The sequence below is a fragment of the Salarias fasciatus genome, chromosome 14, assembly GCF_902148845.1.
Source record: "Salarias fasciatus chromosome 14, fSalaFa1.1, whole genome shotgun sequence".
NCBI lineage: Eukaryota > Metazoa > Chordata > Actinopteri > Blenniiformes > Blenniidae > Salarias > Salarias fasciatus.
This window is the reverse complement of record NC_043758.1, coordinates 28,586,397-28,708,292: the sequence shown is the minus strand read 5'-3', so window position 1 is coordinate 28,708,292 and position 121,896 is coordinate 28,586,397. Positions and strand designations below refer to the sequence as shown.

Sequence of the window (121,896 nt, the reverse complement as noted above, 5' to 3'; positions counted from 1 at the left end):
CTCTCCCCACAAAGTGCCCATTCAGCTACATCTTTCTGAAGGAGTTCATCTTTCCAACTTGCACCATTAACTTGGTGAGTTTTTAACTCAAAAGTCCTTTCATCCCGCACTCAGGGTCAGTGACTCCATACGTGCTGCTAACGCAGGATTATTCCCCTTCGCTCTTACTAATTCAGATTCAGTCAGACATTAAAAGCCTCCTCAGAGATTTCACAAAGTATTGATCGGATAACATCACGCTGCTGCTGCCGTCGTCCAGCATGTGAATTTCCAGAAGCGCTCTGCTGGATTCAGATCTTTTGACTTTAGAGGTCGTTCGAGTTCAGAGAATCGATTTTCATGTTCAACCAGCTTGAAATGATTCGAGCTTTTTGGTACAAGGATGAAAGGGGCCTTCAGAAAATACACTAAAAAGAAGCTGAACAGCTGTAGCTCATGCTGGTTTAAATGACTGAAGATAAATGCCTTACTAACACTGCCTCTCCAGAATGCAGTGCGATGCTGGCTGTTGCAATATGCCACAATTTACACCGACTGTGACCGGACCCCTTTTATTTCCTCTTTTATTTTAGCATAACAGGAGCAGTTCCCACCAGCAGTGTTTCAGAAGAGGAACTTTTGGTTTTGTTCACTATTGTCATTTTTCTGTTGATTTGTAAGCTTTGTGTCAACCAGGAATGAAATAATTAGGAGTTTCGATCACTTAAATCTAATATTTTAATGTTTAAAATGCAATATTTCAAATTTTGAATTTATAAATGAATGCCAAAAGAATGGAACATTATTTATTGATGTTCAATCTACTGAGAAATGTATTTGATGCATATAAGTGATAGATTCACCTTAATCATTCAATCTTAGTTTAGATGCACGTAGGCTTGGTGTATTATCATAAAAATATAATGCTTTAAAATCAGGTTTTCAAAGGGTATTTTTAAACCACTTTTCACAGATTCTGTATCATCCTTCTTAAAATACTATTTGTTTCAGGATTTTGTTTGTGGTGATGCAATTTGAAAGGCAGTCACTATAAATACATAAACCTTTATTATAAGTAATATACGGTAATAAATCTGTTTTTTTTTTTGTTTTGTTTTGTTTTATTCACAAACAGCACTGAATCTAAAGCAAAAAAGCCAACACTGATTGAGTGGTGGTAGCATGGCTACAGGTAAAACGTGTGACAATAAATCAAAACCAGAAAACAGAAAAATGTGTTTGTCTGAAGAGGAGCTGATGAAATACGGCCTTAAAGTCAGTTTGCTTGATCATAAACACGACGATGCGACAGAAAAACGTCACTCTTGAGTAACCAGCTGCTATTTAAAGAGTCTCCTGTGAATGAGGAAGCAGAAAAGGGGCTTTCTCAGCCTAGATGTGCTGCAACTTGTGATTTCCAGTGCGCCACAAGTTTCTTTTGGTCAGTTTCCATTCAGAGTTCCTGTCATGGCGATAGATAAGGCTGAGGTTGTCACCTGGGGCTCCGCATTTACCACCGGCCACTGGAGCGCGAGGAGGAGGAAAGAAAAAAAAAAGGCTGAATATTGCTGTTATTATCCTTTAACCCAGATTCCTGCTAGTTTCACGCTTCAGCTGGCGAGAGCCTGTTGTCATATGGAGCGGATGATAGGATGAATGTTTGCCGCCGTGCACACCACTGCCCGCCTCTAAGTGGCGACTCCATCGCCTCCCACATCTGCCAGCTCATTAATACGGCCTCCGGAGGGACGAAGCTCGCGCTCACACCGTGTGGGTCGGGCCGTGCGTATTCTGACACACAAACAGCTCGTTGTTATTCGGCGGTCCCGACCCTGAAACACTCGGAGAGCCCCGCCTGTGAGCCAGCCCCGGCCAAAAGCAGGGCTGGAAGAGACAGCGGGGTCTATTTAAAGGCCTTTTAAAAAAAAAAAAAAAAAAAAAAAAAACGCTGTCCAGATGCTGAACTTTGTGGTATTCCATTTATTCCCAGTACTCGGTGTCCCAGCCCGCGATGTGCGGGGAACATCCGGCGAGCTGGGGGGGAAATCCTGGGACTGTGAGCTGGCACGGCCGCCAAGATCGGGCCCGCTGCCATGAACTTTGATGTCAGAGAGCAGATATGAAACGCTGCCTCTTTAGAGCAGCGCGTGTAACAGCAGACCGGATCAATATTCACTTATCTGCACCCTTTCGCTGCCGGTTTATTGGGGATTGTGTCGGCTGGGTGGTGCCAGATTATCAGCGATATGATGCTGTAATGCCGAGGAGAGAAGGAAAACATGTTTGGGATTAACTGTACTGTGTGCGCCTTGAGAGATAAGTACGACTGTGGTTATTTCTAAGGCTAATATTTTTTTACGTTCGTCTTGTTTGGGTCTTTTCAGGTCAGTTCTTGGGAGGTTTATGTGGATTTCAGCTGTAAAAATACTTAATTTCATATTTACGGGCCTGAAACCTCAGTAATCCATACCATTAATTTAACAGGCTTCAACCGACTATGTCAAAATATTTTGTTGAAATTACATAATGTGCAGAGTGTTAAAAAAAACCCCAACAGCCTACTGACTTCTGACTCACATTCATGTGTTTTTGAACAGACCTCATGTAAAGGTCAAACTTATGGTAAACAACAAAATCCCCCCCTCCGCTGTATAGTCTTCCACTCAGTTTGCGTAGTCGGGTTTTGTCGTGAAGCCAGCTGAGATGCTAAGACAGATTTTCCATTTCATCCCTACAACTCAAAACAGTTTGAGATGAAAATAAACATGACGTTGGTGCCGAAGCTTCTGAGGTTCCCTTTGGCACGCCGGCTGAATTTTTTTCCCTGACCACTTTAAGAGTGGAAGAAAAGAAGAAGAAGAAAAAAAAAAGAAGACCAGCCTTTAAAATTTAGTTTCCTTTTTGTTTTATATCATTTTCAACATTTCCAATTACAAAAAAAAAAGAAAAAAAGACTTTGTTTTCTACAATTGTACAACCCAGAAGGGAACATGACATGAAAACAAGCAGAAAGAATGAGACGTATTGTTTCACACAGAGAGAGAAAAATAAATGAGTGCTTGTAGCAACCGGAGCACATGTATTATATACATATAGTGTTCTTTGCTGCTGGCGCACAAACAGGAGCTCCTGTATGCGCAGACATGTCTCCCTCCTCATGCCCCCTATTTCCCACCGTCACACTTACTTTCTATATACACCTGTGAGCAGGGGCTGCACGGCTCACCTGCCGTCTCTCAGGACAGCAGGGTCTGGACCTGCTGGGGGGATCTGGGTATCAGGTTCTCCAGATCCTTGTAGGCGTTGGCCGGGCTGGTCAGGGCGGTGTGAACCTCTCGGTAGGCTCTGCACACCAGCTCTGTGGACTGACGGAAAATCTGCTCCCTGCGCGAAATGAGAGAAAGTGAAGAGATGTTGCAATAAGAAGGTGAAAACAAGGCAGTGTTGGGTGCAGATTTAGCTTTTTTTTGGGGGGGGCTGAGTGACCACTGCATGCCCCGGCTGGATCAAAACAAATAGAGACAGTGTGTGGTGCACACTGCCATCTATGGATACATAGTGTAACATTAAGGCAAAACATACTGATTAAACATGATAACAGTAACTAAAACGACAGAATCCATCCCTTTGGGAATATTACCAACAATCTTTATATCCAAATCCGAAACGTGGGGTTTTCAGTTCCAGTTCTGCAGTCGTGACTCGGCTGCCTTGTTTTAGCGCTGTAACAATCGGGCTACTTTATGCACGAGTTAGTAGAAAGAAAATAAAACTGGCAGCTATTTTGGAAATTGACTCATTGTGATGCCACACGCATGACGGCTCCAAGTTCTCAAATGTGGTCATTTGCTTCTGAGCTTTGTCTCACATTACAGTAAATTGAATAATTTGGATTTTGAGCTGATGACAGAATGTGTTATCTCTCGGTTACTGTGACGGCCACAGATCTGAAACATTAGATGAGACATAAGAAAGATAGGCGACAGCAGGATTTCGGTGTTTCACCTTGAAGGCAGGTTTAGTGATAGATCTAACTTTCAAATAGTTCATAAAGTGAGATGCAGTCTCCATGCAGCAGCGTACAAATGGAGGACGCTGCAGTTGGAACGATGAGCCCAGTGAGAGGACTGCAGGACACAGTGGGAGCGCCGGGGCTGGATCCCACTCAGGCTCTTGAGGATCCATATTTTTAATTGGCCCGTGGAGAACATGGTAGCGCGGCGCCGTGTTCGACACCTCTCTCCTCGCCGAGTGCACTAACGCAGAATGTGAAACGAAAAAAGGCAGTCCTGAATCACACTCCCATTATTCGTCCACTCCAGGACTGTTTTCAGAGTGCCGGCGGCTGTTTTTGTGTCTTTAGGCGAACGGAGAGGCAGATGTGGCGAGAGCAAAAAAAAAAAAAAAGGAAAAAAAAAAAAGAGGGAGAGAAAGACAAAGACGAGGAATGATTTCAGCGAACGAGTGTGAGTGAGAAATGGACCAGAAGCTAATTAATGGCGTCCTGCCCATCAGTCCTCCCATGTCCATTAATAGAGAACATTAACCTGAGGTACAGAGTGCTCCTCAAGCCTGCTGCACTTCCCAGTAAACGTAACTCATAGAAAGAGCTCTCCAATGTTGAGCTAAAAGCATGTGCGTTTTCTGATCAGTAAGACAAATACGGGCAGTTCTGCTGACCGTGCTCTCAATGTGTCGCTGGCTTTCGCCATTTAGCAACCAAGCTCGCCGTGCATGTACTGAAGTGTTTTGTTTAGACGCAGTACTACATCTGGAAAACTAATGAACGTTGAGAGCTCCTCGGTCGATGCTATTTTTAATCACTTGCAGACACGCTCTCCAGCCCGGTGTTGCACCGTGTGATGAAGTAAACATTGAACTTACATGCATTGCGTCTACGCTATTCATTATGGCGCCGTGGGCGGACAGAAACTCACTTGATGGCTGCGCTCAGCAGGAAGTTGAGCTGCGGCATCACGAGCGTGTCGGGAGACGACAGGTATCGATCGAACTGGACCTGTAGTTCACGGGGCCAGAGATGACAGGAGGTCATTGACCGTCAGGCACATCGTCGCTTCCCTTCACACCTGCAGAGCCACTCACCATCGCCGCCTTCACGGAGGAGTTGTCCATGCTGGGGAGGAGTGACAAAGGACCCTGGGGAGAGGAACGTGGCAAAAAGGAAGAAAATACATCACTTTCTTTTGTGTTTTGTTCAGGGTTGTGAGTCTGAACAACGACAATGTTCAATCTGAGAAATCAACAGATCTCAGGTAGCTGAGGTCCTTCGCTCATTCATGCCCGCATGCAGCATTGAAAAAAAAAAGAAAGGTTTCTTTGTGCAATCTGTCCATGTTGACTCATGTAGCCGCTAAAACACAGGGACACCACTCTGTCCGCATGAATGATGCATATGGAAGCCAGGGAATTATGATTTACACTGGGACTAGACAGAATGATATCGTGCCAGAAAAGGTCACATCTGCCACTGTATCAATAAATATTGGACCTCTGAAGCGTTCTGTGAGTTATAACATCTGATTCAGATGATTCAGAATCTGGAAATTACAACAAGCAAACCTTTTTCTATCTGGAAGACCTAAATCGGATTATTATAGAGGGCAATCTGAGGCAATAAAGTTTTATAGGCATTAAAAATCCACCTGTTTTTGCATCACTGAACTTCATCGTATGTCTCTCAATTTGTGAATGAGATATACGTCCTTCCTAAATCCTGATGTTAACTCGGCAAAGTAAACAAGGCACATGTGTTTGTGTATCCCACAGCAGGTACCTTTACGGCAATTAGCCGTCACTGATTATCCACAATGGCGACATTAAGTCAAGCTTAAACGCCTAAATTGCCAACATTAAAACCAGCAAATACAAGCTGGTGCAAGGTTCAAAGCGGCGGAGAGAGGTTTTATAGGGATATGGACCCATTAACAAACACGCTAGGAGCACGCAAAACTCATCGGTCGGCGGCTAAACCTGCGAATGGCGTCGTTTCGTCCCCTTTAGCGGCTTCTCACTTCTCGGTCCAAGAGTCAAGTATGACAGAAAATCTTACAAAGGCAGTAAAAGTAAACCTGCGAGAGTCTAAAATAAACTGTGGGGATTTCTGTCAGTCATCCACATCTGGCTTCCCGTCAAGTGTGGAGAGCTGGACTTAATCTTCTTTAAACACGAAAACCGAAGACGGGCCACCCGCGGAGGGGGCAGGTCTGCGGCAGAATCGCAGTTTGCGATTGAGGGACAGCAGCAGAAGGGTGTGGCGTGTCCTGAAGCGACCCGGAGGCCAGACTGGCACGCTAAGCCTCAAGCATGGGTCTCAAACAGCTCGGGGTTGATATACAGAAGTCTATATATTAGCCATGATGCAAATCTGTCCATCAAGTAAAAATTTCACAGTAACGCTATCCAGCGCTAAAAAAAAAAGACATTGGCCGTTCGGTATGGCTGGATGTCTTCATTAGTGCGAGTGTCGGGATCCGGTTCGACTGCTTCCAGTCTGACCTGCTCGGCGCTGTGCTGCTGGACACAGTTGTAAATGTAGCTCAGTCCGGCTCTGGTCAGCACGTAGGAGGCCTGCTCGTTGATCAGCGTGTCAAGGTGAGCCTCGATCTGCGGGAAGAAAAAAAAACCAAAACAAAACAAAGAAAGAAAGTGGGAGAGAGTGGTTTCAAATAGAATCGGGCCTGCATTGTAAAACTAGGTACTTGTGGTTAATGGAGAATTGCAGCGCTATTGATAACGAAACTTCTGCAGCAGCTCTCATGGAGTTCAATTACAAAAGATGCGCTAAAAATAGCAGGAGAGACGGAGTGTATGAGCTGAGCAACAATACGTGACGCGCTCTCTTTCATGAGATGGTAAATTAAATCTCTTCTTTAATAAAAGAGTTGGGCAGAATGGGCTTTAATGTGGCGGAACAACGACTTACTTCCAAAAAACTAAACAATGCACACTGAGTTTTTGCATTAAAAATCACAACAGAGTTAAGTTTAAAGTTTACACTTCAAATATGAAGTGAAATCTAGTACAGACAATCAAATAATCAGGATGTACCTGGAACTCCAGCATCTCCAGCCTCTTGTCGGTGAATTCGAACAGAGCCAAGGTGGTTTTCATGACATACAGAGAGTTCACCATGTAGGTGGCCATGTCGGCCGTGCCCAGGTTACTGGCCGACACTGTGCACAACTGGAGAAGGGGATCCAAGATGCAAGAAAGCACCTGCGACAGAAAGAGATTATAAAAAGACCAGAAATCAGTCTTAAAAGGACTGCTTCTTTTATAGTCTTTGCTATTGCAGAAACTGGTACATTCTGATTTAAAACTGGCTCAAAAAGTATCTGAATAACCACTTCCTGTATGTCATAATCAATGAAACTGAATCACACTGCAGCAAAGCAGCATGTGGTGTTCCACAAGGTTCAGTTCTGGGACCAAAGGGTTTTTTTTTCCACTTTATTTAAATGATGTGACAATGATAATATCAAATAAGTTCAAATTTCCTCCATTTGCTGATGATGAGACAAATTTATTTAGTTCAGGAAATGACACGACAGAGATAGTTAGTTAATCGTAGTAAAAAGATGGTTTTATATCAATAAAATATGAAAACATCAAGTGCCACCATAAGAGATGAAAACTGAATTTACATAATGTTGCAACTGAAAGAGGTTAGTTTTTTTTTGTTTGTTTTTTTGAATGGCTGCAGATGAAAAACAGTGGATGGAAACAATCAAACACCTGCTGCTGTTCTGAGTAAAAGCAGGGATCTGTTCAATAGAACAGGTTTGCATATTCTCCATTTTCCACTTACAGCACCTTATATGTCCTGTTCTGTGCATATTTAGAGAAATGTGTATAAACTAATGTAGATTCAATAGTGAAACTTCAGAAAATAGCTTTTAGATTAATAATTAATGCCAGTCATTTTGATTCCATGAATCTATTATTCATACACTCTAAAATGTTCAGACATTGTGTATTTAAAAACTGGAATTATTACATCGGGTTGATGGTAAAAACCTTCCTGTTTGTATTCAAGAGGTTTTCTTCAGTTAAGCAAAACAATCTACAATATAAATACTGATGTGCTTTTTAAACTAGTAGATCAGTTAAATTTTAGAAAAGCTCAGACTGATAAGGAGAGGAAATGAATATCATATTAATATTATCTTGTTGCTGTTCTCAAGATTGCTTTATTTTTTGGTTTATTGTTCAGATTCTTGTTATTCCATAGAGTTAATCAATAAGCTACTGGCTTCAGTGTGTGTTTCTTCTCTTGGTCGTTTACAGTGAACAGTATGTTTCATTGCTTGCAATTGAAATGTTTCCCAGAATTCCCTCAGTGTAAGTGTGTAAAATAAATCCAGAATTCAGACCTATTAGGAGTGGAGAAACAGCATATTTGACATTCATAAAATATTTATTAACCTTCTGCCATGACAGAAGACAAATTTGAACGCTCAATATTGTCTCAACTTTAATGAACAGCTTCAACAGGCTTTTTACGAGCTGTTCTTTCTAACCAGAGCAGAAGTAGGAAACTGTGTGTGTTTGTGTGTGTGTGTTGCAGGTGTTTCCCTCTCACAGAGGGTGTAATCAGAACCGTCTTCCTGCTCCTACAGATCCTCCACATCAGCTTCCTCATCATGACCCGATCAAGACTCTTGCTCCTGTGAACCAAATGCCAGCTCCTCCCTCACCTTTCGGCTCAGATTGATTGAAACTTGCGCCGAGTACATTCTGTACCATTTCACTTTTCTAAATTGGTGTCTCCTGATCTTACCAATGAAAAAAAAATACAGTATGAAGACGCCCTAAAAACATAATTTTCCTTGATTGAGCTGTAATTAACCGGAACACATGCAGGTAAAATTTGCAGGATTGACGCAAAACTATAAAAAGACAAACTAGTTTTACCGTTTTTATATAAAAAGAATGATGTTGGGTGTATCTTTATTGTGGCCAAAGCCAAAACAGTTCAATTCTGACTCAAACAGGATGGAAAGGTTAACAGAAACAGGTTTTGCTCAAAGTGCAACAATAAAAATAGTAAAATTCACTTTTTTCCCCATCTGATCTCATTCTCCAAATGTGTGTTTACCTGGGCAAAGTCTGCCTGCCGGGCATCCAGGGGAACAACGGAGGAGTCGTGTGAAGCCAGCACCTCCCGGAGGAGGGCGAGGGTCTGGGTGAGCGAGGCGGTGGGACCCAGGTCGGCAGGCGGGAGCTCCACCTGCTCGGACGGGACGGAAAGCGAGTCACGCCTGCAGCCTTCAGAGCAGACGTCCCCCAACGAGCGGCGTGCAATTAATCAAACATCCAACTGCTGCCCGCGATCAGCGCGGCCCTCATCCAGGAGAGCTTCGGTAAATGAAGAAGAAGGTCTTGATTTCGCCGGCCTCGGGACACGCCGTGCACTAGTGAGCGCTGGCCACCTTTGTCCACCTAATCGAGCAAATTATGAGAAGGCTGTGTTCCTGGCATTAGCTGGAATTGACACCAAAACCCCGGAGGGGCCGCCAATCTGATTAACAGCGAGCTACAGGGATAATTCTTGTAACTGCTATTGATCAGGTCACAGCCAGCGTGTAATGTGGAAGGGCTCGTACTCGTGCCGGGGTATATTTGGATGCCAATTTAACTACACGGTAAAGAGTCTGGTGTTTTCTTGGCGGCTCGCGTCGTTTTGATGCCGCGGCCAGCAAACTGTTTACTCGCAGAAGTGCTTCAGAAATAGCCTTGTTGTCTTTGAGGGTTTAAACGGCGGCCTGAAATACACAATGTCTGTCCACAGGGTGCAATACTGAACTTCGCTGCACTGTCATTTAAGCGTTTTGATGAAAGAACATTGCGAACCGTCTTTACTTTGAAAACAAGGCGCTTCCCTTTCTCCCCCTGCCTGGGTTTAAGGGGGTTGTTTTTCCAGCAAGTCACTTCCTCACATCTGCGCCGGAGGTAACAAAACGTGTCGCCGCTGAGCGGAAATAATGTGACTCATTAAGCACCTTGTCCATGAGTCTGCTGGCGTGAAGGCTCAGGCTGTTGAAGAACATCTTCTTGCTGAGGAGGTGCATTTCCTCGATAGTGATGAGCAACGACGCCACGCTGGTTCCAATGATGGAGCTGCAGACGGATCAAAACAGCAGGCGGGGTCAACGACAGGTTTTTGTGCTCCCAGTCCAACCAGGAAGCTTTTGGAACACATGAGAAGTTATTCACCTGATGGTGTGGTGGTAAAACTTGAGCAGGTTGGACAGCTTGTAAAGCAGCACAGCGCCCGGCTCCGCGACGATGACCTGCTCAATCCGAACCTGGCGGACGGATTGATGAACACAGCGAATGGTCAAACACACAAGATGGCCACCAGCAGCTGCTCACTCCTGGTTAACTTTTTAAAGAACTGGAGTTTCTCACTTTCAGAGGCCTGCAGACGCCTTCTGTGATGTGTCCAACCACCTCCTGCATGTTGTCCTCCACACCTGGCGAAAAAACACAGTCAGCTTCAATTAGGGCTAAAATCTGACTTTTTCCATGATTATCAGTCATATGTGAGAAGATTTAGGAAGGCACAATTCTGATGGATTTCACTTCTACATCGTTTTTGCACAACTTCAGTAGTTCCAGGTGTGCTTTATATCATAAATAAATGGAGGCGGCTGACGTGCAAGGCGCTCACGGACACTGACACGGACAGATTGGGAATTGAGCTCGCAACCATCCCACAGAGAGACTACCCACTACTAACTGATTCACAAATTAAACATTAAACATGTATTTATTCTTCTATTCTTGTGATGTACTTGAAAAATATGGAGGACTAAAAGTGCCAAAATTAAATAAATGAATACAACATTAAATAATTATTCAAATGGAACATTGATTCATGAAAATGAGAATACATAAATGATAAACTAAATGTGATTAAATAAATGAATGACGCACTGTAACTACAGATCAAGAAATAATTAAATACTGAAATAATTGTATTTCTCTAATGAAATGATTGATATTTTAATGAATTAATGACTCGTTACTGCATTGAATTTCAATTTTAATTAAAAAAATGATACATTTGAATGATCATGTAATGGTGTTTTTACTTCTTTATATTTGTCACTGTTAGCCCTCCATAGAGAGAAGGCCAGGGTGTAATCTGCCATCACCCATAATCTGTTATCATCTGTTTCCAGTACCCTGAACTGCACAGAGCAGGACAGGAGATGGACGGACGGACGGATCTTTGCAGTGATTCTGCATTTGTCATGAGAACATTGGACCTAAATCACTTTGAAATGTGGCACTTTATTGAAGTTGACATGGATGTCACCTCTCGGATGATGTTAAACCCGGGATACACACCTCCGCACAGCGCGGTGTGTATCTTACCTTGCAGGGTGACTTGTTTCAGCAGAGCTTCGAGGTGCTCCTTCTCCGAGGCGGTGGCTTGGTGCAGCCAGGCCAGCATGTCCCCGACATATCTGAAAGAAAAACAGATTCTACTGAAGTGTGTGTGACGGTGAGGCCAGGCGAGCGCCAGCCCTGCGTCCAGAGCTGCAGGGTCATCGTGTTTCAGTCCCCTCGTGTGGAAACACGCATATGACTCTGTGTGTTACGTAATGGTCTAAAACCACGGGGTTGGGCCTGAATTATCGTGTGTGTTTACATGTTTATCAGTCGGTGTGAGGACACGGGGAGGTGAGGAAAGAACTAGATGTTCTGAGAATTGCTGATGCCTCCCATCAAGTGGAGGTGATTTTGTGTTCCACGCACACGGCCGCTGTTCCGAGAAAGTCTCCGATTTGGCTCCTGGGCACAGAAGGGGGAAGAGGTGAGGAGAGCGGGGCACGCCGGCAAACAGACAACCTGTGAGCTCCCCGAATTGGGTTTGAAAGTTAAAACTCTCAGGACTCGGAAGCTTAATTAGATTGACATCCACCTGAGGGATGGGGGCGTGTCACACTCGCACTGCAGCATACACTCGAATTTTCAAGACACAGCCGACTCTTTCAGACATTTGCAACCCTGTGCATCTCAAGACAATGGAGAACGATGGTGTGGAGATTCTTAGTTTGCTGAAGATTGTTAAAAGATGTTTTTTTATTTTGAAAACACAAAAAGAAATGTGAATCCTACTGAATGTGGTCATTTGCCAGAATTTCATAATTAAATAGTAAATCTTCAAGTTACTTGTTAAAACCTGATTAACTACCATCAGTAGCATCTGATTGGTCCCTAATATATCCTGCAGCATGAAACAGCTCTGACCATACAGCCAGAATGATAAAGAAGCATCTTCAGACACAGAAAAACCCAAAGTGTTCTGCACAGAGAGATGGTACAATCCCCCCAGGGCTCCGGTTTCACCAGCACCATGTCAAACACAGACTGGAGTCTAAATCAAAAGAGGAAATGCTGCAAGGTTACCAACAAGCCCGGAACAACCTACAGGACAGGAGCCTTGAAGAACCGATATGAAGTGCAGTTTTAGTGCTTCGGTGTTTACACGCCCTCCTTTACTCTGTTTGTGTGGCTAAATGTGAAAGTGTTGACTTGATAAAGGCAGAATTTCTGACTGGACTTGGATGAACTTGCCGCTCTCCTTGAGAGGCTTCTATTTAAAAAAGGATAATTCAAGTCTCATCGATGAACCGAGCCCGGCTTAACCACATTGTTAAACTTTACAGAGTCATAACAGAAACTTCCATGAGTTGATTCATCGCTGGGTATTTGGGGAAATTCCCCATCAGAGATTGTGGTTTAACACCACTAAAAAAAAAAAAAAAAATATGTCAACATTGAGCTCTGGGATGAGACTGGAGAATGAAAGCAGAGCTTAAAACTGGGATTAGAGATCTACCTCATGGGGTCGTGTGAATGCATCTCGATGGGGCGGGGAGTTCCTCCCGGCCCGCCTCGGGTCAGGGCGTCGATGAAGCCTCGGACCACAGCGCACCTGCGTGCCGTTCCGAACTCGTCCAGTGTGTACCTGATCAAACAAGGGAGGAAGAGACGGCATTCAGCAGCCACAGGCCCGTGGGAAAACAAAAAAGAAAAGAGAGAGGTCGCAGCGTTGTTGTGCAGGCTGTGTGTTGTGGTCAGTTGCTGGGATCAACAATGTCGGCAGCTTTTCCAAAAGGGAAGAGTCTGAGGTTGTTCAGATGGCGGCGGGCAGCGTGACAGACTAAACAGGAGATAGTGCTGATTTCAGCCTGCAGGAATGCTGCTGTTCACTCTCCCAGCCTCAACACACGCAGCCACGGCTCGACCTTGGACGCCGCAAGCAGAGAAACAGGTGCATTTCCAAGAAAAGGACACTACTCCATTAAATACACGCCATCGTGTGAAACTTTCATTGGTGTTATATGACAGAGAAGAAAATCCCCTTTAGAAGTAACACACTGATCTTTAATAGATTTTTTTTTTATGTAGCAGAATTGAGTGAAACTCACAGTTTAGTCCTCCATATTTATCATCATCTTTTTTTTTAATTAATTAGTTACACACCTTATAGCTTTAAATACATCGGTGTGGAAGTTTCATTTTCAAAATGTCCTGAACTTGTTCTGCCAGTCTGTGTTGTGTGTACTTTTAATTTTCATCCTCTCATTTATCAATGACTCTCGGTCGCTTCGGGCTGTTCAATAAACCAGAGAACCTCTTTGTTTCTGACTCCGAGAATAAAGAGGCACAAATAGGCGAACAGGTCCATCACCAATAATCTGAATCCCTTCGCCGAAGTTTATTTTTAACGTAATTTCAATCACACTGTGAAGTTGATGTAGGTAAGACTTATTCCACTTAAAAACAAAAACACATTTCTTTAATTCCTTGAAAGTTTAGTTTAGTTTAGTTTGTAAGTCAGTTGTGTTTTTTCCCCTTTTTTAACATAAGTCAATATCAATTAGTTAAATAAAAAAACATTTCTGAGTGTTGAAATAAATTACAGGATAACATATATTGTATATATAATATTCGACTTCAACCTTTGCTGTTATCAATGAACTTTGAATTTAATGTAAATATGCTTGTGAAGTGACAACTTTTCAACAACTAAATGAAGAGAAAGACTTTTTTTTTGTTGAGGTGAGGCTTTAGGCATTACTTGTAAAGGACGGGTCGATCCTGTAAGGCCTCCATGGCTTTGGTCAACACGGGGCTGATATCGCACGCCTCCTGAGTCAGCCCTCTGCATTCATCTGGAAAAGAACAGACAGAAAAAAGCATGGGTCAGATCTTCAGGCTTTCAAAGGTTTCTGAACCATGAAATCTGGAGTGAGTACTTCAGAACATTCTTTGATCAAAGTTTCCCACAAGCGTTCAGCAACAAGTCACAGTTTGTCTCCGATGTAAACAAAAGACGTACAGCTTCCAGACAAAGACTAAAATTAGCAAACACAGTCTGGTGCTGTCGACCTTGTTGGGTACATGTAATTCAAATATGGCGAGTCTTTATCACCATCCTGTTTTTGAGTAAAACATCAAGATTTTGTGACGTACTGTTCTATTTTTGTCAAAGCAGCAACACACGGGATCAATCAGATATTGAAAATCAATGATATTTTAGGAAAAGGGGAGGAAAAGCTCACTAACTGAACATTTTCTAACAGTTCTACACTCAGGTTTCCGAGTCATAAACAGGTAAAAAATGTTCCAGTTTTACTGTTACCAGATTAATTTAAACCACAAGGCAGAGGACGGGTTGTTACTGCTTAATTACACAAATTACTGTGATACAAAATGCTCATTTTCAATTTGATCTCAGTGACAAAACATGGAGAAAGTTCAGCTTTCAGGCATTCTTTGAGTCTTTGATGACAGGGCCAAAGCCTTGTGCTTTTTTAAAGAAATAAGTCAACTTTTAAACCACCGCTGAAGACACACACACACACACACACACACACACGCACACAGAGCTTTCATGAGATTTCTCCTCACATATCGGGATGACATGCACCGGCACAAAGGGCAGCAGTGTGAGGCCTGTGTGTTCTCGTGATGGTGTACTGTACTCACTCTGAGCCCAGCGGTAGAGCTGCTCATATGATGTCTCCTGTAACACTGCCATCTGCTCCATGATCTCTAACCTGGGAACACACACACACACACACACACACAAACACAAGCACGCACCAGCCAAGACCGCACATTACATACTCATGACCTGCTGCATAGTGTCAGAGCCCCAACAGTCACATTAATACAAAACATCCAGGGTGTTTCTCCTCGAGGAGTCTATTTTGGTTCAGCCATTAAAACGCTTTCTGAATGCTTGAAATGTTTCTATTTGTGTCAGTGACACAGAATCAGATGCTGAGGCAGCTTTTATGTGTGAAACCCCGTATTGTGTGTATCGTACCCTGCAGTTTGCTGGTTGGTTCGCAGGAGGATTTTTACGTCTTCGTGGATGTGCTTCACCCGGCCGAGCGCTTTGAAGAAATCCTTGAGGGATTAAAGGTCAAACAAAGCCAAACGTTAACAAATCGGTGGGTTTTTCGATGAAAAAGATGCAGAAAATTTCATGTGACCAGAACTGAAGAGCCACCTCTGACAGATCACTGCTGTGAAAAGTCTTTTTGCATAATTACTCACCATAACAATGCAAGAGGCCTGACATTTTTAATATTACAAGAAATACAGAAGAATGACATCATTCTGATAACATCTTAAATCACCTAATATATGACAGAGGCTCATTAAGAAAAATAACAATAAGGTGAGACTGTAATGAGCACTGGATCCGTCCTCCCACTCTGCATGTCAATGGGAGCGTCTTGGAGTGAGTTATTACATAATAATGACAGAGATTACCTCAGTAATGGGCGCATCCCGAGCTCCTCGGAGCGTGGCCATCTCCTCATTAGAAAGCTGGAACTTGGCGAGGAAGGCCTGAGCAACCTGAGCTCTCACCTCCAGACGCTGGCTGCCAGAGGAGAGACAGAAACACTGCAGCTCCCTTCACGCCAACACACTTCCAAACACATTACATTTCTCTTTAGTGAACATGTTCGTATTTCAGTTTAGTCTCCTTTCATCACTCAGCTTAATAACTCAATATGTCAATAAAAAAAAAAAAAAACTGGAAAATTGCAGCAACCTCACATCTGCGTGGATGTGAATTCTTTGAACTGTAACGTAGCCTGTCAACAAGGTGTAATGCTCCCGGTTGAGCAGCAGATGGCGGTGACGCTCCTCTCATTGAGCGCTGAGGGCCAGCGCTGGGTGGGACTGTGACTGGAGCTATCATGTGCTGCAGTCAAGAGAATGAATATCAGAGGGAGACAAAGGCAGCCGGATACCGGCCAGGTTTTGTCACTGTGAGTGACGGCGGTGCGATCGCTATCGGTGTCACTGTAAGTGTCCCGGCACAATGGTGGCCATGGCGACGGGCCGGGTCAAACGGGGAACTTGGTCACGGGATAGCAGAGCAACAAAGAGTCCTCCCTCCGTCCACATCCCTCCATCCACACCGCCTCATCTGTATCCCCCCACCTCCCCGCCGGGACGAGGCCGGATCAGTAAATCACCAGGTTGTTGGGGGAGAGGAAAGGAACCGAACATTATCTGACAATTGTCTCTCACATGGCCATTACGAGTGCTCGGCCAGCTGAGAGTAAACGCTTCTAAAAGTGTTCCAGGAGTCTATGATTCAGTATTTCTGGGCGCAACGGAGTTTGGCCTCACACACACACACACACACACACACAGCCTGAACCTGAAAGCTTTTTATTATTTTCTTTCTTCCCTCCATTTGTCCTGATGTGTGCTGTGATTTTGTCGCGACACGCAGAGACGACAGACGAGCTTGTCGGGTCGCATATTTTACAAGATGATATCACAAAAGAGCGGCGTAATCCCAACGTTAGGCAGGAATAGTGATGAAAGGCCTGCTAATCCGCAGATCGGCGGCAGGTAGGAATGCCCTCTGATGTCTAAGCCGTCACTGCGAGACCGTTACCTCGACGGCATGAAGGGAGTTTGCATGTTCTTTCTTTTGAGTCGCTCCCAACAGTTCCTACCCGGGTTTGAGTCCATGTGCAACCTGGCTCCCAATTCTCCATATGCAGGTGGAAAAAAAACTCAAAATGCATTCAGTAAACTCAAACAACACACAACAAACTGACATTCTCCCCAAATCACAAGGACATATATAAAATAATAACAGGCTATGCTAATGAGGCCATTAATTTAAATGAACGATGCATAAATTAAGGGAACAATTTCAACGCGAGCATGCTTGTCTTCACACGACAGATGAGCAAAATTAAAACCAAATCTGTAAATTCTGGTAGAGCAAGCTAACGCGCTGACTCCAGAGAAAGTGTTCTATAAGCGGCTCATTTATGCAGCGAGCTCTTACAAACAGCTAATTGGATCATCTGTTCTACAGTCAAACGCTGGTATAAACATGGACTTTCTATCATTTGGGGCTCCTGAGTTATTGTCTTCAGGAGAGCAGAGGAGAAAGAGGCAGCAGCAAATGAAATCATTAACAGGGAACGAGAACAATGCGAGCGAGTTGGTTCAACTTGAAGGCAGTGTTTACTTCCTGTCTGTGGAGCATGTTCAACTTTATTTGGAAGCATGAGAAGATAAAAAACCTTGCCGGCAAGTCGAACACGCAACAGATTCACCTCCGCAAGATAAGAACTGCCCTCGATTTCTCAGATCCGAGCCGAGACTGGCGGACCTGTTCCTCCAGGATGTAAATCACAACAAAGAGCCGAAGCGAGGAGAGTAGAGAGAGAGGAGGGGACGTCGCAGAACAAGGGAGAGCCCGGGAACAGAGCGGCGGCGGCGGCGGGATCGTTTTCCTCAGCGCTGTCAGGACATGACACATTCTTCTCCACGCCGCAATCATCAAATACCACAGAGAGCCAAAATACTCTGGCGAGCGTGAAAAGAGTGCAGGCAAGGAGTTTAGGGATGAATAAAGTCAGTTATGTAAGCTTTTCATGAATAATCCTCAACAAAGGCTAAATAAAATTAGATCCAGGTTACGTGACAGGATGAAAACAAGGCACAGTGTGTGTGTGTGTGTGTGTGTGTGTGTGTGAGCGGCTCGCCGCGCTGTGTGTGTGTGCTCAGATTTACCAAATAGGCCAATTGATTTTGTCTGTTCAAGCACAGAAATCGTTTAGGCAATATGACACAGCGCAGGCTCATAAACAGCTCTGTCTAACCGAAACACTCAAATTACCAGCGCCTACCTAATTACCTCGCGGAGCAGCGCCGAGTTTATAAAAAGCTGCGAGCCTGTTCACACAGGAGCTGCCGCCGCCTTCACTCGTTCTGCGGGACGTTTATTGACCCTCATTACGAAATTCGGAGTGATAAATCCATGAAATCCATCATGAGGAAAAACAAGATTTTGAATATGAAGGCTGAACAGTGGAGTGATGGAGAGCACTTGTGGAGCATTAAAAGTACGTCCCTTGGTTTGGATTTGGGGGCTTTTGCTCACTGTGTGTGAATTTAAGGCTCACTGATGAATTTAAAATTGTTATAGGTGTGAATTTGAGAGTGTGTGTGTGTGTTTGTCTCTGATGGACTCTTCAATTTATTGGGTTTGGAGCTGTTAGTAGGACATAACGACACATTTATTTGCTTGGGAAAGTCTCGAGTGGGGGTGTCACACACTTAAAGCTCAATTTCATCTTCAGCGGGCCAATTAACGCCATAATGACCTTTAAATTTAAACTTTCAATCTTTTCTTTATAGTGGCTTAAAGTAAGTATAATGAAATGTTATTGTTATTATAATGTTCTAAAATTTTTTTTTTTTTTTTTTTTTACAATGTGATCAGTGTTTTGTGGGCTGAAGGCAGACTGAAGGCTGTAGAGGGCCAGTTTTGGCCCATGGGCCTCATGTTTGACAACCCTGCTGTTGGTGATATAGTCTAATAGTTTCTGACATGTTAAAACGTAATAACAAATAAGAAATATTTAGTATAACAGCCGCTGCCTCATGAAGAAAGAACAGAGTCCAACTCCTCATGAAGGACCGATCATTTCATCAGCTGTAGAACATTACAATCTATTAGGGCCCATTTGAAAGAACTGAGAGGAGATTTGGCACTGGCACAGCCTCGAGTTAGCTCCGAGCCGGCGATCATAGAGAGTATTCAGTTGCATCGAACCTCCACACAAAGGAAAACTCACAGCCATATCCTCATTAGCAGCAAGTCGAGCCTTAATAACACTCCAGTGTCATTTTATCCAGGTTGTCTTTTACACTCCGATGTCTCTGATTGCGCTTTCAAGGATTTCCCCGTTCCTGTTTTATTCATGGGATTCGGAGAGGTCTTCCTGAGTACTCAAGCCATTTTATTCCTTATAAGACCCTGCTGAGTGACATGTGAACCTCCATGCTTGATGATTTGTTAACATGGGTGTCAAACATGCGGCCTGTGGGATAAAACTGGCCTGTCGGAGGGTCAGACGGGGCCTGGGAGATGACCTTCAGTGGACTGAAATATGTTCACTGAAGGCAGGGATGAACAAGAAAGAATAGGAGTGATATTCATGACAGATGTATTTGTTCTCTTTCTACTTTTATTTCAGATTTCTTTATTTGCATAGGTCAAAAATATCTCCTACAATTAAGCACAGATCTATGAAATTGCTATTTGTATTCTTTTTGAAGGCTCCTCCTGCTGTTTGTGTGAGTGTGTGTGTGTGTGTGTGTGTGTGTGTGTGTGTGTGTGTGTGTGTGTGTGTGTGGGGAGGGGGGGGGGGGGGGGGGGGGGGCTCCACAAAGACTGGTCAAATGAACTGCAGGTAAGTCTTCATGGCGATGACTAAAAGTGTCAGTAATCTACTTTGGTATTTCTACTGTAGCTCCATCGCGGCGGGGGAACTTGCCCTTAAGCTCAGTCAGCTATTGAGGCCAACAGCGCCAACAGAAACATCCGTCAGCGTGCGATGTCTCGACTTGTTCGACGTGTCACGCTAACGCGGCGATCACACAGAGGCCGACAGGTGCGGGGCGTTACGTTTCAGTATGGAACAACACACCGGCGCTGTCGCTGACAGGACCAGGCCCCCGCCGGAACAAAAGGCTGTGTGAAAAGCCCGTAAACAGAGCGGGCGGCGTGCACTCTGCTCCACCTCTGCGAGTAAATCTGCTGGCTGCGACTTTCTGTTTCATTACAGCTGATGAATGACACGGCGGACAGCATCGAGAGGAGGACGGGTCCAAACCGCCGAAGGAAACGCAAATCAGAGGCTGCGCACCCTACAAATACACGACCGTCCTGCAAATGCAGCACTGTGACAATCAGAGGCTTGAGGGTGACCTGAAACAGAGCGGACCCAACAGTCCAGGGCGGGGAAGGTGAGCTGGGCCGACTGAAGGAGGACAGCTTGGCTGCACACTTCCCCTGGCAGCTCTTCTGAGACAGAATTGCTACAGACAAGGTCAAAGCCCAGCGTGCACGCATTTCCCAATCTGGCTATGGGGTCATTGTGGCTCCGTGCATGAAAATGTCACGCAGATGGACAGCCGGTCCCGACGGGACATGCGCGCGTGTGTGAGGCTGGTCAGCAGGGCCTTCATACAAAGACCACTTACCTTCACCCCAAGGCTCAGAGCCTCATTGTTTTTAATACATGGCGCGCACGTGCCCGCCGCCGCTTTTATTCCCTGCTCTCACATTCACAGCTCATCTCCTTCCTCTTCAATCTTACTGCGCGGCCCCCGCCATGTCACCTTTTTGTCACGGGGGGGTCTTGATTTGGAGCCAGAGGACCACACAATTACCCGCAGTACATCACGGCTGTCAGCGGCGCCTTCCGCCAGAAATCTACATTATCTATATCCTTTATGTCAACTCGCAAGGTCAAACGGCGCAGAGGTCACATCTGTTACAAATGCTAATCAACCCCACGCCATCCCACTCCCCCCCGACTGCAGCGGGTGTTTCATTTTCACATTGCTGTCACATTCTGCTGGTTGATTTCTTGGATTAATACGATTGATTTTATCGGAAGGAGATCGACCAGATCACACCCATTAGTACTCTGGAAGCTGTATATGTCTGTCTACTCTTTGACTCCACGTGTCAAGGCGAGCTGCATAAATTAGATTTGCATATCTAAAGACTCTTAATGTGTTGTCAGCAATTTTTTTTTTGTGTGCATACTTGCAACGCCTTGCTCTGGAGCGGTGCAGTGTAAATAGGATCTACTTTGATGCACAGGCTACAGCAAATAAAACAAATACAGGGTCTGTCAGTGGTGATTGCTGCCCTCCTTAAGCAAACAGATCGCAAGAAGAAATGTTAATCAACCTCATGAATCATTCATCCTTCTCCATCAAAAATAAAGACGCACTTTGCCAGCTCCCTCGGCCCCGCGCTAAATCTCTCCAACTTTTATGGACTGGGGCAGAGCCTCCAAATCACGAGCGCTTTAAATTAAAGGGCTGTATCAGTTTGTAAAGAACGTCTTCCATGATCAATGCAAGAATTTTTTTTTTTTTTTTTAATTTAACGAGTCAATTGGTTCTAAAAGAGGGAAATCCCACTTGAGGGATAACTATAAGAGGCCCGGAGAGCGAGGAAGTGCTACTACATTGAATCCAGGTTGTTTTTCTCAACAACATGTGAGCAATAAAAGCTTATCGCCCACAAAGGGGGCATTCTTATTCCCGCAGTGGAGTTTTATTTAAGCGCCGATTGTCTGGAAACCTGCCTTAATTTAAAAGGAGTAACTTCTGTGGAAATGAGATATAAGCCAGAGATGGTTTCCAGCTTTGTACTGATTAAGATGCTTATCCGTGGCAGGTTTCCAAAATGATTTGTAGCCTGAGAGAAGATAAGAAAAGCAATAAAGGCTTCAGATATCTTTTAAATTTCGGGGAGATAATTGAGAACTGAGAGTCTCTCCGAACTTCCTGACATTTGGAAATGTCAATCCAAAATCTGAACATCTCGGCCTCCTCTTATGGCGATCTTTTATATTTCTGTTAAATCAAATCAATCAATTTACTCTGAATCTGACACTTGTAACCCTCTTAAGAGTGTAATTTTATTGTTACTGTTTGAATTCATTTTGATCTATTAACTGTCAAATGGTCATAAAATGTGTTATGAGTGAGAGCTTCTGTCCCTTTTGCCATAATGACTTTCCTAATATTACTGTGTTTTTGGTCACACGTTGCTAATGCGTGAGAGTGGTGATTTCTTTCTCTAACTGGACGGTCACAGGAGCAGTGGTTAGCGCTCTCGCCTCACAGCGAGGAGGTCTAGGTTCAAATACCAGCCCGGGCCTTTCTGTGTGGAGATTGCATGATTTTCAGGGAGCAACTGTTTGGCAATGTAATCATTAATATACAGAGCACAAAGCTCTTTTTCTCTGATTGGAGGGCTTTAACAATTTAAGAATTATAGCTGATAAAAGAATGTTTGAGGAGACAGAGGAACACTGAGCGTTCAACAAATTCTGCAGTACAATTTCAGGCTGTACACACACTACTTTTTGTTTTTCGTTTTATGAATAAAAGCAATAATGCATATTCTCATACGTCCGGGTAAGATGCATCTGAAAGCTGATACTTCCACCTTATCAAGGCGGCACCATTAACTGATGGAGATGGAAAAATGTCATTCAAAACATATGACCACGTCCAGTTGACTTGATTCAAAAGCTTTGACACAAATGACCAAACTAATATCAGAGAATTATTCATCACCTATCAATAAAGTCACAATACTCACAAGTGAGTCTCAACACTCACATGTAGCTTTTAGAAAAAGCGACATGTGAGTATTGAGTATTTGGGTATTTTAGGTTGCAGAGACGTGTTTACAAGACATTGTAATCGTATTAACATCGATACATCCAAAAAAATATCTAAGCTTATTGATCAGACACTAAGTAGAACACCAAAATAGACAGAAGTAAACTTAAGTGGATTTATTGTTATATTATTAACTATGTTTCACTGATTCACCTTTTGACACTATCCTGCATGACACAAAAGTGAAGAGAAAACACTTACATAAAAACCATAATAGACAATCACAAATGTTTACTCCAAAATGATCTACTCACTTTTCTCCCTGCAGCTTGTTGGTTTTCACAATGAGGTCTTGAGTTTGCTCTTTTGCAGCCTGGAGATGGAAGATTTTTTTATTTAAAGGGTGTCATGTGAACATTCTATTTTCAAAGAAGCTTATAATACATTAAGCTCTATTGAATTTCAGCCTGACTCAAGTATATTAATACACATATATTTTGCAAACAAGAAATATTATACCTTCAGTCTGTTGGTCATTTCTTCACAACATGTGCTCATAGCTTGGACATCTTCATGGACACTTTCCAGCTCCTGTAGAGTACGTGAAATCAATGTTACAACAGCACCAGTGTGGAAAAAACTCCAGTTCACAGTTGATACAAACTCCAACATAGAAGCTACAATGTGAAATCTGTGCAGTAATCATGCATAAAATATGAGTTTTGAAATGGTCACACTGTCTTTACAGATCAAGCTTTGTGAGGTATGACTTAATGGAGGAAAATTACTAAGAGGTTTAAATAATGCATGATCAGATAATGTATGGATAAAACTTGCTTCCAGGCTGTGAGGATATGAAATCCAAACACCATCCCTGGGAAAAGTTAAAGATAAAGTCATGAGATAAGATGCATTCTTGATCAAACAGGAAAACTATAACCAGGAAGTAACTAAAAGTAAAAGCCACAAAACAAAAAGGGTGGTTGGATGTTGTAACAAGAGATGCACTGGATGGAGAAATCAACCAATATTAAAGGGATAAAACAGAATAACAATGAAGCTAAAATGTCGAGCGTTATCGCTGTTGATGAGCACTCATACTTATGCAGATGTAGATTTTCTTTTTCTCTTTACCTCTTTGACTTCTTTAAATATCTGTGCAAACTCTTCATTGATGGCGAGACTTCTTCTCTCTATGTCACCTCTGAGATTTCTCCTGGTTCTTAAACTGTTCTCGGTGAAGAACACCGACAGCGCCTTCAGAGCCTCCAGCATCTCCTGGAAACACACATCACACACAACACAGTCAGGACGAGGTGTAAACATGATGAAAACGGATCACATTGCTTACAACAACATGTAACTCACTGTGAGAAAACAGACGCCTTGGATGCTTTTTTTTTTTTAAACCAGCGGATCAGAGTCTCAGAGGCAGAAATTATGCTCAGTGCTGACAGTCCAGCATCATAACTACAGACTACAAGCTAACGCTACAAGCTTGAATTAAACACTTGATAAGTATGTACTGAAATATATTTCAGTCAAACTGAACATTATACAGTGCCTATATCTTCATCTCACACGCTCTACAACGAACTTACATTAGTGTGAGTTACAGGAAACATCTCGGCTAGCCAGTTAGCACGAAGCTCACCTTGTCATTGTCAAGTCTGGTCTCCAGGATTTTGTTGAGTTTTCTCGACAGCGGGTTGTTGGGCTGAGGAGGAGCATTTGAACTCTGTAAAACAGCAGCGCTGTCAGCTGGATTTTCCACTTTATTGTCTGACATCGTTCAAACACAGATCGTCCACGTCAACTCTCCCGGAGATGTTGTGGTCCGGTTGGAATTATTGTCCGGTCTGAAACGAAGAGGAACGATATTTGGTTCCGCTGTGTTAGATATTGAAATATTTTTATAAATTGATTACAGTATTTCGTTTTGTCGTCTTTGCAAAGAAAATATACTGCCTCAAAAATATTGATATTAATGATGACGGTGGTCGAAAAGTTACAATAAAAACGGGAGGCGGAGAAAAACATTATACGCTGCTGACAAAAAATATAAACATTTCCCCAATATTTGCCCTCATTTTTTTGATTGTGATTGTTTGAATTTGCTAATGTGACGTACTGAAATAGTACACCCTAACACGTATTAATCATTAACGAAAAAGGCTAAAAACAAAGTTAAAACAAACAACAAAATAACAGTCGAACTAAAATGGTGTCTGTCATTTTAAGATAAAATTTCACAGAGACTAAACTCTAAGTTACTAAGATCACTTAATTAACGAGATAATAACCTTTGTCCTTTTACCTCAGCTTTCACTCTCATAAGAAATATTTAACGAGCCATGAGGGAGAGGAGCAGCGCTGCGTTCAGATGCTATTGGAAATATCAGCTTTTCATTTAATTATAAGGCGAAACTGCCAAAATCTAATGAGTCTCCAGGCTTGCCCTTTAAACCCACATGTTTAGTCTTAAACGATCTATCCTTCCCTCTTCTACTGTTACAATAACATTATCCATGATGTCCTCATTCACCAAATCCATTCAAGTGGTCTTCCTCTTCTTCTCCACCTGCAGCTCCATCTCCAACATTCTTTCTCCAATCGAATAATAATTTGACCTCAGCACGTGTGAAAACCACCTACACCTGACCTCTGTCATTTCATCTCCAAAATCTCCAAACTTTCAATCCTTATTTGTCACTGTGATCTGTTTAATTCCAACCCTGTCTTCATTAAAACACAATACATTTTTTTGTCATTTCCAAGGATTCTACTGTACTATGGTAATATCAATGTTATATTGCAACACACCTCGTAATCTATTACTTTGGGGCCAATGGTGTCAAAACTGGAAGTGAAATAACAGGTATGTTTTCTTATTATTTTCAAAGAGCAAAACACAGTGGACACGTGTGGCACATGTGGACCGATGACATGATATAGGAATATTTTTGTGAATGGTACATATATACCACAGACCTTTTTCTATCCATTCATAAAAATTTTCTCGAAAAAAATACTCCCATATAATATTTTTTGTCTATTGCTCCAGAGCGATGACATGAGAAACATTGTTTTCCGAGCTGTCCCTGAACGCGTGCTGAGTCTATGGGAATGATAGTGGAAGGGTCCGGCCTCTGGGTGGGATCTGTGTGATTGATGGTCACCCCCCCGGGAGTGTTTCTCCTCCTCCGCCCCGCTCTCTCTCTCTCTCTCTCTCTCTCTCTCTCTCTCTCTCTCTCTCTCTCTCTCTCTCTCTCTCTCTCTCTCAGAGGGCAGGAATGTGGAAACCGGAGTCCGCTCCTTCAAGCCGTCAGAACCGCTCGTTTCTGGGGGAAATAATCGATCCGGAGCTCCTGTAAACGCACCGCTGAGGTGGGAGTGATCTGTGGACGCACACTTTTCTGGATTTACTATCTCAGGTCGATCGTGCTTCCCTTTTCCGTTTTTTTTTTCCTTTCGACTGAGGAAAAGTTTACATCGAGCCCAAACACAGCTGGAGTCCGCGGATGGAAGCCGCCCCCGTCTCCCAGCATGTAAGCTCTCTGTGTCCGCTGTGTGAAGCGCGCTGCTCGGTCGCACTCAGCCAGGACGCCCGGTGCGCTCCTGGAGGAGGCTGCTGCTGCTGCTGCTGCAGGAAAACACGCTCTCCTTGAAATTACAGCCTATTTCATACTCCGTAACAAAGCACGGCATGTGGTTTCTGTGGGTTTTATACGATCATGAGCTTGAAGTACTATAATGAGCGATCCTGTCTTCCAGATGAAACTAAATAGTCTGTAATTTTGCGCAATAATCCAAATTATTGCAACTTGTCGTGTTGGTTGTCATTGTGTGAACTCATCTCTGTGTTGGACTAAGTCAGTTTGGGATTATTTTTTTTTTAGTATAATTCCTCAAATCACTAAATGGCAGGAGTAACTGCCTCACAGAAATCAAGTATAAAGTTGCATTTGCTTGAATGTTTTTCTAAGATAAAATATACATGAGTACATTAGGTATCCATTTTCCTGAGGGTTCACATGAGAAGCTACTGCTTCACTTCTGTTCACTTAATAAAAAGTGGTTTTACAACGTTTATCCTTCCAGCTAAGCACACATCCTTTTCTTTAACTTCAGTTGATTGCTATTAAAATGTGCACATCTCCTTAAAAACTTAATATTTTCTATTAATCTTCCCTTTTTCTTATTAGGAATCTTCAGTTCTGCAGGATGATGATTGCTGGCTCTTTAGTCCACCATGGACTTTACTCATAGCAGTTGCATTGCATATATGTCCTATGGGTACACCCTCAATTTGGGATAAGTCTGCGCCTAACAGAAAAAAATAAATAAATCAGTGATTGTTTATATTTGTCTTGGAGTAAATTAACTGTACTTGATTCTTTGTTGGAGAATTGTGTTGTTGAAATGTAGACATTTCACACAGCCGAAGATAATTAAAAGTCTGCAATTGCAATGCAGTTGTAGTTCAACAGTAATTAACTCTTAGTAGTCTTTCAGAAAAGTAATTATACTTGAGTATATCCAAGTTCCTTTACTTATAGTTGTACTCAGTTTCTGCAGTGTAATAGTAGTACTTGCACTTTTAGTCTAAACTTCTTTTGTATGTTTCCTCTGTTGATACACCGTGATTTCCTGCCCATTGCTCTTAAACTGATCATTTTTCTTTATTCTGACATTGACGTTTAGAATTCTTATGCAGTGGTTTTAAACAGAATCTCATGAATTATGCAGTTCATTAAATATGTATCGTTTCAATTTAGTGTATTTTTATGGCAACAGAATCAAGCGGAATACATGGAATTCCTAATCATGAAATCCAATTCCATTTTTATTTTTATGGAACAAATTAAACATGGCTGAAACATCATTCTTCTGGATTATGTTACAACTGAGGGTTTCATAGAGTGCATTGATATATCTCTCATTCTTGATGTGTTAATATCAGAGGTGGAAATAGTTATACAATAAAAACAATGTACTCAAAGTGTACTTGTTTTATTTGCTGTGGTGCAGGGTAAACACAAGGAAAATATCAATGTTTTTGAAAAACTGAACTATCTATTACCTATTTGATGTGTGTTTTGTCTGGAGGAGCGGGTGGTATAGTTGGAAGGTTTACAGTTCGCTTGATGATTTTAGCAGACCAGATTTGATACTCTGCAGGCTGATATTGGCCCATGGGCCTTATGTTTCACACCCCACCCTGTATAGAATATCTACCATGTTCAAAGCATATTGACGATGAAGTATAGTAAAACATACAAAAGGTAAGCAAACTTAGATCAAGAGTGGGAATTTTTGATAAGAATAAAGTTATTGGCAACAAACTTGTAGATGAAAAAGTTAGAATTTCAGTTGAAACTGGGGGTGTGTTCAGAGTGGATTTATGATTATATAAGCAGAAATGCTGATTGTCCTGAAGTAGGCATGTTGTAAAGTACTGTCAGTACTAAGGGGTGCTGGAGTAATGCATTACTTCCTGCCCCTGGTTAAAGGTGATGACACAGTGAGAAGCTGAGAGCTTCCAGCCGTGTGTGTCTGTGTTTTATCCCTGCTTGTTTTAATGTGTGTGTGTTTGTGTGTTTGCTCTCCTCCCGACAGGGACCCTGAGATACGGAGAAGGTGAAGACTGCTGGTGTTAAATGTTCACTGCGAGGCTTCCTGCAACACAGCGACTCGTCCCGTAAACTGCCCTTCAGCCCGGTGACCGTGTGAACCCCCCCCCCACCCCCTTTGGCGGAGCGTCGACCATGGCGTCCAGTCTGACGTGCGCGGGCGTGATCTGGGCCCTGCTGTCCCTGCTGTGCGCCGCCGCCTCCTGCGTCGGCTTCTTCATGCCCTACTGGCTGCTGGGAACGCAGATGGACAAGCCGGTGTCCTTCGGCACGTTCCGCCGCTGCTCCTACCCGGTGAGGGACGAGGAGCGGCAGGCCACCGTCATGCTGGAGCAGTGCGGCCGCTACGCCTCCTTCCACGGCATCCCCAGCCTGGAGTGGAGGATCTGCACCGTGGTGACGGGCGTGGGCTGCGGCCTCCTCCTGCTGGTGGCGCTCACGGCCCTCATGGGCTGCTGCATCTCCGACCTCATCTCGCGTACCATCGGGCGCGTGGCGGGTGGCATCCAGTTCGTTGGAGGTGAGGTTTTCTTTTTGTTTTGTTTTGTTTTGAGAGTCTGGACTTTTCAACACTTATTATGATTATGGTTTTTACACAAAGGCTTCACGTTCTCTGTAATTCCTCAGATGTTTGTAGAGATTACGGGTGTTTGGATGGCTTTAATTAACATCTCGTCAAATTTGTTCCCAGCTGGAGTTATAACAAAACATTAAAGTAAATTACACAGCGGGGAAAACGGGGAGGCTCGCAGATCCTGATTCTTATCTTGGCCAACAAACCTGCTGTCAAGCCAGTGTTTCCTCTGGTGCTCCGCTGCACAGGAAATGAACTGTCTTCCAGCGAGACCTCGCTCACGATGCCGGATCATTTTACACTTTTTGCCTTGGAGTTTAACCTTATCATGCCGAGAAATGTATTCAGATTTAATTGGTAAGGATTGTCACTGTGCAACAAGTGCGCGCTTCTGCTTCTTCTTCCAGGAAAACGTCACCCTTCAGCTTTTATAGATTACTGTGTGTTTGGTGGTGTTGGTGAATCTGTCCTGTGATTTGAGAAGTCCTGCTGTAAGGTGCAAACGGGAACGCCCCTCCCTGCATGTGGAACATGCCTCACACGGTGCTGGAGGCCTCATTTTATCATTAAATGAAGGACTATTGCAGATTCCATAGAGCCACACTGAAGGGAACCATTAAAGCAATACTCTCCTCTGTGAATACTTATAGTCGTAACAGTAGAAACTGTAATCGAGTACCAGGGTTAAGGGAAGGGGTTGTTATTACTGAGTGCCAAAGGGGGCCTCATAAATTCCTTTTCCTAAGGGCCTCCCCATGGTCAGAGGCAGCCTGCCTGCAGAGCCCCGTTTCTCTGCTTTTTAAAAAAGTTTCTTTAATGTTCTCATTTCCTAAACCAGCGATGAGCAACTTTCATATTACTTACAGCACAAAAGTTTGATCCAAATTATGACCGAGCACTTTGAAAACAAGCATGGATCAGAATTAGGGCTCCTAATTTAATCGCAGCTTTGATTTATTGCAGTAATTGCAAGTTATTTACCATTGAAATGAGTTTGAAATGTGGTTGTATGGCTTTCCTCGTTACACACCCAATGAGAAAATACATTTTGTCTGGCGGGCTGCAGTGGATGGGGACGGGATGCAAGTTTCCATGTTTCCTAAACCATTAAGGAGTTTTGGTGTAGAAATAAATGAAAATTTAAACCAGATTGCTTCATTCTGAACATCTCTATGGGAAGTTTGCATGTTCTCTCTATGAATGCTTGTGCTTTCCTCCCTCCCACAGTCCACAAGCAGCGGTGTTAATTGGTGGCCGTTCAGGGCCTGTGTGAGCATGTGTGTGTTTCTTTGTGTGGGCCATGTGACGCTGCGCTCGGCTCCAGCCCCCCCGTGACCTTAAGCCGGGTGAAGTGGTTATAAAAAGTAGATGAAAGTGTCCGTGTTGTCTATATTTCATGCACGTGGCTTTGTCGTGTGTGGCTCGGGTTCCAGAGGTTTAGGATTGGGCTCACGTATTGTAAATATAGAGGGACATATAATTTGATGAGGAAAAACAACCTTCAGAGCAAGGCTGAGTCTTATAATACTTTTCCTGCATTTTGCTGCGACCAGTAATTTTCTTTGCCCACTCTCGTACAGACAGCAGACGTCTGGCATCAATTCATATTCTTTTGTTTGGAGTTTGACTGGTGAGATGATGGAAATGAAGGGGGGAAAAAAACTGTGCTTATGAACACGCCCAAAATATGTCATTCTGCTCTGCAGGACTCAACATTTAGAAAGTCACTCAGTTTTTTTCTCTCGGTCTTGTTCACTCTGTAGCTCCAAACCCTCAAAACATCTTCTTTTGCTGTTTGTTTGTTTGTGTGAGGACAGTGCTTGGACGCGCCTCCCGGCGCGGGCGTTGTTTGTGCGCGCTGTTGGTTTTGCTCACGTGCACGCACACGCACGCTCGCAGGACGCGAGGTCTGAGAAAAGGCTGCATTTGAAGCTGCGAGTCTCTCCCTGCCCTAGTTTGAGGAGCTGCAGCGCTCCAGCCCTCTCATTAACTCTTGCGTACTGTAGATCGCCACGGTCCTCGTCGCTTCAATAACAGCGATGTGACCGAGAAGCAGTCTGCAGGCGGATTTGACACAGCTGACAGGTTGTTTTTTTTTCGTTTTTTTTTTGAGAATTATGTGTTTAGAGTGGACTAACACAACATGCCAAGTCCTGGATAGAAAAAAGGTTTAACTGCTCAGGAACATCAGTATTAATGAAACGGAGGATGACTAAGGTGAAGGCTGGCTGCTTTATTCTGAAATGTGCACTTTTATGTAAGGAAAGCTGCGTTTAATCTCACAGCAACCTCATGCACAGCTTTACTGCAAGCTGCTATTTTTGGTGACAGGATTAAAAAAAAAAATTCCTGTCTATCTTTTTTCTTCTTTTTTTTTTTTAAGATTTGTCTCTTTCTTGGAGTCACAAATCCAGACGTGCAGGAGTTCAGGAGGAGGGAGTCAGAGGAGGCAGCGTGCAATACAAGGGATGAGATCTCTTTAAGTTTTTGAGCCAAAGGGCAGAGGCGTCTCTGAAGGGCTCAGTGGAAGCAAAGTGGAACGAGCCGTTCAGTCCGTTGTCTTCTGTCACCTACAACACAAGGATGCACAATGGAGCAGAAGCAGCGGGAAAACACCAAACAGCTAACTGTTTTACTGGTTTTAATCCCAAAAACTGCCTACTTCTCCTGACTGATAACATTATTTAACAGTTTATGTCCAGTAGACAAAACTGACATGAGAGCTCTGACTTCATCAGTTGCGATAACCACCCAAAGTCATAATTATTAAACTTTAGAACTGTTAAAAAAAAATACAAATCAAGGAAATCAAAAATCAATCAATCTGATTTTGTTTTTATGACAAAGTTTTCAAGTTAAAAAAAAAACATTTTTTGTCAACAAAAACTGGACACGACAATGGTTCACAGACTAGAGCCACTGTCAGTGCAACTTTTTGAAAATGCGCCGACTTTGATGAAACGGGAGAAAAAGCAACTTCTCTGAAACACTGCTACTGCACGTGCGCACACAGCCGTAGTAAATGGTTCCTCTTCACGTGCACTACGAGATGAAAAGAGTGTCATGGCTCCCAGTCCATGTTCTTCTGGAATCCTAATCCAACTTCATTCTCTGTCCATGCGATTGTCCGCGTTCTCGCCATTGTGGGGTTTCAGGCAACTGGTCCTACATGGCAACTGCAGCATTTTCAGTGCTTCTCCTGTTTGCGTGTAAACAGACATTGTTTTAAGACTCAAAACCTTTTCTGGAACGAAAACACAGAGTAGGATGTGTTTAAAATGTTGGCGTATAAACGGGGCCTTAACTTGGTCAGTATCAAAGATTTCAGAGATGAAACTCAACGATAAAGTGGATCAGCGGTCAGTAGTGACACATATATAACAAAAAGGCCCCTTCAGATATCCTTTATGCTGCGTGAGATTTTTCATTTTTCCATTTACACTCTCTTCTCGTATTAGCGGTGAACCTGTCTGAGCAACAAAGATCTGCGGGGGTGTGACAGATATGTCCGCTGAGGAGTGTGGTCAGGTTTCAGTGATTACCGGGAAGAAGCGGTGGACTAAAAGTCGCGGACAGTTTTTTTTTTCGAGGCAGTGAAAGTGAAGTCAACCTCATGATTTGCTGGCGACGTCGGTGTCATGTTCCCTCTTTGTGCTTTTGTCTGCTCCTGTTGAAAGCCGCTAATGAAGAGCATCTCCTGCCAGAGAGGCCGGCGGCCTCCGGGCTTCCACAAGTAAAACATCCACTTTATATCTCCCTGTAATTTATCTCACTCTCCTGAAACAGATTAAGGCTGAGAGGACTTATCTTTGCTTTATCTCATTAGCTGCGGCCCTGACAGAAAGAGTTTTAACAATAGCTATTATTGTTGCCCGTGTTGTTGTTTACCTCTTATAATGCTGTTTTCCTCCCCGTTCACTAAAGGCAAGGTTGTTCCAGAGCTTGTTAATTGCTAATGGCGCAAGCCCAAATTTCCTCTAGGACAAAGAGTTTTCCGAGTCTCAGTATGAGAGCATGAGACCGTTCTGGCTCATAAATCAAAGCTCGGAGAGCTTCTACGTCTGCTTACATTCAACAACTGCCTTCGCGCTGGCTTCTTGTCTTAGTTATGCAGGAGTGCGGCTTCTAAACGGTTGTGCCACAGACGAGAGGTTCAGACATTAAAAGATTCTTGACTTGGATTTGGTTGTCAGGGATTTTGTTTCCTCCCCCCCCCCCCCGCTGAGCTTCGCCTTGTCTTTTTGGGGGTTTCAAGCAGAGCTATGCGCTGCAGGAGCAAAGCTATTTAACATTTGTTTTCAGTAGACATGTATCAAGCACATTTTGTACGTTTCCACTTTGCATGATAATTTCCCTCAGAAAAAGGCGTTCTGAGTCGTCGGACGTTTTGATGTGTGACCGTCGTGACGGCTGACAGTTTGACGGCTGCTGCGATCGGATCTTGGTGCTTCTGTCAACAATGAAATTCTTGGGTTTAGTCGGTTTCTAATGGGGTTTATTTCCTAATGAGATGCACAGTAGTAGTTTGGGCTTTTAAAAATGGAGCCATCTCGAAGGCTTCTGGGATTGTTTGGAAAATCATTGGCACATCACACACAACACACACGCACACACACACACACACACACGAGACGAGAAAAAGGAGACAATAAGGGAAAGAGGTCACTTTTCAAAGAGAGCGGGCCTCTCTTTGCAGATTGTATGGGATGTGCTTTCTTCAAAGACTTCAGGGATGACTTACAAAGCTCTCTTAAGATTGCCATAAGTGGGCCGTACGCCGTTTGGTGCTCATTTAAAAGATAAAACAAAAAAATGTCAATGACTGCAACAACATGGCAGTTCTCCTGGGTGAAGGATGCTGATCATGTGAGGCAGATTGAGACTACTGAAGTAGTAAAAAAAAAAAAAAAAGGAAAAAAAGGAAAGTGTGCCATAATCGGGGTCTTTTTACTATTTACTCGTTTTCTGGCTCTTAATTCCAACCCATTCTCCTCCAGTCGGGACTCATGTGTCGCCACCACTTCCCAAAGGACTTCAAATATGTTTTCAAATCTGGAGATATTTGAAAGCGCTCCATCACTGGCTCAGACTGCCTCTCAGACCAGATCGAATTTAGAGATTTCTGTGACGGCCATGTGCTCTGAATTGGCCCAGAGATTTTGTCTCAGATCTCAAAAACCTTGTCTGAGACAGTCTAATTCACGCTCTGTGTGACCGGCTTTAGGGGATTAGAAGGCTTGGGTTATTTCCCGATGCCAAATGAAACCTTAGCTTACAAGTGAAATCGCAAAAATCATTTGAAAACTGGCAGGAAACAAAGCAAATTTGCATGCAAATGTGGAGTAGTGTGACCTAGTTTTCTCCACACCTGATGAAAAAGCTTCTCGCTCTGTTTTCTATCATAACAAAGACTAATTAGGTATTGTTGCTGTTTGCAAAATAAGAAAAGATAAAGGAGGATCTGTTGCTATAATACCAACAAACACTGAATTACAGCTACAAAATGTGAGAGGAATTCTCTTAGATTAATGTTCGACACATTATTAAGGCAGAAAGATCGTAGTTTGAAGTTGTCCATTAAATGATCAACTGCAACTGATAATTCAGTTCATGTCACACAAACAAATGTTCTCTTTTTGTTCTGTTTGAGGAAGTCTGCTCAAATAAGAGCCGTTTTCATTCAGAAAGCAAATCTGCTGGAGGTTTGAAAGGCAGCGAGGAGCATCAGCGATGGTGTAGCAGTGAGATGAGCGACTCCATACAGAGGATGGATGGATGGATTAATGGAGAGTTACTGATGAATTGTTGTTCCACGACGACCTGAAATCTCTCATAACGTTGCCTTTGCCTTGACCTGCAGGGGATGTCAGCTGGACCTGAACAGTTTCCCCTCTTGATAAAAATGTCAGGGACCATTGCGACTCGAGGCCGCCGAGGGGAAGCTAATATTTCACTGAGAATGTGTTGAACTGCCGCGTCCTTAAAAGTGAAGGTGAAGTGAGAAGACGGGTATCATGATGCACGAGCAGGCTGGAGTTTGTTTGAGCAAGTCTGCAAGGTGCAAACAAAGAACTTCACACGGGCCGCCGCTCCGGACGAAGCGCGGACCTGGGAGGAGCCGTCGTTTCCCACAGGGATGTGGAACGAGTTCGGAATCGCTCCACGCAGCATTTTCGCGGCCTCAAGGGAAGGTTGTGGTCAGCAGGTAATCTATGCAGTCTAATTTTGTCTGTCATTGTTGGGGTTAAAAAAAAGAGCTGAGAAAACTCATGCCATCACTGCAGGATGGGCTAAAAGCATTTATTATTGATTAGAGACATTAAATGTCTATTACATTAAATATTAGCCCTGGGTTCTGACAGCTCTTTGATGGAATGAGATCAGAAAAATGTGGGTTTTCACACAGATCTCTTCTTCCTGCTCCCCTGTGAGGTCTTTCAGAGTGAGATGACAAACTTGTAATTTATTTGACATACATTTATCTTTTGACCACTTGCAAAAGCTTTGGATTTTGAGTTTTTCGTCTTTCTCAAAGCAAATTTGGAGGGGCGCTTCAAGCTTCAAACAGACTGGAAGTACAAACGGAATTTAATAAAAGCAGATGAAGCCATTTTAGGCGGTTTTGTCTGAACTAAGTAGGGGTTGTGTTTGTGTGTGTTTATAAGGGAACAATGGGGGACGTACTGGCGCGTGGCTTTTTGCAGTTTGCACAGACTCACTGGTTGAATACTTCCCACAGCAGCATGCAGTTTGCAGTTGATTTGAAATATCGAATAATTGGCCGCGTTGCCTTCTGGGAGGGCTTCTCCGTTTCGTGTTCTGGTTGACTGGCTCTGTTTACACCTCTGCGCCAGCAGCTCATTTGCCCACGCTGGTGTGGGACGTCGGTAAATGAGCAAGCCGCGATGCACCCGACACGCATTCAGCAAGTTTTCACCTTTGCTACAAGTGTATCACTTTCTGGACCTCTTCTGTTTTCCTTTGCAGTGTCGACTAATCACAAATACACAGTATCCTGGTCACGTTGCGCACAAGACGGTTGATCGTTGGTGGGTCTGTCTTCACTTCCTCCGTGACTTAAAGGGTACATCAAGGGCATGAGCACCAGTGACAAATTTAAAGGCATGTAAATAAATTACAGATGGGCGGCCTTTGTGGCTTCCGTGGTGTTGCCAAAGGCTATTTGGCACAGCGGTGTGTTGTCCTGTTTGGGAGCCATACCAGCACAGCCAGGAGCTTTGTCCTTGTGTCGGCTCCGCCGGCTCCTGCCAGCTGGATCCCGCCCAGACCCAGACTGTGTGTTTCCATTCTCCTCTCAGCAACACCACTCGTTTTCAAGAGGTGCAACAAAACCAGACCGCATCCTCGTGAGCTGGGGCCCGGGGATGAAGAGCTCATCTTTCCGGGGGGACGTCCTGTCTGGAGCGCCGTCTCGCTCTTGACAGTCATTGTTTTGATGGTGTCGGATCACGAGACGTTTCCGGGGTGACGGGTACACATCTCCCGACGTGCCGCGTTATCCTTTCCGCTTCCAGAACTTATCTGTATTCCTTCCTCCTCATAGTTCTGCCAGCTAGGTGTGATGATGATGGACTACACTGTCTCATCTGTCACATCGGCGTTGCATAAAACTAATGAGATAGCGCCGGCCCATATGTCTGAGGAAAAAAAAAAAACGCCAGGACTTCTCACTGTGGACAAGAGCCTTGTGTAATGATGTTTGGAGCAGTGTTTTGCTCTTCATTGCTTACGTTTCCAGCCTCTGATGGTTATAAAGTGCTTGTCTCTTCCCTGGGGTTGATTGATCACCTAAAGCACAGACCTCTCTCACACTGTAATGCGCTTTTTCAGCCTGGAAGCAGTTTCCCCCCCCCCCCCCCCCCCCCCCCAACATACAGTCCTCGAAATGCTCGCGAACACCAACACAAGGGTGCTTGGAGTCAGAAAGCAGTGAAACGTAGCCTTCGTAGCCTTCGTAGCCTTCGTAGCCACCGTATTCACTTCTCTTCACTCAGATGTTGCTCTCTGCTTCAGGAACTCCCTCCTCCAACAACTGACTTGCCCCCTTTTCGAGTATTTCCCCTGCTGGTGCTCCCTGTGTTTAACTCTCTATTTCAAGCTATTTCACCTTTTCCCCAAATTCTGCTTCATGTCCACCCGTCTGTGTCCCGCCCCCACCCCCACCTTCCTCCTCCATCTCATAGTTACTGTACACTGCCAGCAGAGAAATAATAAATAGCTGGGGTCAGCACTCAGTGATCCACAGAGAAGTCACCAGAACAGATTTAAAAAAGAAAAAGAAGAAGAGGAGAGAGACAGAAAGAGAGAGACAGGAGCGGAAAGCCTAGCATCAACAGGGATTTTGTTCTGTCAAACAGGAAGTCTGGGAAACTAAAGGACAGACGGAAGGGTTGTTTCAGTCTATTCCCCCGTTAAGTCGCTGTTTTCGCTGCCATAGTCACGGTCGTGCTGCACGTCGGGTTGTTGCTTTGTGGCGGATTCGCTCTGTCTGCAGCTGGAAACTGACATCGCCAACATTTTGGGTTTTATCCGGTTCAGATTAAACTGTTGGGTGATTAGATAATTATAGTTATTTGAGATCATTGTTATCATAATTTGCATCGTTATCAAACACAATTTTGGTAATTAGTTGATGAGGAATTAAATGACTAAAGTTTGGTTTCAGCCATTCAAACCTTTTTTTTTTTTCTTTGATTTCATTCAGCCTTTATCTGACCAGGTAAATCCCATTAAGATCATAATAAATAATTGAGTTCTGCTTGAAACAGCAAGTAGCAGAAAAGCCTCAAAATGTATTTTACAAAACATTAGAATTACATTTGAGTCACACTCTGTTTATCCAGGGCTCATGGAGGAATATGGTAGGTTTTTTTTTTATTTTGAAGAAGCTCTTTGAATGTATTGTCATAAAAGACCTTGACGCACACATTTAGGTTTAATAAAAACACCAAAGGAAGCATCAACTTTTACCCTTCAGCAGTTTTACCCTTCAATGATTTTATTGTGTTACTTAGGCATGAATATTATTCATTACAGTAGAGTATTCCTATTCTTTACCAAGCAGTGTCTCTTTATGAAAGGAATCAAAGACCTATCTCATGCATATGTCTCTATTAAAGCCTTAAAAAATTATAATCATACAGCGAGAAGCTTCGTACTACTTTCTAATTTTAGCATGTTGACATGTATACTCATGCTAATGATGTTTATGAAAGCTGCCTTCTTAGTGTGTCGACATGCGGAAATGTACTTGTTAGCATTAAATAAACACTGCAGCTGAGGGTGAATAGTTTTTTATTTCAGGTGTATGGTGGAAATTATGGTATTCTTGTGAAATAAACACATGGAAATATTGATGCAGATGAATTCAGAGGTCATGTTTTCCATCACTTATTGATTTATTTAGCAATCACTGGACAAATGGGAAACATATAGGTCGGAAAGTATTTCATGATTTGATGAAAGTTTGAATTATCTTCTTTTTTTTTTGCTGTATGTTTTCAAGCAATAAATATTCACTGTATTCGTTTTAACAAAAAAGCTATTATAAATAAGCATATTTCATATTGCAATGTGGTAGTTTTCTCTGCTTACTGTTAATTTCTGAAATTGTGACATGATGACTTTTAACACTTAACAAGAAAAAAATTACTATACAAAAAATATGAGACTTTTCCACTTTTTGATTTGGTAGCAGCAAGTGTCAATCTTTCAACGCTTCTATTTCTGAAATTTCGATTTCAAAAAGACTTCTATCAGAACTCTGACACGAGCTCTGGATCCAGCTGTAGCAGTCTGAGTTGAGGAACCTCTGGAGATTTCCTCCACTGAGCAGCGTAATGAACATTGACTTATCGATGATACGTATAGATTATTTAATAATTGCAAAATAAAGAAATCCTCTTCTGGTACCTCCTCTGGATTAACACTTCACCGTTCTTGCAGACAAGGTAAGCAAAAATTATTTATCAAACCAGAAATAAACTATAGAGAACAAATTCAGATTTTTTTTTTTTTATTCCATAATTTGTGAATTGTGAGTTTAGTTTAATGCAGAAAATTTGGTTATTCTGCATACTTTGACTTTAACTATTCATTTACTGCTGTAAAAGCAGTTCTTTGAGCTATTCTGTCACGACACCGGGACACTTTGCTCTCAGGTGATAATGAAGAATTACAGCAGTCACAGTTAAACTCACACTTTTCCACTGCGCGTCATCCCAACAAGTGTGCAGCAGCTGTTAGAAACAGGAAGTAGAAATGTAGGACGTAGCGGGTCATTACATCTTATTAAAACGTTCACTCTCTAAACTACGCCTTCCTTTCAAAATCAGATCTGGACTCTGAAATAGAGACCCAGGCCTTGTTCGCTTGACAATGTTTCAAGTGAAAGTTTATCGTTTTTGCGTTTCAGTTTCAGAAAACTTTTCCGTTTTCATGGTGATGGCAGAAACACAGTTTTCATGTTGTTCCACAAGTTGGCACTGATTAATGTTTTTATAATGAAGCAGCACACACACACACACACACACACACACACACACACACACACAACCATATGGTACAAACATTTAGCAGTGGGAGGGCGCAGACATTAGTACAGATAGATGATCAAGTTGGATGGATTGCTCTCATGGATGATTTTCAACAATAAAACTCCCAAGAGCCAGGGCAGTATGTAGTGGCAGTCATGACACCCATTGTTGTTGTCTATCTACTCCAGCATGTGCGGAACTGTAGCAACAGCATTTTACAAAATTTTCCCCCACAAGTGCCCACAGAGACAAGTCAAAGCATTTTCAAAAGTTCCACCTTCAGAGTTGCTGTTAAAAATGTCAGTGGCTCTTAGCATTGTTGTGTGAACAGACAGCCTAAACGCAACCAAAGTTTTACGTGAAGACTTGAAAATATTGTGTAAATCGGGCTGCAGACTGCTTTATTTACAAAACTGTTCTGAAATCTAACTAGAAATGCAGATCCAGACTCTTTAAACCGACCTTAAAGACCAGACTCAAGGCCTTGGCTCTTTGTACTTGACCTGACCTCTTTCAACGACACCAGCACTCCTTAATCCAGACCCAGACTCTTTAAAATTAACCTGAATTCTTTGAACCAATCCCCATAAACAGAGGAATTTCTGCAAGACAAACAAGCAAGTTAAAGGGTTAACAGAGGACTTGTCACGTCTTTGCTACCAACACTTAAAACAATGCATGTGTGAATGCATGAATCAGTGCTTGGACAGATGCTGAGCAGATGGTAGAGGCTCCGCTGTTCTCTGTTGCTTGTGACACACGTTGTGGAGGGCGTGTTTGGTGTCAGTGCCCTTGCCTGTACAAATAGTGAGCAATGCCTTAGTCACGGGAACGGGAATACGCTCCATCCAACAGGAATACATGCAGAGGACAAGAAAAGGGATGGAAAAAAAAAATACCTGTATCACTCCATGTTATGTCTAATTAGGACTGAAGAAGACAAAAAGCCCACGTTTGACCTGTTAGACGTCTCTCAGGGAATCGGGGGGCCATGAGTCGGCTGAATAAATGAATAAGTATGGATCGGATGGATTGGGTGTGAGCCCTGTGGGATGAAGCAGTTTGCTCAGTATTCATACCCTGTTTTACAGTCTCGGAGGCACCGTGTCTTTAACACCACACTTAATTATACGCTGCTCCTCCCCGTGAGGGGAATGTGAGGTCAATACTTTTTTGGTGCCGCTTTCTCATAGGTCAAACGGCTCTATGATGAAAAAACAGAATGGATGTATGGAGGCAGAGTAAGACAGAGAACGCTACTTTATTGAAGAAATCCTCACCGATTCTCTGTCTCACAGATAGATATATAACTTAATCCAAAGAGACAATGCAAACCCTCACTTAGGAGCCAATCGTTCTCTCCTCTGAGTTGTGGACGTCTCGTTGAATTTGACTCGACACGTCCGAGTCCGTGCTCGGCTGGAAAAAGCCAGGAATAGCACAAAGTGCAGCACGGGAACAGCACAGCTCTCGTGGAAGGTAATGTGTTGGAAGAGAGTCGCCTCTGTCTCCGGGAGAATTAGATCAGGGTCAGCGTGCAGCTCCGGGAGGAGGCCCCGGACCTCAGTGGGTCACTCGTCTCAGCCGGCCAGGAACCGGGAACAGGTGGAGGTGGTGTAAAAGCCAGCTGGAGATTAGATCCGGAGGCAACAGGGGGTCACCTGTGAACTGACATTTATCTGTCAAGAGTGGTCTGCGCTCCGTTAAGGACGTGGTGACAGGAGTAACATGTGAGAAAAAGAGCCTTTTTCAAGTGTGAGTGTGTTGCTTCGTGTATCTCTGTGGCGTTTCTGCAGAGAGTCTCCAGATTAGTCTGCATGTGGCCGAGTGTATTAATGTCCTGTCTGCTGAGGCCCGGCTCTGACTTTCCTGTCTGCCTTGAGGAATGCAGGGAATCCGGGGTAAATATATTCTCCTGCCCACCCCCACCGGGTGTGACAATTATATTATGACTGGCTTTTAATGAACATACTGGCTTTGAATTGCATAGTGGGTCAAATCCATATTTAGTGTGTGATTATGAATGATAACAGAGTAAAAGAGATCATCCCCTGCCTGTTTAGCTTTTATAAATTAAAGACGACAGCACCCTTGAATGCTGTTTTGTTTGGTGATCAATATGAATAACTTTGAAGTGGGAAAAATGTGCAGTGTGAGCTGTTCTGAAGCCTTTTAAAGAAAAAAAAATATCCATCAAGGGCACCTTGGTGTAGTAATAAGCAAAATGCCACTCCTATCATTACCATGAAATGACAACCCTGTAATTGTGCCACAAAAAATTACGTCTCAGGGAATAAAAATGTGCATGCTTCAGTTTTTATAAGGCTGACACAAGCTGAGGAATAATCCCCGTTTTGCGGCCCGCAGCTGTACTCGTGTAGCTTACTGGGGAGGGTTTAGTGTTTGGGTCGAAGTTAGCTTTGCTCTGACTTCCCAGACTCTCATTCCAGCTGGTCGGCAGCAGTTGGGTGGGCTTTTCTCATTACGGGATCTGGTTTCCACAGCAGCAGGGGGTGCAGAGCCATCGGGAGAGGGGGAGCGAGGGAACGAGGGGAGGGAGAGAGGGTCAACATTTGGAGAAATCTCCGGAGTCTTGTGGCGGCAAGGGGTCCATCGCTTAAGATAAACAGGCTAAGCTACGACTTGTTTTCACATCCGAGAATCCATACGCTGCTGCTCTAATGATAGCTTGGCTCCCAAAGTCTATTTTTGCCCTCCTCGGGCTGATTGTTGTCAAGCCTCCACGGTTAAACGGCACCTTGTTGACTGGCCTTCAGGTGAACCCGAAAGAGAGGAGGAAAAAAAAAAAAAGAAAGAAAGAAAGAAATCAGCCACAGTAGCGAAGCACAAAACCCAGCATGAAAGAGGTTCAAGTTGGCCATTAATCCTATCTACCTAACAGACAAAAGCGCTGAGAGTGCTCCTGAAAAAGAGCCCCCAAGACAGGAAGTCCATTCATTTCGCCGCGCGACAAAGTGGCTGGTTGTGTTTCAAGTCCAAGATGTAACCTTGTAAAAGCATAACGCAAAGTCTGAGGAATGCTCAAAGTAAGCTTCGTGTCAGGGGGAGAGTTAGAGGAGGCTATAAAGAGGACGGGAGGCTGCTTCACCCATATTTGTATCTGTTTGTGAACATGAGCCGGAGCTGATGGCCATACATGGGGCTGTCGTGATAAACAGAGCTGTGTGGAAAAAGATGGAGCAATTCTGGCCGTCCAACATGAAAGACAGACGACTGTGGACGTCTCACAGTGAGAGAAATACTGACTTCCTCCTGCGCCGCACTCTGAGCTGCATCTTCCTACAACCAATAGAAAAGGAGCAGAAAATGACAAGACAATCAGAGTAATTTTCACTTGGAAACAAAACAATATTTAGAGGATTCCAAAGGAGCTAAAATGTTGAACCACGTCAACGTTTTCCTGCTTCTTCCACACTGAGCTTTTTAACTGTTGCCTAAATGCTACGAGAGCAACATTCTCGGTTTATTCTCTTTAATTATTCCCTGAAGAGATTGTGCACTCGGGCTTACCGTAGCACCCTGAACTTCACTTATGTAGCATGTCTCGCCACTTCAGCAGTCTCAAAGCACTGCACACTCTTCCTCTCACACTCACACACCGGGCGATAATGTTGATCACAGCGAAAATGATTTGCAATAAGTCGACTTCTGCATTTGGTGTCTTTGATGTCTGTTTTTAATCAAATGTGCGGCATTTCAAAAGAGGTGCAGTTTGTTGACTGTGTCATTTTCAATGTATTTTTTCATGAGCCATAAACCAATAAACTGTGAATTTGAGATATATTGTGCAGCCATACTTAACAGAAAGCAGCAATAAAAGCCCAATGACTTAGTGTCGCCATGAACAAACTTTTAAATCTGTAGAATCGCACCATTTCTACATTTCTTGAACTATTAAATACAGACAGAAAGTTGTTGGTATAAACTGGAAATGGGAAGCTAAATAAAGGACTTGCCGCGACTTGTCGGGTCAGGTGTAGTTTACGAATACCCATGTGGTTGTTGGTGGATACCAGTATCAGCAGTGATACCTTATCTCGTCCCTCACCTGTTATAAGAGCGGAGAACATTAGCGAGACAATCTGCCCTCAATGCCCACTCACTCCTCCTCCGCCTCCTCCTCCCCTCCTGCCCTTTCCGTGCACTTTATTACCATTAGTCACATATTCTCTCCTCGATTTTCTCTTCGCTTCCTCCTTCACTCATGTGTATGAATAGAAACAAAATGTCACCAAATGGAAAAGGAAAGCTGAGAGATCTGCTTCTTTCCAAAGGCATCGTGGGAACAAAGGTAGTCTTTGATGGAGCGGAGGGACTTTACTGTGTGCTCTGGTTCTGGCTCCGGACCGCTCGGATTCCCCTCGGTGTTCCCAGGGCTGAGAAACCATCGATATCCAGACTGAGTGTGGGTTTTTCTATCGCTACCTGAGATTATTACAGGAAGTTTTTTCTTTGGTGTGATATAATATCATCCTACGATTGAACTCAAAGCTTTTCCATCAAATATTGCAGCTTTTGCTGGAGCTGGCTCACGACTTGATGTCTGTAGCGGGAGGCGGTGTCGATGAATCGAATGATTAAATATGAGTTATTCTCAGGCTTTACAGACTCCCCAACATAATGAAAATGCCAATCTTCACTGAATAGCTAGCTCCCAGATAATACAAACACCACTGACTGCCGCCGTCCGGCTGCTTTTGGTTGTGGCTTTCATTTTAAATGAAGCCTCGCAAGATGAAGTAATCTAAATCCATTCAAAAGCAAAAATGGGATCAGATTTATATTTTTTTTTTTCAGGCAGCCTGAGCAGCTGTAATATCCAGCATCTGTGGAACGTATTGATTCCTCTAAAATGACCACGCAACCTCCTGTTGTAGCCCGACTCCCTGTATTCTACCATGATTATGTGGGCAAATTGGAAGGAAGGCAGAAAGCTTTTAAGTGAGACAACTAAATACAAGGGTGTCACCTGTTCAGATGAAGCCGAAGCGAAGATTTGTAATTATATAAACATCGTATGTGCAGCCAAGCCCTTGGGAGGTGGACCTTGTTGCTCCTTTGCCCGCAGTATCACTCACATCTACTTATCTGCAGTTCCGCCAGCTAAGACTTGATTATTACTGAATGTGTCACTATCACGACTGTCCTGATAGTGCTACTCTGATGCCAATCCTTTGTTGGTATTTCCCTCTGGGCAACTTCCTTTTCTGCCATCTGTCTCCACGCAGGAACATGTGAATGTAGCTTTGAAAGGAAAAACTGCTCTTGGCTCGTTCACAAAGCACACATTCGGAGTGATTATTCCAGGGCGAGATTACACAAATACGGGAAGATTCGGTCGATTGCTTGTCCTCACAGCACAGTTTCGGTGACTGGCCGGACGGATCTGACAGAGGGGCAGCAGGTTAGAGGTCCCTGTTATTTTTCCTAACATCGCTGAATCTCTGAGAGCTGCTGGCTCAGGAGGCAAAATCCTCCAAAGCTGTTCTGCTCAACAAGCTTCAGCCTGACCGTGATGTGCTTCACCATCTGACATTTGAAGATAACCGCAGAGCAAGCAGCTGGACGGACTGTGGGTATCTTTTCTTTTTTTTTTTTCTGGGTGTGTTTTTTCCCAGGCCTCGCTTGTGATGGATGCCGAATAGCTCATCATGTGCAAAAAGGGAGATAATAGAAGTCAAGAAGTTACAAACGTTTGGGCTTGCTGATAGCGCGGTGCAGCCCTGCTGTCACTCACTCTCCGGAGCGGACAAAGTGTCGCTTCTAAGTTTGGATTGATATCCGTCTCTTTGATCTTCCTGCCACAGCAGACTGAGTCATGAGTCGATCCACACGTTTTTCTTACTCCTCCGCCGCGGCAACGGTGAGTGTGAGCCGGGTTCATCTGGTGATTTGCACCGAGCATCACACAAACGCCGCGGTGACATCAAGGTTAGACGGAGACACATCAGCTGGAGTGACTCCGGCTGCATGCGCAGACTGTCAATAAAAGCAGAGACGGCTGTGTAGTGTGCAGAGACCCCACAACCCCCCGCTGGGCTCCTGCCTGTAAATGTCGATCCCGAGCCTCCGATGTGTCTGAAGCGCTGTGATCGGTTAGCGTCAAAACTTCCCAGCCAGAGCATTTGAAGGGCACTGGATATTCAATGGTGGATTTCAAGCACTCCGTGACATACGAGCAAACATACCACCGAAAAATTAAATTTGCCAATTTTTATTTAGGTTCTATTTTGTATTTTTTCATTTATGTCTTGATCTATGCCAATTTTTTGGTCAAAAAGCTATTCTAATATTTTCTGTCACTGTGAAATGTTAACAAATGTTTTGTGCACTTTAGGTTTATTTTTCTAAATCTGCAAACATTAGGCTTACAGCTGTGCTGGGTTATCCAGATGTACCAACAGCAGTAAAGCAGCTCAAAATGGGAGGCTTTGTAAAGCACATTTAGTGAAGAACGGCTGCTGTCACCGAAGCCTTCTTACCAATATAAATCCAGGAGAGAAAAAAAATCATTCAATGAATTACAAGACATTCACATGACACATAAATGATTTACAGATGCTGCTGGAGGCAAAGCTTCTTTGTTTCTTTCATGTATATGTATGCTTCCACTGCTCCACTCCTGCTGAGCTTATTTATTTCCTCCTAATGCCATAGATGGCATGCATGGATACCGTAATAATGTTTTCACCAGAAATTCAAAGGGAGTTGACTTCACCCGATCAAATTTGATATCATGCCCTCATTTACAAGCTCCAGATGTAGCAAGTGTTAAACTCAGGGGATTACCACGATGGCAGCGTCTGTGCAAAGCTTGAAACATTACTCAACCAGTTAAGAACAAGTCAAAACTGGTATGCTGTTCCAGTCATGCTATTTTTGTATCTCATTGCGATGGTGGATGTTGTACCGGGTGGTGTAAATATTCTAGTTGATGCAGTCATCGCCTCCAGTGCAGTTCAGTTCAGTTTGAGACCCAAGTTTATGAGTCCCACTGTGACATCTGTTAAATCTATATGATTTCTAAAGATGCAGTCTGCAGAAGGCTCGGTGAGTCGTTTTGCATGTAAGAAAGAGGTAGAGAAAAAACAAACGAAAAACATGCGTACTTACTGGCTGCTGATCTGTGCTGGATATTTCCTCTTTGATGAAAGCACAGCTGTATTATGTATGTTGGCAGATGCTTCCTGAATGATTGAGCCAAGTTTTGGATTGAGCTGCAGTTCTTGATTAAAGTCAAGACAGCGCTCCTGAAGAAATACATACGAAGTTCACTGGACTGGAAAAATCTTGATGCCCAACATATGTTTGTTATCTTTCGATTGCAGAGACCTAACAACAGTGTGAATGATATAAGAAAAAAAAAATCACTTAGCATCAAAACCCTGAATTTATGTATTATAACATGTCGTTGGACAATAAACCACGTAACCTGCATGGAAAAAGCATTTTTTTTATACTGCTTCCCTGATTTTTCTGTGGAATTTCCTTTTAAAAGTTGACTTCATAGTTACACTCAGTTATCATGAATTCAGGGCTTAAAATGTGTGATTTACCAGGACAGGAAGAAGTGTAGAGACAAATAGTGCGAAATGAAATGTCAAAGGTTTTCTGAGGGAAACTGACAGCTTATTATTATTTTAAAGAATGGCATTCCCGTGGGCATGAGGCTTTCATGTTCTGGTGTGAATCTCACACTCCCTGCCTCTTCTTCAACCCGGAGGAAAGCTCAGGAAAGACGACAAATGTGTGGCTACTGGCCGATCTGCGGCTTTGTTCTCTCTGCTGCACAGACACCCACTGTGTGATACTTGACAGAAGCAGAGCACTTATTCCAGAGCAGTTGTTGGTCGGTCGGCTGCTGGAAACTGTGCGGCTCTCCCCTGGCGACACATTTAGTTTGTAAGAGACATGTTTATGCTGCCTGCACATATACATCAAAAGGATCCAGTTCTGGAGTTTTACTTTAAGTTGAGGCAAGGTACATTGCTGATATGTGCTAGTAGAGGATGGCACCCAAATTAAAAGTATTCTTGGTTTTTAATAAAAGAGACAATGTTGCTATAAACTCATCGGGGCGAGAGTTTTTGATTTCCTTTCCAGACAAGAAAGAGCTTCCTATCTCGTCAGCAGCTCCGGTGAGGTTTTCACAAACATCCTCCTTCTCAGAAGGCGTCTGAGCAAAGCTGCGCTTCAAAGTCGACTGCTCGCACCGAGGTATCCGGGGTTTTTAAGAGGTTTAAAGGTTTGTTGTCACCCAAGACAAAGCATTCACACACTCATTCTTCCTTGTGCTTATTGATGGGCTCTCAGCAGGGTGCTGCTGAGTCAGGGAGACACCTGCCCTGAACCACAGCGATCTGTAATCATGATCAAAGCTCGGTCCTGTCAGCTGGGAGCCTTCCAGTGTCCTTGCTTTGAGCTTTGTTGTTTTGAGCTCGTTCGTCGCCCCCTCAGCGTGCCCTGTGGGCAGTTCCACACGAGGTGAGCGGGGAGAGGCAGTGGAAACACTCCAGGGCGGAGACACAAGCAGGCACCAGACCCCGGCGTGCGACAAGCACGTCTGCAGGCACTTATTGATCTGCGTAAGGAGATCCTCAGCTAACAGCCGATCAGTGTTTGACACTTATGTTTGCGAGCTGGTTTTTTTCTGTCTATTCCAAATCTGTGCTCCATTATTTCTCTCAGACATTTTGGATCCATATTCTTCGCCTACAGCATGTTGTTGGTCTCTTTAACAGTTCCTCACCTTCATTTTTTTTGTCTTCTGTCATAGAAATCCACCAAAAATTATGGATCCCGCAACATGGACTCAGCCATTAAGCCCCCACCCCACCCGCCCCGCCCCACCCCACCCTCTCTAAACATATCATCCGGTTGCATTCCCCTCTGTCTGAGCTCTGTGTGATAATTACCCCTGTTGTTAGACCTTGAGCTTGAGAAGTAACACCTAACCAAGGGCAAAGCATCGTGTGCAGAACAGGACTGTGATTCATTGGCATGTATATGGCCGGTTATATATCTTCAAGGAAGAAGTAATAGGTGGGGGTGGTGAAGCGAACATGGGAAAATGGGCTGCTGTCACTTGAGTGGACGCTAATGTGGTCCGCGCCACCACGATATGGAGCACTTGGGAACACGGCATGTGATTATTTATGTCCTAATGGCCTAAACAGGACCAGTGAAAATCAGAGAGGGATTTCATCATCACTAAAAGCATATATCAGAGTACATCTTATTTGCTTCTGCCTTATTGAATGTTAAACATGAGCTGAGAAAAGGATTCATGATGCAAAAGTGTCTCGTTATCATGACTTCATTGACTTGTTATGAGCTTCTCGGACACCAAATCGCACGCTGGCTGCTCCACGTTGAAACAGAGGAAAACACTCCACCCTCTCCCCTTTGTCCGCCATCCAATTGCTTTCTGCAGTGGCACGTCAACTGCGATCCAGACCTAATCTACCAGCCCAACAGTGAGGCACCTACAGGGAGCCCGGGGGCCCTCGGGCCCGGCACCGCTGCCTCATTCGTCTTCCAGACAGGCTACAGGCAGAGCCCGGCCTCACGCCGATGCTGTCCTGCTTGCATATGCAGAGGTATGAGGCGATAGCGAGGCCCTGAAGTCTTCATCTGGTCACCAGGTGGGCAGCGGAGCGGCGGCCCGTCGCTACCGCCCCACACTCCGTTGACCTGCATGGATATGGAAGTCAGTGAAGATGGCCCCCTTTTCTCCCCCCCTGTGGCAAGGCTCCAGGCTCCACAGAAGTGTCAGGAAGGCGTGACGGTGCTCGCACACTGAGGCGAAGATGAGCAAATAGCCGGGGAAGTTAGGTTTCGCCAGTCCCCCGTCTTTACGGCTGTCTCCAGGCTGTTTTGTAAGCTGCTCGCATATCGCCTATAAATGTTTGCTGGAACAACATTTGATATTTTTGTTTCACCCCTGTTGTAAACTTCAGTCATAGTTTGGTCACGTTTGCTGGTTCGAGCAAACAATCAGTCTCACATTTATGCAAACACATGCACACGGCGACAAAGCATAGATGCTCTCCACCAGGGTGTTTGCTCTCCATTACGCCAAGATTTTAGGAAGACAAAGAATTGTTTGCAAGTCATTTGGGTGCTTGTTTGCTTGTGTTTTGTCACACAACGCTCTCATTGGACGGTAGTTTAGTGGCTTTCCAGTCTGTTATTGCAGCATTGTGTGACTCTAAATCTTCAGAAGGCACTTTCTCATGGAGCCGGCCCACATTCCAACGAAACATTTCATTTTTAAAAGTTCAAAATGCGTTGGCGACAGAGAGCTTACCCTAAATAGTTTTCCAATTTCCCATTTCAAAGTAAAGCAAACAGAGGAAACGCAGTTCAAACAGCACAATCTTGCTGCTGTTTGTTTGCTCAGACTTTGTGTATTGCAGCATTAAAGTTCCACCATGCTGCAGAAGGCAGACGGCCGGCCTTATGGTGTGTTGTTTACTCTGGCACTTACTCTCAGAAAGTCTTGCAATTGTGGCAAAATGAAAGACATGTTGCCCCCCGACAAACCTGCCGGAGGCAAACGTTGTGCTGTCCCCGCTTCCTCGGAGAGGAAGTCAAACACAGCTTTAACAAACACGACACATTGACACTGCACTAAAAGAGACAAATGGTCTGTTTAACTCAGACGCTGATTAATCATCCGATCACAAATTACCCAATTTCGACTTTTATTCCGCAGAAAAAATAAGCCATGAAATAAGGCTTTTGAGATATCGGCTCATCTTTAACCCCTCCCCTCGCTCATCTTTCCCCACTTCTCTGTGCAGCAGCACACTGAGTAAAGAATACATTAGAGGGTAATGAAATAAAGGCATTTAAAGATGGATTTGAATTGAGTGTCAGTCATGGGGAGACGATCACATTACCGGTTGTCCATTGCAATGACTTTCCTTCCCATTAGGAAGTATTATCATCTCCTCTGAAATGTAATTATATTGGAAATGGGCTCATGTCTGCGCTGCTGAGATGGTCAGAAAACGCACACAGCTAATTTTGCTTTGCTTTCTGTTGTCGGTGGCGGTTGCGTGTCGGCATTGAGACTTCCTCTGATCAGAAAAATCCTGGTTTTTTTTTTTTTTTTCCGCAGCTGGGCTGTCCTGCCCCACATTTTCTGTGGAGTGCATTTACATGAAAGGAAATTGCCACCTACACTTGCTACCTTTGTGGATATAAATTCTTGAAAACCCCGCTGCACATTTTTATATTGAGGCATAAGTAGAGTTAGATATTGAAGTCAGAGGGTAAAGAGGGTTTTTAATGTGCCTCTTCCTCTCCTTCATCCCAATCCTCTGCTCTGCTACCTCCACTCATTTCCTCTCCTTTTCAGGGGCTGCTGAAGGTTGTTGGAAGCTGAGGCTGGGGGATGGTTGAGGAAGGGAAAGGGGCTCTGGAGGCCGCCTGTGGAATCTTTGCATACCGGCGGAGAAAGTGGGAGGGATTTTTTTTTTTTCTGCCACCCCCCCCCCCCCATCCCATATTCTCCCAGCTAGCATCATAAACTGTGCAGCAGCAGCTGGTGTCAGAGAGAAAGACAGAGTGAGAGGAGCGACGCCCTGCTATCTCACTTACCATCTTCTTTAAATAAAAGCCAGTAAGCACATAGGGTTGGGGAATCACACACACACACACACACACACACACACACACACACACACACACACACACACACACACACACACACACACACACACACACACACACACGGGCGGAAGATGTGGCACCCGTCCCTACAGCAAATCACCAGATGGAGCAGATCTAAATCAAGTTGCTTCTGCTATAAATACAATGGAAAACAAGCAGACACGGGGAATAATAAGCAGCAGCATATGCCGTGGTCAACCTCCGTGGCTAGGAAGTAGTGCTGTTCTGCCATGCTTTGCATTTCTCCCCTGAATTCATCCACGGAGGCGCTCAGTTTAGCACTCACCGCAGCAGAAGAACCCCAGGCAGCAGGACATGCCAGTCAGACCGGCGACCCCACAAAGAATACAACTCACACCCGAGCAGGTGACAGAACCCCGCATTTATCTTCATGCTCCAGCAACCTGCTGGTACATATACAAGCCTCAATGCCTTATATTTGTGTAATTACATTCCTGAACAAGGGGCTAGTTTGCTTAAAAGCTGCTGTGATCACTTAGTTCTCCTCCCACCTCCTACTGGGCATCGTAATCCTTAGATGAGTGGAGGAGGGTTTTTATTTTGTTGGCCCGTGAGGATCAATTAAGCCATCAGGAGGAAGAGACAGTAATAAGACATGTAATGGAAGGTCCCTCGTCCTCGGGGAACGCTGTTGAATTCATCACCGAGTCATGTTCACACATTTATCACGGTCACATTACAACTTGTAATCATTCACAGATGTCAGCGATGGAGCTGATATTTTATCACTTGCTGGCATCTCCACATATGCAGCACAAAGCAATCTATGCATTGTAAAATGTGGAGCTTAACAAGATGAGCACAGATTGAGTTGTCAACACTCAACATAAAGACTCTGTTTACACGACAATGTTTTAACCTATCATTATTGCCTCGTCGTGTCAGAAAAATTTTGCACTTCCATGGTAACTTTTTGAATAGTTACCATGTAACTTGAAATGTAGGAGCTTCTGAAACTCATTCTGTCTTCCCAAACCTCGGTTCAAGCCTCGATTGCAACCTCTACATGGACCGGACGTCACACTTTCATATTTCGGGTCAAGGAGCACGGAAGTCGTGAAACTTGCTGTCAAAGGACTTGGCAACACTTCAAATATGCAAGCTCATATTCACAAACATCGCCGCGAGTGAACAGGGAGCGATTTGCCGGGAGGATGTACTCGATCTCCGGTCAACACGCCCCCGCTGTTCAGCCAAATTATTTTATCATAGGGACTATAAAATCTATCTTCCGCTCACAGTAATTACAGCTACTTCACCAGCAGACCAAATAAATGCATAAGCTATCAAAATCCAATTAAAGCAGAGCTGCCAACTCTCTGGCAGTGACGGTGAAACCCAACTAAGCTCTCTTGTTGATGGTTGTTGACGTTGATGGATAAGAAAACCATTATTAAAGACTCTTATACTCGTGCTAACAAGGTGCAGTACCAGTTTATCCCTCATAAATACAGCAAGCCGGAACATGGAGGAGAATAACATGTTTTCTCTAGTTTATTTCTGCATGTATACTTAAGGTTAACTGTGAAGGGATGGCTGATTTCTCAAAAGAAGATTAATGAAGGTTTCTTCTCTTACAATTATGTTTCATTCAGTTGTAATGGGATGTTGTTCATTAGAAGTAAAGTATTAGTTTTAAAGTGCACATGTTCCTCTGACCCATGCTCCAAGGTGACATTAGTGCAGAAAAATAAAACTCCAGGCAGCGATTTTTTTCCATCTGGGTTCAGCCTCCAGTTGTGAGAGGGTGGCACACCGGATGTGTGAAAGTGTGATCATAGGCCACAAACGCTTCATCTCCATATTATAACACATATTCCACATGCCTGTCTGGCCGGCAGGGTTGGGTAAATCTATTTGCAGCTTTCTCCCCAGGGTCGGGTTCATACTTCCCTCTCCACAAGCTGCTTTCAATCTCACACCGCCGCTGCGAGTCGCGACGAAGTAAAAAGAGAACGAGACAAAGGTGTTTGATGTTTTTATTCAATCCAACTGATAATACACAACCCAACACCCCAGGTGAAGGCGCTAATGAGCAAGTGTTGCCAAGGTGACGTGCGACAACAGTTTCAGACCAGCAGACTGAGCTGCCGTCGCAGTGCACCTTCCAGTCTTTCACTGTTTTGGAATAAAAGGTCTGCTGCAGACGCCAAACCACAGCTTTCGCTCTGGTGGCTGCGGCCTGGCGAAAATTTGAGTAACTATGTATAAGAGTCAACAGGCAGTGATTTCCCTCTCTCATGTGTCATTATGAAGCCTCACTGCACCTGACTGAACTACATGGCTGTCAGTTCCTCTCTTCTTTGATTACAACTTCATCATCCAGAAACTGGCAGCTTTCTCATGAATGCGCCTTCAAAACCGATCACAAATGAGACTTTTCACAACTTGTCTTCACATGTTTTTCATTGATTATTCATTCATATAGGCCATATAGGTTGTTAGTGCCACTTTGATGTGGTACTTACAATAAAGTACACTAAATATATTTTTAAGACGTAATTGCTATGTGTGTAGCTCCAGTAGCTGGAAATCCAAATTGCTGACGTTCAAGCTCAGCGGGGTATATTCATGAGAAATCCATCAACTTCAATAATTGCATTTCTAAAGCAGAGATGTCAAACACAAAGTGCTTTTATGTTGTCGCCAGGAATACCTCATATATGAGTATTTTCTTTAGTTTAACATTAATGGAAGAAAATGTCAAGAAATGCAAGAGCTACCAAACACGCTCATTACAACAGTGAACATCGCAAAAATAACCCAATCATTTGCAACAATTCACTTATACTAAAGAGGATTTTAAGTTTTACTAAAAAGACCAATGTGCACCATTTAAATCTATTACTAAATATGCATGAATAGACATAGTCCTACCTTCTACATATCTGTGGTCTCATATTATTTATATATAGTCTGATACAATTTTTGCATATGTATTGCTTAATGTTGGATGCAGTGTGCATTTTTGATTTTTGTGGCATAAGCAAGAATACTACCGTAAATCTAAATCTAACCTTGAGGGAAATAAATAGGTTTTAGGAAATCTGCTTTATTTAATAACCAATGCACTTCTTCCAAAATAAGATAAGATTTTCAATGAACAGGTTCTTTTCTACTGAAGATACAGTATGTTCTGTTAATCCTCGATAAATTATCTTATCTCAGAGGCTTTCAAGGTGACGCGTCTACCTCCTAAAATCATTCTTTATAATAACTCCATTATGCACCAACACGTATCTTGTTTCATGAGAAAAAGTTGGATTATTGGTTTCTAATAAGCCTTCTAATTCAGCTATTTATCCATTTTTCATGTTTAGTGTTGTGCTTGAGAGAGAGCATTAGTGAGTGCTGATTTAGAAAGAGGTTTTTACCTGAAAGCATTCCTCAAGCCACATGTATTCACCACCTGTGAATCTGTTTCCTCTCTCTCTGTGCTCTTGTCTCACTGGGCTCAGATTGTATATAGAGTAACAGACGTCTGCATTAAACTGGTTCCTGTGTTGCTTAACTTCATAATGATAAACGTTGTATGGTGTCAGAGAAACTTGTGTGATTTCGCTGATGTTGCAATATTCACATTGTCAAGGGTGATTCAAATTTATGGGAAGATCGTCATTGTCACTTCCATTGCCATGGAGTAATTGCTTTTTCAAATCATCCACAAGAGGGCGTCGTTCTTAATTAGTCGTCTGGCGAAATACCAAGCGAGAAGGAAAATCAAAAACAAACAAAATTAGTGCTCATGTTCAAATTGAGGATGTGACACGATGGGAAGCAACATTTCATCCTGGAAAATCATTTCTGGTTTCCTCCTGATATCAACACCGTCTCCACAGCTCCTGGTGCTACCAATGGTTATTTGCCTATGTTAATCTAACGTTTAGCAGAAATTCTAACTTTTTTTTTTAATATCTCCTCTGTAGTCGTATCACTCGCAGTGATTTTACACAGAGATTACTACCTGGAAACCATCTTCAGATCACACATATGCACCACCTGTCATCCCATTAACAACCTCATCTTTTCTCATAAAACCGTTCTGTCATGGAATTGTATATTAATTAGTGGTTCGTGGTATTTCTGAGGCACAGTAATAAGTCTCTATGGTATAGCAGATCCCTGAATGGAAACACGGAGGAGCTGGTAGACTCTCGCGGCGCGCTTCCTTCCTCTTTGGCCTTGCCATATGGCGTTTGGCGGTGGAGCCGGAGCCTGGGGAGGCTGCAGCAGGAAATACACAGACACGGCAGAATAGACAAACAAGACAGTGGAGGAATGCAAGTCTCTGTGCAACGATTCACGCTGCAGACATGAGTACAGTGTGACGGAGATAAATGATTGAAAGCATGCGGATGGAAAAGGTCACAAATGACCTTCAGACTGAATTAAGAGGAGTGCATCAGTTTATTTGCTCTCTGGGAGAACTCGTGCCACCGAATGTCTCTCCCCATTTGCATCTTCCTCTCCTGATGTAGTAAATATCTTCACAGAGAGCGCGGTGAAAATGTGTTTTCCACGCGCTTCTCGTAGAATCCGGCCTTTGCCACAATCTCATCGATGACACCGCGACTCAGGTCCGCCGTCGTTTGACATTTTAAAGGCATTTCTGTTCCTGTCTCCGTTCAACGCTTGAAAAGAATGATTGTGAGGCATTCAGAGGATTGATGAGGAGCTAAAAGCCCGGGCACGGGCTCGCCTGAGGAATCTGTTAGCAGCAGTGAATGGATGGGTGAGTATGTGGGGGTGGCTCTCCTGTATTCTGTGTGACCTTTTTCAAACAGCTCGGAGGATTTTGGTGCCATCTGTGCCCTCTGGGCACCACTAATCCCATTGCTGCTACACTCAGCAGTAATGGCTACCTTAAACCTTTGCAGCGTGCCCCCAGTGGCTGTTACACAAACACACACAGGAACACTCTCTTTTCTTTGTGGCTGTTTCCACTGAAATACATCTCATCCATCAACCTTTGCATTTTTTACTACTTCTTGCATTTCTGCCACTTAGTTCAAGTTATACTTAATGCTTACGCCCTTCTTTCCCAAGGATGAATGTTGCTGAACACTCTTTTTTTGAATGAATTTGCCACAAGTAATTGAAATCAGTTCTCTCTACTGTAATTTTTACAGTTGAAATTAAAAACACTGCAGTCAGTTCTAAATGCCATGAATACAATTTAGGCATTTTCGTTAACATTTTTTGAACTGAGGTTGAATGTTCCAGCAAAGAGTTTATCATAGTGATTACTGATACCATCAAACTAAGGCAGACAGTCCGTGTATCGATCCGCTCTCTGATTTCTCGTAGGTGTTGCTGCTTTAACAATCGATTGTCTGCATTTCAAAGTTCACTTCCAGCCGACTCAGACTCTTCTGTATTCTCTCTTGACCCCATGGGCTGAACTTTGAAGCGCTACGTCCTTCCTAAATAAAAGAGAATTGGCTGAGTTTATTATTTGTTTATTGACTCGCGGATCCCGTCACGTTCGTGCAGAGGCTCTCAGAGGAATGAGGCCCTTTCCGTCACACGGCGCTTTGATCCTCACCGAGAGAAAGCTTATTTTAGCTCCGGCTTTGTGACTAAAAAAAGAAAAAAAAACAAAAAAACCAAACATGTTGCACAAAAGGCTTTCAATCCCGCGTTGGACAAAAGAGTCACCGCTAACGATTTATGAATTAGTCCTCACACATGCACTGATACCTCGTGAGCTCGCTCACATCCACACCTCTCCCCTGCTTTCATAAGTCAGCACTATTCTTGCCGTTGGTGATCTATCCTTGGCGTTCTCGGTCTGGCAACTTAATTTCCACTCTTGTCGTGACAATCCGGAGAGCGAGCCATGTGTCAGGAAGCTTTAGCAATTTGTTTTGTTTGACACTTGCTTCAGCAGCTTAGTTTCCCGTTAAGGTTGCTGCAGCTGCTGAAGGTTTACTGCCTTTTTTTTTTCCTTCTCCTTGACTGTTCACCTCATTTTCCTCTATTCTGCATTCCCTTGTGCGAAAAGCCCCGACTCCTTTGCCCTGACTCTGTTTTCCTCTCCTCTTGGTGAGTGAGATACAGAGGATGATCAAAGTCTTTCTTCTGCATTGTGGTGCAGAAAACAGAAAGAGGCTTGAGGATATGGCACACATTTCTCTCAAGGATGTATACCGTGGACTCGCAGAGCCGCTCTTGTTTGAAAAGTAATTAGTTTTACACCTTAAATCCAGCGTGGGCACGGAATCTTTACTCAGCCATCAAGAGACCAGTCGGAGTGAAACACAAGCCTAAACTGCGGCGTTACACCCCGGGGGAAGAGTTTGATAATTCTCACATAATCTCAAATCGTTTTCAGAGATAGTAGGTCATGACGAGGAGGTTCATATATTTATGCTGGGAGTCAGAATGATAACGACAGGATGAAAGAAAACACAGCAGATTGACAGTCCGGCAGTGAGCGCGGTCGAGTTCCGCCAAAACTGCACCGGATTTGTGCAGCATAGCCAAATGTATCGCTTGTGATTTACTGTTATGACGCTTTCAATCGGGACAGGTTTTTTGGTGTTTTTTTTTTTTTTCTATTATTAAACTGGCTGAAGTGTGTGAGTGCTTCCCTGAGGAATGATTCATCACTGGGCTGCTGGGACGCAACCAAGGCTCGCCTCTCTAATGTATGAAGCGGCGGAAGAGTTTGTCTACGCAGTGTCGCCCTGCTTCCCCCTGTTCATTCATCTCAGCATCGATTTTAATAGTTGGGGAGTGGGGGCAGAGGGGATAACTTTGAGGGATGGATGGTCTTCGGGCGACAAAGTCTGATCTCATTTATATTTCCTTTATGGCTCACAAGGAGAAACGCTGCTTTACAAGGCAGAACAACGCTTCCTCCTGCTTGATGAATTGAGGGATGTTGCCTTTGGGGGACGATCGCGGCAAAAGTCAGACCCAACCCCCTTTTCTCCCCGCCGGTGCAGATCTCCGCATGCTGGCAACAACTCAGCATGTGCAAATAAAGATCTTAACACCCCCACTAGTTCTTCCCCAACTGCTGCGTGATCACCAGATCAGTGGCAGAGCGAGGACACGCTGACCTTCAGGTTGGGGGGATGGGGTGTTTTCCCTCTGTGGGGACGCACCCAGAGGGCTGAACTCAACCTCTCCTCCATCAAGAGTTCCCATGTTCCCAGACATTGTGCGATTGTGTCTTAATGAATTCACTGAATACTAATCAGGCAGCCTAAGTCCAGGGGGTGGGGCAGGGCTTGACACAGGCAAGGTCTTCTATAAATATGCAGAGGAAATTTTTTTTCCCGCCGTCATCACATTCCTTTCTCTGAAGAAAAAGGAAAAATAAGCAAAAATAAAATCAGGGCTGAGATTTCTCTTTGTCCCTCTTCGTTTGTCTTTGAATACACTTGTTTGCCCCATTATGGGCCACTCAGTTTCCATGCAGCTCATGTCCAAAAAGGATGCCGCGTAATTGTTTCATCCTCACAGGCTTCAAATCGCCTCTCCATTCAAGCATGCGTGTAAATTTCACAGTTTATATAAATCTTTCTGCACCGCTGGCCAGAGGTTACATCCTCTAACATTAATCAACACTCAACAGACTCCTAATCTTTTCTCCAGGTCCCGTTCCCCCCCACTGGACAAACTCTTTATGGCTCAATCAATCAGGCTGACTGGCTCTGAAATGTCCAGTGGAACATTCTCCGCAGCCCTTGGCAGGCAATTCAGCGGTGGCGAACCTGCCATAACAGCACTACAGCAATCAGCATTCAGGAAAAAAAAAAAAAAAAGAAACTGAAGAATACCAGCATGCACATGCAGTGACCTATGATCTTAGACACTTCAGGCGTAATTCGGTAGCAGCACAAGCCCCTCTCATAGGTACTCCAGCTGATTCAATCTGAGGGCGTTTGGTGGGCGAGCTCTTCGAGAGCCTTCGTGGGCACGTGACGTTACCCAGGCAGACTTTTCCGCCTCATCGCCGAGCGCCCTGTAATGACACCCAAGTTAATTTTGCTGTGAAGTTTTCGCAGTTTCATCCTACAAAGCCGATCTCTAATACATCATCAGTGCAGCAGACCCGAGTTTTATCTCTACGTTTTAAGCTTCTGAGGAGAGGCGTTCATGTTCATGAATACTGATGGAAGTTTCTAATGAAACTTCATAATGTTCCATTTGTACTGAACTAATATAACCTGAGGTAAGAAAGTAACTTCAATAGCTGGAGAAGATGGAAGATTTGGATCCCAGCATGAGACGTGGTTAACATTTAACACTTAGATAGATAGATAGATAGATAGATAGACAGATAGATAGATAGATAGATCGATAGATAGATAGATAGATAGATTGATAGATAGAATGCCTCAAGGCAATTTTAGAACAAACCTAACGATGATGAGGATGGTCTTATTCTCTCCCCTTCCAGGGTCACCACATCATGATCAATCAGTCAGAATTGGTTATGCACTGGATGTCTTTGCTGACATAACCCACAGTGGGATAAGTGGGATTAAGGAACAGTGGGATTTGAAACCTGACCTTCTAGTCATAAGCTGTGCAAACCCCTGGGCCACCACAACCCCAATGTTATTATAAAATGATAAATATTAAAAGAAGAAACATCAAATATGTAAATTTGAATAAATACACAATGAAAGTCAAATACACTAAGAATACTAATGTAGGAAAACGATGACGGTTACATTCAAGATGTGCACGAATAGTTGGCTCCATGGTTATCTGCCCCACGCAGAAATAGTCAGTCAGTGTTAACTACCATGTGGCCATCTGCCACTAGTTGGCGCTGCAGCAATGCCTGAGTTAATGGCACAGGATCTTTTAAACAGTCAGAAAATTGGTATATAATCCCTCTAGAGGTGCAGTGCACATCCACATCAACCTCACATAACGCAACAAACAGTGGTTGCTACTGCTAGCATTGCTATCTTGCCGCACTAAGGCTAACTTGACATTGTTTTTAATTTTCATCTCCTAGATCCCTAAGATCTGCTTCTGTATTTTGATTGTGCATGTCTTGGGGACCATCGTGTATTTGATCGGAAACAGTCTTGGAGTTATGATTATGAGAAGCTCCATATCCTGTCAGCTGTCGCAGCACAGGAATCTAATGAAGGAAGGAAAGCAGACGAGGGGAAAAAAAGGTGAAATCTGGATTAAGTCCACGTCCCTTTCTGCAAACCTGCTAAAAACATTTGCACAAACCTGATCTGAGCTTTGAGTCCAAGAGGTAAGGGGCTTATTTCTTCACCATCCAACACCGAAAAATGCTTTCCCTCTAGTTCCTCTGTGTTAATTTGGCTTAAGGCTGTGGGGACAGTAAAAACTCACATCCAGTATAACTGCTGGCGTAAACCACTGGAGCTTGAAGGACATTGTTCCCACACTCTACTGCATCTGTTTATATTCAGATTTTCCTCCTCCTTGAAAAAGCTCAGCGAAAGGCAGTTTTGGAACGACTCGGAGGACAATTGATTTTCGTCCGTTCTCGCTCCTCTGCTGTAATCTGTGGCGATCCTCTGACTCGGAGGCCATGAGTGAAGCTCGCCGCTTGATTGAAGCCATGTGTATTTGGGAGAAAGGAGTGTTTCAGAAGTATTGCATGCTTTAAAACTTAAAAAAAAAAAGTGTGTTTTATTAGAGCTGCATGCTGAATAACTGCCCCTTTGTTCCTGCTGCATTACGTCATGGTTTTTCTACCTTTCCCCTAAGTGGATGCAGGAGCGAGAGAAGCAAAGCTGAGGATTTATTTCACATAATTGTGAGCGTTTTTTCTGTATATCCTGTAATTAACCACATATACTGCTTCATTTTCAGCCCACCTGCTAGTGCTCAGCCCGTTGGGTTTTAATTTAGTCTGTGGTTCGTACCCACGGAGTTGGTTGTGCTTCTTTTTCCTTAACCGTTTTTGATTAAGTTTGCCTCAGGGCTTAACTGACAAAAAAAACAGACTATTCATCAAGATGAACATTTAATGAATGTGCCTGTCAAAACAGGAATCTAGTCGTCACGTTTAACCAGTACTCCGACCGAGAGGGGAAATATAATCACCAGTTTGGGAAAAGCCTGTTGGCGCTCTGTATATAATTCAGCATGTTTTACCATTTCTGACGTTTCAAAGTGAAACAATTGTCACTTTTCTTTTTGCACCGACTTAGTGACAAGAAAAACCTGATTTTATTTCAACCACAAGTCCAATCCAATAATTGTAGAAGATAAACCTTTGGCAGAAGGCTGTAGTTGAGTAACATTGGTCTCAGTCTTCGGCATGCTTTGTTTTCTCTTTACTGTGCTGTGATGGATGGAGTGACAACATAAAAATGTCTAGTAATAGTAAATCTTATAATGAAATAGAATCGGCAGCCCTTTCTTGACATCTGTTTGGCTTCAATCTGAGGATTCATCAGGGCAGAAACAGCATTTCATCCTTGAGCGGACAGGATAAAGCAGATATTACATGATTACAGGATCACAGCACCCAATTCAATATCATACAAAATGTCATGTGCACACACAGTCGAGCACAAACCGATCTGTGCCTCTCCATTGTATTGCCCTATTGTGTTGCTCACAGATTACTTGACATGTTGCACAACGCGCTCTCATTTTTCTGCTATGCTCTTTCTCAGGGGCTTTAAAATGTCAGGACAGCAGTACAACATGAAAGACGAGCCAGTTGGGCTTCATTGTGTAACCTCTCGCAAACAATACGCGACTTTTGAAAAGTCCTCTTTCCTGCATTTGGACAGGTTTGAACATTTTCGATTACATTACCATCAGTGAACTGTTGAGAAAATGTTTTTTTCTACTGCAACTACCACACAGTTAGCTTAGCCAAGCTTAATCCTAATGCTAAGCTACATAAGGGAAACATGGAAACAGTCTGTTAATAAAAGTGAACAAAGTTTCAAGATATTGGTGGATGTTACTTCAAAACTTAGCTTTACTAATCCAATCCGATCCATCAAACTGAAGCAATATACCGACAATAAAGGCTTAAAACAGCAGAAACGCTGATTTAGTTTTCATTTAGGGCCACGTGTGGGTGCTGCTGTATTATTTTTATAATGAAACCAGGCACACGGGCCTGCAGAGAGTGATATGTTCTAAACACTAGGGGTTGCAAGAACACGGACATTCGTATGGAAAGACGATCAAGTTCCAGGTGATCGTCAACAATAAAAATACCAAGGAGATGGAGTCAGAGCTTTTTCCAATAAGTTTTTTCCAACTTGGGAGGCATTTTCAAGAAGCTGCACGGTTGTCATGTAAATGGACATCCAAACTGCAATGAAAGTTTGATTTTCACTTGAAAACATCATGTAAGTGTGACCAAAGAGACCCAGTAAATTTAGATATTGTTTTCTAGCTGTAACAGCTGGAATAGTTGTTTTTCAATGTTTCTGACACATTTGTGTTTTCTGAAATTGTTGTGTCCACCATTCACAACATTTGAATAAAAAGAAGCTCTTCCAGTATAAAAAGCCTATTTACCCATTAAAAAACTGCAGTTTCTCAGTGCAGTTGGAGAAGACCTTGTGTCACACACTCTTACTTAATGGTTTTTGCATTGCACATTCACAAACAGAGTCCAGGGAGTCACAGTGGCCAGTTAGCTTGGAGGATATTTGATTTTTGGGAGTATGTGGAGAGGCTGCTTAAACTCAATCCAGCAGAGTCCCGAGGGGTAATAAGATAGGCTGGTGTGTGTCCCAGAAGCCAGCGTGAATGCAGTGGGCCGGGACTTTACACACAGGCTGTGCAGTACTTTGTACATTTGGCAGTGGGAGCCAGTTTTTCCTCGATCCCTGAAGCGTTGCATTGTCTTTCCAAAGGAGCCTCTTTGTGTTTGCGGTATGGAGTCGCTCACATGATGAGCCCCAGTACTGTCAGAGAGGCATTTTGATGTCTGGTTGTGTGTGTGTGTATGTGTGTGTGTGTAACTAAAACATTCATTGCATATTTGGATGCTATTAACATGAATATTACTGCTTAGATTGCTGCGTCTTTGATTTCCCCTCTCCCCAGAAGGCCTTGCGTTAGCACGCTTACTGCTCATTATAAAGGCTAATTAAGAATCAAGAACGCTTTGCTGTAGGTGTTTGCTGACTTCTGGACACGTGACCCACTGTCATGCTTTTCCATCAGTAAGGGGGGGGGAACTTCTCAACACATCAGACATGACCCAGTTAGAGGAGCTACACTTGTACGACCCTGTAAAGTCAATCTCACCCCGATGAGGATTTCTACGCCCTCTGGCTTCGTCTTTCTCCTCACATGTTATTTTTTCCAAGATCATCTCTCAGATTGATAAAACAGCTGGGAGTTTTTAAACTGAAGGTCTAGACCACCACACCGGGGGACCTTTGTGTTTTCTCGGTTCAGCCTTTCCAGTCTTTCTGTGTGGAGTTTGCATGTTCTCTCTGTGTGATCCACTGGTGACCTGTCCAGGTGTGACCTTCCACTGCCTTCAGTAAGCTAGGATTGACTCCAGCGCCCCCACAACCCTGCACAGGATTAAGCGGTATGGAAGATGGATGTGAGGATGGATGTTTGACTTGTTCTTTTTGCTTTAACAACATATGATTTCAACAAGTCTTAACAAGGAAAGCTGGATTTAATTGCATCTCTGTGTCAAGTGAAGTAACTACAACTCTGCCTCTAAGCTCAACGCTGATGATAAATCTTCCTTTGGGTTTTGCTGATGTCAGTACAGTGTAACATCTGCTTTTTGACAGGTTTTCTAGTATACTTGCACACCCTGAAGTTAAAGTTTTGGACTGTTTCCACGCTCCGGTTTCCAGTAGCAGTTTATAACACATTAGTGACAAGATTTACAGTAGGAAGGTCAAAGAATGCGATGCATTTGGGAAAAGCTAAAAGAAGAATTTCTCTGGGATGCTGCTGAATTTTTCACCTTGTTTTTGCATGCCTCGTATCTGACCTTTTCTCTAAACCGCAATAGGGGGGGCACCACCAATGGGATCAGAGGAGACGTGGTTTGAGTTTGTGGAAAGGCACGGGTTTGTCGCTGGAACGAATGAAGAATATCTACGCCTTGGTGTGAAAAGCTCATTCGCCCCTCACATCCAGAGGATGTTCTCCATTGAAAGTTATTTAGCACACCCCAGTTTCCAGCGTGCGGTTTCTGCGCGGTGCTCACAGACCGTGCGCCTAATAGTGTTTTGACCGCGACTTAATGAAGCAGAAGTTAATTTTCCTCTTGTAATTGGTGTGTTTATTAATTACTGGTGGTAGTCAGAAACTGTGTGACAAATGAAGTGTGTGATTAGATAAGACCAGCCCTTGACAGAATGCCTGTAGCAAAAGCACTGAAACAGATCAATAAGACACAAACGGCTCGTTGGGCACAGTGCCGGTGATGGTGACTGATGGATGGGCGTGGAAGGGCAGCTGAGCAGCGTTTGGGCTTATTTTAGGAGTGTTCCAAGAAATGTGATTATAAAAAAAAAAAAAAAAAAAAAAAAAAAGTTGTTTTTTTCTTGAACAACTTGTGTCACAACCTGACCCCTTCAGTACTTTTCAAAAAAATTCAAATTGGCCCCATCGTTGTTTTTCAGAAGCACACATCTCAGAATAGACACCTTTAATGTATTTTTCAGTGTTTGTGGTTGACTGGAGTTTAGGGACGCAAGTTCATAACCTGAAGCTCTTCAAATGTAACAAATGTTTCGTCTTTTCAGCTTAAAATGTCACGCAAACGAGACGTTAGTGCGTGCGAGATATGCTACTTCTCATCTTATTGCCTTGAATTAGCGGTTGCGCTACACTTTTTTTTCATAGTTTCTGATTTTGATGGCTAGTTATCACAAAAGATCTCCCCTCAGTAATCAACTCTGTCCAAATGAGAGATAATTTTCCAAATTTTCAGTCATTGCTTGAGTACATGTTTGCTCAGTGAGATTAAATGTTCACCTTTAACATAATGAATCACTGAACTGTAAATTAGACGGATTTTAACTTGGGTGAAACACAGAATATCTATCTTTAAAAACCCTCAAATGATCATATGTATTTAAACTGTTTAACACAAAGTAACTGAGTCATTGCAGTAACACTCTCATATGAACTGTGGTTGACTTTTGTCCTTTAAAACGCTGAGATTTATTGAAAATCAGGAGCCACGCTGTGAAGACGGCTCAGGATTACCTTGTTTTTGCTAACAGAGACAGTGCTTTATGAGGAAAATTCCCACGACAGTCTGTGAACATGATTTTGCTTCCTGACTTCTCCGTCACGTCACATCAGCTTTTCATCAGCGGTGGCAGCTGCAAACAAAACAAATACTCCAGACATGTAATGTTGCATCATCCTTTCTGTCTTTTACCTGTATTTTAATTGACAGACAGTGGCAGCAAAGTATGAATTTATCTACTTTGATAAGAAGAGAAATACATCCTTTGAATTTTGTATGGCTTGAAAGATAAACTGTGCTTTTTGACGTTCATTGTTTGAGGCATTTGCAACCAGCTCAAGCAGCAGCATGTGACAAAAAACAAGCAGGATGACATCTAAATGCAACCCTGCAAACCTCGAGTGATCCCATAATGTGGCCCTGTATGTGTTTGACCTTTTCTTGTGCCTGAGGTGGTGAATACCAGAGGGAAGAGAGCTTGGGCGGGGGGGGGGGTTTCATGGAGATGACGCTCGCACTGAATGAACAGTCAGCGTTTGTTTTCGCTGAAGCGTTTATCTCAGTAATAGTCAGTGATTCACTGCAGTAGCAGCGTTTCAGAAAAGTTGTTTTCTCCATTTCCAAGGAGTCGCAGCATTTTCAGAAAGTTCCACCGTGAGAGCTGTGTGAACACAACGCCCGAAACGCGACAAAAGTTTCATGTTTTCACTTGAAAACATGATCGTTTAAGCGGTGCCCAATTCGCCTCCCTGTGTTGGATAAAAGTGGCAAAAGACATGAGGGCGCTTCAGCAGTCTCTCCAGCAGAAACTGTATCGGTGACCGACTCAAATCCAAACGCCCAACAAGCCTGATGTGATACCTTTGTGAACGAGGACAAAACTAATGAGCAGACCACTGGCCAAACGGCGCTCAGTGCCAGCCATTGGCGGCAGCAGGTATTTATATGCATCACTGCGCACATCACATGTCACGCATACTTCACATACTCTGTTTAAATCCCCTCTTTCTCTGCATCCCCGTCATCCTCCAACTCTCGCCGCTCCTTTCAGCTGAATCTCTGGATTTCTCCTCTTGTGCTTGCACAAAAACACCAGCTTCACCATCAACAAAAATAAATAAATAATGAAAATAAATAAATAAATAAATGCACAGAGAAGTAAAGCCGTTCTGAAAGCTGCTGCGTTTGCGTTAATCCGACTCGAACGACGGAGAGACACGAAATGCGATAAGGAAACGGCGGGCGCACGTGTTGATGTGTGCCTGGAGTTCCTCGTGCCGGAGGAGACATGCAGGGACCCGTCTTTGGACACATTAGTCACATGCACTGTTTAGACTGTGACAGCAGGAAGCTTGCTGCAGTCTTTGATTCAAGCGACGATAAGTACAGCGTGAGAGCTTAAGTTTTCCTGTAGATTTACTTGACCTTAATGCTGAGGTGTTCTCTTTTTCTTTTTTTTTTTCTGGAAAAGAAGGCCCCTCAAGATGAGCGTTTTTCTTCACAGGTATGGTTGCTACATTTCCCTGCCTCTTTTGGACGAGCCTCCGGACCCATAAGGGAATGTCTTACATTAAGCCAGCTCACTCAGGCACATCCTTGCTCCAATTCTCCAGCCACCAAAACTCTCTCCAGCTTCAGCGGCGGCTTTTTCACTCCCCCCCTCCCGCCCCCCCCCCCCCCCCGTCCTCTTTGGCCTCTTGAATGATAACCTTGAATGGTATTGTCTCGGGGCATGAAGGAGGGCAAAGAAATTCCTTGGGTCTTGACAGAGAGCAGGAAGGCTGGACAAAAGGCATCGGCGCTCCCTAAACGCAGGAGAATGGTGGGGGGATATGAAAAGCGGGCAGTTTTTCATTCAGGTAAAAGGCGCTGAGAGAGAAAGGAGGAGAAACAATAGCGCAGCGCTGATGGAATAAAACACTTCTCTGTGTGCTTTTCAAATCAACCAAAATGCTTTTTCAGAAGTGAGCTCAACTGCGCTGATGAAATCCGAGGCAAGGAGAGACAGAAGAAAGATCACTATATTAGAGCAGATTTTATGGATTGAACACTGATATGTGGGACTGATTGTATTTGGTGGAGTCCATTTAACCCCACTCCTTCCCAGTTCACAGGAGAGCCTTTCAGAGAAGCCATTAGGCCTGAAGATTATTCTGATAATGACTACATGGAGATCAATTGAAACTCGATCTGTGAATAAGTTGCCTGGTTTCTCCTCCTCTGCGCACTCTGGCCAATCCTTTCCCCTCCGCTTCCTCCACCGCCGAAGACTGTCAGGCACAATCTCGCAGCCACAGCGGCTGAAACAAAGCTCCAAAATGGCCTGAGGTTTAACAAACAGCACTTGTTGGCAAAGAAAAATCAGCAAGGTAAACACGCGGGCCTCCACAATTTGTGCGCGTGGATAAGGCGCCAATCGAACATCTCCCGATTTCACAGAAAGCTGAGGGCATCTAAAGTGTGACCTGAGGACGTGATTGATGCAGCAGAAGGAAAATTGGCTATTTGGATGCTTAATAACTCCTGTGGGGGGCACGCGCAGTGCTGCTGGTGGCAGATTTCTCACATCTTTGATTTTTTTTTATGATTCCCCCCCAGTCTGTGAGCTGTGTGAGTGTTAGCGTAGACGCTGTAGAGCCTCTGTAAAAAGCCTTCTGGTGTATTCCACCTACTATCCTCATGGCAGCTTGGCGGAATCGTGCAATGATTTCATCATGAGACGGCCATCTGCTCACAGCGAAATGAAGTTGTTGGTGTTGTCTGGGAGTGAAGATTTCCTCTGCTTTGGGGAAAATCTATTATGTACAAAAGGATCTTATTAATTACAACTGAAATTAAAGGTTTTGAAATGATCTTAAGATATTTCTGTTTGCATATTTCAGTTCTGGATAAGTCTTATGGAAGTAATTGAAGATAAGCACTGGTTTAGAATTATTGGTCACTTCTTTATAAGATATTCTAATGAGATCTTGACCCTTTGATTTAATTTGCCCCTTAATGTAGCTGTGAAAGAAATTCATAAACTATTGATGACGAGAAAAAAACTACATTGAACCAGCTAATGGGTATTTAAGGCTGGCAATGCATCATAGTTACAATGTCTAAAGGCTAATGTTAACAGATGAGCCACACCTCCCCCAGTAAACAGGAGCCTGGTGCAATAGTAACCTTTAACACAACAACTGACTTTTAAAATTATTCATTTCATTCTGAAATGCCACAAATTTTACATTATCTCTTTAAAACGTTGTCATGTAAACAGAGTGCGAGACAGCAGCTCTGCAGCTCCTCAGCTGTTTCCATATATGACAGAAGTAACAAGTTCATAGAAAGGTGATCACTGATGCAAAGGTAATCAGTTGTGTGCTAATGCCAAAACCACATTATTATGTATTGTTTTATTCCCCAACACTATAGGATTCACCCTGTTGTCTCCGTGCATCAAATATATGTTTATTTATCAGATGTCATGCAGTTAATAAGTTCTTGTTGCTCTTTGTTTTCCGCTGTAGCGAGCCCGTTCTTCCCAGAGGGGATCATTAGGTTTGTCTTATGTAGTCGAGTATGCAGTATGTGTTTGTAGTGTTCACGAGGTCAAGAAATCTCAGGGAATTCACAAAATGATTCACACAGCAGGGGAAAAGAAAAAAAAAAATCGCTTCATTTGCAGTGCATGATGGGAGGTCACGAGAAGGATTTGCTTCAGTTTTGGGAGGTCACAAGCCGAGAAGTTTGAGGAGAGCTGCTGACAGCCACATGCTAAATGACACAAATCCCCAACTGTCTATTTGTGCAGATCAGGATGTATCTGTGTCAGCTTAGGAAGCAGGGACGGGAAGTATCTGTCGACAACAGCCTGCATGCAGAATCGGAGCCCGAGGTAGTTGAATCTCACTGCTCCACACTTCTTTCTAACAGCTCGCCTCATAAACACTTTCTGAAAGAACGTTTTTTTTTTTCCTCCCTCTCTCTTTTTTTCGTATATTCTGAGTAATCTTTTTTTCCCACATCCCAGTCACCAGCCCTCCACTTCCAGTTTTCAATAACCCACATAGTAAGTGTGGAGGATGGGATTTGACGGAATTAACCGTCGTGAGAAAAAATAAATAAATCAAATAAATAAAAGCCGAGAGAGAAACGTGGGACCGCGCTTGACACACGACTGAATTACACCTTAGCAACATGGTCATATATATGCATTCATCTGCTCCCTGGCGCTTTTTTGTTCTGCAGTATGTTTTAATAGTATCACGGTATGCCTGCGCTGATTCCACCCACTGTAGACTCGCGGCAGGCTTCGTGACTTTATCCTCACAAACAACACAAAACTGCAGAAATTCACAGGGAAACCTGGGATTTCTTGTTTTGTTTTTTTTTTCCCTGAATTGTTGCACAATAGAAGTCAGCTTCTGTGTTTGTTAAGGTCAGAATTTCCCTCCTGCCTGCAGCCGTCGGATGATTTTCACCAGTCACAGTCGTCGTCATGATCTGACCTGATGTGGAAACTATGCACTAAAATCTTTCTTTTCCTACGCCTGCTACAACTAAGCACTCATTCTTCTCTCTGGTGCCTGCTGCAGAGCGGAGCAGCTCCAGGCTGTGGATTGTTTTAACAAATATGTTAAACAAATCGTGATCGAGAATTCCCATAAATCTTAATTTTTAAAAATGGAAATATCACTCTTAGCTGGACAGAATAACAACGTCGTTTAGAAACAAAAGCAGCGTTTTGCTTTTTTTTTATTCCCCCACTTCTATTTTGCTGCAAGGAAATTCAGTTTGATTACATGCTGCTGCATCTCTGCATTACACAACACTTGAAAGGGAATTTTAGATTTTGTTTAATATTAATCATGAATACATTATCATCCTGGCATGCTTCACAATCTTTACTGTTACAAATTTGACTCAAAACATTTTTGATAGCATTATATAACTGAGGACCGTTCAAACAGCTGCATGCGTTGCTCCAAAATGCATTCCTCCACCTTGCAGAGGACTGGATTTTTAAGTTCATCAGGGGTCTACAGTGAATGCTTGAGCAGGAATCGACATCAAATGCTCCTGTTTTCAGTGCTGCTCGGCTCAAGGTGGCGAATTTCGGTCTGAAGCGGAAACTTGTCTGAAGTTCTCTTAAGGGTCTGTGGGAGAAACGGCTGAGTTGTTATGAAAATCCCTGGATCCCCTCTGATCCTGAGCTGTAATGACACAGACTCGGTCAGAGCCTTTTTATATCCCTTCATTCTCATCAACGCGCCAGAGTTTTACTGAATTGATTTTCTACCACCGGTGCCACACTCGGTCGGTCTATTCTCCCTCTCCGAACTGCACCGCTGACATTCATCGTCCTTTTGGCTGCGACTGAGGGTGAAAGAAAAAAAATCGAACAACACAGATGTCGTTTTCACTTTTCCTCAAATACTAGCCAGTTTGTCAAGCCCATCTGCATTAGCACTTGGATTAATTCCTGCTTGTTATCGAGTGTAGATGTAATAAGGCGGTCCTGGATGGCGAGGGTAATCAGGTTGGAAGGCAGCGCTTTCTTTCCTTCCATTGCTCCGCTTCCATCCTCACATCCCAAAACTGATAGCGGGGCAGACGCATCGGAGGGGATTAAGCTAATGTGATGGCAGAGCCACCTACCAAGGGGCCCCATGGGGTAATTTTAAGAGACAGGCCTTGACATCCAGGGAATAACTTGTCAAGACCTGGCTGCAAGCAAATATTGAGGATATTAATCCTTAATGTAATGGCCTTGACTAGATTTTACTCTTGTCTCAGTGTACAGCTTTAAGCACAGTCATAAGTCTCTTTAATCACTGACATAAAGCAGTCCCTCAAGGATTTTCCAGAGTTTTACAGTAATTATTGCGTACCGAAAACGCTTGTTTTTCTCCCCTACTTGCTGTAGCCTCTGTGAGAAATTGCCAAGCTATTTGCATATGTTCTCTGCTCATTTGCAGGGTTTTTTTTTATGAGCTGCTGGCAGATGAATGCTTTGTTTTGTTGCATTAAAAAAAAAAACAAAAAAAAAAAAACGTGATGAAGTGGTAAAATCACCACCCGTGTCATTTTACAAAGGAATGTGAGGCTCCTGTCAGGATGAAACCGCTGGAACAGGTCGGAGCCACGTCTCTGTCGCTGTCTGCTGGAGAGCGGCGATAAGGTGGAGGGGAGAAAAGCGAGGTCACACATATCACTCCCAGGGAAAGCAGCAGCTCATTGTCCTCTGATTATAACGTAAACCAGGGGAATCAACTCAGAGCCAGGCTTTAAATTTAGCTCTTCTTTCAAAGAAGGGTAAACAAAAAACGCTGCTTTGCATTCCCATTCACTTTAATGAAAAGATTGGTAAATTATGAAACGCCACAAAGGCAAGGTTGCTCAAAAACAATCATTCCTCCAGGAGCCGAGCGAGCACCTTGACGACGGGCGCCCGTCCTTGCTGCAGGTCTCCTCTCACAAACTGTGCTGTCTTGTCTGCCCGCGGTCATGTTTTGTGATGGATGTGAACCCCTCAGCGATCAGACGCGTTGCCGCGGTTTTAGCCTGATCACAGGCCTGACTGTTCTCCTCTTCGTCTCCCTCGCAGGTCTGCTGATAGGATCGGGCTGTGCGCTCTACCCGCTGGGCTGGGACAGCGAGGAGGTACAACAGACCTGCAGCAACAGCTCGAACCAGTTCCAGCTAGGTAAGAGGTCTCCACTCAAGATCCACCACACCCACACCCACACCCACGCAGTCTGAATACACTGCTTATTGGATGTAAGCATGTGTGGTGGACTTTGCACTCATGCGCTACTGTTAGATCAGATCTCAGCTGGATCGGTGGACAGTCCATCACAGGGTAAATGCAGAGAGACAATCACGCACACTTATATTCCTGTGCAATACTTTATGTTGCATTTTGGTGTCCGTTTGCACAACAGAGGTTGCTCTAAGGAAATGTGACTTTTTGAAAATGACTCTCAAAGTGAAACTTTTTGAAAACACTAGTAAGGGAGCAATAACAATGTTTCCTGTGTCATGACTCCCAGTCCACCTTCTCCTGGTACGTGGTGGTTTTATGGTTGAGTCACCCCCAAATAGCAGTCCCATTTAGCCATCTCTCCACATAAATGTCCGTGTACTCACCTCTGTTAATTTTACACAGTTTTCCGTCTTTCTGCTAATTCCATCTAAACGGACATCATTTTGAAAGCGTTGCTGTGTAAATGCGAAAGTTTTCAAAAGTCATACCAATGCGTTTTCACTAGAAATGCCTTTTAAACAGGCTCCACGTTCATCAGGTCTGAGACGATAACAGAGCTCATCCTGAGCATAACCTCCAAGAAATGTTTCCTCTTAACTTTGTTAAAGCTGCTGGAAGTTATTGGAATGCGGCCGAGTCTGGAGACTCGCTGCTAAATTCAGACTGTTTTAGGAGAGTTCTCCCAAACATCCCCCCGTCTGGAACTTGCTCAACGTTCTTGGTCCCAGAACAGACGAATCAATGAACAAGTGCGAAGCTGTAAGCACGGACTTTTTACATCAGACACTTTTTTATATATATTTTTTGAAAGCAGGCACAACTCTCTGGTGCTGTCGTATATCGAAGAGATATGACTTCTTGGTGTTTAAAATGCAGGATAAGAATTCAACTGAACCTTCAGTGGTCGACGATTTCCGAAGTGTTTTATAGCTATAAATACGGTATGTGCCGAGAATAAGCTGACGCTGGATTTGTGCTCTGTATGCAGCTGGCGTTATCGGTACTATCTCGCAGACAGTAATATGCTACTTCATCAGACTCTGGGGAGGTGGGACAGCATTTCATACCGCCAGCTCTCTGTTTCTTGGTGTGAGTCAAGCGGTCACTGTTTGCCAAACATAAAATATGGACTTCAATTAAAATCATAAAGAGAAGAACGACGATTTAGTGTCAGTTTGGTTCAAGGAAACAGAAACTTCATTCTCATGTTTCTCCTCACTCTGGATGAGTTTTCGTTATTGTGCAGAGCTGACATTTTGACCCGAGGGTGGCACAAGCAGAAAACTCATTTAGTGTTGGAAATGAAAAGACTCGTCCTTCTTGAAGCATGAATTTTATCAGGGAATGTCTTCCCCATCAATTCAATCTAATGGAAAATGACAATTCTTCCTTGATGGTGGTTTATAGCAGTGGTCAGCAGGGTCGTAAAATAATAAATTCAGACTAAATGGATCAGAAATGTGCAGACAATTCTGAAAACTTGATACATAACAGCACCAAAAAAGAACACCGCAAAAACTAAATATAGACCAAATAAATCAAGCAGACATAGGCTACAGCGAAGAAGAAAAAAGCTTTTAACAGGAAAAAACCTCTCGGGATGCAGACTCTGAGGTGGCGGCCATCTGTCTCTACCGGTTGGGGTTATCGGATTGTATGGAGAGAAAAAAGAGGGACCGAGAAACAGTAAACAGAAAAATAGTTAAAGTGAAGCAAACTGATGGGACCAGGACCCACAGATTAGGAACATTTAGCTCCACATAAAACTGTCATCCAACCGTGAGATATGAACGTGTGGAGCAGGTTCGTAATAAATGGATTCAGGTTCTGTAGCACTTTTCAGCTTGAGCAGTGCTGTAGTGCTTTACACTGCCAATGACAGGCACCCATTCACACACACCATGCAAGGTGCTCCATTCTGTCTTCTCCAAGGACACGTTGACATGCGGTCAGAACTCTGAGAGATGACCTCTCTACTACTGGAGCCACGGCCGCCCCCGTTCAGTAGACCCACAAAGTTTCACATTTACACGGCAAACAGCAGAAACGTGAACGCAACGCAGTTTTCATGCTACAAGGGCCACTAGTGGATCAGATCAATAAAATTATAGCAATGGAACTTAAAAATAACAACCTTTCTTTGTTTTAAAGTTCAAGATCTACAAGCACATTTAATGCTCTGTACAAGATGTATGAGGGACAACTGTCTTTCTTGTAAATAGTAAATCTATCGTCGAATAACGTTAATCTCTGGATCTAAACCTAAAGCAGCTCAACTAAGAAAATGGCCCAGCGTGACCCAAGCAGGGTAAACATAAGTCTTATAAAATAAGAAACACTTCAACCCTCATCTTGAAAGTATAGACTGTGTTGGCCAGTGAGTAAGACTGGTCATTACGTCCACTGATGTTCTACCCCACTTTATCTGGCTCAGGGCTGTGCTGTGCTGATTCCAGCAGTCTGTGGACTGAAGCAGGGCGGATGTTTAATGGACTGTACTTACATAGTGCGTTTTTACTGCTTCATCAGTCTCAGAGCACTTTACACTGTAAGTCACCTTGCTTGGCGATGGCTGCCATGCTTTGGGGCTCCATCTCCACTGGAGCATTGTGGGGTTCAGTGTCTTGACCTCAGAACCACATGAGCATGCAGACTGTTAAAAAAAAAAAAAAAAGCCAACGAGCCTTTAATCTAATTCTTGTTGCCATGTGAAAATACAATATTACCATCAAAACAAATATAACAGATCGGAGGACACTCTGGTTGTGGGTAATTCAAGCACTCTGGGCCCCTGATGCATGGTATGAAAACTTGGATTATGTTTTGGTCCTCTGAGCCACAGAAAACAAGACTTTAAAAAAAAAACTCCAACTATGTCTATATGTGAATGGGGTGAACGCAACATCCTGACACAAACAACAACACAAAATATAACATTTCCACAGTTTATCATTGTTAGTAAGAACTTTGGATCTCCGGTTTTTATTGAGATTTCCTGTTTGAGTGAACAAGCTTTATGGAAATGATTATTATTACAAGGCTTGTTTGTCTTCTGTACTAATGATGCATTAAATGTGCTTGTTCAAAACTGCAATTATTTCTATTCCGCCTCATAGATGGTGACGCCAATAGTGAGTTTCACTCAGAAGATGAGTTGAACTTCTCATACAATCATTTTTCCCTCGCTTTTTATTCATGTAGAGCATCGCCAGTCCTCCATCACTGCATAGCGGCATATTAACTGCATGCATGTTCAAGATGGAAATGATCACGGTCCTTGGAATGAAAGCATGAAAAAAAAAATCCAAATTAGTTCTTTGACTGTGGCTATATTACATCATATAAAAGGTTCATTTTGCATAATTAGTTAATAAATATTCCAGAAGATGCAAAGCCAGTTTTTCATTAATTCAGATACCAAGAAAGAAAAAATGCAAGACTCAGACAAAGAAGTATTTTCAGACATTCAATGTGAGTCGCTAATGTGACGCTTCATCGTTTGACCACCCGGGCTGTTAATTAGATAACTGTATTCAGGCAGAACATTTGATGCCTATAATGAGAAGTCAGGATGTCCATCACGATGTTTTCAAAAGCTGTCATGTGCTGTTTAATAATGTGCATAATTCCCTCTGAGGATTAAGGAAAATGTGGATATTCTACTTTCCGTTGAGCTGGTTCTGCATTTTGAAGAGTCTGCACCGAGCATTTGGCACCTACCAGACTGTTTGAGAGAGAAGGTTAACTATGTTAGATGCGTCTGTGACAATGACAACTCTTTTTCACAAGAGGAGGGGAAATGTCAAAACCACAACAGAAATGTTGAGCCTCTGAGAATCTGTGTTTTGTGTGATGTTGGCTCAAAGGCAAGTACAGACACTCGTTCTCTCTTTCTTTCTTTCATTCTCAGCAACCCTGTTGACATATCTTATACACTATTAAGTGCTACTATCTGACTTTTCACAATTAAAAAACTACCATAAATGTAACTTAAAAGCTTTCTTTAGAATCCTGGAAAATTTGTTTTAATTGTTCTTGAACTGGCTGGGAGTGAAACATGTTTTACATGCCCAAAGAAATGTTTAGGTGAAGGTGTAAAGTTCAAATTTGTCTCTAATCCTGGAAAACAATCTTCTAAATGGGTATTCCAGCTAAGTAATAATGTATTTTATTCATTGTTGTTGATTTGGAAGACGCTTATAGAAACAACCAAAGTTGCAGATTACAGTCACTCATGCTGTTTATAAAAACATTTAGGTACGGAGCTGTGCTCTCTTCTCAGACTGGGTGTGATCATATTGTCTCTGGGTAAAGGATAACACATTGACCTCAGCATGGCTCGCTAAAGCTATTCATTCCACACAGGTTAATATACAAATGCGTGAGTTGACTGTAGCTGTGCGTTGCTGCATTTTTTTTCCTGATACAGCCTACATGCTGCCTTGTTTTCATTTTCTGGATGAAAGTACTGACAAACTGTGCTGATGTGACCCAGTTTGCTTACGTTGACTATGGAGGTGGCAAAAGTCTAATTGCGTGCATCGACAGTGGCAGGAGATCTCTTGCTCAATGTGAAAATTCAAGAAACGATTGCCAGGCAACATGCTTGCACTTATTTGGGTCCTTCTTGTTGAAGGGCATCTGGCTATGCCTGCAGCAAGGGTATTTCAAACCATCTGGACAATCCAAAAGCATGAACATTTTTTTCATTAAATTGATAAAATGTCAACTAATTGTCTGCATGTTTAGTTATTATCTTTTACATAATTCAATTTCATCAGTATTCTAGATCGCGGAGATCAGTGTTTTCAGTGAGCATCAGGGTCAGAAGTGTTTTTATATGTATTTTCGGGCAAGTCTGACTGATGCAACATTTACATTGCAATTCAAGACATGGCAATCTGTGGAATCCAGTTAACGAAGCATCAGCAGTGAGCTCACTGGAATAAACTAACTCTGGGAGATTTATAATCTAAAGAAAAACTTTATAAATGTAGAAAAGCATTGCAGCTCTCTTGCTAAACCAGATTGGAGTTAGCGGTTTCTTGGCCAACGGCTTATCCACCCAAGTTTTATTCAAATCCATCCACTGGCTTTTGAAGATTTCACGACAGATGGACAGATGAAAATAAAAGGGTGATCAGATCGTTGCCTAAAACCTGTTCTGCTTCCTGCTCCCCCTTGCAGGTTCGTGCCAGATCGGCTGGGCGTACTACTGCACAGGCGCGGGAGCGGCGGCCGCCATGCTGCTGTGCACCTGGCTGTCCTGTTTTGCAGGGAAGAAGCAGAAGCAGTACCCGTACTGACGGGGGGGTGGAGAGAGAGCATCAGAGAGACGGCGGCGACGGACGGAGACCTCAGGCGGTGCGCGAAAAGGGAGAGAACTCGGGACTCTGTGGACTCACACCAGTACAGCACATCAGGCACCAAAGACACCAAGTCATTACGGTGCTCTGCACATCATGGGACTCTACTCATCTGACAACTGCAGGGACTGTTTCATAATGCAGCACACACACATGGCTTTGAAAACTGGTACTTCTCTTAAAAGCTGTTCTTAAATGAAAAATGTATGGACCAATCCTATTTGTAAAGTTGTTACATAACTATTTCTTTAATGAAAAGAGTATTCTCTCTTCTTATTTTTTTTTCATCTTCCTCTTCCTCTTCTTCTTCAGTCATTGATGTTTATGTGATAGTGTGCCCTGTGATGAACAGAAAAGTGATCTTGCCTCATTGTTACGTGAAGTGTTTCCGCCTCCTCTTCATGTCTCATCCTTGCCTTAAAACACAAACTGAAATGCAATAATCCCTCTAACGTAAAGCAATCCAACACTGGCTGCCTGCTTCCCAACCTCAGCCTTCTCAGACCCCCCCCCTCCCCAAAACTCAACAAAAGCTAAACAGAGTTTATTTAACACCTCCATAAGATATACATTGTGTATGGTAATGTATTTTATCATAATATCACCTTTTATATTCACTCTCAAACTATTCTTTGTCATTATATTTGTTTTGTAAATAAATGTTTATTGAAATTTTGTCTTCCGTCGTGTTTTTTTTTAGCCTGGGAATTTTGCCCTGAAGTCAAACAAACTCGGTTTGCAGTTGCATTCCTAAAAAGCTTTTTCCCATGACTTCAAGATCTTGATAGCGTTCCCTGCGTGTGGGAGTCTTTTTGTTCCCAAATCAATATAGAGGATAAGGACAGACAGTGCTGTGAGTTTAACTTTTCCCAGAGTATTGATGAGGTAAATCTAATAACCTCCGGTCACAGTTTTCGCCTTTGATCAGATTTTGCAACTTCAAAGCTGCAGAGTCTTTCCCGATAAAACCCGCCGTGCAATCACACCCTGAGAAACAGAGGAGCTGTGCATCCATCCCGAGGTCAAAGGGCGCATCCCAGCTCCCAAACCTGTGTTCTTAGGGCGAATAACAACAACAGTAACCTTTTTTCTTTTTCATTACCTCCCTTGCATGCGTGTCATCAGACGCTCAGCTGCACCCAGTTTTTCAATGACTATTTTTAGGCACGTCTTCTTCTCTTGTTTTCCCTCGTTTGATTAACAAACACAACATCCGAGCCCGAGTGTACAAAGTAAGCTCATTTACGACGCAGCTGTTCTCCTCGTGCTTGGCCCTCATTAGCTTTTCTCACAATGCCCGGCGTCCCCCTGATAACGGCGACGCCCCCTCCTGTCGGTCTTCACTGGAGAAATATCTCCCCGAGTCCCCGCACTCGCCTCTGTTTAATACATCAGCGGGTCTCCTCTGCATTCTGCTCTCCCGCTCGTCTGATCTGCTGAGCTGATAGATATCAGCGCTGATTGTTACAGGGTGTCAACCAGATGCCTCATCAGCACAGGCAGACACATTGGGGTCAGGCCGGAGCAATCCCGCCTTTCCAACGCCACCCGTATCTCGGGCTGACAGCGAGCGCCAGCCGCTCTGAGGCTGTGTTGCATGTAGACGGATGATTGTCTCAAAACATGCATAATGTGTGGCGACTGCTCGGGTAAAAGGAATATTAGTGATGTGAATTTAGACCGACTAGAGCTGAGCAGCATCATAAATGCTGATTTATACTCAAGTTCTTTGCGCTTGGATAGACGCTGAGATGTCTGATAGATAAACTGGCAGTCTACAGAAACTTGGAAACCTAAAACTAGAAATAAAAATATTAGAGAAACCCAGCACCTGTGGGCAACATCTTTTAATGTGCAATATAATGTAAGGAAGACAAAGAAGTTTCAATAAAGCATCTCCTCTTGACCACAGTACAATTTACAGATGTTATGTTTTGTAAAGTGAAACGATGACAAGATGGAAGATGAATATGACTTTATATCTAGAATTAAAATGTGTGAATACAAACATGCACACAAGCATACAGGCTGTGGATTATAAGCTTTGTCTAAATATAGACACACATGCATATATGCATATGTACATATGCTGTGGGTTGTGAAACATGCATGCTAACACGGATACATACAGCCAGTCTACGTATCTCAGAAGAAAAATTTAACTGCAATGTTTGGACTGAAATTAATTCACCACAGATATGTGGTTTTCTGAAGAAATCTCGGTATTCAACAGCATTGTGGCAAGCTTTCCTAACGTGGTGCAGCAGTAACACACATGCTGGGGCTCATAATTATACACCAACACATACATTGTAATTATTTAAGAGTAAAAACTGTGCTTAACCTCTGGAGAGTTCAACTGAGACAGCCTAACAGACAGATCTGCATGAATTAATTCTTTCTAATTATTATTTCCCTGCCCTGATAGTACCATGAGTGAGATAATTGCTGCCCTTAAGAGCAACTCCACTCACAAAGGTTTTGTGCTACTATAACACCAGTCTCCATAAAGAGATGGTTATAATGGATATTGCTGAAGGATGTCCAGATAGGGAGGTATGAGGGGGATCTCTCTCTCTCTCTCTCTCTCTCTCTCCTGTGAAAGCTATATTGTCATGTAGCAGCTGAATAAACAGGCCTGGAAAAAAACAGCAGCCTTATTATTGAGAAAGCAGCAGCAGCAGCATGATAAGAAACACTGAGAGAATCTTAACATACACAATGTAATCTAACCCAGAAGGTCATGTAGGTTGAAATCTTAGCCGTTGCTTCATCTTATTGATTTAAAATAAAACCCCTCTTCAGACATTCTGTTCTTTATTTCATCAAGTGCATCTTAAGTCCCTTCTCCGCTGAAAGAAACAGCCAATTAGCAGCCTCGGCCTGTCTTTTGGAGATCTGTCAATTACCACGTTAATATGGACAGGGGATGGCGATGGGAATTCCTGATGACACACAGCAGACGAACGGCATCAGCAGAGAGGATCAGGGGCCGTTATGCCAAGCTCTCAGACGGGGATGGACGGATTAGAACCCGGGGTCACTGGTTTGCTCGCAGGGATGTGGGAAGGCTGCGGTTAACGGCCACTTTAAATTAGTAGTTTGCTTGAACTTGGAAAAAAATAGAGTTTGCTCTGAGAGGCGGGGAAAGATGTCAGCTCAGAATTAATGCTGGTACCGTTTACCTTTTAGGACACTGTTTACACAGACACAAACATGCAAAGACACACAAGTGGGTCCAATTCTGTCTGATGACGGTGGATGGAAAAACAAGCCCGATGCAACGGCTTCAAAAACATCCACTGTCGGAGTCATTTTCAAAAAGTGGAGTTTTGGGTGACTCTGAGCACCGTGCGAATAAAGACCCAAAACATAACAAAAGTGGAGTATTTTTTCAGCCAGGGTGATATAGCCTCGTGTAAACGGGGCCTCGGTTGGCTTGGTGCCTTCAATGCCAGCTCAACGTTTCTTTACTCTGAAAACACTGACGCTGTATGAAGGATTTCCATCATTCTGATTTTTGATTGATTCATTAACAGCTGATGGAAACCCGGTGGGTGAAATGATGAAATGTGCCATTCTGCAGAACAGAACTCTTCACAGCTCATCGATTCACAAATGAAGTCCCAGTTGATGTCCACGCGTTGCATTCGATACTGATCCTTCAAAAGTCCTGATACATTTACTTATGTGAAATTTATGTCTGTAGCTTGTCTTGATTAGCTGCAGATCTGTTCTTCAGAAAACATATCATCAAAACAAGAAAAAAAAACCCAGCACAAATGATTCTCATGAAAACTAAAATATAATTAACTTTGTCATCCTCAAAGTCATTCAGACAGCGCTATATTTACTCAACAGCTCCTTTTTTAAATTCTTCAGAAAATTGTTCGTTTTTCCAAAGTCACAGAGCTCATTTAAAACCCTTGGAAGGCTGCAAACAGCATGAATACTCATGAGTCTTCGCTTCTTCCAAGTCTATTTGTGCCTGAGCAAAGGTAAATTGAAATAAACTCAGTCTGTCATTGAGGTTATTATACAACATTACACAGGCAGTGTGAATAATATCTGTGCGATGCCTTCTTATTCAGAGAGCTTCAGCAGCTGTCTGAAGGCATTAAAGGCATATTCTTCACGTGGGATAAGATCCCCTCATTCATTTCTCTTTATGTCTTTTTTATTAACTTATCTGATGTGGACATCAAATCATGCCGGACAGAAGATGTTTCTCTTATGAAGCTTTAATGCTGCTGCTCCTGAAGACACGCCCACAATCATCCCTTGGCTGCTGTTTTTTTCTATTCGCTCTCAGAACCAATTTTACCTCCTCCGACTCCAGCAATAACGCCAACCTGTGGGCTATCTGTCCGCGCCGCTCCATCAATAACGCGTCAATTTCTCGCCATGAGATAAACATTCAGATCTCGGATGGCCTCGGCGTTGCCTCACTCCTCCTCTCAAACGCTTCATTTCATCATCTCTGCTAAATCATTTCCTAGTGAGAAAACGCCACGGCGGGAAGTTGTGAGGGAAGCAGTGAGAAAGCTTTGGTTTTCCTCTGACAGATGTCTTCCTTGTGTGCAGTTAGCATCAATGAGAGAGAGAGAGGAAAAGAAAAAAAAAACGTGGGATGCCGGCTGGCGTCACCTTTTAAGCTCACTCTGAGGCAGATGCCGGATTTCCAAGCCTGAGCGACGTCTGCGGCTTTGTCAGTTTCCGAGGATCGAAAACACTCCCTCGCAGACATCCAGAGATTCGAATCGTACCTGGAAGCAGTGTGAAAACACACCCTTTTAATTAACTGGTGCATGGAGCACTGTTGTGCTATTAAATGTGAAAAAAAAAAAAATAATAAAATGAAAGAACTTCACAGTGCTCTCTTCACTCAGGGAGCGTAACTCCCTGCAGAAACTGAACCCAACAGGCACAAGACTGTAAATATTTCAGTTTCCTATAGAAGACCTACTATAACATGAGATATATGCAGAGAAGATGCAAGAGCAGCAGTCTCCTTGCTCCTATCTAATAATTGTCACAGCGGCGAGGTTCTGTTGGGTGTAATCAAGTCTGCTATCAAGCCTCTGCAGCACAGAAGTCTCCTGTGGGAGAAACGCGCCGATTCTTTTATCTTTCAGCAAAAAGCTTGGTGAGCGCCGGGCTCAGAATCTGCTGCCTGTTTGATGCGCCTTTAAATCACTTTAAACCTGCTTCTTTTTTTTCCCTTCCTCCATGTCTTTTTAAAAGATGTTTGTCAGATTAAGCGTTCAGCCGTCCCCAAAACGCCGTCCCGGCTCAGCTCTCCCAGGTGGTCTTTGATAAAGTGAATCCAGGCGTGCTATCAGTAATAAATGGCTCTGTGGCCAAGCTAATACCAAATGCAGCTCATCTTATACCCTTCATTTATAAATTGGGTAATTTCTTGGTATTTCTTCCAAACTAACAAAAATAAGCTAATGAAAATACATGACGAAGGACTTGAGCCGCTTCTTTTTCAAAGGCTTAGTTTATCTTTGTAGAGCTTTTCTGTTTGTGTTCAACCTAATGGTGCATTCACACCGGACGCGTCGCAAGCGTCGTGAGCGGCGCTTTTCTATGCAAAGTCTATGGTGGACGAGCGTCGTGGAGCGGCGGGCGGCGGGGCGGCGCATCAGGAGCGTCATGAGCGTCGCTTTTCCAGCGTTTCGAGCGTCGACGCCCACGACGCTCGTCCCCGGCGTCAAGAGCGTCGTGAGCGTCGCTTTTTGAGAGTTGGGAAAACTGAACTTTCGACGCGCTGCCGCTGAGCGTCAACCAATCAGAGACGACCCCTCCGCTGCTACGTCACTACGAGTGATCCGAGCACCGATGCAGGCCAGCCAGTGTTGCTAACTTGACGACTTTCTCGCTAAATCTGGCGACTTTCCAAAGCCTCTTGGCGACGTTTTTTTGTCAAAAGCAACTAGCGACAAATCTAGCAACCTTCTCTGGTGCTCTGGAGACGTGACAGGACGTCTCGTTGCTGTCGTCAATGAGCAGCGGGTGCTGCGTGAGCCCCTCCCCCGTCCCAAAGCGCTCACAAGCGGTCAGTCTCAGCAGCGCTCCCCGCTGCAGTCAGAGCAGAGAGGAGCAGACCAGCCAATAGCGACTTTTCCGACGACGACGCGGTCTAGCTTTATTTAACAAATAAAGCCAAGCCGCTCTCCTGATGCGATCCGCCATAGCTGGAAACAGAAATCAGCCTCCAGCGCCAATTAACTGACGTGCATCAAGAGCGTCGCGAGCGTCGCGAGCTTTGTGACCACCCGGTGTCAAGCGTCGTGTTTAAAGCGTCACATGCGTCAGCTTCGAGGCGTCCCGAGCGTCGACGACGCCCGCGACGCGTCCGGTGTGAATGCAGCATAATTGGATTGTTTTTCATCAAAGGCTCTTCTATTGCAAAGTAACATTTAGCTATCTAAAGTGTCAAATTCATCTACTCACGCATGTGTGAGTGTGTTATCAGGTTTATTGAAAGAAGCCGATTCAAATCCCACTGCAGGTCCCTGAGCCCACGGCCCCTTAAATTCTCAGGTTTTGGAACCATCCCAGTAAATCTTGAGCCAGTTCAGTCATGCAATTAGATGTACTCAGTAACACCTTATATTAAAGCAGTGGTGTCCAACACACTGCAGTTCAGGGGCCACCAGACCAGTAAAACAGTGCCATAATAACTTTTAAATTCAAACTTTAAAGTGTTTCTTTGTTGGGGTACGGATTATGCATGATGAAAATATCATATTCTCACAAAAACCCAACAATGACTACTGAAAATGACTCCAAACTCAACATAAAGCCCATTTTAATGATATCTCCTGGTGCAAAGCACAGTGAAATCTCAACAACAACAACAAAAAAAGTGTTACATTATGCATGGTTTTATAAACTCATGTAGACAACATGGCTTTGTGGGTCATGTTAGTTTACTGGCAATAATCACAGGGTCTCCGTGCTGTGTCTGCTTACTCTTAAAACAATTCTGTTTGGTTCAAATTTTTTATCATTTCTATGTCTCTCACTTCACAGTAATCCTGAAGTTATCTGAGCACGTGATTACAGTTATTTATCTTGGTTTATGTTTTCTGATGCTGCAGCCATAGACAGCAGTGACAGGAGGCACAAAGAGGGTCTGGAATGCAACCCCCTCGCTCCCCAGGACAAAAACAACAATTGCTCAACACAATCTATCATTTGACGAAACTGTATAATTTCAAAGTATATAATGACAGAAAGCAGTTGAGCTGAGAGTGAACACAAATGAATGTACTGTATTTGTAAACCCATAAAACTAAATGAAGTCTCCAGAACCTCTCTGGAAATCTGGAAATCTGTCTGCTTGTTCTCCTTCCCAACTATTATAGAAGTTGAGGCCCCTGGATGGGCCCTCCGAAAACTCCCTGGTGCCCCCCAGAGGAGAGGGATGAACCCACAGAAGAAGCACATGGATCCATTCTTTGGAATTTGAAGCTATAAATGGTGAAATCTGTGCGATACGGACATTTCCCAGAAGTGTCTTGTTCAAAAAGTAACAAAAGCTAAAGGATCTTAGGAGTAGGGCTGGAATATATGCCCCAATATGCCCCAAAAAACTCATAACTCGATATTTTTTCTCAAAATGGCGAAAAAATATATAAATGCAATGTTTTTTTTGTTTGTTTGTCGGGTTTAAACCAGCTGTGTCAAACTGATTGTACTTCAGGAAGAAACTGGACGGGGTCAGACCAGTGAAATGACAGCACAATGAACAAACATCCACAAATCTAAACATTTTAGTGCAAAGGACTCGTCCTCTAAAACTTTTTCATTGTTTCTGTCTGTTGCTATGTTGTGTCTCTACATAGGGAAATATTTAGACTTGTAAACCTAATATAAATCTATGTGGCTATATAAAAAATATTTCTTTTTTTCAAACTCCAACTTCACAAAATATTGATATATTGCAAATTTAGATATATCGCCCATCAAACATTCTAAAACTGTCACACGAGTCACAGTTATTTTTGCGATATATATCTTTATCGTTTTATCACCCAGGAGTTAGAAGCATACTATCGAGTTAAGGAAGCCGCTCTGATCCTTTAAGTCCCAGCAACGTTTGCCCGCACCTCAAAATGTTACTATAATAGCAGCAAAGCTATGCATCAAAAAAGATCTGACATAGTTACAGAGAATCACAGAGCAATTTTTACTCACTTCAGATGACTATTGCTCCAAAAATGTATTCGTAATTGTGCTTAAACGGGCGATATGCTTCATCATGGCATGTAATGAAACGCAGTATTCATAGAGATTGCTTAAAGAGGCAAAACTCACAGACTAATCACAAACCTGGCCTGCAGTAAATATCAGTTCCAATCTGGAAACTGCTGAACACAGGCAAGTAAAGACTGAGACACTGGTGGTAAAACACCAGCAGCACGGTGGAAGTGGTAGCCCTCAGTTATGAGGTAACTTCCTGTGGTTTATTCCGCAGTAAAATTGTCCTTTGGTATGTTTGTGGTACACAGAGTGTCCCAAAAATACTGCACACGTCTCTGAAGGCTCGAATACCACTCTGGAAAAAAAATGAGGTGGCAGCAATAATCATTTTTGCGGTTTTTTTAATTTTTCCTGTCTCCCGTTGCCAGATTTCATTAATGCAGCTTTAAGGTGCGTCTAACTTTAGAAGCGTGTGTATTTATTACTGTTGTAGGGACATGAATGTGGGGATTTGCCATCTATGAGCAACTCTTGAAAGAAAACTTGTTTTAAAGTTCAATTTAGGTCATTTAAAGGTAAGATTAGTTGCAGCTAACGTCTGAGTGAGAAAATGAATGTAGATCAAAGCAAAAACACCCTGAAACACATGGAAATGCAGCATGTGTGTGATTACAGCTCACTTGCCAGCCATGGCTTCATGTAATCTTGTTAGGATTTCTCTAACTTATTACACCCTAAAAACACATTTAGGTTTTAAGGGGTTGAGTTCCTACACCGGCGCTTCATGGTGCTGCGCCTGCTCACACTGTGTGAGATCCTCAGTATGACCCTGTCATCCAAAAATGGAGAAAAAAAAAAAAGGACTGTTGTGCGGTGTCCTTCAGCTTTCACACTGTGGGGATCTAATGCAGGGGTGTCAATCACATTTTAGTTCCGCAGCCACAGCCGCAGGATGGACCAGTGAAATAGATCCATAATAACCTTTAAATGTAAACTTTTATCTGTTGTGGCGTCGAGTCGGTTTACTGACAAGATTTTCAACTATCTCAATATTAAAGGGCTAGTTCGGGATTTTTGACATGAATCTGTGTGGCATCCCCGTCAGCAGTGTTGTTCATTCACACAGACTGACCCCTGACAGCGTCCAGTGAGCAGAGATCCTGTCCGGTTTTGGTCCAGACAAAAGTAGTCCGGCAAGTTTGCTGGGGTTCCGAAAATAAAACGTTTTTCTCTCAAACCAATATGTGTTCGAAAGAGTGATATATTTGCATCACAAAACCGTTGTCCACGAAAAAGTCAGACCTTGTAAACGCTTGGCACTATTTTCTCTCCCTTCATATCACTCCGCGCCGCTTCCAGCTGGAGCTAACTTTTGGTAAACAAAGTGAAACCAGCGCGGCTGCCAGCTGGAGGCGGCGCGGAGTGATATGATGGGAGAGAAAATAGTGCCAAGCGTTTACGTGGTATTTTCTTGTAAATGCTATTTTTTCTCCCTTCATATCACTCCGCACCACCTCCAGCTGGCAGCCACGCTGGTTTCACTTTGTTTACCAAAGTTATTAGCTTAGCATTAGCTCCAGTTGGCCATTGGTCTGTGTGAATGAACACTGCTGACAGGGATGCCATACAAATTCATGTCAAAAATCCCGAACTATCCCTTTAATCCTATTTTAGTGATTCCTTCAGGTGAAAAATATATTAAAAAAAAATACCAACCAAAGTGCTCAATCAGAAGTGTTCTTAGAAATGTTAACAAGTTGCCTGGGGGGACATATAGGAACCTCTTATGGCCTGGTTTTAGCCCACGGGCTTTCTGTTTGACAACCCTGATTGAAGGTAACTGTTGACTTTATATACATTGTTTTGTTTTTTGTTATTATTATCAGTGAATGGTTTATCTATATATTCATGAACCCAATTTCTCAAAAATCACTTAGCATTTATTACTGACTTCCTTGTATCCCCCCCCAAATAAAAAAACAACTTATTTTCTCTTTGATGAGCTGTAGCTCATGTTTCAAAAACCTTTCCTCTGTCATGTCATTATCTCAGAGGAGTATTCTTTCTTTTAGATTTCCAGTGTCTAATTTTTAACATCACTTTTACCTTCTTGTTGTCATTTTAAAACTTTGTCTTAAATTATTTTGCTAAACAGTTCTTTTCATTCACTTCTTTTCAATCATATTAATCACTCAATTTAACTTTTTCCATGACTATTTTGTCTGTCCTTTTTTTTGTCTCTTCATCATCTGTGTCAATCTTCCTGTGAAGCACATCGACTCGTTCCAGCCTGTAAAGAGTTGGATAAATCGGATTTGATCAATTTAACTGAGTTGTCGACTGAAGGAGCACACAGAGGAGCAGACTGAAGCTGGTTGTTTAACTTCCATCTTATTGTCGTGTTTTACTTCCTGTGCTGTTTCTGAAGCTGCTGCAGCTTCGCTCAGCCATTAATGTCCACAACGCTCACATCACCCTGAATGTCAGAGTGCTCGGCTCTTATACAATATGTAGCCCTCCTCTAAATGAGTAAAGAGCAGCTGCACCACAGACGCAGCCAGTACTAAAGGACATTAACTGACAAACTTGAGTATAATGGAGTTGTTAGAGTTTGCTCAGAGGAGGACTCAGGTTGCAGGAGGAGCAGAAGCTCAGGAGCACAAACAATCCAAGATCCCAAAAAATCCAAAACCAACGTACTCGAGATCACAGGAGAGAACGTTGAGACCAACCAACGACCAGAACACACAGAAGACGACCGACAGACAGTAATCCACAGCCGCCAGGTGAGGACTGCTGCAGGTGAAACACCTCAGAGCAGGGAGCAGCGATCACCACCAGGAGGGGGAGTCAAGGAGCCTGAAACCAGCGACACATCACAATCTCAAAAAGAAAAGGTTTGGCCCCTGGGCTTTATGTTTGACAACCCTGCACTCGATGCTGGATGTAGACTGGAAAAAGGGACACTGATGATGGTTTTGTTTTAATAGCTCATTAAAAATAGTGTTTCATAAATTGTTTTCTGTCTTCTACAAGTAGGCTTATTCAAATATGAATTGTTGTTTTCAACACCATGATTCACCAGATTTTTAAATGTGACTCTTTGCTGGGGCCTGGCCTTTGGTTGGGAAACAAACTGTATAAAAATTACTGTTAAATTGATGAATTACAGTCTAACAAATCTCTTCTTTTAACTTCGATACTCCCTTGGCTAATAATGCATCTGTACTTTCGTCCTGTCATAGTCTGAATGCTCAGTATGCACCTGTGTGTGTTGTTGAATTTTTTTAGAGGATCAAATTGTAGCTTTGCCTCTGTTTCAGCATGAAATCTGTTTCTATGATCCAAATCCAAAACCTGCGGAGGATAAATCAATAGACAACAAAGAGGAGGACAATGAACCGAGAGGTGACAATTTGCCAGGTAATGACATGAAAGGTTCATGGGCTGAAGGTCAGCACGGTGATAAAAATCAGTGTTTACGGTTCTCAAGTGGACCTTAAAATCCAGGCAAACTTTCACCGGTCGAGCAAAGTGACCTTCACCGTTCACACAGCAGCTTCATCAGCGCAGCGCAGCAGTCTGATTGTGCTTTCCATGCCGGATGATGAATGAAATCATCCGTTTCATTTGATTTTGGTTCTCTCATACATTCTCTTTGAGCAGATTCAACATGAGCTGATCCATCCGGGAGCCAGACTGCATCTTTAATGTTTCCACTACCAAGTTAATAAATATCCAAAAATCACGCTTTTCAAGATTTACTAATTATCTAATCTTTCCTGATACTGTATGCATGTGGTCTGTACTTCAGACTCCAAATATTTTCATAAAATCTTTTTTAAATTTGATGCTATTAAAATATATTGACTAATCTTTGTAAATAAAGGTCAGTCTCTGATTCATTTAACATTTTTAACCGTTTAATTGCCATGTTTTGATCATGATGTCACCGTTTTTGTTAAATGGAAAGTGCATAAATAATATATGACATGAAGACTTGATAAGCTTCTACTGTGATTTGTGACTGACGGCACCGTTTGTGAATTTGTGCTCAGTCAAATGTTAAAACACATCCATTTCATCATCCTGCTTGCATAAATTAAACACCTATAAAGCATCAGATTAAGTATCATGTATTGATTTATATTTCTACTCTAACTGAATTTTTATCAAGGTCAGTCCCACCTCATTTTTCATCTGTAGCCCTTCAGATACCACATGTTAATGCAGGTGTCACTAAAATCCTCCTCTCGTTAACATTGATTTTTTTTCTGTTTTTTCCAAATTTGGAGGTGTGAAGTGACAGATATAAAAACATGGCTGGGTGAAAATCTAACTCGCTGGGAGTCTAATGAAATCAAGACTTCAGAAAATGCATAATGTTGACTAATAGAGTCATTAGGTTTACAATATTTAATCTTGCAATCCTGACTTAGTAAAGCACTGCTATAATATGCCACCATGGTTATTTTTTTTATTGTTTAAGCACGTAATATTATATCATCTTCTGTGTTGCAATGCTTCTCTGAGTCTTAATTATTCACCTTCTCAGGCAGAGCACTTTCACTCGTCCCTTCGACCGGCTGTTTGATGGCTTTAAATAAAACGTGAACTTCTCTTCTGGTCAGGCATCAACATCTCAGGAATGATTCATTCTGATGGAACCGAAGAAAGACAAATTTTATGGCACAGGGAACATTCATTTAAACTATATTACTTTCACTGATCGTCACACATGCAAAATTAATATCTTTTTTCTCCTTTGACTCTGCTTTCCATTGGAGAAAATGAAGAAGGTTGCAAATGTGAAACTGAGTCTTTCACCATCGTCGTCCATATATCACCCCGGTCCGCAGGGAGCTGATTGCAAGAGCGACAAACCTCCAACTTAGAGAATATTAATGTCATTCATTTTGATATTTTTATTGCCCCACAGTTGCTTCACGCAAGTCATCTGTCATTTATGAAGCAATACAAACTCGAGGAGTCACAGCGTCTGACTGATGGCGTGACGCCGGATTTCGATGTTCTCCCAGCATCACAAACACCTACAGACAAGCAGCTGAAACGTGAGCCTCATCTCACTGCCATCGCAGATTTATTGATGCGTCTGCAAGTAAGATCTCTCTCAAAGACAAAAGTTTCTAAATGGTAAATGGGCTTTCGCCCTTACAGCAGTGTCAGAGGGCTTTACACTGCTTGTCAAAAAATTAGCTCTCTTACTCCATCAACTGCCTCACATCGCAAACGAAGACAACCAAACACACTCACACATTCACCACAGTCCCATATATTTCGACAAAGGAAAGGAAACCACAGTATGTGGAGAAAAGCCATGGGGAATACATACACAGTCGTCAGTGTATGAATCATTTGGTTTATACTGAAAGAGAAGGTAAGGAAATTTTTCTAAACCTAAACAAGCCATTGTGGTGTCTTTTCATTTTTCAGGTCCTAACTACAAAACACACACACTTTGTGCTGATCATTTACTGGTTTCCATTTCATTCAATGCTGCTTATGAACATCTATTAGCAGACTTTAGAAGATCACTGAAATTGGGTGATCCATCACAATAAACGTCAAGTCTCGTCTTTTTTTTTTGTCAGTCTTTAATTATTTTGCTGTGATCCAGTTTTGTATGTGAGGAGTGATTTGTAATTTCTGCACAATATTACGTGATTGAATTAAAAACTCCTGATAATGGATGAAACACAATAGAATGGAAGACATTTTACTGAGGCCACCGTAAGCAAAAACATGTTTTGTTTAGTTGTTGAGAGATTCTAAATTTTAACTCCTACAGCGAAAAAAAGAGTAAATTGATCATACTTAACAGCACTTATTCCAACATGCATTAACCATTTATTTCTAACCTAAGGTAAAAATAAAACCTAAAACATCTTCTTAAAGAGGCTTGCAGGTATAATTTACACACATATCCAGAAGAAGCCAGTTAAGAGCCTTGAGAAATACTTTGATTGCAGCCTCAAAGATTCCCTCGAAAAGACCAGTGAAGAACTGAAGGACTGGCTGAGTCAGGTCTACAGATCAGGTTCGCCATGGGGGCTGGATTTATTAGCATTCCATCTTGCCCCGGATCCTTTGGCCTCTGCTGCTGTACACAGTACTCATGACAACAGTCGAGCCACAGAGAGGGAGATCAGCAGCAACCTGCTTGGATGGCTTGGTCTACCATGAAGAAGGATAACACCTCAACATCCTGCCGCTCTGGAAGCTGCAGGAAGCTCTGAAAACCCTGGAGGTCACTGGGTCACATCTGAAGGCACTGGTGGGGTCCAAAGCCACGGGGGGGGGGGGCTGGGACTGGCTATTTCCCAGCAACCACAGTGGACAAGACTAAAGGCAAAGTGAGGCAGCATCTTGTGTTGGACGAAGTGTGGGCAACCAGAGATAGAGGGGGCATGAGCCAATCAACTTGTAGGAAAAGGACAACAAGGATCATGAAATAAATGGGCATCCAGTCATCTGAAGATGTCAAGAAGTTTTTGTCTTTGATTGAAAAAACAAAAAGTTGCCTGTGATGAGATATACTTCACTTCTAAACTTTCTGTATCATGCAATATACACATCCCTCTCCTGGAGTTCATTTTAAATTGTTTTGTTTTCCTGAAAGAGTCTCTGAAAAAGAGGATTTCAGCAGCTGTTGAGTTCAGGAAGTTGAATGCAATGTTAATTAATTCACAACAGCTGCAGCTCTGTCATTATGTAGCTTGTTTGTGGGTTGCAGATGTTCAGAGCTTATGATGTGGAGGTTTGACTTGTTGCTTTCCAGATGTGAATCTTTTCAAGGGGATAATGAGGAATTACCTGTAGCACCAGGCTGAGTAAAACACTCGCCCGAACAGGGACTTGAACCCTGGACCCTCAGATTAAAAGTCTGATGCTCTACCGACTGAGCTATCCGGGCTCTGCCAAACTAAATATTTGACACATTATCATCCAAACTGATCACATTGTGTGTTCAAGGATCAGCAAATCATATGTCTTATCACATGGGTAGCTAAATCATTACCTTTTATGCAGGAATGAACAAAACTGCCTTATGAAACGACTTTGTTTCCATTATTCTATGTACGTTCTCACTTCTTCAGGTCGGGCCTGTCAGAATGCAAACTGAATAAACTCAACCGGACTTGGAAGAAGTTCAGCCTTGATTCAAATGGGTCCATAAGTTCATGGCGAGCCAGGACAGTCAGCCTCGGACTTAAAGGACTTCAACCTTCAGATTACAGCTGTAACACGTTCTCATGCCAGCCAGTCACAACCTGAACTGGTATGCTGTAATGTAAAGTCTCGTGTTTGGTTTGATATGATAAACTTGAAGTTTTTTGCTCCTAGATATGGATCCTAATTGTGCAGGAGAGACTGACGATAAAGCGAACGTTGATGTTGACTATATCTTTCTTGTGACACTGTATACTGTACAATGACACAGAAAATATTTATTTAAAAAAAAAAAAAGTAACATTTGCACACATTTTGTCCTCAGGTTTGTGTTTTAATGCTTGCCTGACCACAGTGCTCTTCATCGAATGACTGTTGAGCCTGAAGTACTGAAGAGGCCTGAAATCAAGCACAGATAGTTCTAACAGAGCCAAGATCTCGAGTTAAGCATTAATGCCAATACGACTTTGTTAAGTGACTCATCTCAGGGAAACACTTCACAGATCAGATCATGTTATTATCAATCATTGAGCTGTAACATCTTTTTATCTTCTTTTCGATCAGACTATAACTGTAGAGTTAAAACTACTCTCACCCGAACAGGGACTTGAACCCTGGACCCTCAGATTAAAAGTCTGATGCTCTACCGACTGAGCTATCCAGGCTCTGACAGATATTGCATCGTGCTTTCTAACTCACGGCCCCATCTGGCCACTCAGGTTATTGATAGCAACTTCATTATTTCAACATTCGCTGACACTGACCTCAAGGCTCCACAGTGGAGCAGTGGTTAGTGGTTGACAGTGTCTTTGCTCCAGACGCCAGACAGGCCTGTCCGTGTATAGTTTGCATGTTCTCTCCATGTGCGCATGGGTTTCCTCTGGGTACTCCAGTTTCCTGCCACAGCACAAAAAAATATGAGGTTAATTGGTGTCCCTACATTTCCCTGGGTGTGAAATGAGTGCTTCCTGTGATGGACTGGTGTGGCCCGTCCAGGTTGTACCCTGCCCTCGACCATAGCAAGCTGAGATTGGCCCTGGTGGCATACGACCCTGAACAGGGTAGTGCGGTACAGAAGATGGATGGACTTTGACCTCAAATCGGTGCTGTAAATATCTGTAAGATGATGTGCTTTCGAAATGCACCCCCAAAAAGTATCAGTGAAAGCTGGAGAGGGAGAATGTAGAGGCTTTAAACTATAAAGTCCCTATTATTAAAAACGTGAGTAGATGGATGGAAAGAAGCTCTTTGAAACCTTACTAACTCGCCTGACATTTCTCACGCAAATAATTAACTTGGCCATCGTTGGGATATGGGGCTATTATTATACCAAAACTATTTGTTAATGCATATTTACAGCTGTCTGTCTGCATCTCAAGCTGTCTGTCCAAAGTGAGAGTTGTCAATGTGAACCAGAAGCTTCAAAAATCGTCCCATACGTTGTGTCTCTAATTACTGCAGGTTTTCAAACGTTTAATCCAGCTACTCAGCATTAAAATTTGCACATGTTATAAGAGTAGTAAATGGGCACACAGAGTTTTCAATGCGCACAAAGATATTCCAACTTGCATGCATGCAAGGCATTGTGATGCAAGATCGAATCCCGACATGTGTGTTGGCCCCTGACCTGCCTCACAACATCGGCATTACAACACTGGTCATTTCCTGAAAACTGTAATAGCTGTTACTTGAAAATTGCTGTGAAGTGAACCTGTACCTTCAATAAAACCTTACCTGTGCGAAATTGTATTGACATTACTCAAATTTAATTTAGTTAGTTCATTTCTACTCCACAGATCTGTAAGTCTGAACGTTAAAAAAATAGATGATTCATATGCCATTTAAGGATATTCTTTTTTTATATATTTTTTTTGATGAGCTTACACCAGACACACAATGGGAGCAGTAACTAGGCACTTAAGGCTGACATTCAAAACAGGCACTGTCAATTACTCCATGAAGTTAAAGACAGATAATAGATGTTAGCAGTCACTCCCCACTTTACGACCAACAATTTCTATGATGTTTAATGTATCTATAAGTATAAACTGACTACTTACTTTCTTGATAAACTTCCATTTCTTCTCCGGCTCTGTGTTCTTCGGCGGTGCTGCGGCCTGCAGGGTCTGGCAGGCTGTAGAGTCGAAGGGAAAACGTGGACTGGGTTTTTAGAGAGGCGGTCGCGACCAAGAGTGAGCTTCCGCTACGAAGTGAAGTAATGGGAAACTGACAAACTATTGATCATACTTAAGTGAATAATAAACGATTATATTTTATATCTGCTTCCAGAATTTAACATAACTTGCTGCTGCATATATTTAAGTGTTCAGAAAGAGTGACACATGGCAAAGCTATGTTTCTCCTCTGAGTTACCCTGTAGTCTGGACGTTATGGTATAAGAAATTCAAACACCTCGGGAATTTAAAGATTCTGATTCAGAATCCAAGCTGCGCGTTTGTTATCTTTTCTTTCTTTCTTTCTTTCTTTTTTTTTTTTTTTTGTTTCGTTTTGTTTTGTTTTTTTTTTTTTTATCGTTGACGGAAAGGGTGGGGCGCAAAATCATAAAGCCAGGAGAAGACATCCAGTGAGAATATGATGGAAGACCTCCTGGGTCTACAACATCCCAAAGTTTGATTTTCTTTGTATATGACAAACTACTCGTTATTGGGACATCCTCCTCTAACCAAATTCAAACTGCATGGCAACAGGAGATGTAGCTTTCATTTAATGTCAATACATAGAATTCAGCACTACAACTCGTTCAGTCTTCATCTCTCTGTGCTCATCACTATCTACTGCAATTTGTTAAACTTGATGTGTGCCCTCACACTTACTGCTGTGATGATTCATATTAACAACCAAGTACATGAATACAGCCGTTGGTATCTGGTAGCTGATTTGGGTGGAATGCAACAGTTTTCTATAATTCTGTAACTTAATTAGTTTGATCCCTGTCCATAGTCCAAGTTCTTCCCTTGATTCTCTCTTGATTAAAGGTTGTGAAGGTTTTTTGTTTGAATTTGTTTGGCAGTGCTGGTGGTAGTGGTGGTGGGGGGTGAAAAAATGTTCTACTCTACTAATACCCCCTTTCCCACTGGCCAAAAAAACCCATTTAAACCTGTTAATAATCGTCTCCTCATGGCAGTGGGAAAAGGTTCAAAAGGTATTTCGACCCCGGTCGCTTGCAGGGTCAATCGACCCGGGTTTTAATCGGCTCGCCTCTGCTTGGCTTCAGTGGGAAAAGGCAGACCTGGGTCGACACGGTAATTTACGTGATGACATCGACGTAGCACACACACACACACACACACACACACACACACACACACACACACACACACACACACACGCACGGTCTCGTATTTCTATCCTTGTGGGGACCGTCCATTGACTCCCATTCATGTCTAGCCCCTAACCCTGACCCTTACCCTAACCGTAACCCACACCACGACAAAGCCTAACCCTAAAGAAATGTTTTTGCACTTTTACTTTTTTCAGTAACAACAACATGGTCAAGAAAACACTGTTTCTCCTACTTAGGACCGGAAAAAGGTCCCCACAAGGCACGTCGTTCCACGTTTTGCTATCCTTGTGGGGACATTTGGCCCCGACAAGGATAGAAATACGAGAACACACACACACACACACACACACACACACACACACACACACACACACACACACACACACACACACACTGCTCTCCCAACATTCAACAAGACATCGTGTTGTCTTGTTGAAGGGAAATGCCACTAAAGTAAAGTGAAAATAAAAATCCCTGTGCAACAGTAAAGTGATATGGTGTTTGTGATTCTGCATTACTTCATGCCGAGGCCACAGATTTCACTTAAAGTTTTTTTTTTCATCCCTCTACTTTCATTTATGTCGCTTTTTATGGTTGAAGTTGGTTACTACACTTTCACAGGGGAGAAGCAGTGAAATCAGGCTCAGAAGTTAAAACCTATGTTCTTCAATGGATTTGAGATTCAGCGACAGTAAAAGAGTGAAAAACAAGTTAAAGGACAGGAATAAATCAGCGTAGTGGAGGCTGACAATGCGAGGAAGAACCAATCAGAAAGATTTATTTCCACAGACTCAGATAACAGCAGCAGACCAAAAAAAAAGAGAAAGGTAGGGTCGGAGATGAATCCATATGTCACCACTGCAGTTCGTTCATACTCCAGAGACGTGCCCGGACCCTGACCTGCTCTTCATAAGATGACACATCATGGTCGGTGTCACGCCTCCTAAATGTGACAGTGAAGGGACACGCAGCTTAGGAGCTGATTTAAGACAAGAGGTTTACATAAAAGAAGTAAAGATGTTTGAAGTTTCCATGATCTGAGTTGAAATGTTTGATACCTTGAGCCTCAGTCATATGGTTTCTCTCCAAATACTGTCTTTTCCACTGTGCAGAGTCTGTCAGGTCCCTGAGATTTAGACATGTGCCTCAGCTGGAAATAACAAAGAACACCAGTTTGATAAGTCAGACTTCTTCTGGTTGAACCCCAGTGAAGATTTTTCCTCTAATTATCATCTCATAGGGGCTGGAACCAGAGTAGGGCAGCACTAAAAGGTACAAAGATGTGGCTATGCAGCCTAGGGACCAAACATCTGCTGCTGGAGAATAGGGCAGAGAAGAGATGGAAGAGAAATAACCATGATTAGATGAACCTCCAACACAATCTCCACTGTGTCAGATGGGACAAGATTTAAGATGCTCACCGGTATGGTAGGGCCTGGATGAGTTTGCCTGTCCTAGCTGACGAAGTTGCATGTGCCATTAGAAATACAGCAACTTTGACCCTGAGTGGTTGGGACAACGAATGAATGAATGAATGAATGAATGAATTTATTTGTTTCAAACATGCAAACCATAATTCAAAATTGAAAAGTCATCTAAATAGCGACTTTGTGAAGCAGACATCAATCAAAACAGACATCAATTCAAACAAAATATACCAAACATAGAGAACATAGATGCCATCCTGCATGTCTGAAAAGGAGTGGGAAGAAGCAGAGCTTATTTAATCCCACCCCCTCTCCCAATTGAAACTTATCATTATCAGTTTCCTGTGTCAGATCAGTAGCATATCATAAATTCCAAAGACAAAGAAAACATCTTCAAATTAGTTGATTTCCTTAAGATCGTAATTCTTTAGTATCGATTCTTTTATTTTTTTCTTAAATATCCTCATGCTTGAACATTTTTTCAGATCTGGACTTAAGTTGTTCCAAAGTTTTACACCTGAAACGGAGACACAAAAGCTTTTCATTGTTGATCTGTGTTTGGGAATAAGAAATTTGCAACCAATGTCTCTGAGATGATAAACATTATATGGATGATGAAAGTGCTTTTGAATGTTTACTGGCAAGGAGTTTTGCTGTGCTCTATACATGAGTTGAGCTATTTGAGATTCTACAATGTCCTGAAACTTTAGTGTTTTGGATTTAAGAAACAATATATTTGTATGGTCAAAATAACCAGCTTTATGAATTATTCTTATGGCCTTCTTTTGCAAAAGCGAGATTTGCAATGTTGAGCTTTTATAGTTGCTTCCCCATATCTCAGCGCAATAGCTCAGATATGGTAACACCAAGGAACAATACAATATATGTAACGATTTGTGGTCGAGAAGATACTTTACCTTATACATAATTGAGATATTTTTTGCAAGTTTATTTTCAATATATTTAATATGCTCTTTCCAACTTATCTGCTGATCAATAATTACACCCAGAAATTTTGTTTTGTGTATTCTTTCAATTAAAATTCCGTCTATTTGTACTTGGACATTAGTTTGTTTGTTACACTTACCAAAAATCATAAGTTTGGTTTTACTCAGATTAAGTGTCAATTTATTAGCGTCAAACCAGAATTTAATTTTTTTCATTTCCATATTCATTAAATGTAACAAGTCCTCCAGGTTTTCCCCTGAGCAAAACATATTTGTGTCATCAGCAAAAAATACCGTTTTTAATAGCGTTGAAGCTTTGCACAGATCATTAATATAAAGGTTAAACAATTTCGGGCCCAATACTGACCCCTGGGGGACTCCGTGAGAAATGTTCAAGCATGAAGATTTGAAGTTGCCCATCTTCACAAACTGCTGTCTGTTGCTGAGGTAACTTTTGACCCAATTCAAAGTAACTCCTCTAATACCATATCTTTCCAGTTTGATTGTTAAAATATTGTGGTCAATGGTATCAAAAGCTTTTTTTAAGTCAATGAATATTCCAGCCGTGTATTTTTTATTGTCAATAGCGTTTGTTATTTCTTCAGTTGTATCAATTATTGCCATGGATGTTGACCGATTTTTCCTAAAACCGTATTGGCCATCGGTTAATATATTATATTTTTGAATAAAGGACTCCAGTCTGGCATCAAATAGCTTTTCTAATATTTTTGAAAATTGTGATAAAAGAGCTATAGGACGATAGTTTGTGAAGAGGTGCATGTCTGAGTTTTTATAAAGGGGAGTGACCTTTGCTGTTTTCATTTCAACAGGAAATTTACCAGATGAAAATGACAAATTGAATATATATGTTAAAGGCTTTGCAATCCCCTCAATGACCCATTTCACAGTTTTCATATCAATTTCATCACAATCTGTCGACACTTTTGACTTACACTTTGAAACAATATTGATTACTTCCTTCTCATCTACATCTGCAAGAAACATAGAGTTGCTCTTCCTTTCAATTAAAGAGTAATCTGGACTCGCGGAACGAGAGATTTCACCTGCTAATTTTGGTCCAATGCCGACAAAGTATTCGTTAAACTTGTTAGCAATTTGATTCATATCATCAAGTGTTTTGTTATTATCAGTAAAATAAGAGGGATAAGTGAGTTTCATAGAGTTTTCATTTTTTATAATGGAGTTCAGAACACGCCACATGCCTTGTACATTGTTTCTATTGTTTTCTAGTAGTGTGTGGTAATACTCCTTCGCAGCATTCCGCATTATGGTTGTCAATTTATTTTTATATTTCTTATATTTACATTCAGCTTCAAGTGTGTGTTTAATGAAATCTTTATAAAGTTTATTTTTCTTTTTACATGCATTTCTTATTCCTCCAGTGATCCACGGATAATTCTTAAACTTTGTATTTGTTTTTAATTGTTTTAAAGGACAATGTTTTTCAAACAATGTTTTAAACAAGTTCAACATGATGTTTTTCAAACTCAGGTCAGCATGAATAACATCCATAGCCTTGAGATGGTATAAGGTTGATGTCACATGAAAGCCATAAATGAGGTAACAAGTTGTTTATATCAACAAATATTTCATCAGCACCCACTTTCTGACAGTTTCAGTAAAATGAGGAGAAGAATGAAGCTGAACATAGCTGCTAAACAATTGGTCTGATCATCTGCAGGCGAAGAGGATGGAGGACCAGATTCTCTCACTGTCGATCGAGAATCTGGTCATCCAAGCCAAAAATCTCTCGCGATCAAACATGATCTCAAACCACGAAAACAAAGACGCAACACAGAAATAACAACAAAGCACAACACGCAACATGGAAAACAACATCCGAGAGGGTGTTGTGATGGGGGTCTTAGACACAGACATGATTAACATAGACGCTGCTTCACTGCTGCTGATTGGAGCCGACGTGCCTTCACAGCGGGCATCTTTTGGAGGTGCACCTCGCTCCCCGACCGCGTGACGAACGACATGTTTTCACCATAAAAGTGATCATAAATCGATCAGTTTTCAGATTACGTACATTCAAGTTTGTTTCAAAACATTTAAGCCAAAATAAGGTTTCAAATAAGTTATTTCACAAGCACATTCACCTTAATCATCGATGCTCTACCAAGAAGAAAGAGGGGAAGTGAGTTCCATCTTTTTAGGCCTAATAGCATTTAGAAGAGGTGTGAAGTTAGCCGTGAACAGCTGCTGAAACATGGGAGCGACTGGAATACCAAAGTAACCAAACAGATCCAACCAAATTATAAAAAAACAAAAAGAGAAATACTTGAACCACTGGACAGAATCCATTCAACACCAGAGCAAACTGGAAACATATTCGGCCCTAAACAGAAACTACATGGTGGCAGAATACCTGAGCACTGTGACCGACCCACAGCTCAGGAGATCCTTGACCAGGTACAGGCTCAGCAAGCACAACCTGGCCATCGAGAGAGGCCGGTACAGACAGACCTGGAACCCCGAGATGACAGACTGTGCCCCCACTGCACGGTCAGGTGGAGAACGAACTGCACTTCCTGACCACCTGCCCCATGTACCAGGACCTCAGGGACTCCTACTTCCCCCTCATCACACACACATGCAGTATTTACAGCAGTGTGCAAACACAGCAGCCAGGTTTGTGTACGGCTGTGACAGGAAAAGAACTGAAAAACTGAAACTTCCTGAACCCGGGCAGGAGGACAGACTGGGACCAGGACCAAAACCAAGACCATCTCCATTCTGTGAATGAGGCTGTGTGCAATCACATGTAACTGGTCCTGCATTTGTATTTAAAAATAATAACACTGTGAACACTTTACAGCTCTACTGCACACTTGTACTTTCAGCACGTATAAACTACAAAAGAGACATTTTTTTTTTAAATTCTTTTAAATTTTTATCCATATTTTATAGTATTTGCACTGACTTGCACTGTTATCACTTTAGTGAAGTGAGTTAAACTGTTTATATTGTGTGCTTATTGGCAATGTGAGTGTATGTTTGTCATGCCAATAAAGCTTCTTTGAATTGAATAGAATTGAACTGAATTGAATTGAATTGACTAAAGGAAAGGAAATGGAGCTAATGTGATGCTTGCTACTTATAGTGATGATGAATAAAGGTAGGTAGAGTATCAACTGAGTGCTCTCAGTTAAAGTCGTGTCCGTATGCCATGTATATCTTAGTTGAATACTGTAACATTACCAGCACTTTCACTTAGAAAAACACTGTCGCCCGAACAGGGACTTGAACCCTGGACCCTCAGATTAAAAGTCTGATGCTCTACCGACTGAGCTATCCGGGCTCTGGCAGGTACGTAACGTGACGTCATTACGTAAGCACAAGCCACAATTTCCTTCAGCCTTGTTGATGTGTACTATTTTAGAATTGCGCAATGTCAGTATCGTATTTTATAGCATTAGCACCAAAATACCACTGAACTCAGAGGAGCTGTGGCTATACTGAGCGCAGAGAAGCGGATATGAGATTCCGGATTTTAGGAGTTCTAAGTTCGAATGCCAGAGCTAACAGGTCACGACGGGTGATCCCTGAGCAAGAAGAATGGGTTAACGCGGGGTGAAAGCGGTTTTTTCAAGGGGGTGTTTGAAGTCGGATAATCAATACTGTTAATTTACTTGGATAAGGCATGTTGCCCAAAGAATTGTCAGCATCCTACTTACATAAAATTACTACAGTAAATTACATTATTTAAATTAAATTAAATAATCTGATCCATTTGACCACATCGTTTCCATTTATTGCTGTTATTGCAGTAATTTTAGGCGACGTTTTACTAAAAATAATTTGTATCTGCCTCCATCTAGCGGCCACACTGCGTACTGCGCTGACGACCTGGCTACGTCACACAATAACACGGAAGTAGCTCACAAACAAATCCAATTGGAATATAGTCGACTGTTTCTTTTATTTGTCGTCTCATGTTCCATCTTTGTGTTTCACGAACAGACTAAATGGGGACCTACTCTCTCCTGAAGTCCACCGGGGAAAACTCCTTCGGCCGCGCCGTGTTGGTCCGATGCAGTCCAGCTTTTAAAGGTGAGTGCAAACTACACCTGGTGGAATAAAATTTAAAGCACCATTGCTGCAAACCCGGCGGGGAAGATCTTAAAATGCTGAACTGTGCTATACATGGAGAAACTAACACAACACAGATTATTTGTTTCCAAATTGCGGTCGCCTGTGGGCTAGGATATGAGAATGCGATTTGCACCTCGCTGATACCCTTCCAGATTGCTGCCTACATGAAGACATGGAAGCTGTTTGTTTTGCATAATAGGGAATGCAACCATGTTTGTATTTGCATATTTATAGAATCATCCCAAATTGGAGAATTCAAGGAGGGAAGCCATCCTGCTGTCCACAATGAAACATCTTCACACTGTGGCCTTCGGGGAGACATTTGCAGGTAATTTAAAAGTTATTACAAGATATTTTAGGGGGTATACAGTTGTGATTGTTTGGATAGCAGAATCGGAAAAGTGATTGCGTTTGTTCATCCTAATGAAATGAAGTACTGCAGTGGAGGAGATCTGTTCCAGAGGATACAGTATTGAAAAAAAAACAAAACACCTGGTTCAGTGATGATCATGTATTCACTGATGACCTGCAGCTATTTTCACAGTTAGAACTCATTGTTGCCTTAGTATTTAGGTATTAGTTGAATTCGTGTAAACATAATGGAGACAGTGTTTCCCATTCTGTATCATTTCTTTTGAATGATGGAACAAGAAGTGAATTATTTAGTTTATTGGATGGTTGCATGTTGATAAAATCTCATCATTGTGTGCACTATGGAATGAAATGAACAATGATAAAATCTCAACATTATCTCCTGCTCATGCACAACATCATCATTTTTGTCATAGTTGCCTTTTTTTTTAAGATTTATGCTAAATTACCAATCTCATTTTCACACAGAACAATTTCCTGACTGAGAATGAAACAATGAAGCTCAGAGATTCTGGCTCTGTGTGTGTCCTGAACAAGTAACAGGAAGAGTTTATTATAATTCTTTGTGCTTCTTTTGCTTCTTTTTTTTATGTCTTTGTATTTCATGATACCTCAGAGGCTTCTTATGCCCAGACCCCGGGCCATACAACAATATGAAGTATGCCATTCCACAAATGCTTATACTTTATATGGAATAATGTAAAAGTGAATGAAAACAACAGAGTGATCAGTGTGTGAATGTGGAGAAAACACCACAGCATAAATCATGAAAGTACCACATAGTTCATATGTTGAACTTAAGATTTTTGAGAAAAATCTGAATGCAGTTTTCAAGTTTATGCTGGTCCAGTGATTGACCTGTGCAGATTTTTGCTATGGCAATACTTAAAAAAAATAGTAAAAGTTAAATTTCATAAGGTCTAAGGTAATACGATGCACAAACAGGAGAGTTAAACAGGGACAGGTAGATGCAGAAAAGCTGTAAAAAGTCTTAACTCATGTAGAAATGTAGAGCTGGAACTTCTATTTATCATCACAGTGAATTCAAAGCCCATAAAGACAATTAACAGTAAATATGATAACTTTGAAAAATTTCCCATCACAACTGTATTCTGTTCAGCTGAGGTACCGGAGCTCCTCCGAGGTTTAGTGACTTTACTTCGAGCTTCACCCCCAAAGGCACAGTCACACGTGGAGCATCCAGTGGGGATTAAAGAGGGGTAATTCTCAGCTCTCTAATTAACACGGATTTCTCAAAACGAAGGAAATCAAACCTGTTTTTGATTTAGATCATTTCAAACTTAAATCAGTCGAGCAGTCATTGATAATTTGATTCTTTCTTTTCAATTGTAACCATTTGATTCTTTTTCTTCACACAGATAAACATAAAAAACTACAAGCTTTGACTTTCAGAGGAAGAATGAGTAAATTCCTCCCAGCCGTTGCTCTCCTGGACCACCAATTTAACCAGTTCTCTTAAATAAGGTCATGGTTGCTGCATTTAATCTGCCCAGCTATTAATCCTGAGGAATGGAGGATTTTCTCTTTCTTTTTTTTCTTTTTTTTGGCTTCTCCTTGAAAATGAAATGAAAAGTGTGTTTCTCTGCAACTGCAAGGTTTATTTGAATCATTTTGAAGTTGAAATAATGCTGCAGAGTTCGAACATCTAGAATGTGGAGACTGGGTTGATGATGACATACGCCTCCGTGTGAGGTTCTGCAGAGCAGTGTTGTGCAGTGGTGGAGGCCCAGCGTTTTCAGCTGAGTTAGATTACCGGCTGAGGATTGTTTTTATTGCGATCTGGTTTGTTGTCCCAGAGATTCTCATGTCTCGCTCTCGTTTCAGTTCCAGGCACCGAGCTGGAGGAGCCTGATTCTGAAAGTGTGTCGGGGCGCGTCCCCTAAACTCCCCTCCCCGGCCGCCTGCCCTGTGAACTTCCATCATTCAAACAGATGTTTCAGACCACCCCTGACCTCTCACCGGGTTTCCCCGACTCCTGCAGGCAGATCTGCCCTGCAGATAAAAACAGCGATCTTACGGCTGCCCACTCGTCAGAACGACCTGCTGTGGTGACACAACAATAAAGTGAGATTCTGCAATTCTTAAACAACTTCCCCAGCTGTGGTGATCCTACGTGGAATCTGCTGTTGGTTCAAACATCCACTGAACTGGTCTGAAGTGTTTGATTTACAGTGTTGCTCTGAATCTTTTTACAGGCAGAGGGGCAAGAGATGATGGAAGAGGGAGAGAAGAGCTCAATAAAACAGCGACCTTTGTATGGAGAGAGCAATTTTATCAAGAAAAGTTGTGAAACGTAATTCTGGGAGCAACAAAATGTGGAAATGTGTCTTCATCATGCAGAATTTGAAAGCTGCACTCAAAGTGGCCTCAGTTCCAAGAACAAGCCTCTCCTGATATCAACACTGGACGACTAAAGAAATATCTGGAAGATCACACTACATTTGTTTGGAACAAACATTTGTAGGATGAACAGAAGAGATCATCGCCTGGACAAACAGAGACAAGTAATCATATCTGTGGGCAATTTAGAGCCACCAGTTAATGCATTTTTTGATATATCTGTCTGCTATTCTATATGAATCTTGTCACTGCAACAAGTTCAGCTAAAGTTCAGAAAAAGAATGATGACATGCTGTCCTGTGGGACTGACAAACTGATAAATAAAAGTCTTGCTACAGAGCTTGAGTTCACTGAATTAAAAAAAAAACATCTAATTTTAACAAAACATTGAAATGTAATGCAGCAGGAAACACTGCACATACTTTTCAGGTGACGGTCACAACTGAAAGTTTTTTTTTTTTTCTTCTTCTAACTGGAGCTTTTACTTCTTGCCTGTGACACTTTGCGGTGTTTTGGGGCCTGAAAACATCTTGGATTCATGAGTAGGATATGAGACACCCAGACTCCTGAGGTGATCAGGATGAGTCTGTAGAAACATGGCGAAGCAGTTTTCAGTTCCAGTTTGACATCTTTGGATTCAGACTTACCGAATTGGTCAGGCGCTCACACAAAGGCTCCTTCATCAAAATGCATCATGTTTGTTTTTTTTCCTTTCAGAATGCAACAGCATGAACTCTGAAAACGACGCAGTCATGTAGAGGAACTCCTGAGTGTCCTTTGTTTTTGTAATAAACTCACACACATACAGAGAATAAGCTGTAAACAGCGAGTAGGAATCCTTAAACGCGACTCACTACTGCAATCCAGTGCATGAAATTGTATCTTAAATATTGTTTGCATCATTAAACATAAGTCTAACATGAAGATCTCAAAGCGAAGTTTTTTATGTGGTGGAAATATTTCAACAAACCTGAATTTCATTCAGTTCAAATTTATTTTTTTACTGTGTGCACACAAAATTTATTAAATATCAGATTATTTCATGGCCACAAGGTACATTTTGTAAAAGACATCTTGTCACATTTTTTGGAATTAAACAGCAAAAATCTTGTTGCATACATACAAACATTGCAGTAAAGAGAGAAGACAGGAGGCAAGAGATTTACCCCTGCAGTTTATCAGAGATCAGAGCTAATGTTTGCCTCAGGTGGCTTTTCTTCTCTTTTAAGAAGGATTCTAGGTTTCGAGCCTCTTTCAGAAGAGTTTCCAGCTCTCTCATCTGGCAGGTATCTGCTGCAGCTCTCTCACTGAAGCACAGGGGCAGACAGAAAAACGTCAAGGACGACATTCTCTGGCCTTTCAATAAAGAGCACTTCTGAATATGTCCACTAGAGAGCAGTGTTTCAGTAACAAAACACTGAGACCCAGAACTGAAAAGCATCAACATTGCCTTGTAGCAATCTTGGTTGGGCACATTTGTGAACTCTTCTTTTGATAACTAAAGCCTGGTTCCATTATTTTCCATACACTTCATTCACATTCATATGGTCTCTACATGTTCTGCAAGGATTAAAATGAGCTTGTTTGAATACCTTAACATTCCTGCAAACGTGGAGACCAGCATGGTGAGTTCTGTGCTGGCACCTGGAATAGGAACAAAAGAAAGACTCAGGCGTTCACATCCTGATTCCTCCTGATCACAGTGCAGCTCTGATCAGCAGCTACTGGAGAACTTATTTAAAGGTAGTGATAACAAACTTGCATACTGACAACAACCTCTAATTCTCACAACATTGCATCTTCTCAAAATGAAGAAGAACTCTCTTCTCTTATGTTTTCAGTTTCAACTGATGTCATACCTGCAGCTATGTCCTCAAATGCGTGAGCTGACTCCACGCCGGATGGTTCACATGCAGCTTTTTTCTTCTTGGGTGGGGATTTCTCTGGATTTGCAAGAGAGCGTTCCATCTGTTACAGAAGGCGAGAAAACAGGCTGCAACGTTTGCGCACTAAACTCTGAAACACTCAAACTGTAGCTTGTTGAAGATGGCTCCCAAGGTGGGACTTTTCAAAAACAAGACTTTCTGGAAACGCTCGGGTTCGCTCCCACGTCTGTGCATACCAATGTCTGTGTACTCTCAAAAGCTAATTTTTATAACGTATTGTTCTCTGTATGGTTTCATTACAACAAAAAAAAACAACCAACAGCGCCAACTCATGGCCTGACATGCAACTGCATTGTTTTCAGTATTTCTGCTGTTACCATGTAAACGGACACTGTTTTCAAAACATTGCTGTGCAAACAAAACTTTTTCTGCAACTAAAACACAAAAACCATGTGTTCTCACTTGAAACTTTGTGTAAAGGGGGTCTTTAATATATGACATTTCTGTCTTTGAGATGTATTATTCTAGATAAAACTGCTCTCTCTCTTCTCGTCCCGTCATCATGAATCCAAGTGAAATGCCATCAGTTACAAACACATCATGTTTAAAACTATTCACTGAAATCTTGCCACACAAAAGGTTTCATTGTCCCGGTTCAGATGGAGATAAATCAAAACTAACAATCTAGAAGTCGTAGAAGTGTTTCTCTTGAAAACATTGCACAAAAACATTGAAAACATTGATGGGACCTGTGGAGTTCTTTTGGTCACTTGTCTCTGTTCTTCTATTGTGAAAACAGTCACACTGAACTCTTGAAAAGAGAGAAATCCTATAATAGAAGATTCTAAATGTTTACAGAGCAACACAAAATGACAGCAAAATATGCAAAATTGCACTAAAGAAATAAAAAAAAATAAATAAACAAGGATGGGCCATGAAAAAGCATGAACACAAAAAATCTTCCTCAACAGACAACAGTTGCAAGCATATATCAATATATTATTAATATGTCAATAATCAAGTGCAAAATGATGGAAAAAAACCAAACTATTGAGATCCTAGCCCGGACACTGATTTACTACTGCTTGCAAATCAAAAAACTGGGGATGAATCGACACCAGTTTCGTAAAGGAACAGTGCAAGTACGCATATTAACCTTATACTCTAGAACCACATAAACCTGCATCTACAGCATTTAGAGCACACTGCTGTGTGAACTGTAAAGAGGGACAAAGCTTGTTGTGTAGTGTGCACCAACCCACACTCTCCAGCTTGCTGAGCATGAGTGTATCAGTCACACTTCAGCCACTTGAAGCATGCAGCATTGCTGGTATGTGAGCCCAGAAACTCTTCAGCATGTAGCAAAACAAAGCTATGAGTGGTGAATCTGAGTACCTCTCTGGAAGTGGATGCTCGTGGCTCGTTGCTGTTCCTGCCTTTCTTCTTGTGTGACCCTGCTGGCAGCAGTTTGCCTCCTGTCCCCTTCGCTTCATTCATTCTGATGGGAGAACACCGCCGATGGGAAAACCTGTCATAAACATTGAGCTCATGAATAAAACTACCAAAACATCAGACGCAGTCAGCTAACCATTTATTCAGATTAGCAGACTACGAATCGAACTAAACATTTATTCAGATTAGCAAATGTATGAACATTTAATGAGATTAACACGAGCTCTGAGCTAGCAAGCTAACAGAGCTATAACGTTTAACAGGTCAACCAGTGTGGCATCGACACCAGCTCGGTGTTAATAGGCGGGATTGTGAAGGAAACACTGGCCTCACCTGGGAGTTTCGTGACTGTAGAGTTCGTGTCAAGCGCTAAAACGCTCTCTCTCAGAAGCTGAATGTCAGTTTTTTCCACCAGGAACGCAATCTGTGAGCACAAAGTGAGCTAACAGCTAGCGCTAATGCTGCGTTCAAGGTCATCAGGGAAACGACAATCACTTCAGATTACCTGAACCATCATTTAAATTTATCACATTTCTAAATCTTTAAGGACAACATTTTTGAACACATGAGTCAAATTCCAGTCCTTGAGGATTTTTTTACTGCAAGTTTTAGGTCTCTCCAGGGTACAACACTGCCATGAGTTTCATTTTTTTCTAAGCCTGTTATGTGCTGAAGCAGAGAGGCCTCCTGCTTCAGATGATTGCAGAGTAAATATGACTGATTTCACTGTGACACGTTTCACTTTTTAATCATTTTCTGACTGATTTGTAAATGAGGTTAATTAAATGTATGAAATATTCTCCCACCAAAAAGAAAGAGAATCATACAACTTTTAACACGCACCCAGTCGACGATGTTTAAAAGCTTCCCAGACATTTAATTTAAAGCTTTTCACAAACACAACAAGAGGTCTAAAGGAGAAAATGGGTTAAAATCACAGCAGAGCCTGAGAACTTTGTATACAGAAAATGGCGACAGGAAAATAGTTTTTGCAAAACTATTGGCAATAGAAATTCCATGTCTTCATTCATATCATGGAATTAAATTGTTTTTACATTTTCATTTGTATTTTTTAGACTGTTTTCAAATCTGAGCATTTTTTAAACTCCAACATCCTGGAGGAGGCGCTATGATTTGGAGGCAGGACATCTCAGGTTCAAATCCAGTAGTGCCTCTGACCATTGACATTTAGAAATTAAACATAGGGTTTTAATGTTTTCTTAACAAAACAAACTATGGGATTAAACATTTTAATTCAAATCACAAAGTTATTTTATTTATATTATATTTATTTGTATTTTCAAACAGTTATTGACTGTAAATACTTTTCTGCAGTACATTTGACACCTAAGTAATGCAGCAGTCACAGTGTTTGATGGAAGAAGTGCTCCCAGCAGTGACTGAGACCATTTACATTTGGAAAATGAATATAGGGATTAACATTATGCAAACATACCTCAATGTTGGGAAGAAAGGAAGTGCAAAGACACCACAAACCTTTTTTTTTTTGAGAATATAGCTAGTAGTAAACATGTTAAATGTTTTAATTCATATCATCAACTAGTTTTTAGACACTTATTGTATGCATAAACTTTTCTGCAGTCCATCTGACAAACAGGTAATGCAGCCGAGCAGGGGAAGACATGTTGTGGTTGGTTGGTCATTGTGTCTGACATATAAATGAGAGATATGGGGTTCAAATCCCAGCAGAGTTTTGCAAACAGTGGGACTCCTGTGAATCAGACAACCGAAAACATCCCAATCTGGTGGGGAAAGTCAGCTTCTCATCTGTACATGGAGGTTTCAGTCAGATCAGTACTGTTTAATGTTAAATCCTGCAGTGTCAGGCACATCACCTCACCTGTCACCTGACACATTAGAATATTGAAGTAAATGTTTATGGTAAAAACTTTTTTTTTTTTTTTTGCTGTTTCAGAGAAATGTTTTATTATGTGGTGATTTATGAGACTGCAGAGGGTTTTTATACTGCATTTGTATCCACTCACACATAGGAATAATTTAGAGTGACAAGTTAATCTAATATAATGTGAAAGTCTTTGGGTGGTGGGAGGAAGCCAGTGATCCCGCTCATACACAGGGAGAACAAGGAAACTCCACACAGAAAGGCCACAGTTCAGTTTCAAATAATTAAGGCGATTGGAGTAATTTATGTAATTGTTGACCCAAATATGGCTCTTTGTTATATAAGGTTCAAGCTAATTCATTTTGGAAAAGCTCAATGTAAAAATCAAGTCTAACATGTTTTTAAATAAGTCCTAGATGTCTTTTATCAAATTGTCTTTGGAAAAAACATTTGTTTAATCACTTTTGGTACTTGTCTTCAGAAAAAAATTGCACAGAAAATTATGATTCCATATATCCATAATGTGTTAAGATACTGAAGATTTTAAAGTAAATACCTCCTGTTCAACATGAACATTGATCAGGTTTATATTAAAGTCATTTCAATATTTGTAATTACCCATTTTTCATGGATTTTATTCCATTTTCAATTGCAGTGCCATTTGATTTGCTCACAGGTGCAAATATAAAAAAGAAACAGTATTTAAAAATCATATAAGCATACAACGATTCATTCATTTTAATAAGTGAAAGTAGCAAAGCAGTGTTTACAAGTACTGCAACACTGAACCAATAACTATTTTTGGTCATTTTATTTCCCCCATGTAGAACAGAACACTAATAAATAATGATGTTCTCATGGCTCACTCATGGTTGATTTACCATATGAACCTGGATTTTAAATTACCTAGACAGAGATCCACATGTCTGGACAACTTCTATGGAAAAGGGTGAGCTGCTGGTTGCAGAGTTACACACCAACGTTGAGGAGAAATTTTTGGAAATATAAGCGATAACACTCAGGTGACTCAAGATTAAGAGGATTTTCAACCGCTTGCTATTGTGATTCAATACTTTCTACATGTTGGGACAATAGATCTGTAGACGTCAGCCCCGTAGCAAGAAGAAGACATGGGATCAAACATCTGCCTCAACCGTTCCAACTCCTCAGGGTTCAGAGGAGACACCAGTTCAGGGATCCGTTTGCCAGCATGGCCCATGTGTGCAACGTCTCCATCCATGAAGCTGGCCTGAAATCAAACACTGTATGTGAGCAACTGGAGGCTTTGAAATAAAAAGAGAGAGAAAAAAAACAGTAACACATGGCAAGCATGTTTGTTTTTTGTTGCGTTTCAATAAAAATGAGAATTCAGTCAGCTGAGATGGTTTCAATCTTGCGTCAGGATTTTCAGGATCGCTCTCTGGACCCGGAGTCTTCCCACTGTCCCAGAGCAGGTCTGGGGTGTAGTTCTGCTAAGTCCGTAGCGAATGGTTGTTCCAGCCCTCTGTGAATATATCCAAATCTCCTTGGATGCGGGGTAGAAACACATACTGTGCACAGAAAAGGTCTGGCGCAGTTTGATGGCTCGAGCTGTCCGTCCTTCTCCAGACCGTGAAGCACATCATAGTAGATGTTTGACACGTCATTCCGAACATCTCGCCACAGTCGCACTATCCTGTAAACAGAGAAAATTTAGGGTATTTCACACACATTTATATTTATTGAATAGCGCTATTTAAGAAGAATGCTAAGAAAATAGATCGGGAGATGTAACAAAGAGGATATGGAAAAATAGAGGAAAAACTCAACAAAATAGTGAAGAAGTCTGATAAAAGGGAGCTTTTCATGGCAGAATTTAAAACACTTAATTTTAAAGGTGCTGTAGGCAGGATTCGGCATCTCCTGATCTCATGATTTGACCTATTTAAGATGGTGATTTGAAACCCAGAACAGCCAATCCTGTCCTGTTTTCTCTGACATCACACCCTTACGCAAGTTAAGCCCCTCCCACAAGAATGTGTGACGAACGCCCCTTGACCAATCACGGTTAGAGCCTCAGGGGCTCTTCTGATTGGTCAAAGATACCTGGAGCTGTCGAGATTCCTTTTCAGCTCAGAACAGAGACAGATGGAAACGCTGTGCCCTCGCCATAGTGCAATTATGCTACACTCCTAAAGGATTATCAATGGATACTCTAACATTTAATCCAAAGAAAACACAGAAAAATTAGCATTGACTAGCAAAATCCTGCCTACAGCACCTTTAAGCAAGAGGAAAGCAATGGTAGTGTGAAGCAGCTATAGATTCATTCCAATGAGAAACAACAATAATGCTGCTTGTGGATTCTCCATTGAGACAAACAAACCAAATAACGCAGCAACAGCTCACTTCAGCTTTGAATAATCACCTCTGGCTGTGGGCACTTTTTCCATACATAAAGCTTCCCCTTCCATGGCCTCAAACTTCAAACATATATCAAGAGATGTCCACATTCTCAACTCCTTGGTCTCCTATCACACTGGTATCTATCATAAAACACAAAAATAATCTTTAAAAATATGATCCATAAACTGAGCACACCCTAAGAATCATCCACAGTCTGTTTTTCTAAATCGCTCATTTTTACATTGATGTTGCATGGACTCATAGGTTCTACATGTCTTTATGCATCAAGCTGAATGACAGATATGGAACCTTCAGGAACATGATTGTGGTTGTAAAGAGCGCTGTCTAACATGCAGATCCAAAATTTTGTGTTGCAGATCAATGAAACATCGAGTCCATACCGATCTAAAAAAAGCAGGTAAGACAACGTATCAATCAAGTTTGCCTTTAAATCCGTTTAGAAATTGCTTTTAAATGAGATAAATCACCTTGAGTGAGTGGAAAACTGAAGAAAATAAGAATGAGATACAATTATGTAGGTGTTACGATAAGAAAAATCTGCTTCATACAGAGATGGACAGCCATGACTCTCTACAGCTTCAAGGAAGAACTCCAACCCTGTTGACGCCCTGTTGTTGTTAGCTGCCTTCAGGTAGAGGATCTATGAGAACAAACTTTGAATTTACACAGACAGGCACTCAAATACCTTGGTTAAGAAATGACAGGGAACACAAACCTTTCTTGAAAAGCCATCAATGCCACCAAACATCACAATCCCCTATCTGTACAGGGAGATCAGATACACAAAGAACTGCTAACATTGACATGCACCAAGTACATAAACAGAGTCATACAGAGCTGTGTGTGGGTTCCAAAGTTTGAATAAGCTCACCTGTTCAACTTGTGGTTCGTGTCGATATGTACAAGAGACAGAGGACGAGAAGCTCGAGAAGCACTGTTACTCCTTCTGACGGCACAAGCAAAATTTTCCGTCCTCTCAGGTATTCCTTCACTGTCGACACGGTGCATGGAATCCCACACTCTGGCCCATTGCACCCTGTAGCCCAGCGCCCTCAGACGCCCCTTCACCATTCTGTGGGCTGCAGGAAGATATTTTAAACATGAAGCCAGAACACTGCCTCAGTGCTCTGTGTTCAGACAGTACAGCTCTGCTACGTCTGACATCTGGTTTTTAATAATCAACTTTCATCTACAGGCTCAGGGGATGACAATTCTAATTGGTCGTGTTCATTCATTAATAATTAAATGCAGATTATCACACTTAATCTGTACGACACACAAAGAGGGGAATTCAAATCAATGACTTGAAAACAGCAAAAGCCTGTCACATTGTGAAAAAGTCGTAAACGGATCAAACTAACCCAGATTTCTTGACTGTTTCTTGATTGAAGACAAGCCGGCCACACACTACAGGATTTTTTCAATCTTCCCCCATTCAGACACCACACACTACACGACAGCAGAGGACAGATCGTACCCGATCTTCCTCTCCTGATCGTCTGGTGTGCGGTGTCACTCCGGAGCAGACCACACACTAGCAGATTCTTCAGCCGAGAATCGGCTCCTCACTCCTCCAAATCTCACGTCGTCCGACGTGACTTTGTGCTGTTTCCCTTCATTGCAGTTTTTACATTCATCTCCACTTTCAATAATAAGTGGAGAACTCATTCGTTCCCTCAGTTCATTCATTCACATTGGCATCGCTCCTTCAGTGCAGACCCCCACCCGCCGTGCGCACGGAGCACGGACTATCAGCACCTTGTTAGAAAATTTAAATGTTCCAGTACAGAAGAGGGAAACATAGTTTCAGATCATTTTATTATAATTTACATTTAATAATAATTCAGCTTATTAGCTAATCTGTTTGTGTGTGTTTTTTTTTTGTTTTTTTTTACTTTTGAGTCCCGAGTGCAGCAGTAGAATAAAGTTATTAGCAGACCGTGTCACATAAAAGCTACTTTTTTAAATCATCAAATATCTTAAATCATTCTTTATGTCCACAGATTTGATAGTTTAAATCAGAGTAAAAATACGTTGAGCTTTGATTAGGAAAGTTTCATTATAGTCCGTCTCTGAGGGCACGGAATCAGTGGAAAGTTTTTTTTTTCTTTTATTATTATTTTTTTCTTCCCCATTCTTCCGTGATGGTTAATAACGGAGATTAATTAAAACATTGGGATTATTGCAGGACTGGCGGAGATGCAGATATTAGATCGGAGTTTGGGTCTGAATGGATCCAGGAGCGATAGGATTAACCATCACTTTCTGCACGGCTGAGTTTAGAGCTCTGGCTTTTCTGTTTCACTGTCATATAGTTAATATATTTCACAGACATATATTCATCATCCAGCTCTGACAGCTGTGAGTGGATGTTTTTAATCAGCGGCACCTTGGTGAGACGGAGCTGTTCATCCAATCAGAGAGCTTTATTTCGAGGGTGTGGACAGCTCTACTCGGAGCTGATCGGCGCCTCTCGGAGCGCACCACACACTACAGGATTTGCGATCGGAAATATTGAACATGTTCATTATCTCCGATCTCCCCTTCCGACGCCTCCCGAGAGGCTCCGACCGGAAAAAATCTCTCGGAACACACCGCACACTACACGAAGATCGGACCCGAACTCATTTGCATACTCCCGACAATCGGACCCTGTCGGCCTCGATCGGGAGGAGAGGACCGGGGCAAAATTCGGCCCGATTATCCTGTAGTGTGTGGAGGCCCTAAGCTCTGAAACACCGAGAGTCTTGGAGATGCAGGTCACAGAAAGGTCCATCTCAATTAGGTCTTGAAGCTGGTCTTTAGAAACGTTCAGCCTGGGGCGCCCCCAATCATTAGCAGTTGGCCTTTTCCTGTCCATTTCTGATAGAATGAGGGCAATGAGCTGTTCCAGTACATAGAAAAAGCATTTAAAAATTTAAAAAAATTCCAAGCAGTGTTAAAAATTTACATACCTGATATTTTGATACAGAACTTTTATATGTAGCCCTTTCCTGGTGGAGGAAGAATATTAAACAGGGTTACTATTTAAACTTAATCAACAGGATCTTAGGATTTTAGCAGTTAAAACCCTTGAATGAATATGGGAGGAAAAAAACTAACCCCTTAAATTCCAAAAATGAAGATAAAATAAAAAATGTTATGATTTCCCATTCTCCTCCCTTAAAGCGATACTTCAACATTTTGGCAAATTGGCCCATTTAGCGCAATTCCTTAGTCATTTCGAACAGCATACTTACTTTTTTTGTGAGGGCATGCTGTTGTTTATTCAGACGTGAGTCGGAGAAGGTTTTCGGGACGGACACAATGGAGGTGAACTGTATTTTTGTTCCCCCTCGTCAAACTCATCAAATACACAATCCAACAACCCCAAAACACTTTGGTGGGCAAATTTTTGTGATGTTTGTCTGAGTGAGTATATGAGCATGCACACACCTAAAAATAAGGTCCAGGTGTCAAAAAACCGGAGTTGCCCTTTAAGTTTTCACCTTGTCACATCAGGTGCATTTAATGTGCATCCCTTAAGTTGGTGCACATTAAACTAAAACTCTTCCTCACACGTCCACGATTCAGAAGAAGACGAAGTTAAAGAGAAGGAGAGTGGAGAGCAGCAGCAACTCTACAGCTCTGGTAATGCAGCACCAACAGGCAAGCTGGAGGAGGAGGTAGTGGTCGATGTGATCACGCAGGTCACGCTTCTCAGTTCTCACAAAGTTAACGAGGGCTCACAACGCAGAGAATCAAACTACAACGCCACCGAACACTGCGACAGAACAGACACTGAAACTATGATTTGCACACGCTTTAACTACACAACCACACTCGTGCCAATGTTTACAAAGTTTACTATCACAGGCTGTGACGTGAGGGAGTCACTTGAGTGTGACGTCACCCCGTAGAGTGTGCATCGATTTAGGCGCGCTCCCGTTGTATTGTGGCAAATGTATTCACAACGAAAACCATTAATTCATTGAGGCATACAGTCATCATCACATTACGGTATTTCAGATATAATGCACAACATACAAGTCTAGAAATATCACTTCACTTGATATTAAACTCGGCGTCTCTCCCCAGCGATAGTTTTTTTCTACTTCTCTTCCCCTTCCAACCATCAAAGAAGACTCTTGATTGGATGCAGTCATAGCATTCATTAAAGGGATACTTCAACATTTTGGCAAATTGGCCCATTTAGCGCAATTCCTTAGTCATTTCAAACAGCATACTTACTTTTTTTTGTGAGGGCGAGCTATTGTTTATTCAGAGGTGAGTCGGGGAAGGTTTTCGGCACGGACACAATGGAAGTGAATGGTAGTTTTGTTTCCCCTCGTCAAACTCATCAAATACACAATCCAACAACCCCAAAACACTTTGGTGGACACGTTATAATCCGCACATTCACTGCGGCCTCCATTCTCAAACTGTGGTACGCATACCACTGGTGGTACGTGAGCTCCCTCTAGTGGTACGCGGGGGAATCACAGTAATGTATATATTCTTTCAAGATTAGTTAAAAGTCAGTACTTTCAGAAACAATACCACCAAAATACATAATAATTTCAAATTAAAACACGTCAAATCAACTGCAATTCCCATTCAGTTTTTCTCTTCTAATATAATGTGTTGGACTGCGACGTGGTCACGTTCAGTCACGTAGTAGTCATCGATGATTAAACTAGCTTAGCTTCACAGTCATGAGCGTGCAGAGGTGAAACGAGAGGTCCAAAAACTCTACAAATGCGGCTCCAAACAGGAGCTATTAGGAAAAGAAGTGCAGAACAGGAGGAGAATACAACTAGCAGCCCTGCTGAAACTGAAGTTAACGACAGTGAAGCGAACACGAGGCTATCAGGTGGCTATTTAAGCAGCGTAGCCGAAGCGTCACCGGCATCTGCTAGCATTAGCAACAAACGACGCTGCATCATGAGTGCACACACATGAGAGAGAGAGAGAGAGAGAGAGAGAGAGAGAGAGAGAGAGAGAGAGAGAGAGAGAGAGAGAGAGAGGATGTAAGTGAGAGGGAGAGTTGCCCCTTTGTGTGTGACAGTTCCAGTGTTCTGCCTTTGCTAACTGTGGCAAAACAACAAAAACATAAAGACCAAGACTATTCCTGTGGGTGGTTTTTTTTTTTTTACTTTGGTCATAATGGTGGTACTTGGAAAGCCTAATTTTTTTCTGAGGTGGTACTCAGTTTAAAAAGTTTGAGAAACACTGCACTACGGTATGAAATATTAATGCAAAATTACGAGACTGAGTTGTTTATGCGAAGATTGCTAAGACGGAACTACTTACTAAATATGGCATCTGGGCGTAGTGATTTCAAAAGAAAAAGTAGTTCCCAGTATTTGCTTCAGTAACGTAACGCTACAGTATTAATTTGTTGGTGTTCCACAGCGTAGTGAATGCGTGGATTATAACATGTCCACCAAAGTGTTTTGGGGTGTGTCCGTGTATGCAACTGGGGTGGGGCCGTGGACACGTCCATTCCCCTACTGGGTGTAGCATCGGCCAGGCTTCGTGGGCAGGCCCGTCTGGTGATGGCAGGCCTCCCAGTGGCGTTGTGGACGGTTGGCGTCCTGTCTGGCTGGCCTGCGGGTTGTGTGCCTGCAGGGGCCTCAACGCACTGACGGACTCCCTCTCCTGTTGGAATCCTCCACCAGGGGGGTGGTGCCTCCATGGGGGAGATGTGCGCTGGGGGTTGCTTAGGAGGTGGCCTCTTTCCACCTGACCTTCCGAGAGCTGCGGGCCTTTGGGCCACGGGGCGCTTGTACACTCTTGGCCACAAGTCCTTCGGTGTACGTTCCCGCCAGCCCCTCTCCTTGGTCGACGCCCATCAGGGTGCTTCAGAGGGGCACACACTCTGCTGCTGGTGGCCCCCTACTGGCCGGCGCGGGCTTGGTTTCCTCTGCTCCGCCGGTTGTTCCACGGCAGACCATGGCACCTTCTCAGCAGGAGGGTTCTGCTGTCTCAGCGCGGTGACCAGATGGGACACCTCCGTCCTCGCCATCTCTGTCTTGCGCCTGGCGACTGAGGGGCCCGACTCGCTGCTGAGCAGCTGTTCGGAGCCTGTCGGGCGAGCCGCCTCGGATGCTAGGGTGCCATCTACCGGCGGTTGTATGGTAGTGGTGGAGGTTGGTTGCACGGTGGTGCAACAGCCATGAGGAGGTCCCGGTGCCCTGCCCGGTCCCCCGTGGTCCTGGAATTTTGCAGTCTTTTAACGTAGCCCGGTCCTCGTTCACCCTGGGGGTGTATGTGGCGGCGGGCCAGCCCGCCATGCATGGGTGCAGGCTGCGCGATCGGGGACCACAGGGCTTTCCTCAGGGGGGCTGAGGCTCACCCCCCCTGGAGCCCGCGGGCACCCGCCTCAGATCTACATGTGGTGCTGGAGAGCTTGTGTCAGCCTTCCTTCGAACCTCTGGCAGCAGGCAGAGCTGCAGTAGGTGTTACATAGATGGTGTTTATGCTGACCGTTGCCACGGCGTAGCGTGTGGCGTAGCGTGTGGGGGGCGCTGTCTATTCGCCCAGCATGCCTCCGGTGGCACCTTGATGGGGCGGGTGGTGTGCCGGCCAGAGCTCTTGTGTCCAGTTAGAGCTCTGAGAAGCCGCATGGCTGCTGCAGCAGATGTGCATACATCTGACCAGCCTGTTGTCTATGGTGCCCCTACTCGGGGCTCTGCTCTTCCAGGCAGTGCCTGTCCCACTGGGTTTTGGACACCATTTGCCATCCCTATTAGGCCGCAGGGCGGCATCTGCCCGAGGGTGTGCATTGCCACTCCACTAGGGCGGTGTCCATGCCATGGGTCGCCCTGGAGGGGGTGCCCCTGGGGGAGCTATGGGCTGTTGCCATCAGGACGAGGCCTGGCGCCTTTCCGGGTCCTACAGGTTGGCCATTGTGCCTCCGCATCCACTGCAGTTGGTACTGGGCCCTGCAGAGGCTTTTCAGTGCGACTGGTCTCTGGGATTCCTCGTGACCAAGTTGGCGTTTGTCATTCCAGTGCTTTAAGCACCACCTCTGGCGGTCAGTAGCGATGAAATAGAACGAGAGTTACGAATGTAACTACGGTTCTATGAATCCCGGATGACCGCCAGAGCGCTCTGTCACTCGGAATCCTCATGGTCAAGCGAGAAGATTCCGTAGGAGACGATTGTGGGTGGAGCCCTGAACTTATGCAGTTCCTGGGTCACCCAGGGGTCACGAGTGATGATTGTTGGTATACATACTGGAACTACGCATGCGCGAAGGGAACATTCCAGTGCTTTAATATTCATAGAACCGTAGTTACATTCGTAACTCTTGATTGTCCACTTGAGGACACCAAAAACATGAAATGTTGCCAAAACAAAAAAGGGAAAACATTTTACATTTGATTAACATTTTATGCAGGACAGAACAACTTCTGTCTCCAGATGTTAAGGTGTTGGCGAAGGCAGTTGCTTCTCGTCTGGAGAAGGTGCTGCCTAATATTATTTCAGAAGAGAAAAGCCAGTGTTCACACTAATGGGGTTCGTTGTGATTATTTTGCTCTTGAACGTGGTTGTTGCCAAGGCTGTCCTCTGTTGCCCTTGCTCTTTGCAGTTGCTATTGAACTTCTGTCATTTGCTCTGAGATCTTCTCCATTGTAGGTATTTTCTGTAAAAATGTAGAATACAAATTATCATTATATACAGATGATTTATTACTGTATGTCTCTGATCCTACTGTTTCTATTTCTGCTAAATGAGCATTTTGGAGACCTTTAGTAGTTTTTCAGGTAATAAATTTTCAGAAAAGTGTATGTTTCCCCCTTAACACCGCTGCATGTTTTCTCCAACAGTGGCCCAGTTTACGTTGGTGTTTTTTCAATCCAATTGTAAACAATCGCATTAAACGCTAGTGTATTCATGTACAGCATACAAAACGATCAACAACGAATCATTGTTTACAAGGACCCTGGGTGAAGCGGATTATACAGCGTCCTGTGACATACGCACAAAGTCTCTGGAGAAACTTTCAAGTCTTTTGCTCAGCAGCAGCAGTCCTCAGCGCCGAGCAGAGTGTTTTTATCTGTTGATAATGTCCCAACATCTCCATGATACGCTGCTGAAGGAGCGGCTGCTCCCCTGGCCACAGCACCGCTGCGCCGAGCAGCACTTCTCGGTGTGAGCTCTGCTCCGCATGCCGATGATTCAAATTAACTGGTGCCCGTGTTAACTTGTGACCAATACATGACTGAAACATGTAGACGTTCTGGCGAACGTCGGTTATCGACAATTACAGTGAGTGTATACGTTTAAAGTCTTTTGTGAGTCTTACTTTAACAACTGCTGTAATCAGCATGTGTTTACACAGACCTCCGCCGTCATTCGTTAACACGGGAACCAGTTAATCCGCAACACCAGCCGGCGATAGCTTGTATTCTGCTATGGAGCTCTTTATACAACTTGCTGTTGCGCGATTTGGTTCCATCTCGCCTCTCCGATGTTTTTTCTGTTGGGGTTTTTTTATTAAAAAAGTGTTTTCAACCACCAGTGTTTTTGACTGTGCTGCTTCCCTTTAACTGGCACGTCACACGCCACTACATATGAGGGAAGGCATGGCGGAACAAATACCCCCTTTTAATCCGCTCCGCTGTCAGGCGCGTTTGTAAGGGACACGGAGCAGATAGTCGATCGGTGTAGACCACCTCGTCCAGTCGGCTCCAAAATACAATCCGCTCTGAGTAAAGCGGATCCACTCGGTCGTTTACATGACACATTTTACAATCCGCTGCATGTATAATCCGCTTATACGTGGTCCATGTAAATGTGCTAACTCAGTCAATGCATCATCTTGCATCAGCTAATTTCACTCCCCTTATCTCAAAGTTTAAATCTG

The 121,896-nt window shown here is 42.8% G+C and overlaps 2 protein-coding genes, 1 long non-coding RNA gene and 3 other non-coding genes across 6 annotated transcripts; 2 read left to right on the top strand and 4 right to left on the bottom strand.

The window, feature by feature from the left end:
• Positions 1 to 2,873: 2,873 nt before the first annotated feature.
• Positions 2,874 to 24,595, bottom strand: cog6 (component of oligomeric golgi complex 6). Its single transcript, XM_030109139.1, has 19 exons — positions 24,389 to 24,595; positions 23,869 to 24,012; positions 23,254 to 23,325; positions 23,049 to 23,107; positions 15,805 to 15,916; positions 15,353 to 15,435; positions 15,010 to 15,080; positions 14,099 to 14,192; positions 12,854 to 12,982; positions 11,383 to 11,474; positions 10,411 to 10,475; positions 10,216 to 10,307; positions 10,002 to 10,119; positions 9,098 to 9,229; positions 7,048 to 7,215; positions 6,496 to 6,603; positions 5,083 to 5,136; positions 4,917 to 4,996; positions 2,874 to 3,363 (listed from the first exon to the last, which is right to left on the bottom strand). The coding sequence occupies exons 1-19, from the start codon at positions 24,521 to 24,523 to the stop codon at positions 3,216 to 3,218; spliced, it is 1,956 nt and encodes a 651-aa protein (XP_029964999.1). The 5' UTR covers positions 24,524 to 24,595; the 3' UTR covers positions 2,874 to 3,215.
• A 1,403-nt stretch (positions 24,596 to 25,998) lies between these two features.
• Positions 25,999 to 78,008, top strand: LOC115401196 (LHFPL tetraspan subfamily member 6 protein). The gene is made up of 4 exons (XM_030109414.1): positions 25,999 to 26,282; positions 28,354 to 28,887; positions 71,972 to 72,070; positions 77,318 to 78,008. Exons 2-4 carry the CDS (start codon positions 28,503 to 28,505, stop codon positions 77,434 to 77,436), a joined length of 603 nt encoding a protein of 200 aa, XP_029965274.1. The 5' UTR covers positions 25,999 to 26,282; positions 28,354 to 28,502; the 3' UTR covers positions 77,437 to 78,008.
• A 14,563-nt stretch (positions 78,009 to 92,571) lies between these two features.
• Positions 92,572 to 92,644, bottom strand: trnak-uuu (transfer RNA lysine (anticodon UUU)). Its single transcript has one exon. It is a non-coding gene; the product is annotated as a tRNA-Lys (tRNA).
• An 849-nt stretch (positions 92,645 to 93,493) lies between these two features.
• On the bottom strand, positions 93,494 to 93,566 carry trnak-uuu (transfer RNA lysine (anticodon UUU)). Its single transcript has one exon. It is a non-coding gene; the product is annotated as a tRNA-Lys (tRNA).
• Positions 93,567 to 101,834: 8,268 nt separating this feature from the next.
• Positions 101,835 to 101,907, bottom strand: trnak-uuu (transfer RNA lysine (anticodon UUU)). Its single transcript has one exon. It is a non-coding gene; the product is annotated as a tRNA-Lys (tRNA).
• Positions 101,908 to 102,356: 449 nt separating this feature from the next.
• Positions 102,357 to 106,293, top strand: LOC115401197 (uncharacterized). The gene is made up of 4 exons (XR_003932871.1): positions 102,357 to 102,659; positions 102,936 to 103,029; positions 104,919 to 105,158; positions 105,290 to 106,293. It is a non-coding gene; the product is annotated as an uncharacterized LOC115401197 (long non-coding RNA).
• Positions 106,294 to 121,896: the final 15,603 nt, after the last annotated feature.

Excerpts from the sequence above, each read along its gene's own strand:
- LOC115401196 (XM_030109414.1), top strand. The coding sequence starts at position 28,503 with ATGGCGTCCAGTCTGACGTGCGCGGGCGTGATCTGGGCCCTGCTGTCC. Across the intron at positions 28,888-71,971 it reads TGGCATCCAGTTCGTTGGAG|GTCTGCTGATAGGATCGGGC; the intron begins GTGAGGTTTTCT and ends TCTCCCTCGCAG. Across the intron at positions 72,071-77,317 it reads CTCGAACCAGTTCCAGCTAG|GTTCGTGCCAGATCGGCTGG; the intron begins GTAAGAGGTCTC and ends TCCCCCTTGCAG.
- cog6 (XM_030109139.1), bottom strand. The coding sequence starts at position 24,523 with ATGTCAGACAATAAAGTGGAAAATCCAGCTGACAGCGCTGCTGTTTTA. Across the intron at positions 15,081-15,352 it reads ACCAACCAGCAAACTGCAGG|GTTAGAGATCATGGAGCAGA; the intron begins GTACGATACACA and ends GTGTGTTCCCAG. Across the intron at positions 11,475-12,853 it reads CATTCACACGACCCCATGAG|ATATGTCGGGGACATGCTGG; the intron begins GTAGATCTCTAA and ends TTTTTCTTTCAG.